This window comes from Scyliorhinus canicula, chromosome 3, assembly GCF_902713615.1.
Source record: "Scyliorhinus canicula chromosome 3, sScyCan1.1, whole genome shotgun sequence".
Lineage (NCBI taxonomy): Eukaryota > Metazoa > Chordata > Chondrichthyes > Carcharhiniformes > Scyliorhinidae > Scyliorhinus > Scyliorhinus canicula.
In genome coordinates this window covers 242718072-242862250 of record NC_052148.1, presented here as the reverse complement: position 1 = coordinate 242862250, position 144179 = coordinate 242718072, and the positions used below count along the sequence as shown (strand labels likewise).

Below are 144179 nucleotides of genomic sequence, written 5' to 3'. Positions count from 1 at the left end.
AAACATTTATTAAAAAAAAAATTCACCTTTGGTGGGTGTTCAGTTAGTTCTGCTTATTTGTAAATTGACTTATTTTCCCTCTGTCGGTTAAGTTAATACTACAACCTATTCCTGCAGGAAGCATACGAGGGCATGCCGTTGATCAAATGGTGCTGATGTGAATGCCACAATGTCCTGACTTTGACAGTACAACAAAAAAGGTATTGATGAGGCATAAAGAGACTAATGAGTGAATTCTCCACTTTTCCCTGGATTTCACACGATGACTTCTTGTCACAGCGGAGATTCGGAGCCCACCATGTGGGAAATTACTGTAGGAAACCCACTCTGGCAAGATTGTGCTCTGTTCGATTTGAGTCAGAAAGTTTCCAACAAACTCCATTCTTTCTTTAAAATACATCAGTTTTGTGTATAAGTTAAGGCATAACAAAGAACAAAGACAATTACAGCACAGGAACAGGCCCTTCGGCCCTCCCAGCCTGCGCCGATCCAGATCCTTTATCTAAACCTGTCTCCTATTTTCCAAGGTCTACTTCTCTCTGTTCCCCACCCATTCATATACCTGTCCAGGTGCATCTTAAATGATGCTATCGTATCCGCCTCTACCACCTTCGCTGGTAAAGCGTTCCGGGCACCCACCACCCTCTGCGTAAAAAACTTTCCACGCACATCTCCTGAGTTCTTCTGATTTCACATGTCAATCAATCTCCTTACCTTGTTTTACCTCAAATGTGCAACACATCTGTAAAACTCTCCTTGTGCTAAAAATAGTACGTTATCAGAAATTTAAAACAAAATAAATTTAGAGCACCCAATTCTTTTCTTCCCCCAAATTAAGGGACAGTTTAGCATGGCCAATCCACCTCGCCTGCACAATTTTGGGTTGTAGGGGTGAAACCATGCAGAGACGGGAAGAATGTGCAAACTCCACACGGACAGTGACCTGGGGCCGGGATCGAGTCCGGAACCTCGGCGCCGTGAGGCAGCAGTGCTAACCACTGCACCTCCGCGCTGCCCATACGTAATCAGAAATAAAAAACAGAACAGATAACCTCAGTTACACAGGCACGTCAAAAACTGCCGTTATAGGGCAGCACGGTGGCGCAGTGGTAGCACTGCAGCCTCACGGCGCCGAGGTCCCAGGTTCGATCCCGGCTCTGGTCACTGTCCATGTGGAGTTTGCACATTCTCCCCCTGTTTACGTGGGTTTCGCCCCACATCCCAAAGACGTGCAGGGTAGGTGGATTGGCCACACTAAATTGCCCTTTAATTGGAAAAATAGAATTGCTCTAAATTTATTTTTTTTAAACTGCCATTATGACTACCTTTCCGATGTTGAAAATAGAAATGTTTTCAACGTTTATAAACTAATCGCAGCATTGGTTTACCAAAGAAGTGGAATCTCTTGTTAAGAGGAAGAAGGAGGCCTATGTGAAGATGAGGCGTGAAGTTTCAGTTGGGGCGCTTGCTAGTTACAAGGAAGCGAGGAAGGATCTAAAGAGAGAGCTAAGACGAGCAAGGAGGGGACATGAGAAGTCTTTGGCAGGTAGGATCAAGGAAAACCCAAAAGCTTTCTATAGGCATGTCAGGAATAAAAGAACGACTAGGGTAAGAGTAGGGCCAGTCAAGGACAGTGGTTGGAAGTTGTGTGTGGAGGCTGAGGAGATAAGTGAGATACTAAATGAACACTTTTCGTCAGTATTCACTCAGGAAAAAGATAATATTGTGGAGGAGAATGCTGAGACCCAGGCTATTAGAATAGATGGCATTGAGGTGCGTAGGGAAGAAGTGTTGGCAATTCTGGACAAGGTGAAAATAAATAAGTCCCCGGGGCCTGATGGGATTTATCCTAGGATTCTCTGGGAAGCCAGGGAAGAGATTGCTGAGCCTTTGGCTTTGATTTTTAGGTCATCATTGGCTACAGGAATAGTGCCAGAGGACTGTAGGATAGCAAATGTGGTCCCTTTGTTCAAGAAGGGGAGTAGAGATAACCCCAGTAACTATAGGCCGGTGAGCCTAACGTCTTTGGTGGGTAAAGTCTTGGAGAGGATTATAAAAGATACGATTTATAATCATCTAGATAGGAATAATATGATTAGGGATAGTCAGCATGGTTTTGTGAAGGGTAGGTCATGCCTCACAAACCTTATCGAGTTCTTTGAGAAGGTGACTGAACAGGTAGACGAGGGTAGAGCAGTTGATGTGGTGTATATGGATTTCAGTAAAGCGTTTGATAAGGTTCCCCACGGTCGGCTATTGCAGAAAATACGGAGGCTGGGGATTGAGGGTGATTTAGAGATGTAGATCAGAAATTGGCTAGTTGAAAGAAGACAGAGAGTGGTAGTTGATGGGAAATGTTCAGAATGGAGTTCAGTTACGAGTGGCGTACCACAAGGATCTGTTCTGGGACCGTTGCTGTTTGTCATTTTTATAAATGACCTAGAGGAGGGCGCAGAAGGATGGGTGAGTAAATTTGCAGACGACACTAAAGTCGGTGGAGTTGTAGACAGTGCGGAAGGATGTTGCAGGTTACAGAGGGACATAGATAAGCTGCAGAGCTGGGCTGAGAGGTGGCAAATGGAGTTTAATGTGGAGAAGTGTGAGGTGATTCACTTTGGAAAGAATAACAGGAATACAGAATATTTGGCTAATGGTAAAATTCTTGGTAGTGTGGATGAGCAGAGGGATCTCAGTGTCCATGTACATAGATCCCTGAAAGTTGCCACCCAGGCTGATAGGGTTGTGAAGAAGGCCTATAGTGTGTTGGCCTTTATTGGTAGAGGGATTGAGTTCCGGAGCCATGAGGTCATGTTGCAGTTGTACAAAACTCTAGTACGGCCGCATTTGGAGTATTGCGTACAGTTCTGGTCGCCTCATTATAGGAAGGACGTGGAAGCTTTGGAACGGGTGCAGAGGAGATTTACCAGGATGTTGCCTGGTATGGAGGGAAAATCTTATGAGGAAAGGCTGATGGACTTGAGGTTGTTTTCGTTAGAGAGAAGAAGGTTAAGAGGTGGCTTAATAGAGGCATACAAAATGATCAGAGGGTTAGATAGGGTGGACAGCGAGAGCCTTCTCCCGCGGATGGAGGTGGCTAGCACGAGGGGACATAGCCTTAAATTGAGGGGTAATAGATATAGGACAGAGGTCAGAGGTGGGTTTTTTACGCAAAGAGTGGTGAGGCCGTGGAATGCCCTACCTGCAACAGTAGTGAACTTGCCAACATTGAGGGCATTTAAAAGTTTATTGGATAAGCATATGGATGATAAGGGCATAGTGTAGGTTAGATGGCCTTTAGTTTTTTTCCATGTCGGTGCAACATCGAGGGCTGAAGGGCCTGTACTGCGCTGTATCGTTCTATGTTCTATGTTCTATGTTCTATTTTATTCCAATTTCCAACACGCTGGTGACAAAGTCAAGAATTCCACATTGCTGTAGAATTATCTGCTGTTGGTCACAAGCCGATGATGTGGATACCGCAAAATCTTGACACTGAAAGTGCAACAAAAAAAAACAAAAGGGGTTTGGAACTGGCTGCTTAGTCGTGAGCGAATGTTGAAATTCAGTTGTATTTTTAAACAGGGTTCAAAATAAGCCACAGAAGAGTCGGGAACCCAAAAGGTAAGTGCACAGGTCCTTTTTACCCTAAAGTATTGCAATGCATTTCATTAATATTATAAATGTATTATACCTTTCTTTCTTACACAGCATACTGGTAAAGTAAGAAAGTTACTCTGAGGTACATTGGGTGGAATGGGAACAATTAGTTTCAGTTAGTCCAAACATCGCACACCATCTGAATAGGCTGTGATTAAAAGGTGGCTCGTGTGAGCACACAGTGTCAACTTTAAAAAGTTTTGCTCTCCAAAACTCCCCAATTACACTCTGTAACACATGTTGTAAGCATTTTGAAAACTCCTCTGTCCATTTACATGAAGATCGCTGTGATTCAGGGAAACCTCTTGCTGAAATGGTGACCCTATTTCAATCTGCTGTGTTCTCCTGCAGAACAAGATTAGAAGAAAATGCCGAGCAAAGGCCATAATTAAAAGACTTTGTGAAAATCCAGTCGGTTTTCCTTATTCTGCTAAGTTCCACAATAATACTTGAAGTTTCCTACCTACTGTAGCAGAACTCTGGTCAGCTTTGATCAGAAGGCTTTGCTGCCTATAGGCCTCTCCTGTTTGTCCGAGCATTGTGTACCGTTGAAGGCTAAATCTAAGCGGCAGGCCAAGGATTTCAGATTACGAAAAGAAAATCAGGTAGGGATGCCACAAACCCTCAGTGCTTCCCCCTCCTGACAGAGAACCACATCTCAAACGCAGTCACACATTCTTGAGCCTTGCTGCTTTTTTCAACTCCAGAGGACACCCAGGGTATGTCGTCCTAGGTTAAGGTGTCAACCTAGTGAATTTTTTTTTTTGTAAATAATTTTTATTGGTATTTTTGAAAAATCAATATCAACAGAACAATAATAGCAATAACAATAATAAACTTATGCTGAGGATCTGCTTTGATTCCTATCTCTCAGTGTACGACATTCATCTCAACTCAACAACAACTTCTATTTATATACCGCCTTTAACATAACATCCAAGACACTTCATGGGAGCATTATAAAACAAAATCTGACACTGAACCCCACAAAACGATATTAGTGCTGATAGCAGCCAAAAGACTTGATCAAAGAGGTAGTTTTTACAGGAGAAAAGGGAGGTTGAGACCATTCGGCCCCTCAAATCTGCTCCATTATTCAATATGACCATGGCTCATCTTCTGCCTCAACTCCTGCCCACTCCCGTATGATTTAATTCCCTGAGAGATCAAAAAATATATTAATCACAGTCTTCAATATACTCAATGATGAGGCATTTACAACCCTCGGGGCCAAACAATTCCGAAGATTCCTAACCCTCTGATCAAAGAAATTCCTCCTCATCTCACTTCCAAACGCTCAATCTTTTATCCTTAGACTGTGCCATCATAGATTTCCCCAGCCACTGGAAGCAACCTCTCCGTTGTCTGCCCTTCCTTCAGAATATTGAATGTTTCAGTGAGGTCACCTCTCACCCTTTTAAACTCCAGAGATTATAGGCCCAATTTATTCAGCCCCTCATCATAGGTCAACCCTTGGAACCAATCTCGTGAATTTTTTTTTTGTAAATAATTTTTATTGGTATTTTTGAAAAATCAATATCAACAGAACAATAATAGCAATAACAATAATAAACACCCCTCGGCACCCGTAACAACGCATATAACAAACCCCTCCCCCCAAGCCCAATAAACAACAAAATAAATTAACAATAAGCAAATGAACTTAAACACTATCCCCCTAAACCCCCCCCCCCCCTCCCCCCGGGTTGCTGCTGCTGCTGACCTAGTTCCTTATCGTTGAGCCAGAAAGTCGAGGAAAGGCTGCCACCTCCTAAAGAACCCTTGTACTGACCCCCTCAGGGCGAACTTGACCCTCTCCAGCTTGATGAATCCCGCCATGTCATTAATCCAGGTCTCCACGCTCGGAGGTCTCGCATCTTTCCACTGCAGCAAGATCCTCCGCCGGGCTACTAGGGACGCAAAGGCCAAAACATCGGCCTCTTTCGCCTCCTGCACTCCCGGCTCCACCCCAACCCCAAATATCGCGAGTCCCCAGCCTGGCTTGACCCTGGATCCTATCACCCTCGACACCGTCCTCGCCACCCCCTTCCAGAACTCCTCCAGTGCCGGGCATGCCCAGAACATATGGGCATGGTTCGCTGGACTCCCCGAACACCTGACACACCTGTCTTCGCCCCCAAAGAACCTACTCATCCTAGACCCGGACATGTGGGCCCGGTGCAGCACCTTAAACTGAATGAGGCTAAGCCTCGCACATGAAGAGGAGGAGTTCACCCTCTCCAGGGTGTCCGCCCATGTCCCCTCCTCAATCTGCTCCCCCAGCTCCACCTCCCACTTAGCCTTCAGCTCCTCTACCGACGCCTCCTCCACCTCCTGCATCACCTGGTAGATGTCAGACACCTTCCCATCCCTGACCCACACCCCCGAAAGTACCCTATCCCTAACCCCCCGCGGGGGCAGCGAAGGGAACCCCTCCACCTGCCGCCTAGCAAATGCCTTGACCTGAAGGTACCTGAACATATTCCCCGGGGGGAGCTCAAACTTCTCCTCCAATTCACCAATGCTCGCAAACCTCCCGTCAATGAACAGGTCTCCCAACTTCCTAATGCCCGCCCTGTGCCACCCCAGGGACCCGCCATCCATGTTCCCTGGGACAAACCAGTGGTTCTCCCGCAGCGGGGCCTCCACCGAGCTCCCCACTTCCCCCCTGTGTCGCCTCCACTGCCCCCAAATTGTGAGGGTAGCCACCACCACCGGGCTCGTAGTGTACCTCGTTGGAGGGAGCGGCAGCGGCGCCGTTACCAGTGCCTTCAGGCTCCTGCCTCCACAGGACGCCATCTCCATCCGTTTCCATGCTGCCCCCTCCCCATCCATTACCCACTTACGTACCATCGAGACGTTGGCTGCCCAATAGTACCCAGAGAGGTTGGGCAGCGCCAGCCCCCCTCTATCCCTGCCCTGCTCCAAAAAGACCCTCCTTACCCTTGGAGTCCCGTGCGCCCAAACAAATCCCAGAATGCTGCTGTTCACCCTCCTAAAAAAGGCCCTCGGAATGAAAATGGGGAGGCACTGAAACAAAAACAAAAACAAAAATTTTTTGGCTGCAGCACTCCACTAGTCACAGGCTGCCAACTTGAAAATGCCCGTTTATCCCTACTTGTTGTTTCCTGTCCGTCTGTTAACCCATGCTTCATCCATGCTAATATCTTGCCTCCAACTCCATGAGTCCTTATCTTGTATACTAACCTATTGTATGGAGCCTTATAAAATGCTTTTTGGAAACCCATGTATGCTACATCGACTGACTCTCATTTATTTGACCTACAAATATTCTTTCTCCCTCCGTTCTTGAATAGCAGTTTCTGGGTTCCAGAACAGACTTCGTTGCTAACATCCGATCAACAAAGTCTGTTCTAGAACCCAGAATATTTTGGGAAATCATAGCCAGTACATCCACTCTCTTTACAATACATTTTTTTAGAACCCTGGAATATAAACCATGAGATCTTGGGGATTTCTTGGTTTCTGATCCCTTATGTTTCTCCATAACATGTTCTCTGTGGTATTAATTATCTTCAGTTCTGTGCTCTAATTGGTCCCTTGGTACTGCTCCATTTCTGGTACATAACTTCTGATTTCATTTTTGTTGAAGATTTTGAATTGTTTCTTTAAATGTTTCTCACTGTTTATTTATTGTCATACATTTTCTTTTTTTTTAAATGTATTTTACTCCAAACATATTCAAAGATACAAAAGCATAAATAAATCTGCACCCCTCACAGTTCACAATTTGTGCACGTTTTCCCCCCTTTTCACACACACCCCCAACGACAAACAATTCCTCAAACATGGTCATGAACAGTCTCCACCGGGTCTCAAATCTCTCCGCTGCTCCTCTCAATTCAAACTTAATTTTTCCAGCCGTAGAAAGTTGTACAGTTCCCCAGCCAGACAGCCACCTCTGGTGGCATTGTCGACCACCATTCCAACAGAATCCTTCGCCGGGCAACAAGAGAGGCAAAAGCCACAACGTCAGCCTTCCTCCCCTCCGTCGGCTCCGGCATTTCCGATACCCCAAAAATCACCACCATAGGGTCCAGCCTGGCCTCTACTCCCACAATCTTAGATAACATCCCAAACACCCCTTCCCAGTAGCACTCCAATTTCTCACAGCCCCAGAGTATACGCGTGTGATTTTCTGGTCCTTGTTCACACTTCTCACACTTGTCCACCACCCCTTGTAAGAACCCACACATCCTAACCAGAATCATATGCACCCAATGCACCACCTTAAACTGAATCAAACTCATCCTCACCCACAAGGAATTCCCGACGCAGCGCCTCACTCCACACTCCCCATCCTATCTCTCTTCCCCCCCCCCCCCCCCCCCCCCCCCCCACTCAGCTCCTCACATTTCTCCTTGATCCTCACCACCTGTGCTCTCCCCCTGCTCCCCCAGCCACCCGTATATATCCCCAATCCTACCCTCCCCTTCCACATCCGGGAGCAGCAACCATTCCAATAAGGTATACTCTGGCAGCTTGGGAAACCCTCTCTATTCCTTCCGCGCAAAGTCCTCACTTACATGTACCGGAACTCGCTATCCCCTAAGAAGCTTCACCATCTCCGGCAGCTCTTCCAGACTGGCAAACCTCTCCTCCAGATATAAATCCCTCGCCCTCACCAGCCCCACCTCTCTCCACCTCCTATACATGCCATCCGTCTCCCCTTGGCTTAAACCCTTGGTTCCCACACAGTGGTGTTAGCACCGACATCCCCTCTATCCTAAAGTGTCTCCTCTACTGGTTTCACACCCTAATCATGGACTGTACCACCGGGCTCTCCGCGTACCTCCTTGGTGCCAGCGGACGCGCCGCTGCAACCGTAGTCCTCAGGCTGACCCCCAACAGGACTCCTCCACCATCCTTAACCATTCTCACCCCTCTCCTTCCCCCCCCCCCCCCCCCCCCCCACCACCTCACCTTCTCCGCATTCACCACCCAATAGTAGCGCAACCTATTTGGTAACGGTACCTTCCCTGCCCATGTAACTCCAAAATCGTTGGGACCAGTTTCCAGAAATAGGCCTTTGGAATGACCCTCCCCGCCAATGTCATCTCCTGAAGTCCTCGCTAACCTCCTCCACCAACTTTGACAGGTTTCATTTGTGCATCGTTGCCACTCCCCCGATACCTGAAACCCCAAATACCTAAACCTGTACCTGGCAAACCCTAAATGGCAACATCCCAAGATTGGCTCCCTAACCTGCCGCATTCACCGGAAACACCTCACTCTTTCCAACATTCAGTTTATAGCCTGAGAAGGCCCCGAATCTCTCTAGTATGTCCATAATTCTCCCCATACTCTCCAATGGGTCCGATACGAACACCAGCAGGTCGTCTGCATACAGCGACACCCAGTGTTCCCTACTTCCCCACACAATCCCCTGCTACTCTACAGACTCCTAAGGGTCATCTCCAAGGGCTCTATCACCAGCGCGAACAACAGCGGTGACAGTGGACAGCCCTGCCTCATTCCCCTATGCAGGGAACTCACCTCATTTTTCCGTACACTCGCCACTGGGGCCACGTACGGCAGATGCCCTGACGCCACAAAGCTCGGCCCAAACCCAAACCTTCCTCAAACCTCAAACAGGTCCTGCCACTCCACCCAGTCTAAAACCTTCTCCGCGTCCATAGAAACCACTACCTCCGGCACCCGTCCCTTCGACAGGGTCATGATCACATTTAATGCCCGCCTAACGTTACTGGAAAGCTGCCTGACCTTCATCCTCTATGACCACCTCCGGAACGCATCCTTCCATCCTCCCCGCCACTAACTTAGACAAGACTTTCACATCTGTGTTTAACAATGATATGGGCTGTATGACCCACACTCCAACGGTCCTCCCCTTTCTTTGGGATTAGCGTCATCGACGCCTGGGTCAGTGTCTCCAGCAGCTCCCCTTTCTCCAGTGCCTCACTAAACATCCCCAAATAAATGTGGTGCCAACTCCGTCACAAACTCCTTATAGAACTCTGCCGGGCAATCGTTCGGCCCCGGGCCTTCCCCAACTTCATCCCTTTAATTCTATCCATCACCTCTCTTAGTCCTCTAGCGACTTCTCCAGCGCCTGCCTCCTCTCCTCATCCAGCCTTGAAAATTCCAGCTCATTCAAAAACTGCCCCATATTCCCTTCCTCACCACCCGGATCCGGCCTACACAACTCCTCCCTGAATGCCTCTTTCCCGTTGATCTTTCCCGGCTCCAACACGTCCTCCCCCTATCCTGTCCGTACCCTCAGAATTTCCCTGGACATGGCCTGCCTCCGTATAATATGGCCCGACATAGCTTTAAATTGAGGGGAGATAGATATAGGACAGATGTCAGAGGTAGGTTCTTTACTTAGAGAGTAGTAAGGGCGTGGAATTCCCTGTCTGCAACAGTAGTGGACTCGCCAACATTTAGGCATTTAAATGGTCATTGGATAAACATATGGACGATAAGGGAATAGTGTAGATGGACTTTAGAGTGGTTTCACAGGTCGGCGCAATATCAAGGGCCGAAGGGCCTGTACTGCGATGTAATGTTCTATGTTCTATGTGGTGCAGTGGTTAGCACTGGGACTGCGGTGCTGAGGACCTGGGTTCGAATCCCGGCCCTGGGTCACTGTCCGTGTGGAGTTTGCACATTCTTCCCATGTCTGCGTGGGTTTCACCCCCACAACCCAAAAATGTGCAGGTTAGGTGGATTGGCCACACTAAATTGCCACTTAATTGGAAAAAAAAATTGGGTACTCTAAATTTATTTTTAAAAATACAGTTCGCCTTCTCCCCATATTAATACTGCACCCCCCTCGCCCTCCATAGCTACCCCACTCCTTCCACGCCGTCCACCTATCGAACTGTCCCTATAACTTCTTTCTCCGCCAACCCCTCCTTGGTGGGGGCATTTGAATATTTCCTCGACTATCTTGTCCAACAACAGTCCATACACCTCCCTCCTTCTCTGTGCACCTTGAATGAGATAACCTCCTCCCCTACCACCGCCTTCAATGCCTCCCAAAACGTGGCCGCCAATACTTCCCCATTCTGATTCAAGTCCACATAGTCTCTGATCACCACCACACCTTCTCACAGAACCCCTTGTCCACCAAAAGCCCAAAGTCTAACCTCCATCCCGGCCTCTGCTCTAGCCTCGAGCTAAGTCTTAACTTCCAGCCAGTGTGGTGCATGGTCTGAGATCATGATTCCCGCATACTCCGCCCCCAAAGCGCGCACCAAAACCGCTCGGCTCACTACAATAAAGTAAATTCTTGTACACGTGCGAGAGGAAGGAGTATTCCCTCTCCCACAAGTTCCTAAACCTCCGTGGATCCACCATTCCCATCCGTTCCAGAAACCCTTCCAACTCTTTCGCCAACCTCAACCTCAACCACGACTTAGGGGTCGACCTGCCCACCCTCGGCTCCAGCCCGCAATTAAAATCACCCCATCATCAACTGATGCATGTCCAGGTCCAGAATCGCTCCCAACAACCCCTTCACAAACCTTACGTTGTTCCAATTCAGCGAGTAAACTTTCTCTAACACCACCAGTGTCCCCTCAACCATTCCGCTCACTATCACGTATCTTCTACCCCCAGGCCCCCGCACGTCCTTGGCACCTACAAAACCCATCCTTTTTCTCAGCAGGATGTCCACCCCCTGCAACTTTGAATTAAACCCCGAGTCAAATACCTGACCCACCCATCCCTTTCTCAATTTTTTTTAAAATTTAGAGTACCCAATTCATTTTTTTTTCCCAATTAAGGGGCAATTTAGCGTGGCCAATCCACCTAGCCTGCACATCTTTGGGTTCTGGGAGTGAAACCCATGCAAACATGGGGAGAATGTGCAAACTTCACACGGACAATGACCCAGAGCCGGGATCGAACCTGGGACCTCGGCGCCGTGACCCTTTCTCAATTTAATCTGATCCGTCACCCAGAAATGCGTCACCTGCAGAAAGACCCTTCCCACCTTCAAGGTCCTCAAATGCGTGAAGACCTGAGACCTCTTCACCGGCCCGTTCAGTTCCCTTACGTTCTATGTCATGAACCTTACTGGAGGCTTGCACCTCCATTCCCCTCTACTGTCCGTCATCCTCCCTTTCCAATTTTGCCCTAAACTGGGCCCATCCAAGATTGCTCCCTTCTCCGCCCGGCCCCGTTCCAACTCCAACATTGCCACATCGATTCCTATCTCTCCCTACCCCCCAAACCCCTCCTCTGCCACCACTTGGCCAACCTCTTCCAGTGTGGCAGCTCCTGGCCAAAGTTTCCTCCTATCTACCCCCCCCCCCCCCCCCCCCCCCCCCCCCCCCCCCACACACCTTTCCCTCCTTGGTCTGTGCAAACGGTTCCCTGTGGACCGCACCCTCACCCACAGAAACAAAGACAGATCCAAAACCACAGGTCACCCCCTCCAAAAGTAAAATCACCACAAACGGCGGGAGGGAGCGGCAGTTGCCTCCTTATAAACTTATTTCCCCTTAGCAAACAATCACAATGGTAAAATCACCCCACCCGAGAAAAAGCCCCCACCCTCCGGCCCCCACACTACCCGCATCTTCCGATCTCTGTTGTTCCATCAACGTTCAGTTCCCCCCCAGTTTATGGTCTCTGATTAAATCATTGGCCTCCTCTGTTGTTTCATAATACTATTCCCAGCCTTCAAAAGTCACCCACAGTTTTGCCAGGTACGGTATCCCAAACCTTCGGTACAGTACCTCTTTGGCTTTGTTGAACCTGGCACACCTTTTCGCCACCTCCACTCCAATGTCCTGATAGATTCAGACCCTCTTCCTCTTCCATTCGCAGTTCTGGTTCTCCCTGGCCAACCGTAGGATCTTCTCCTTCTCCACAAATGTTTGGAGCCTCACAATCCAAAGTGGCAGCTCCCCCACTCTCAGCTTCTGCCTTCGGTACCTGTGCACCCTGTCCACCTCCGGCACCTTGTTCAGCGCCCCCTCTGCCACCAGCACCACCAACGTCCTTGAGACATATCTCGTGGCTCTCGTGCCTTCCACACCTTCAGGCAAGCCAACGGTATGCAGGTTGTGCCTTCTGGATCTGTCTTCCTGCTCCTTTACCTTTGCCCTTAGTGACTTGCAAAGGTCCCCCAGGAACCCCACCTCCGCCTTCAATACCACCATCCAATCGCCTTGGCAGACATCACCTTCTCCATCTCCTGAATCTGCGACCCCTGTGTCTTCTCGACTCTCTCCATCGATCCTTTCAAGGGTGCTATGGATCTTCCTACATCTCCTTTCGCTGCTGCTGGAACTCCTCTCTAATAAAATTCATCAACTGCTCCTCCTGGGGTTTTCCAACTTGGGAACTCTTCCCTATCTGCCATCTCCCCAATTGCGACTGAGCCACAGGTCTCCTCCAGTTCCTTGACCATGTCTTTAACCTTCTGCCAGGTCTGATAACCAGAAGACATGCCACTCCCGGGAGGAACTGTTCTTCCATACCTTCACTTACACTTTCCTGTCAGAATTCTCCCACTTTCAGGTAAAAAGAGGTCAAATCAACGCCTTCGAGTCAGAGCTGCCCCGTGTGTGACCACTCACTCCATGGCCTCCACCGTAAGTGACTGTCATACTTTTCATCTATTTACCCAAACAACCTCACCACTTCTCCTCTCATAGCTACCCAGGTAGCACAGTGACACGGTAGTTAGCACTGCAGCCTCATAGCGGCAGGGATCCAGGTTCAATTCTCGCATTGGGTGACTGTCTGTGTGGAGCTTGTATGTTCTTGCTGTATCTGCGTGGGTTTCCTCCAAATGCTCCGGTTTCCTCTCACAGTCTAGATATGTACAGGTTAGGTGGATTGACCGTGCTAAAATTGCCCCTTTAGTGTCCAGAGATGTGCAGATTAGGTGGGTTTATGGGGATAGGGTGGGGGGAATGGGGGGGATGGGCCTAGGTGGGGCTCTCTTTCAAAGGGATTCTATGGATTCTATAATTGACTTTGTTTAAATGTAAGGTTCTTGTTTGGGTCCCGAGTGTGTCGCTTTCAACCTTAAAATGGAATTCAGTTGTATTATGATCACTTTTTCCCAGGGAATCTTTTACAATGAGATTGATAATTAAACCCACCTCGTTGCACAATAGTAGATCTACGAGAGGACGGCACGTGACGCAGTGGTTAGCTCTGGGACTACGGTGTTGAGGACCAGGATTCGAATCCCGGCCCTGGGTCACTGTCTTTGCGGAGTTTGCACATTCTCCCCCTGTCTGCGTGGGTTTCACCCCCACAACCCAAAGATGTGCAGGTTAGGTGGATTGGCCACGCTAAATTGCCCCTTAATTGAAAAAATAAATTGGGTACTCTAAGTTTATTTTAAGAATAGTACATCTACAATACTTTTGTCCCTAAATGGTTCCACCGCATATTGTTCTGGGAAACTGTTGCAAAGGCAATCTACAAACTCATCTTCGAGGCTATTGGGCAGAAATTTGGCAGAGGAGTTTAATGTGGGAAATGTGAGCTTGTCCACTTTAGCAGGAAGAATAGAAAAGCAGTATAAAAGCAGAATATTATTTCAGTGGAGAGATTCTGGAACCGAGCAGGACAAAGGATCTAGTTGTCCGAGTACAGAAATCACAAAAAGCTAGTATGCAGGTACGACAAGTGATTAGGAAGGCAAATGAAATGTTGTTATTTATTGGATTGGATTTGTTTATTGTCACATGTACTGAGGTACAGTGAAAAGTATTTTTCTGCGAGCAGCTGAAACAGATCATTAAGTACATGAAAATAAAAGAGAAGAAAAGAAAATACATAATAGGGCAACACAAGGTATACAATGCAAATATATAGACACTGGCATCAGGTGCAGCAAACAGGAGTGAAGCATTAATCAGGTCAGTCCATGAGAGGGTCATCTGATAACATTGGTGAGTCTGTTCATGCGTCTTCTCAGACTTTTGTATCTCCTGCCCGATGGGAGAAGTTGGAAGAGTGAGTAAGCCGGGTGGGAGGGATCTTTGATTATGCTGCCCGCTTTCCCCAGGCAGCGGGAGGTGTAGATAGAGTCAATGGATGGGAGGCAGGTTTGTGTGATGGATGGGGCTGTGTTCATGACTCTCTGAAGTTTCTTGTGGTCTTGGGCTAAGCAGTTGCCATACCAGGCTGTGATGCAGCCAGATAGGATGCTTTCTATGGTGCATCTGTAAAAGTTGGTAAGAGTCAATCGGCACATACCGAATTTCCTTAGTTTCCTGAGGAAGTATAGGCGCTGTTGTGCTTTCTTGGTGGTAGCAATGACGTGGGTGGACGAAGACATATTTTTGGAGACGTGCACCCCTAGGGATTTGAAATTGCTAACCATCTCCACCTTGGCCCTGTTTATACTGACAGGGGTGTGTACAATACTTTGCTTCCTGAAGTCAATGACCAGCCCTTTAGTTTTGCTGGCATTGACGTTAATGCAAGGCAAGTGGAATATACGAGGAAGGAACCTTTGCCACAGTTGTACAAATTGTTGTGCGATCACATCTGGATGATTGTGTATAGTTTTGATCTCCTCAATTAAGGAAGAATGTAATCACATTAGAAGCAATTCACTCAACTGATGAGCCAACCAATCAAACCGAGTACCTCCAATCTCCGCCAAAACACCTAAGTTCTGCTGTCCGAAGGCTAGCACAATGTACTCTTTTGTAACTTTTGAGTTCCCGCTTCCTCTGCTCGACTTAGAGATATATGTCCGTTAAGCATCCATGGATCAAAATGATAACAGCAAAAAGAAAGGGGTTTCATGGCACGATCCTACCCTAGGACCATTTTCCAGAAAGTGGGATGAGGTGGGCAGTGCTACCTGCCTGCAGGCAATGGATCGTCATTTAATGATAGTTGAAGGCCACTCAAGACTTATTGTCAGGGACTTCCGGTTGCGGCTATGCGGAGCTAAGCCGCACGTTCGGCAGCTCCCGCCTTAATAGGACTTGTGGGCTCTTTTAAGGGCCCCAAACGGCGCTGATTCGATAATTCCCGGTGGATAAAGGGGTCTGGAGCAAAACCCCCCGGGATTTATGGTGCGGACTCGGAGTGGGGCGAGGAGAAAAACGGCAGCAGCTCCCCTGGAAAAGCGGGGAAAGGTGGACAAAATGGCAGCCCCTGAGGAGTGGAGGCAATGGGCGGAGGAGCAGCAGGCAGCCCTTCTGCGCTATTTTACGGAGCTGAAAGTGGAGTTGCTGGAATCCCTGAAGGTAACGACTAGTAAGCTGCTGGAGACCCAGACAACCCAGGGTGCAGCGATACTTGAGTTGCAGCAGCAGGCCTCTGAACTCGAGGAGGAGGTTTCGGCCCTCGTGGGGAAGGTGGAGATACACGAGGCGCTTCACAAAAAGTGGCAAGATCAGTTCGAGGAGATGGAGTATCGATCACGGAGGAAGAACTTGCGGATCCTGGGCCTCGAGGAGGGGCTGGAGGGGTCGGACCTGCCGGCCTATGTGGCCGTGATGCTGAACTCGCTGGTGGGGGCAGGATCCTTCCATCTGCCCCTGGAGCTGGAGGGGGCCCACAGAGTACTGGCCAGGCGGCCTAAGGCGAATGAACCCCCGCGGGTGGTGCTGGTGCGGTTCCATCGGTTCAGTGACCGGGAGTGTGTTCTGCGATGGGCCAAGAAGGTGAGGAGTAGTAAGTGGGAGAATTCGGTAGTGCGTATCTACCAGGACTGGAGTGCGGAGGTGGCCAAGCGGAGGGCCGGGTTCAACCGGACGAAGGCGGTGCTCCACGGAAAGCAGGTGAAGTTCAGCATGCTGCCGCCTGCGCGCCTGTGGGTCACCTACAAGGACCGACATTACTATTTTGAGTCCCCGGAGGAGGCGTGGGCCTTTGTGCAGGCTGAAAAGTTGGACTCGATCTAGAGATTGGGGGCTGTGGGAGTTTTTAAATTTCTGTATCACTGTTTATGCTGTTGATGGGTATTCTGTTTGTTTCTGTTTTATCTGTCGCTTTCGGATGATGTTGGTTATGGTTTTGTGTTTTAAGGGGGGTATTGGGGTTTGTGGTTGATCTGTGTTTTTGTTTGTACGGAGTTGGTGGATGGGTTGGGACTGCTGTTTGGGGGCTGCGTTGGGGGGGTGGGGTGGGGCAGTGTGAAAGCGCGGGCTTTTCTCTGGTTTCCCGCGCTGCGGGACGAGGGAGGTGGAGCTGGTGGCAAGGGGTGTGGCTATCAGGTCCGTTTTCCCCTGCTGATGCAGGGGAGGAGGGGTGACCTCATATCGGGAGGGGTCGGAGTTAGGGCAGGAGCTGCCAGGGTCAGCAGAAGTCAGCTGGCTCACGGGAGGGAGCGTCGCGGCTAGGAGGGGTCCTAGCCTAGGGGGGATACCGGGTTGCTGCTGGATTGGCCAGGGAGGGGTTGGTGTGGGTTGGGGGGGTCGGGGTGAGGTTCTATCGCCGTGAGAAACAGGCCGAATGGGTGCTGGCCAGGGGCGAGCAGTCGATGGGCTATGGCTAGCCGACGGGGGAGGGTGTCGGGGTGCACCCTGATCCGGCTGATTACGTGGAACGTGAGGGGATTGAATGGGCCGGTTAAGCGGGCCCGGGTGTTTTCGCATCTGAAGGGGCTGAAGGCGGACGTGGCCATGCTCCAGGAGACCCACCTGAAGGTGGCGGACCAGGTCCGTCTGAGGAAGGGGTGGGTGGGGCAGGTTTTCCATTCAGGGCTCGACTCGAAGAACCGGGGGGTGGCGATCCTGGTGGGGAAGAGGGTGGCGTTTGAGGCGTCTGAGGTGGTGGCTGATAGTGGCGGCAGATATGTGATGGTGAGCGGTAAGCTGCAGGGGGAGAGGGTGGTGTTGGTAAATGTGTACGCCCCAAATTGGGATGATGCTGCTTTCATGAGGCGTATGTTGGGCCGCATTCCTGGCCTGGAGGTGGGGGGCTTGATCATGGGGGGGACTTCAATACGGTGCTGGATCCCCTACTGGATCGTTCTAGTTCAAGGACAGGCAGGAGGCCGGCGGCAGCCAAGGTGTTGAGGGGGTTTATGGACCAGATGGGAGGAGTGGATCCCTGGAGGTTTGGGTGGCCGAGGGCTCGAAAGTACTCTTTTTTCTCCCATGTGCACAGGGTTTATTCCCGCATTGATTTCTTTGTTCTGAGTAGGGGACTGGTCCCGAGGGTGGAGGAGGCCGCATATTCGGCTATTGCGATTTCGGATCATGTTCCGCATTGGGTGGATCTGGAGATGTGGGAGGTGCGGGATCAGCGCCCGCTTTGGCGTCTGGACGTGGGGTTGTTGGCTGATGAGGAGGTGTGTAGGAGGGTCCGGGGATGTATCGAGCGGTACCTCGAGGTCAATGATACTGGGGAGGTCCAGGTGGGGATGGTGTGGGAAGCTCTGAAGGCAGTGATTAGGGGGGGAGCTGATCTCCATCCGAGCCCATAGGGAGAGGGGGGAGAGGAGGGAGTGGGAGAGACTGGTGGGGGAGCTGTTGAGTGTAGATAGGAGGTACGCGGAGGCCCCGGAGGAGGGATTGCTGGGGGAGCGGCGTGGCCTGCAGGCCAAGTTTGATTTATTGACCACCAGAAAGGCGAAGACACAGTGGAGGAAGGCGCAGGGAGCGGTCTACGAGTATGGAGAGAAGGCGAGCAGGATGCTGGCGCATCAGCTTCGTAAGCGGGACGCGGCTAGGGAGATTGGTGGAGTGAAGGATAGGGGTGGGAATGTGGTGCGGCAGGGGGCAGAGGTCAATGAGGTCTTTAGGGACTTCTTCAGGGAACTGTACCGGGCGGAGCTGCCGGCGGTGGGAGGGGGAATGGAGAGCTTTTTGGACAGGCTGCGATTTCCAAGGATGCAGGAGGAGCAGGTGGAGGGACTGGGGGCGCCGATCGAGTTGGAGGAGCTGGTCAGAGGGATTGGCCACATGCAGTCGGGGAAGGCGCCGGGACCGGATGGGTTCCCGGTTGAATTCTATAAGAAATACGCGGACCTGTTGGGCCCCCTGTTGGTTAGGACCTTTAACGAGGCATGGGAGGGGGGTGTTTTGCCCCCGACGATGTCTCGGGCGCTGATTTCCCTGATCCTGAAGCGTGATAAGGACCCCTTGCAGTGCGGATCATACAGGCCAATTTCACTGCTAAATGTGGACGCCAAGTTGCCGGCGAAGGTCTTGGCCACTAGAATAGAGGACTGGGTGCCGGGGGTGGTACATGAAGATCAGACGGGCTTTGTGAAGGGGAGGCAGCTGAACACTAACGTGCGAAGGCTGCTAAATGTGATAATGATGCCGGCAGCAGAAGGAGAGGCGGAGATTGTGGTGGCATTGGATGCGGAGAAGGCCTTTGACAGGGTTGAGTGGGGGTACTTGTGGGAGGTGTTGGAGAGGTTCAGGTTTGGGGTGGGGTTTATTAAATAGGTAAGGTTGCTGTACGAGGCCCCGATGGCGAGTGTAGCGACAAATGGGAGGAGGTCCGAGTACTTCAGGCTCCACCGTGGGACGAGGCAGGGGTGCCCCCTGTCCCCCTTGCTTTTTGCGTTGGCAATTGAGCCTCTTGCCATGGCTCTCAGGGAGTCGGGGAGGTGGAGGGGTTTGGTGCGAGGAGGGGAGGAGCACCGAGTGTCGCTGTATGCAGACAACTTGCTGCTGTATGTAGCAGACCCGGTGGGGGGAATGCCAGAGGTGATGGAGATTCTTGCTGAGTTTGGGAGTTTCTCGGGCTATAAATTCAACCTGGGCAAGAGTGAGCTGTTTGTCGTACACCCGGGAGATCAGGAGGAGGGGATTGGTAGGCTCCCGCTAAAGAGGGCAGTGAGGAGTTTTAGGTACCTGGGGGTTCAGGTGGCTAGGAGCTGGGGGACTCTGCACAAGCTTAATTTTACTAGGTTGGTGGAGCAGATGGAGGAGGAATTTAAAAGGTGGGACATGCTGCCGTTGTCGTTGGCGGGTAGAGTACAGTCCGTTAAAATGACGGTGCTCCCGAGGTTTTTGTTTTTGTTTCAGTGCCTCCCCATTCTCATTCCGAGGGCCTTTTTTAGGAGGGTGAACAGCAGCATTCTGGGATTTGTTTGGGCGCACGGGACTCCGAGGGTAAGGAGGGTCTTTTTGGAGCGGGGCAGTGATAGAGGGGGGCTGGCGCTGCCCAACCTCTCTGGGTACTATTGGGCAGCTAATGTCTCGATGGTACGCAAGTGGGTAATGGATGGGGAGGGGGCAGCATGGAAACGGATGGAGATGGCGTCCTGTGGAGGCACGAGCCTGAAGGCACTGGTAACGGCGCCGTTGCCGCTCCCTCCAACGAGGTACACTACGAGCCCGGTGGTGGCGGCTACCCTCAAAGTTTGGGGGCAATGGAGGCGACACAGGGGGGAAATGGGGGCTTGGTGGAGGCCCCACTGCGGGGGAACCACCGGTTTGTCCCAGGGAACGTGGATGGCGGGTTCCTGGGGTGGCACAGGGCGAGCATTAGGAAGCTGGGAGACCTGTTCATTGACGAGAAGTTTGAGCTCGCCCCGGGGAATATGTTCAGGTACCTTCAGGTCAAGGCGTTTGCTAGGCGACAGGTGGAGGGGTTCCCTTCGCTGCCCCCGTGGGGGGTAAGGGATAGGGTGCTTTTGGGGGTGTGGGTCGGGGATGGGAAGGTGTCTGACATCTACCAGGTGATGCAGGAGATGGAGGAAACATCGGTAGAGGAGCTGAAGGCTAAGTGGGAGGTGGAGCTGGGGGAGCAGATTGAGGAGGGGACATGGGCGGACGCCCTGGAGAGGGTGAACTCCTCCTCTTCATGTGCGAGGCTTAGCCTCATCCAGTTTAAGGTGCTGCACCGGGCCCACATGTCCGGGTCTAGGATGGTTCTTTGGGGGGCGAAGACAGATGTGTCAGGTGTTCGGGGAATCCAGCGAACCATGCCCATATGTTCTGGGCATGCCCGGCACTGGAGGAGTTCTGGAAGGGGGTGGCGAGGACGGTGTCGAAGATGGTAGGATCCAGGGTCAAGCCAGGCTGGGGACTCGCGATTTTTGGGGTTGGGGTGGAGCCGGGAGTGCAGGAGGCGAAAGAGGCAGATATTTTGGCCTTTGCGTCCCTAGTAGCCCGGCGGAGGATCTTGCTGCAGTGGAAAGATGCGAGACCTCCGAGCGTGGAGACTTGGATTAATGACATGGCGGGATTCATTCAGCTGGAGAGGGTCAAATTCGCCCTGAGGGGGTCGGTACAAAGGTTCTTTAGGAGATGGCAGCCTTTCCTCGACTTTTTGGCTCAACGATAAGGAACTAGGTCAGCAGCAGCAGCAACCCGGGGGGAGGGGGAGAAAGGGGAGGGGGGGGTTCTTAGGGGGATAGTGTTTAAGTTAATTTGCTTATTGTTAATTTATTTTGTTGTTTATTGGGTTTGGGGGGGATGGGGGGGGGGGTTGTTATATGCGTTGTTACGGGTGCCGGGGGGTGTTTATTATTGTTCTGTTGATATATATTTTTCAAAAAATTCCAATAAAAATTATTTAAAAAATAAAGACTTATTGTCAGATAATTCTAGTCAACCTCATGAACTAGGTCAGTAACCTGGAAGAGTCTTCCCAGGGGCAGAATGGGGGCCAGCTGTCCAGGAGGCATGGGGACTTCCAGGATTTTGACTCAGCAACAGTGAAGCAGCGACAATATATTTCCAATTATCAGCCTGGTGAGTTCTCATGTATCTGCTGCCCACATGCTCATTTTCAAGGATAATGTACAAAGAGACCTGAATATGTGACCCATCATGGTCAGACACCTTCAAAAGCACGCCCAAATAATGGGACTGCTCAACAATTCCTAACACCTTGTCCAGTTCGAGCGAAGAACTGTGGCCCATGCCTAAAGTGGAAGCATTTCGCTAAGATGCACAAGTTGAACATAGAACATAGAACATAGAACATTACAGCACAGTACAGGCCCTTCAGCCCTCGATGTTGCGCCGTCCTGTGGAACCCCTCTAAAGCCCATCTACACTATTCCCTTATCGTCCATATGCCTATCCAATGACCATTTGAATGTGTTTAGTGTTAGCGAGTCCCTACTGTTGCAGGCAGGGCATTCCACGCCCTTACTACTCTCTGAGTAAAGAATCTACCTCTGACATCTGTCCTATATCTATCTCCCCTCAATTTAAAGCTATGTCCCCTCGTGCTGGACATCACCATCCGAGGGAAAAGGCTCTCAATGTCCACCCTATCTAATCTTCTGATCATCTTGTGTGCCTCAATTAAGTCACCTCTTAACCTTCTTCTCTCTAACGAAGACAGCCTCAAGTCCTTCAGCCTTTCCTCGTAAGATCTTCCCTCCATACCAGGCAACATCCTTGTAAATCTCCTCTGTACCCTTTCCAATGCTTCCACACCATTCCTATAATGCGGCGACCAGAACTGCACGCAATACTCCAAATGCGGCCGCACCAGAGTTTTGTACAACTGCAACATGACCTCATGGCTCCGAAACTCAATTCCTCTACCAATAAAAGCTAACACACCGTACGCCTTCTTAACAACCCTCTCAACCTGGAGATCAACTTTCAGGGATCTATGGACATGGACACTGAGATCTCTCTGCTCGTCCACACTACCAAGCATCTTACCATTAGCCCAGTACTCTGTCTTCCTGTTATTCCTTCCAAAATGAATCACCTCACACTTTCTGCATTAAACTCCATTTGCCACCTGTCAGCCCAGCTTTGCAGGTTATCTATGTCCCTCTGTAACTTGTAACATCCTTCTGCACTGTCCACAACTCCACTGACTTTCGTCTCATCTGCAAATTTACTCACCCATCCTTCTACGCCCTCCTCCAGGTCATTTATAAAAATGACAAACAGCAGCGGCCCCAAAACAGATCCTTGTGGTACACCACTAGTAACTGGACACCAGTCTGAACATTTCCCATCAACCACGACCCTTTGTCTTCTATCAGCTAGCCAATTTCTAATCCAAACTGCTAAATCACCCTGAATCCCATGCCTCTGTATTTTCTGTAAGAAGTCTTACAACACCAGGTTAAAGTCCAACAGGTTTGTTTCAAACACGAGCTTTCGGAGCACGGCTCCTTCTTCAGGTGAATGGAAAGGCTTGTTCCAGAAATGTTTATATAGACACAGTCAGAGATGCCCCGGAATGCGAGCACCTGCAGGCAATCAAATCATCAAAGATGCAGTATTTTCTGCATTTTCTGTATTTTCTGCAATAGCCTACCGTGGGGAACCTTATCAAACGCTTTACTGAAATCCATATACACCACATCAACTGCTTTACCCTCATCCACCTGTTTGGTCACCTTCTCGAAGAACTCAATAAGGTTTGTGAGGTACATCCCCGTGTCTGCGTGGGTTTCGCCCCCACAACCCAAAAATGTGCAGAGTAGGTGGATTGGCCACACTAAATTGCCCCTTAAATGGAAAAAATAATTGGGTAATCTAAATTTTTTTAAAAAAGGTTTGTGAGGTACGACCTACCCTTCACAAAACCATGTTGACTATCTCTAATCAAATTATTCCTTTCCAGATGATTATACATCTTATCCCTTATAAACCTTTCCAACACTTTTCCCACAACAGAAGTAAGGCTCACTGGTCTATAGTTACTGGGGTTATCTCTACTCCCCTTCTTGAACAAGGGGACAACATTTGCTATCCTCCAGTCTTCTGGCACTATTCCTGTAGACAAAGATGACTTAAAGATCAAAGAAAAAGGCTCAGCAATCTCCTCCCTAGCTTCCCAGAGAATCCTAGGATAAATCCCATCCAGCCCAGGGGACATATCTATTTTCACACTTTCCAGAATCGCTAACACCTCTTCCTTATGAACCTCAAGCCCTTCTAGTCTAGTAGAACTGTATCTCAGTATTCTCCTCGACAACACTGTCTTTATCCTGTGTGAATACAGACGAAAAATACTCATTTAGCACCTCTCCTATCTCCTCGGACTCCACGCACAACTTCCCACTACTGTCCTTGACTGGCCCTACTTTTACCCTAGTAATTCTTTTATTCCTGACATATCTATAGAAAGCTTTAGGGTTATCCTTGATCCTACCTGCCAAAGACTTCTCATGTCCTCTCCTGGCTCTTCTTAGCTCTCTCTTTAGAGCCTTCCTAGCTAACTTGTAACTCTCAAGCGCCCTAACTGAACCACCACGTCTCATCTTTACATAAGCCTCCTTCTTCCTCTTGACAAGTGTTTCAACTGCTTTAGTAAACCATGGTTCCCTCGCTTGACCACTTCCTCCCTGCCTAACAGGTACATACTTATCAAGGACACACAGTAGCTGTTCCTTGAACATGCTCCACATTTCCATTGTGCCCATCCCCTGCAGTTTTCCTCTTCAGCCGATGCATCCTACGTCTTGCCTCATCGCATCATAATTGCCTTTCCCCCAGATATGACTCTTGCCCTGCGGTTTATACCTATCCCTTTCCATCGCTAAAGTAAACGTAATCGAATTGTGGTCACTATCACCAAAATGCTCACCTACCTCCAAATCTAACACCTGTCCTGGTTCATTACCCAGTACCAAATCCAATACGGCCTCGCCTCTTGTTGGCCTATCTACATACTGCATCAGGAAACCCTCCTGCACACATTGGACAAAAACGGACCCATCTAAAGTACTCGACCTATAGTGTTTCCAGTCAATATTTGGAAAGTTAAAGTCCCCCATAACAACTACCCTGTTACTTTCGCTCCTATCCAGAATCATCTTTGCAATCCTTTCCTCTACATCTCTGGAACTTTTCGGAGGCCTAGAGAAAACCCCTAACAGGGTGGCCTCTCCTTTCCTGTTTCTTAACTCAGCCCATACTACCTCAGTATTCGAGTCCTCATCAAATGTCCCCTCAGCCACCGTAATACTGTCCTTGACTAACAATGCCACCCCTCCCCCTCTCTTACCACCTTACCTGAGCTTACTGAAATATCTAAACCCCGGCACCTGCAACAACTATTCCTCGCCCTGCTCTATCCATGTCTCCGAAATGGTCACAACATCGAAGTCCCAGGTACCAACCCATGCCGCAAGCTCACCCACCTTATTCCGGATGCTCCTGGCATTGAAGTAAACGCACTTTAAACCACCTTTCCTCCTGCCGGTACACTCCTGCAACTTTGAAACCTTACTCATGACTTCACTACTCTCAACTTCTTGTGTACTGGAGCTACAATTCAGGTTCCCAATCCCCTGCTGAACTCGGTTAAACCCTCCTGAAGAGCATTAGCAACCCCCCCCCCACAAGGATATTAGTACCCATCTGGTCCAGGTGTAGACCATCCCGTTTGTAGAGGTCCCACCTACCCCAGAATGAGCCACAATTTATAGAATTTACAGTGCAGAAGGAGGCCATTCGGCCCATTGAGTCTGCACCGGCTCCTGGAAAGAGCACCCCACCCAAGATTAACACCTCCACCCTCTCCCCATAACCCAGTAACCCCACCCAACACTAAGGGCAATTTTGGACACTAAGGGCAATTTAGCAGGGCCAATCCACCTAACCTGCACATCTTTGGACTGTGGGAGGAAACCAGAGCACCCGGAGGAAACCCACGCACACACGGGGAGGATGTGCAGACTCCGCACAGACAGTGACAATTGTCCAGGAATCTGAAACCCTCCCTCCTACACTATCCCTGCAGCCACGTGTTCAACTGCTCTCCCTCTCCCTATTCCTCAACTCGCTAGCACGTGGCACAGGTAAGAGGGCTTCATAGGTTCGACACACAAAGGAGTCCCTTCCTGTGAGTGAGGTACAGCATGTGTTTATCATCATCAACAGTGAAGCACTGAGCATCTTAAGGATTTCGCAGTCAAAATCACAGGCATCTCTGTGATCCTTCTCAACGATGTTGGCACTAAAGTATCGATATTGAGCAACAAATATTTTACCATTGATATTTTTCACAACTTTCTCTCACACCTGCAATATGCACAGTTCAAGCTTCCTAGTTTTGGGACCAATCACAGTTCCAGTTATTTATTCTTTCTGGGGATGTGGGCATCACTATCAAGGCGAGTATTTGTTCCGCATCCCATTTGAGAGTCAGCCAGATTGCTGTGGGTCTGGAGTCACATGGAGGCCAGTCCAGGCACGGATGACAGATTTCCTTCCCTAAAAGAACCAGATGGGTTTTTCCTCACAATTGATGATACTTTCATGGTCCCATTACTGAGACTGGCTTTCAATTCCACCATTGCAGTCACATCACCCAGGATAGGCTCACATGCTATGTAGCTAAAGGCTATAGGATTAACCCTATTCAATACACTTGGACTTCAACTTGAAGATCCCAACAGAACACACATGAACATGGACAGTGACACATACAATACAAGCTGGTGTCCTTTCTTACTTACCAGATCCTCATGTAAACACATCACTTCTGCCGATTTGAGCAAAATTTGAGACTGTTGCTATTTTCACTGATCAGGATAGGAATTTTAATTAATTTTACCCTGTTCACTCAGCAGATGTCACTGCTTGACTGCAACCTCTCCCCAAATGTTTTAACGCTTGACAGAACACTGTTTTCTGCCTCTTGTTGCGGGAATCGCTTCCCCATAATCTCACATTCTAATCCTTGCATTGAACAATTTCTCTTTATTTTTTTTGGAAAAATATTTTATTGAGGCATTTATTATGCTCAGGCTCTCTTTATTTACTGATCCATTTTAAGCATGTTAATTTCCATTCTCGTTGCTCATACTTACGCTTTTCTTGGTTGGTTGGCTCAATAAACTTTTCTTTTGGAATTAAGGAACATTGCGCACAACCAACCTTTGCTTTTTGCAGTTCAGTATGCCATTTTGCAGCTTTACCTTCATGAAATCATTCCAGTGTCGAAGACCATTTCCCGGTTGATGGAACCATCAATTCACTAGACACGTGCTTTAAGATATGAACAGTGGTTTTAATCTACTTACAACAGAGCCAGCCTGTTCCGCGTTGAACTCTCGATGAACTGAACGACTGGCTCTGAGCATTGGTATTTATACAGCAGTCCAGGGGGAGGAGTCGTGGGCAGAGCCAAGGGTGGAGCCCTGTACAAACTCCTAAGCATTCCCAGCGCTGCTCCCCCTAGTGGTCGGGCAACGCAACTGCGCTTACAAATGCATGGTCTCATGTATATACAATACAGTGTGAATTACGGAGTTACATTCACCACATGCACCCCCTACAAAAAAAATCAAGTCCGGCGGGGGTGGTGGTTCATAAATTGAGTCTGTCCGGTGGTCGGACTGTCCGCAGCGATCTGCAGAGCACCGGGGTTGCAGCTACTTGCGGTGGCTGGACGGGTGTTGTGGGTTGGGGTACGATGGCGGACTCCAGGGAAGATCTCGTCCGAGCTCCATACCCGTTTGGTTCGACTGGGGACTGAGGGCGCTGGGGGTTAGCCGGTGCGGGCGCGTGGAACAGGTGGAGCGAGCTAGTGGGCTCGGGAGCGCAAGGGGGCGGCTGGGTTGCCCGGAACCAATGCAGTGAGCTAGTGGGCTCAGGAGCCCGAGGGGGTGGCAGGATGGGGTGTAGGGTGAGGGGTGCATCTGTAGTGATAGAGGGGATGCTGGACCCGGCGGTGCAAGGTCCCAGAGGGAAACGGTGTCCTGACGGCCATCAGGGAACTCGACGAAGGCGTACTAGGCGGTTGGAGTGAAGCAGGCGCAACTTCTCAACAAGGGGGTCGGTTTTGTGTGCCCTGACGTGCTTCCTCAGGAGTACAGGGCCCGGTGTCTTCAGCCATGCCGGAAGTGAGATCCCCGTGGTAGTGCCCCTGGAAAAACTGAAGAGCCTCTCGTGAGGGGTCTGAATGGTCGCTGTTCATAAGAGGGACCATAATAGCGTGGAGCGCGTCTGGGAGGGCTTCCTGCCAATGGGAGATCTGGAGATTCCTGGACCGGAGGGTCAGTAGGACGGTCTTCTAGACCGTCGCATTCTCCCTCTCCACCTGCCCGTTCCCCCTGGGGTTGTAGCTGGTAGTCCTGCTCAAGGCAATGCCCTTGTCGAGCAGGTACTGACGCAGCTCGTCGCTCATGAAGGAAGAACCCCGGTCCCTGTGTACGTAGCTGGGGAAACCAAACAGGGTGAAGATACTATGCAGGGCCCTAATGACTGTGTGGGAGGTCATATCAGGGCACGGGATAGCAAATGGGAAGCGGGAGAACTCATCTATGACGTTTAAGAAGTAAACGTTCCTATTAGTTGAGGGGAGTGGCTCTTTGAAATCGATCGCGAGGCGTTCAAAGGGCCTAGAAGCCTTGACCAGGTGGGCCCTGTCTGGTCTATAGAAGTGCGGTTTGCACTCCGCACAGATCGGGCAGTCTCTGGTGACGGCTTTTACCTCCTCAGTGGAGAAAGGCAGATTTCGGGCTTTGATGTAGTGGGCGAGCCGGGTGACCCCCGGGTGGCAGAGGTCGTTGTGGATGACAATCAGGCGGTCGATCTGCGCGCTGGCGCATGTCCCACGGCATAGGGCATCTGGGGGCTTGTTGAGCTTCCCCGGTCGATACTTAATATCGTAGCTATAGGTGGAGAGTTCGATCCTCCACCGCAGGATTTTATCGTTTTTAATTTTGCCCCTTTGCGAGTTGTCAAACATAAAGGCAACCGATCGTTGGTCGGTGATGAGGGTGAACCTCCTACCTGCGAGGTAGTGCCTCCAGTGATGAATAGCCTCCACAATGGCTTGTGCTTCTTTCTCGACTGAGGAGTGTCGGAGTTCTGAAGCGGAGAGGGTACGGGAGAAGAATGCGACTGGTCTCCCTGCCTGATTTAGTGTGGCTGCTAGAGCTACCTCTGAGGCGTCGCTCTCAACCTGAAATGGAGTGGATTCATCCACCGCCCGCATGGCCGCCTTGGCGATATCCTCCTTGATGCAGTTGAAGGCCTGGCGCACCTCAGCTGACAGGGGAAATAGTATGGCCTTAAAGAGTGGGCGGGCTTTGTCCGCATATTGAGGGACCCGCTGGGCGTAGTAGGAAAAGAAACCCAAGCACCGTTTGAGGGCCTTGGGGCAATGAGGGACGGGGAGTTCTAAGAGGGGGCGCATACGGTCCGGGTCTGGGCCCAGGACTCCATTTTCCACGACATAGCCGAGGATGGCTAGTCTGGTTGTGCGGAAAACGCATTTCTCCTTGTTATAAGTGAGGTTTCATTTCTGAGCCGTCTGGAGAAAAGGGTAGAGGTTGGCGTCGTGGTCCTGCTGGTCATAGCCGCAGATGGTGACATTGTCCAAGTACGGAAACGTGGCCCGCAGCCCGTACTGGTCCACCATTCGGTCCATTGCTCGTTGGAACACCGAAACCCCGTCAGTGACACCGAAGGGGACCCGGAGGAAATGGAAGAGGCGGCCATCGGCCTCGAATGCCGTGTAGTGGAGGTCCTCTGGGCGGATTGGGAGCTGGTGGTATGCAGACTTCAGATCCACCATGGAAAAGAGCCGATACTGGGCGATCTGGTTTACCATGTCTGCAATCCTGGGGAGGGGATACGCGTCAAGGAGCGTAAATCTATTTATAGTCTGACTATAGTCGACAACTATACGGAACTTTTCCCCGCTCTTCACGGCCACCACCTGAGCTCCCCAGGGACGGTTGCTGGCCTCTATAATCCCCTCACTGAGAAGCCTTCGGACCTCTGATCTGATGAACACCCTATCCTGCAGGCTATACCGCCTGCTGCGAGTGGCTACGGGTTTACAGTCCAGAGTACTGTACACGGACGGCAGGATCGCAACACTGGACGAACTGACAGAAATTTCGGCTAGCCAGGGGGAACAAGCTATGGTATCTGCAGCTCAAAAACTTCTTACGAAAGGAGACAAGGACGTACCCACAACCGCCACGACAGACACTACTGGAAGACCTACTGGATGCAAGTATCCTAGAGAAAGGGAACTGTAGCGACATGTATGACCGACTGGTAGAAAGGGTCGACACCGTACTGGACGCAACAAGAAATAAATGGGAGAAGGACCTGGGGATTGAGATAGGGTGGGGACTCTGCAGCGAGGCACTGCATAGGGTCAACTCCACCTCCACATGCGCAACGCTCAGCCTGACGCAACTAAAAGTGGTACATAGAGCCCACTTAACAAGAAACCGTATGAGTAGGTTCTTCCCGGAGGTGGAGGACAGATGTGAACGGTGCCAAAGAGGCCCGGCCAACCACGCCCACATGTTCTGGTCTTGTCGCAGACTCGTGGAGTACTGGACAGCCTTCTTCGAGGCTATGTCCAAAGTGGTGGGGGTGAGGGTGGAGCCATGCCCGATAGTGGCGATCTTCGGGGTATCAGACCAACCAGATCTATTCCTGGGGAGGAGGGTGGATGCCCTTGCCTTTGCCTCCCTGATCGCCCGCCGTAGAATCCTGTTTGGCTGGGAGTCAGCAGCACCACCCAAAGCTGCAGACTGGCTGTCCGACCTCTCGGAATCTCTCCAAATGGAGAAAATCAAATTCGCCATCCGAGGATCAGACGACGGCTTCCACAGAACGTGGGAGCCATTCATGCAACTGTTCCGGGACCTGTTTGTGGCCAACGAACAAGAGGAAGAATAGCCGGGTAGCCAAGAATCAGGGAGTCGGGGGAAGGTAGCCGGGGCATGGAGGGGAGAGATGGACTGGGAGGGAGAGAGGGGGGGGAAACGGCTAAACCTGAGGAGGAAGGGGCGAACCACGGGGGCGGGGGGGGGGGGGGGGGGGGGGGAGACAGCTAAACCAGGGGAGAGGGAGGCGAACTGTGGAGGGAGGGGGGAGAGGAGGGCCAGCGGGGGGCAGGGAAGCGGGAGCCGGAGGGAGGACACGGGATGCCAAAACGTGCTTGACATCTCCAGGAGCAGGGAACGAGGAAACTGGAGATGGAGGACAGGGAGGAGCGGCAGAAGCGGGGGCGAGCGTGGGACGGCAGCGAGACCCGTCCGGGAAGGGCGGCAACAGCAACACACAGCACAGCCAAATATCGCACGCTGTGATTTTCTCCCCTGCACCCAAAGGTGTGCTTGCCCCCCCAGTCCCTGACCCCCCAGTCCCCCCCCCCCCCCCCCCCCCCCCCCCCCGCAGACAGTCGCCTACTTATGTGGTATGGGTAATTTTGCCAGATGTACAGAGCTGCCGCTGTCGAGCTGGTGCACAATACCCCACCAGTTATTCCATTTCATATTTTATTATATATTTTCTTATGTTGGGGTGTGCCCTTCTCCTCTAAATGTGTGTATATATATATGTTTCTTATTCTGTGTACATAACGGTTATTATACCTTGTTAAAAAAAACCAATAAAAACATTTATTAAAAAGTTTGACAACTCACAAAGGGGCAAAATTAAAAATGATAAAATTCAGAGGTGGAGGATCGAGCTCTCCACCTACAAATACGATATTATGTACCGACCGGGGAAGCTCAATGAAGCTCAAGCGACCGCTTAAAATCCATCCACAATGACCTCTGCCACCCGGGAGTCACCCGGCTCGCCCACTACGTCAAAGCCCAAAATCTGCCTTTCTCCACTGAGGAGGTAAAAGCCGTCACCAGGGATTGCCCAATCTGCGTGGAGTGCAAACCGCACTTCTACAGACTATATAGGGCCCACCTGGTCAAGGCTTCTAGGCCCTTTGAACGCCTCGCTATCAATTTCAAAGGGCCACTCCCCTCGACTAACCAGAATGTGTACTTCCTGAATGTCATCGACGAGTTCTCCCGATTCCCTTTTGCTATCCCGTGGCCCGATATGACCTCCCACACAGTCATTAGGGCCCTGCATAGCATCTTCACCCTGTTTGGTTTCCCCAGTTATGTACACAGCGACCGGGGTTCGTCCTTTATGAGCGACGAGCTGCGTCAGTAGTTGCTCGACAAGAGCATCGCCTCGAGCAGGACTACCAGCTATAACCCCAGGGTGAACGGGCAGGTGGAGAGGGAGAATGCGACGGTCTGGAAGACCGTCCTACTGACCCTCCGGTCCAGGAATCTCCCGATCTCCCATTGGCAGGAAGTCCTCCCAGACGCGCTCCACGCTATTAGGTCCCTCTTATGTACCGCCACCAACCAGACCCCTCACGAGCGGCTCTTTATTTTCTCCAGGGGCCCTACCATGGGGGCTTCACTCCCGGCATGGTTGAAGACACCGGGCCCAGTACTCCTCCGGAAGCACGTCAGGGCACACAAAACTGACCCACTCGTAGAAAAAGTGCTACTACTACACTCAAACCCCCAATACGCCTTCATAGAGTACCCTGACGGCCGTCAGGACACCATATCCCTCCGGGACCTAGTGCCTGCAGGATCAAACCCCACCACTACCACCACTGAGGTATCCCTCACACTACACACCACACAACTCGCCGCGCCCCACGTTCCCGCGCCTACCAGTTCGCTACACATGTTCCGCGCGCCTGCACCTGCAAGCTTCCAGCGCCCCCACTCCCCAGTCGAACCAGACGGGTATGAAGCTCGGACAGAATCACCCCCAGAGTCCGCCATCGTACCCCAACCGACCGTGATCATCCAGCCACCAGAAGGGGCTGCAACCCCGGTGCTCCGCCGATCACAACAGACAACTCGTCCACCGGACAGACTCAATCTGTAAACCATCACCCCCGCCGGACTTGATTTTTTTACAGGGGGTGAATGTGGTGAATTATAAATACTAATAATCCACACTGTATTGTACAACATGTGTTGAGCCTGTATATTGTATTGGATCACGTGTAGTTGCGAGGCTCTACCCATAGGGGGAGATGAGGAGCTTGTACAGGGCTCCACCCTTGGCTCCGCCCATGGCTCCACCCATGGCTCCTCCCCTTAACCAGATGTATAAAGGTTGATGCTGAGAGCCTGCCTGCCAGTTCATCTAGAGTTCATCTCGTCACAGGCAGGCTCTGTTGTAAGACGATTAAAACCACCGTTCACTTCTAACCACGTGTCGCGTGAATTGATGGTCTCATCACCCAGTACTCTGTATTCCTGTTACTCCTTCCAAAATGAATCACCTCACTCGTTTCTGCATTAAACTCCATTTGCCACTTCTCAGCCCAGCTCTGCAGCTTATCTATGTCCCTCTGTAACCTGCAACATCCTTCCGCACTGTCCACAACTCCACTGACTTTAGTGTCATCCGCAAATTTACTCACCCATCCTTCTACGCCCTCCTCCAGGTCATTTATAAAAATAACAAACAGCAGTGGCCCCAAAACAGATCCTTGTGGTAACTGAACTCCAGGCTGAACATTTCCCATTAACCATCACCCTCTGTCTTCTTACAGCTAGCCAATTTCTGATCCAAGCTGCTAAATCACGCTCAATCCAATGCCTCTGTATTTTCTGCAATAGCCTGTCGTGGGGAACCTTATCAAACGCTTTACTGAAATCCATATACACCACATCAACTGCTTTACCCTCGTCCACCTGTTTGGTCACCTTCTCAAAGAACTCAATAAGGTTTGTGAGGCACGACCTATCCTTCACAAAACTGTGTTGACTATCCCTAATCAAATTATTCCTTTCTAGATGATTATAAATCCTATCTCTTATAATCCTTTCCAAGACTTTGCCCACAACAGAAGTTAGGCTCACTGGTCTATAGTTACCGGGGTTGTCTCTACTTCTCTTCTTGAACAAGGGGACAACATTTGCTATCCTCCAGTCTTCTGGCACTATTCCTGGAGATAATGACGACATAAAGATCAAAGCCAAAGGCTCTGCAATCTCCTCCCTAGCTTCCCAGAGAATCCTAGGATAAATCCCATCCGGCCCAGGGGACTTATCTATTTTCACACTTTCCAGAATTGCTAACATCTCATCCTTATGAACCTCAATCCAGTCTAATCTATTAGCCTGTATCTCAGTATTCTCCTTGACAACATTGTCTTTTTCCTGTGTGAATGTTGATTAAAAATATTCATTTAGTGCCTCTCCTATCTCCTCAGACTCCACGCACAACTTCCCACTACTGTCCTTGACTGGCCCTACTTTTACCCGAGACATTCTTATATTCCTGACATACCTATAGAAAGCTTTAGGGTTTTCCTTGATCCTACCTGCCAAAGACTTCTCATGTCCCCTCCCGGCTCTTCTTAGCTCTCTTTTAGGTCCTTCCTGGCTAACTTGTAACTCTCAAGCGGCCTAACTGAACCTTCACATCTCATCTTTACATAAGCCTCCTTCTTCCTCTTGACAAGTGATTCAACTACTTTAGTAAACCACTCGCTCGACCACTTCCTCCCTGCCTGAAAGGTACATACTTCTCAAGGACACGCAGTAGCTGTTCCTTGAACAAGCTCCACATATCAATTGTGCCCATCCCCTGCAGTTTCCTTCCCCATCCTATGCATCCTAAGTCTTGCCTAATCAGAGGGGTGCCAATATCCTGGGAGGGTGGTTTTCTAGTACTCTTCGGGAGGGTTTAAACTAATTTGGCAGGGGAATGGGAACCGGATTTGTAGTCCAGCAACAAAGGAAGCCGATATTCAGGACGCCAAAGCGTGTAGTGACGCAGTGGGGGAAGGTAACACTGACAAAGGAGAGTACTTGCAGGCACGGAGATGGATTGAAGTGTGTATACTTCAACGCAGTAAGCATCAGGAATAAGGTGGGTGAACTTAAGGCATGGATCGGTACTTGGGACTACGATGTGGTGGCCATCACGGAAACTTGGATAGAAGAGGGGCAGAAATGGTTGTTGGAGGTCCCTGGTTATAGATGTTTCAACAAGATTAGGGAGGATGGTAAAAGAGGTGGGGGGGGGGGGGGTGGCATTGTTAATTAGAGATAGTATAACAGCTGCAGAAAAGCAGTTCGAGGAGGATCTGCCTACTGAGGTAGTATGGGTTGAAGTCAGAAATAGGAAAGGAGAAGTCATCTTGTTGGGAGTTTTCTATAGGCCCCCCAATAGCAGCAGAGACGTGGAGGAACAGATTTGGAAACAGATTTTGGAAAGGTGCAGAAGTCACAGGGTAGTAGTCATGGGTGACTTCAACTTCCCAAACATTGAGTGGAAACTCTTTATATCAAATAGTTTGGATGGGGTGGTGTTTGTGCAGTGTGTCCAGGAAGCTTTCCTAACACAGTATGTAGATTGTCCGACCAGAGGGGAGGCCATATTGGATTTGGTACTTGGTAATCAACCAGGGCAGGTGATAGATTTGTTAGTGGGGGAGCATTTTGGAGGTAGTGACCACAATTCTGTGACTTTCACTTTAGTTATGGAGAGGGGTAGGTGCGTGCAACAGGGCAAGGTTTACAATTGGGGGAAGGGTAAATACAATGCTGTCAGACAAGAATTGAAGTGCATAAGTTGGGAACATAGGCTGTCAGGGAAGGACACAAGTGAAATGTGAACTTGTTCAAGGAACAGGTACTGCGTGTTTTTGATATGTATGTCCCTGTCAGGCAGGGACGAGATGGTCAAGTGAGCCAACCATGGTTGACAAGAGAGGTTGAATGTCTTGCAGATGGAGTTTAATCCTGAAAAGTGTGAGGTTGTCCATTTTGGAAGGACAAATATGAATGCCGAATACAGGGTTAACGGTAGGGTTCTTGTCAATGTAGAGGAGCAGAGAGATCTTGGGGTCTATGCTCATAGATCTTTGAAAGCTGCCACTCAAGTGGATAGAGCTGTGAAGAAGGCCTACGGTGTGCTGGCGTTCATTAGCAGAGGGATTGAATTTAAGAGCCGTGAGGTGATGATGCAGCTGTACAAAACCTTGGTCAGGCCACATTTGGAGTACTGTATTCAGTTCTGGTCACCTCATTTTAGGAAGGATGTGGAAGCTTTGGAAAATGTGCAAAGCAGATTTACCAGGATGTTGCCTGGAATGGAGAGTAGGTCATACGAGGAAAGGTCGAGGGTGCTAGGCCTTTTCTCATTAGAACGGAGAAGGATGAGGGGTGACTCGATAGAGGTTTATAAGATGATCAGGGGAATAGATAGAGTAGACAGTCAGAGACTTTTCCCCCGGGTGGAACAAACTATTACAAGGGGACATAAATTTAAGGTGAATGGTGGAAGATATAGGGGGGATGTCAGAGATAGATTCTTGACCCAGAGAGTAGTGGGGGCATGGACTGCACGGCCTGTGGAAGTAGTTGAGTCGGAAACATTAGGGACCTTCAAGCGGCTATTGGATAGGTACATGGATTATGGTAGAATAATGGAGTGTAGATTATTTTGTTCTTAAGGGCAGCACGGTAGCATTGTGGCTAGAACAATTGCTTCACAGCTCCAGGGTCCCAGGTTCAATTCCGGCTTCGGTCACTGTCTGTGCGGAGTCTGCACATCCTCCCCGTGTGTGCGTGGGTTTCCTCCGGGTGCTCCGGTTTCCTCTCACAGTCCAAAGATGTGCAGGTTGGGTGGATTGGCCATGATAAATTGCGCTTAGTGTCCAAAATTCTATGATAATCTATGATTAATCTAGGACAAAAGTTTGGCACAACATCGTGGGCCGAAGGGCCTGTTCTGTGCTGTATTTTTCTATGTTCTATGTTTTTCTTTGTAATCGCATCATAATTGCCTTTCCCCCAGCTATAACTCTTGCCCTGCAGTATATACTTATCCCTTTCCATCACTAAAGTAAACGTAAGCGAATTGTGGTCACTATCACCAAAGTGCTCACCTGCCTCCTAATCTAACACCTGGCCTGGTTCATTACCCAGTACCAAATCCAATGTGGCCTCACCTCTTGTTGGCCTATCTACATAGTATGTCAGGAAACCCTCCTGCACACATTGGACAAAAACTGACCCATCTAAAGTACTCGAACTATGGTACTTTAGATGAATCGGTACTAAAGTTAACCTGGGCCTCGGGATCACTAATCCAGTGAGGTTATCACAAAGTCAACATCTCCTCTTCTAAAGTACCTTATACCTTAGCACCTTTAATATGTTGAAATATCCCCAAACACTTAAAAGTTAAAATATTATTTGAGAATGCCTGTATTTTAAAGCTGTCAAACTACTTTGGTCAGTTCGTGACTGTCTGTTTAATTTTGTGCAGTGTGCTGATGTGCAACTCCACCCTTTTTTCGGTGAGTCACTTTAGATCAACTAATTAATCCCTGAGAGCAGTTTAATTCTGATGAGTTCAGCACAACTTTGAGAACACAGATGCTTTAACTCTTAATAATTTGCTTACTTTTAACATGCAGCTGTAACATAAGAAAGGAACACTTGTAGACTTCAACCACTTTGCTTAAATACCACAACAGCAGCAAATTACAAATTTGGCACCATTAGTGAAGTCTTGCCAACTCCATAATCAGAAATATACAGTAAGATGCTCAACTGTACACAAGGATACAATTCAAGGTAGTCCACCGGGCACACATGACGGTGGCCCGGATGAGCAAGTTTTTTGGGATAGAGGACAGGTGTGCGAGGTGCGCGGGAAGCCCAACAAATCATGTCCACATGTTTTGGGCATGCCCGAAGCTTAGAGGGTTTTGGCAGGGTTTCGCTAAGGCAATATCCACGGTACTCAAAACACGGGCGGTGCCAAGACCGGAGGTGCCGATCTTTGGAGTGTCGGAAGAGCCGGGAGTTCAGGGGGCGAAAGAGGCCGACCTCCTGGCCTTTGCCTCCCTGGTAGCCCGGAGACGGATCTTATTAATGTGGAGGGACTCAAAGCCGCCGAGTGCAGAGACCTGGGTTAGTGACGTGGCTGGGTTTCTCCGTCTCGAGAAAATAAAGTTTGCCTTAAGAGGGACAATGGTAGGGTTCACCCAGAGATGGCAGCCGTTCGTCGACTTTCTCGGGGAAAATTAAAATGTCAGCAGAAGCAGAATTCCAAAAGGGGGGGGGTGGGGCAAACTTGTTTTATTGTTGGGAGGTGTGAAGATTGGGATGGGGGTGGAAATGCTTATTGTACCATGTTTATGTCGCTGTCATTGTTATTATTATAAAAACTTGCAAATACCCTAATAAAAATATTTTTCAAAAAAACTGCACAAGGGCCTGGAAAATAGTTTAGGCCAGTTTTGAAGTGCTATATGGGCAGGAGGAATGATTGGAGGCTCCAAATATCAATTCAGTTTGGTACTCGGGCCTTGCCGGTGTAATGTTGGTGAACTGTCAGTGCCTGTCATACCTCCAGTGCCAGATCACCTGAGGGAAGAAGAGCTCAAATTCAGGCAGCCATTACTCACTGATAGGCTCTCAGAGGATGGTACAGCATACCGGCTGAGTTTGACCTATGAAACGCAAGTACAGATCTGCCGTGACTGAGGTTGCCAACCCTCCAGGTTTGACCTGGAAGAGTTAAAAGATAATCTCCTGGACAAAGCTGCAAACAAACCCAAGGGAAATTATTCTTTTTTTATATAAACTGAAAGTACCCAAATAATTTTTTCCAATTAAAGGGCAATTTAGCGTGGCCAATCCACCGACCCTGCATATTTTTGGATTGTGGGGGCAAAACCTCGGGGAGAATGTGCAAACTCCACATGGGCAGTGACCCAGAGCCCAGAATTGAACCTGGGACCTTGGCGCTGTGAGGCAGCAGTGCTAACCACTGCGCCACGGTGCTGACCCCCCCCCGGGAAACTATTCTTACAAAGCTTTTGTTGGCTAGTTATAAAAATATTGGAGATGATAAATTAGCTGTTTGACTGGGCCGATAGGTTAAGGCACTGGTTAGTACAGTACTGTTGCCTCACAGTGTCAGGGACCTGGGTTCAATTCTGGCCGTGTGTAACTGTGTGGAGTTTGCACATTCTCCCCGTGTCTGCGTGGGTTTCCTCTGGGTGCTCCGGTTTCCTCCCACAGTCCAAGGTTAGGTGGATTGGCTGTGCTAAATTACCCCTTAGTGTCCAAAGTGTGCAGGTTAGAATTGGACATGATCAATCCATGGGGCTTCCAGGAGAGGGCAGGGGAGTGAGTTTAGGTAGGGTGCTCTTTCGGAGGGTCGATGTAGACTCGATGGACTGAATGGCCTCCTTCTGTAATGTAAGGATTCTATGATATTGACATTTCCAGGAATACATTCAACCTGGATTGGCGACCACAGTGAGTGAAGTTCCCAGTTTAGAGTTGTCACCTTCAAATGCAACCAGAGTCCAAGGAAAGATATGTTGCCTTTTAGAACTGGCAGCAACTGGGCAACCTAACCATACTTTGTGCACTTCAGGGGATTTCTGGCTGTAGTTTCAGGGTAACTATCAGCAGGATTTAGGAATATTACTAGGTACAGGTTGGAGTTTTAAGAAAATCATTTGTAGGTTTGCTATAGTTGTCCATGGCTGCCTGATCCCTTTGTTCACATCATCAGTAATGGTGTCCCTCATTTGCTGCCAAGAATGAATGCCCCTCTGAGGCTTCTTAGCTCCTGGATCCAAAAGTGCAGGCGTGTGGTCGAGGAAGCGAGATACCAGCCCACCCCTCTCTATGCCTGGCCCATGACCTTTAAGCGTCTCTATCACTGGTTCTTCCGCTGACCCTTACTTGGAGATTGAGGCTGTTGAGATAGATGAATGGCGAAGGGCTTTGGAAAGGAGGTATATCACTAGCAGGAATGTGAGAGGGCACAGCTGCTTTCAGAGGTGAGGATGGATGTACCATGGATGCTCAGGCTTGAACATCACTCCACATTATCTCTGTCAAGTAGCCACACTGCATCCAGCAGGGCAGCCAGTGTAAGGCCTTTGACTACAGGAATGAATGCGAATGCACAACGTCCACCACGCCCCACTACCCCCCACCCAGCCATTACCTTCACTGTCCAACCCTGTCTCCATGAATGATGTGCAGCCAACCCCTGGACTACAAAACCTCAAACTCCTTTCCACCCATATCAGGAGCCCAGATTCCCCCAGGCCAGTGGCAGCAACATCAGGGTGGATGAACACGGTTCTGTTGCGCTAATGCAGAGATTTCCAGAGACTCTGAGAGTGTGTCCTCATTGGGGACCTTCTTGCCTGATCTGTGGCTGATGCTTTGCATACTGGAGATGTAACAACTGTCCAGACATGCAGCTCTTTCAGAAGAGGCTGCAGTGAAGCCACTGTCAAACGATTAATGTCTTATAAAGATATCTGACATTTCAGGAAGCTTGCCCGAGTTTTTTTTAAAAACCAAAGAGAAAAAAGCACGAATGTAAAGTTTTGTAATAGGCTTTGCAGGCAAGAAAAGAAAGATGAAAAGTGATATTGGAAACGTAACTGCTTTCGAGGACAGTTCAGCCACTTGGGGAAAGAAGACTGAAAATAATTGGGCCAGACAGAGGAGGTCGCAATATTCCATACCAATCTGGATACTAATGAGTTCTGATAAGGTTCTCGCAGTTTCTGTCTTACCAGGGGGAGCGGAGCGGGAGACATACGATGGGTTTGACTCCCATGAGCCGGGCATGAGGCCCGACTCAACGGGCCAGCGGGAATCCCAGCTAGGGTTAACGGCCCCAAAGAGTTTCCCCCACACTTTCTCTATTTGCTGGGGAATCTAGACCACGGGAGCACAGTTTCAGGACAAGGGGCTGATCACGTAGGACTGCGAGGAGGAGAAATATATTCACTCAAAGGGTTGTGAGTCTTTGGAATTCTCTACGCCAGTGTTCTGGGTGAGCCATTATTGATCATAGCTAAAGCTGAGCTGGACAGATTTTTGGTCTCTCAGGGAATCAAGGGATTATGGGGAGTGGGCGGGAAGAAGCCCAAGATTAGCCATGATCGTCTTGAATGATGGAGCAAGTTTGACAGACTGTCTGGTCTTCCCCTTCTCCATTTGCTTACCTTGTGTTTATATTAGGTGGTAGCCTAATTAGTGCAACAGTCAGTCTGAGCAGAGCAGCAACATAGTCCAATTTAGCAGAATGGGTGGGGGTTGTTGAACGCATTTGTGATGGTTTCATGATATGACATTCTAATCACATAACTTCTGATCACATGATTTATTTATCCCATTCCTTTTGAAATGAGGCCTTAGTTTCAACCGGAATAGCCTTGTGTGATGAAGGATCCAGGGATCTACTGACCTCGAGTTCAACAACCTTCCTCATCCCTTACCTCTCACTTCTTCAAGAGAGAATCCTTTCATTTCTGTTCCCTTTTCCCCATTCTCCCACCAATAGAAATAAACTTTCACTACTTACACAGAGTAAAGTCTCCAAGTTTCACTTTCTCCTTCATTGCCTTCTTTTCACTCAGTGTTGCTCCCACTCACCACTATGCTGCTCCTGTTCCGGGCTCTGCAGGAAATGCTGGGACCCACACTGACTTCATTTCCAGTCTCCATCTCCCCTTAAGCCTCCATTTCCCAGTTTCCTCTCACCCCCAAGACCTAACGTCCCAGCCCACTCACTCCTGGAGCCCCCATGTCCCAGTCCCCTCTCTCTCTGAGCCCCCATTTCCCAGCCCCCTCTCTCTCTCAGCCCCCATTTCCCAGCCCCCCTCTCTCTGACCCCCCATTTCCCAGCCCCCTCTCAACCTGAGCCCCCATTTCCCAGTACCCTCTCTCTCTCTGAGCCCCCATTTCCCAGCCCCCTCTCTCTCTCTGACCCCCCATTTCCCAGCCCCCTCTCCCTCTGAGCCCCCATTTCCCAGCCCCCTCTCTCTCTGACCCCCCATTTCCCAGCCCCCTCTCTCCCTGAGCCCCCATTTCCCAGTACCCTCTCTCTCTCTGACCCCCCATTTCCCAGCCCCCTCTCTCCCTGAGCCCCCATTTCCCAGCCCCCTCTCTCCCCGAGCCCCCATTTCCCAGTACCCTCTCTCTCTCTGACCCCCCATTTCCCAGCCCCCTCTCTCCCTGAGCCCCCATTTCCCAGTACCCTCTCTCCCTGAGCCCCCATGTCCCAGTCCCCCTCTCTCTCTCTGACCCCCCATTTCCCAGCCCCCTCTCTCCCTGAGCCCCCATTTCCCAGTACCCCCTCTCTCTCTGAGCCCCCATTTCCCAGGCCCCTCTCTCCCTGAGCCCCCATTTCCCAGCCCCCTCTCTCCCCCTGAACCCCCATTTCCCAGCCCCCTCTCACTCTGAGCCCCCATTTCCCAGCCCCCTCTCGCTCTCTGAGCCACCATTTCCCAGCCCCCCCTCTCTCTGAGCCCTCATTTCCCAGCTCCCTCTCTACCGAAGCCTTGATTTCCCTGCCCCCTCTCTCCCTGAGCCCCCATTTCTCAGCCCCCTCTCTCTCTGAGCCCCCATTTCCCAGCCCCCTCTCTCTCTGAGCCCCCATTTCCCAGTCCCCTCTCTCCCTGAGCCCCCATTTCCCAGTCCCCTCTCTCCCTGAGCCCCCATTTCCCAGCCCCATCACTCTCTGAGCCGCCATTTCCCAGCCCCCCTCCCTCCCTGAGCCCCAATTTCCCAGCCCCCTCTCCCTGAGCCCCCATTTCCCAGCCCCCCCTCTCTCCCTGAGCCCCCATTTCCCAGCTCCTCTCCCAGCCCCCCCCCCCTCTCCCGGAGACCCCATTTCCCAGCTCCTCTCTCAGCCCCCATTTCCCAGCCCCCCTCTCTCTGAGCCCCCATTTCCCAGTCCCCTCTCTCTCTCAGCCCCCATTTCCCAGCCCCCTCTCTCTCTCAGCCCCCATTTCCCAGCCCCCCTCTCTCTGAGCCCCCGTTTCCCAGTCCCCTCTCTCTCTCAGCCCCCATTTCCCAGCCCCCCCTCTCTCCCAGAGCCCCCATTTCCCAGTCCCCTCTCTCCCTGAGCCCCCATTTCCCAGCTCCTCTCCCAGCCCCCCCCTCTCTCTGAGCCCCCATTTCCCAGTCCCCTCTCTCTCTCTGAGCCCCCATTTCCCAGTCCCTCTCTCTGAGCCCCCATTTCCCAGCCCCCTCTCTCCCTGAGCCCCCATTTCCCAGCCTCCTCTCTCTCCCTGATCCCCTATTTCCCAGCCCTCTCTCCCTGAGCCTCCATTTCCCAGCCCCCTCTCTCTCCATGAGCCCCTATTTCCCAGCCCTCTCTCCCTGAGCCTCCATTTCCCAGCCCCCTCTCTCCCTCAGCCTCCATTTCCCAGCCCCCCTCTCTCCCTGTGATGAGACCATCAATTCACGTGACACGTGGTTAGAAGCGAACAGTGTTTTTAATCGTCTTACAACAGAGCCTGCCTGTGACGAGATGAACTCTAGATGAACTGGCAGGCAGGCTCACAGCAGCAACCTTTATACTTCCGGTTAGGGGTAGGTGCCATGGGCGGAGCCAAGGGTGGAGCCCAGTACACGCTCTTCATCTCCCCCTATGGGTAGAGCCGCGCAACTACACATGATCTAGTACAAGGTACAGGCTCAACACATGTTGTACAATAGTGTGGATTATTAGTGTTTATAATTCACCACACCCTGTGCCACCATTTCCCAGCCCCCCTCTCTCTGAGTCCCCATTTCCCAGCCCCCTCTCTCCCTGAGCCCCCATTTCCCAGCCCCCTGTCTCCCTGAGCCCCCATTTCCCAGCCCCTCTCTCTGAGCCCCCATTTCCCAGCGCCTCTCTCTCTGAGCCCCCATTTCACAGCCCCCTCTTCTCCCTGAGCCCCCATTTCCCAGCCCCTCTCTCTCTGAGCCCCCATTTCCCAGCCCCTCTCTCACTGAGCCCCCATTTCCCAGTCCCCTGTTTCCCACAGCCCCCATTTCCCAGCCCCTCTCTCTCTGAGCCCCCATGTCCCAGTCCCCCTCTCTCCCTGAGCCCCCATTTCCCAGCCCCCCTCTCTCCCTGAGCCCCAATTTCCCAGCCCCTCTCTCTCCCTGAGCCCCCATTTCCCAGCCCCTCTCTCTCTGAGCCCCCATTTCCCAGCCCCTCTCTCCCTGAGCCCCCATGTTCCAGTCCCCCTCTCCCTGAGCCCCCATATCCCAGCCCCCTCTCTCTCTGAGCCCCCATTTCCCAGCCCCCCCCTCTCTCCCTGAGCCCCCATATCCCAGTCCCTCTCTCTCTCTGAGCCCCCATGTTCCAGTCCCCTCTCTCCCTGAGCCCTCATTTCCCAGCCCCCTCTCCCTCGGAGCCCCCATTTCCCAGCCCCCTCTCTCTCTGAGCCCCCATTTCCCAGCCCCCTCTCTTTCCCTGAAGCCCCATTTCCCAGCCCCCTCTCTCTCTCTGAGCCCCCATGTCCCAGTCCCCTCTCTCTCTCAGCCCCCATTTCCCAGCCCCCTCTCTCTCTCTGAGCCCCCATGTCCCAGTCCCCTCTCTCTCTCAGCCCCCATTTCCCAGCCCCCTCTCTCTCCCTGAGCCCCCATTTCCCAGCCCCCTCTCTCTCCCTGAGCCCCCATTTCCCAGCCCCCTCTCTCTCTGAGCCCCCATTTCCCAGTCCCCTCTCTCCCTGAGCCCCATTTCCTAGCCCCCTCTCCCTGAGCCCCCATGTCCCAGCACCCCCCCCTCTCTCTGAGCCCCCATTTCCCAGCCCCCCCTCTCCCTGAGCCCCCATTTCCCAGCCCCCTCCCTCCCTGAGCCCCCATTTCCCAGCCCCCTGTGTCTAAATTAATGCATTAACAGTTTCCAGCCTTGGCAAGTATGTATTACAACATGGGGAATACCATTTAACTCTTTGCTTGCCTGAGGTGTAAAAAACTGGTCACAATGCAGGTTGATATGGAACTTATAGCTACTTTATTTCAGCTCTTTTGCAAGAACAATGAAAATGCGACTGTTGAGATAATCACCATAAACAAAACAATAATTTGGTTTCAGAATTACAATTGCACAAGTACATTACCTGGTTCAACCTAAAAGAAAAGTCTAACAGGAGAACTTTTATATGCAAATTATTGCATTTTAAAAATAGAAGATTGATTTAAATTTAAATATATTTGGCTTGTTTTATTTTGAGAATACCGACGCTCCTGCCTTAAGTCAGGCTTTTCACCCTGGCCAAGTTCTCTGGTGGCATCAATTATAAAGATCATCTCAGGGATTGGGACACTGGCGTGTGGGGTGGGAGGGTGCGGGTAGCATGGGTTCTTTTAATTTCTAGCAGGTTTCCAGTTGATAGCTACAAGTTTCAGTTAATGTCTCTACTGCTTGCAATAGAGTTAGGCCCCAGCAATTGTAACCACTGGACCGCATTGCCATTCCACTGCTGGCCTGTGAAATATTGGCCAGCGAAATGCTTCCCAACAGCAGTTGAGTACAGGGGCTTTTGAGGAGGTGGGGGTGGGGGGCGGTTTCTGGTGATCGGGCACAAGTTAGAGGCAGAAATGAAAGTAAGCAGTCTCAGTAGTGGACAGGGTGTGTTGTGTATTTCTCCTTTGCAACAGTATCTTACTCAGTGCTCCGGTTTCCCCCCACAAGTCCCGAAAGACGCGCTGTTAGGTACCCGAACAGGTGCCAGAGTGTGGCAACTAGGGGATTTTCACAATAACATCATTGCAGTGTAATGTAAGCTTACTTATGACAATAATAACAATTATTATTATTAAACACTGTTGTAACTTGCAATTCAAATTGGCCAGATTATCAGCACTCACAAACAGGCGCCGGAATGTGGCAACTAGGGGCTTTTCACAGTAACTTCATTTGAAGCCTACTTGTGACAATAAGCGATTTTCATTTCATTTTCATTTCCTAATGTGTACAAATGTAATGGCCTAGCTAATGGTTACAGAATCAGATGATCATAAATAAATGTTAATCATCGCTAGTTGACCTAATATAACTGTGTTAAAATACATTGTAGAAATATATTACACTTTTGGAAACTATCCTGGACTCCTCAATCAATTGACCTGCAGAATTCCCCGTTGCTGCACCTTGAATCAGTACTGGACGATTTTGAATAATCAGCACGAGGTTCATGGTCATGGTCTGTAACAGAGATGGAACAAATAACCCTTTAGCATCACTGCAAAAGCAAAATACTGCAGAAGCTTAAATCTGAAATCAAAACAGAAAATGCTGGCAATTCTCAGCTGACTTGACCGCATCTGTGTAGAGTGAAGGAGGTCACTGTTTCAGGTCAATGATCTTTGATCACGACTGGAAAAAGTTCAAGGTCCAGGTTCTATACAGGCTCCAAACAAGAGGGGGGGGGGGATAGAACAAAAGAGAGGGTCTGTGATAGGGTGGAATAACAAATGCGATGATGCTGCAAGACAAGAGGAGGTGGCAGTGGGACAAGTAAAGATATAAATGATGGATCGAGAGGAGGCGAAAGGGGAATAATGAAATCAATACCAACAGGTGCTGCCTGAGAAAGTGGGAACAGTGGTTATGATCTGAAATCGTTCAGGTGAATGTTGAATACGGAAAGCTGTCAGGCGTTGGAGGCAACCCAATGCAGATTGAGCGACTGGTTTGCAGAACGCGTCCGTTCAGTCTGAAAGCGTGACCCCCAGCTTCTAGGCCCCTGTCATTTTATTTCTCTGCCCCGTTCCCACTCTGTCCTTGTCCTCCTCTACTGTTCCAATGAAGCTCAACACGAGCTTGAGGAACAGAACCTCATCTTTTGATCAAGTACATTGCAGCCTTCCAAACTCAACCAAAGGAGAGGATAAAAAACTCAGCAGCGGTGCTGGGGAGGACGCAGCGCTACCAGGGACTGGCTGAAAACAGAAAGGGTTTTCTGTTCGGTTCTGAATCCTGAAGCCCTTGCATGCCTCTTTACAGCTTTGTGGGGGTGCTGTTCTATATGGTCTGTTAACACAATATGCAGCTTTCAACGCCCTTCAGTGGGCAGTAATAATTGCAGTAGCGCCCTTTTGGCAGTAATTTCAGTTTATTGCATGTTGGAGTTCCCATCATCCTCCCAGGCCTCCAGTTCCTAAGTTTTCTTTCTTGCTCTCCACTAGCTTCCAATGACATCCTGGTGGAGGCAGACTTCTGATTATAGACAGGTGGCTAACTGCTGATCTTTACTGGTTGGCTTATGACTGCTTGCCATGGATGGTTGTGTTTCAGCTATCTGCAGGTAGCAACGAGTTGGTTTAGTTCTTAACTTGTCTAGACTTTGGTGCCCAATTCTGGACACCTGTGGCGATTGTCCCTTTAAGGGCAACACAGCAGAGTATGGGTCACCTGGCCATCTTTACATCTGGCAACGAGGATAAAGTATTCTGACATTGCCTCTGGCCTGACACCTGTGAGTATCCTGTTTTAATCGAAGTCTAAAAAACAAGTACTTACCAGAATGCCACTCTTTGGGCAAATAGATCCATTTGACTCCTCCAAGGAGGACTAGACACAATACCTTGAGCATCTTGGGTATTATTTCCAAGCAAACAAAATAGGAGAGGAGCAAAACACAAAGCGATTCTCCGAAGTGTTTGGTAAATTCAGACCTATAATCTTATTCACAGTCTTACTGCCCCAAGCATGCCCAACTCCAAATCATTTGATGAGTTTATGGATTTAGTGAAGGCTCAATTGGAACCTCAACCATCAGTCATATTCCAGAGATTCAAATTTAATTCAAAGGTGAGAGCCCCAAGCAAATCAATTGTGATGTACTGGCAGATTATTCTGACTTTAGAGCCACCCAAAATGACACGTTATGGGATAGGTTAGTCTGTGGAATGAGCAATGACGCTATTCAACACAGATTGCTTGGAGAGGTCAGCTAATTTTAAAATGAGCAATGGAGATAGCTCTGAAAAGGGTCCACAAGAGCTGCAGAGTGCGCAAAATGGCGCTATTCATCAGCTAGGGTGAAGCAGCTGCAAAGCGGGCAACAACACAAACAAGTACAGAATAGGCAATCAGTCAGTAATAGTTAAAGATGAATGTTACTGATGTGGAGGTAACCACACTCCTGATCATGTCGGTTTAAGGTTTTATTGTCGCAACAGAGGACATTTGATAAAGCAGTGCAAAGATAAGTTAAGATCACTGAGTAATCGCTCAACCAAGATGTTACAAGTCTAGAATGTGGAAGTGCCTAGAACAATGGGCGGGATTCTCTGTTGGCTGATGCCGAAATTGGCAAACGCGATCGGGCGTCCATTTGACTGCAAATCGGAATTCTCCAGCACCTTGACAACGACATCAATGCGGTCCAGAACGCGTGTACAGTAAACACCGTTTGCATGTCATTAGTGGGCCTGACCCAGTATTCTCCGGGGCCTCCGCGATTCTCCATCCCCGATGGGCCGCGTTCCCGACAGCACGGTTCACTTGTGCTTTTAAAAATCGTGAAGCCGTCATTGTGGCTGATGAGGGAGAGAGAGGAGGTGGATACAGAGAGCGTAACTGCTGGCAGACACTGGCCTTGCTGGCTGGGGTAGGAGGGGCGGGGGGGGGGGGGGTACAGGGGAATGGGCCAAGTGGCCGGGGTGACCCCCATGGGACTGGGGCGGTGTCCAGGCACGGACCAACGTTGCCGTGACCTGCAAGGGAGCTGCGCACCCACTGACCACCCCTGGTTCTGTAGACTGCCACCGGCCATATGGGTGCCCCACCCCACCCCCACATCCCACTTTCCGCCATACCCTCCTCCACCTGGCCGCCACCCTCCTGCAGGGCATCATGCAGCCCACCCAGAGCAACGCCCACTGTAGCCTCTACGGGGGCGTCGGATGGGGGCCGCGGAACGTACCGCTGGAGAGGGCAGCATCAGCCAACAGTACCCTGGCATCAGGGATGGATGCCAGGGCCAGAGGCCCCATGGTGCCTGGCACCAACGGGGCCATGGGCGCGGAGATTGGGGGGGGGGGGGGGACATTCGGGTGCAGAGCCTGCATTGCCAACTGGAGCTACCTGTAGATGGTTTGACCTGGTTGGGCATGGGGGTACGCACCATGTTAACATGTCAGCCTTTCACCCCCTGCAGACAATGGATATTGTAATTCAACCAGCAATGGTGGCCTTCCTACTAGTCGTTGCAGCCCTGGCAGATGTCCTGCGACTGTACGACCTGATGCTGCTTGAGGAGGAGGAGGATGCTGCAGCAGCGGAGGGTACAGCAGTGGAGCGTGCTGCACAGGGATAGGAGGCAGCCGCCCAATAGGCCGAGGAAGTGCCGCATGAGGCCTTGCGTACACTGGCAGCGCCTGTCATTCGAGGACCTGCCGGCCTGGGCATGCCGAAGACGCCAACTGAGCAGGGAGACAGTGTGACATATCTGCCAGATCATGGCGCACCTGGCACCACGGGGGTAAGGGGGAGATCACCGCTTCCGGTGACCGTCAAAGTGACAGTTGCCCTGAACTTCAACATCACGGGGTCCTTCCAGGCGCGAAGTGGGGGCCTGTCCGGGACCTCACAGACCTCAGTGCACAGGTGCATCCACGCCGTCATGGACGCCCTATGTGCCCAGGTGGCTCAATACATCCATTTCAATGTTGACAGAGCCTACCAGGGTGCCCAGGCAGCAGGGTTCGATGGGATGCATGCTGCCCTACGAGCACCGGCGAATGACGGACTGCTGTACACAAACTGAAAGAGATTCCACTCAATGAACGTGCAGCTGGCATTTAACCATTAACTGCGCATCATGCACGTCTGCACCTGATACCCGGGCAGTCTGTACAACTGCCTTCATCTTGGTGCGATTCCTGACATGTTTGAGATGCCTCCCTGCTGAGGGGTTGGCTCCTGGGTGACAAGGGCACTGCAGTCGGGGCTGATGACACCTATCCGGAGGCCACAGACCGCTGGGGAAACGCGCTACAACGACGTCCATTCAGCGACCAGGAGCATGATCGAGTGGTGCTTCGGCCATCTGAAAATGCGTTCTGGTGCCTGGACCGCTGTGGATGGGCCCTCCAGAATGAAGCTGAGAGGGATGCCGCATCGTGGCGGCCTGCTGCATCCCCAACAACATCGTGCAGCAGAGAGGCGACATCCCAGAGGAGGAGGATGAACACCACGCCTCCTCCGACGAGGAAGATGTGGAGGAGATGGAGGATGGGCAGGACATGGAGCCCAGGCAGGCATGGGAAATCGCATGACGTGTGCGCCTGGGCCAACGCGCACTGGATGCTCTGATTGCCTTCTGGTTCACCGACTGGAGGGAGGAGGGAAACTGGCCAGAGGCACTGCATCCCACCCCCACAAACCCCTTTGTCCCCCGGCCATCCCCTTGCCTGAAATCCCCTCCGTGATACATACCTGCTGCACTACGTGGTGTGGGCCCTGGGTTGGCAGTAACAGTGGGTCTAGTCAATGGGTTGGAGGCCTGCTCTGGTCTTGACCAGTGCCTGCATGCTCGTGGCCATGAAGCACAGGAGGTTGACCATCTCTGCCTCGGAATGCACCCCATCACCCATTGACTGGGCCACCACCTTCTGGGTCTGTGCCACATCAGTCAATGACTGCACTATCTCCCTCTGGGACTGGGACACTTCCCTCTTTGTCTGAGGCACGTCAGCCAACGCCTGGGCAATGCCGCCAACTTTCCAAGCCGTGGCCTGCTGTGACTGTGCCACGATCAGGAGCACCGCTGCAATTTCCAGATGGCTCTGGCACATGGTTGCCTGTGAGGTGGCAAAACTGTCCTGGGTCTCAGTCAGTGTCTGCATAGAATGCCCCAGGCCTTGGACACCCTGATCCGTTGCCAAAACCGTCGCCCCCAATATTTCCACCATGGATGCCACCCGTGTGGTGTTGGCCTGGATGGCAAGCACGGTCGGCACCACCGCCTGCTCCTACACGCGGTTGGACACCTCCATCACGCCGACACCCCTCATATAATCCCTGGCTCTGCAACTGCATCTACACAATCAACGGGACTGTCCGTTCCAGAAGTTCAAAACCCATCTGGACAGCAGCTAGTCGCTGGGCTCGGCCTGCCCTGCGACTGTCCGTCCCCTCAGGTGTTCTTATCTCCACCTGCTCTACCGGATCAGCTGAGTGGTGCTCACCAGAGAGTGTCCCAGGGGCCTATTCCCTAAAGTGTCCAATCGGGGTGAGTGCCTCTGCGATGGTGGAGGGTGTTAGAGACAGCTGTGACGGGAAATCTGTGTCTTCCTCAGACTCGAGCTCCGGGGTGTCCTGCATCTCAGGGCGAGGGCTGTTGTCCGAGCTGCTCTCGTCGTTAGTGCTCGGCTCACGCAGGGGGGCTCAGCTGTGGAACTGTCTGGGGGCGGGGAATGCCAGATGGACCCACACCATCACCAGCAGGTCCTGCAAGACACAAGACGCATGATTAGACCACGGGACACGGGGGAATGGGGGTGAGGGTGGTGTGGGGGTGGGGGTGAGGGTGAGGTCGAGGGTGAGGATGGCGTGGGGATGATGTTGGGGGGAGGGTTGACACGTATCAAGGGGAACTGCAACTAAGCGGGGTCTCACATCCTTGCCCATGGCCAAACCCCACCCTGGTGACCTCCCTTTCCTCCGGGCCGCCGACCACGTCCAGGGCCCTCTGCACGACCACGGTCAGGTGCCGCAGGTCCGGCGGTCCCTCGCCAGCTTTCACCCGCTCCCAGCGGTTGTGGGCAGCCGGTATGAGTGCCAACATGTGGTGCAGGGTGGGGGCTCGGCTGCGGGTGAGGAGGTTATGGGTGTGTGGGATGGGGTTAGTTCCATGGACACAGTGTTGCCTACTCTCCCTGGCCGCCCTGAGGAGGTCATGCAGTGTTTCTGGCACTGCTGGCCAGTGCAGACGGTGTTACGAGTAGTGCTGACCGCCTCTGCCACATGTACCCAGTGTCGGTGAATGATGGCGGCTAGCAGCCTCCTTCCCGGCCCTAGGTACAGGATCAACCACCTCTCCTCCACCGCGTCCAGAAGAGTCTCCATTTCGGTGTCAGCGAAGTGTGGGGCTGCACATCTTGCTGTCATCCTGTTGGCTGGAATGGTGTGTGTGGGGAGCGAAGTCTGTATATGTGGCTGCAGCTTGTCAGCCAGCTGAGTGTCAATCGCGGAACCGGTGAATCATTGGAATCAATTGTGTTCCATGTGGTGCCGATGCTAGCTCCTTAACAGTAGCTGAATCGGTCCAGCTGCGACGCCACTGTTGCTGTCATGGAACTCCACGAATCCTGCATCGACATCAACACTTAGTCTCAGGAATGGAGAATCCGGCCCAATGTTTCTGGGATTCACTCTGTTTAATCTAAAAATAAGCAAGACAGGCCCTATTACTGTAATGCTCCAGGTAAATGGGAAGCCTCGTAAGATGGAAGTAGATATAGGGGCATCAACCACTGTGATGGGCAAAAATATGTTTCAGTACCAAAGAGAGGAGTCCATGGGCAGCACGGTGGCATAGTGGTTAGCTGTGCTGCCTCATGGCGCCGAGGACCCTGGTTGGATCCTGGCCCGGCTCACTGTCCGTGTGGAGTTTGCACATTCTCCCCGTATTTGCATGGGTCTCACCCCCATAACGATGTGCAGGCTAGGTTTTTTTTTAAACTTAGGGTGCCCAATTTATTTTTTCCAATTAAGGGGCAATTTAGCATGGCCAATCCACCTAGCTTACACATCTTTTGGGTTGTGGGGGTGAAACCCACGCAGGCACGGGGAGAATGTGCAAACTCCACACAGACAGTGGCCCAGCAGGGATCGAACCTGGGACCTCGGCGCAGTGAGGCCGCAGTGCTAACCCACTGCACCACCATGCTGCCCATGTGCAGGCTAGGGTGAATTGCCACGCTAAATTACCCCAATTGGAAAAGATGAATTGGGTACTCTAAATTTATAAAAAGAAAGGGGATTCCAACTATTGAATTTTAACAACACTTCTGCCAAGTTGAATACTCTGGATACCTATCCTCACTTGAGCCAAAATCTTTAACTGTTAGGAGAACATTTGGGCCAATTCTACAAAACAACTCGCCTCTTGGAAAATTATTCATGGGGATCTTTCAGGTCAGCACACCTAGCTGTCTAACTGGGGCATGTGTGCTTCATGATGCATCAGTACTTGTTTTTGTGTGTGTGAGGGGTTGTATTTTGCATTGTGTTTGTATTTTGTGTATTTTGCCATGCCTGGTGTTCACTCCAACAAAAACATAGGCTCAGGGGCAGACTATTCAGCAACTCCCCGAAGCCTGTTTTATCATTTAATCAGATCTTGCTGATCAACTCCATTATCTGCTTTTGTTCCATAACCTTTGATGCCCTCATCTAACAAAAAGTATTTCAATCAAAGTTTTGAAAACATCAATGGACTCTGTATCCATCGGCTTTGGGGAACAAGTGCCAAATCTTCAATACCACTTTAATGAAAAAAAGTTTCTCAAATTTACTTCTAAATGGCATAGGTTTAATTTTCAGATTGCATCCTCTTGTTCTGGATTCCACCACCGGAGCAAGTAGCTTATCTGCGTCTGTCCTTTATCATTATGAAGACTTCAATCGATGCTTTGTATTGCAATATTCACAGTTTTCTTTTTGTGGGACTGAATGTTTTGCTTCCATGGATTTGCAGGGAACTACTGACAGACATGTGAAATACATTCTCTGTATCGACTTATTGAATTCCTCAATCATTTTAAATATCTCAGTTGGATTATTTGTCAACTTTCTAAGCTAATTGGAACATAAGCTATGTTTAGAATTTAGTCCATTATGCCCTCATATAATTCAGCTGAATCTGTGCTCTGTGCTTTTAAATTATAATGCATTAATGATAATACATTTAATTCACAATCTATGTTAATAATGAAGATGTGGGGACTAAATGCAATATTTCCAAGTTTGCCGATTCAATACAACCAGGTAGGGTTGTGAGTTCTGAGGAGGATGTAAAGAGGCTTCAAGGGGGTTTAGCCGAGCTACGTGAGCGATCAAGAATGTGACAGATGGAATACAATATGGAAAAATGTGAAGTTATCCAAGGTGGTAGAAAAATAGAAATGCAGCTTATTTCTTAAATGGTGAGAGATTCAGGAGGGGTTGATGTCCAAATGGATCTGGGTGTCCTTATTCCCGAGTCACTGAAAGCTAACGTGCAGGTGCAGCAAGCAATTCGGAAGGCAAACGGTACGTTGTCCTTTATTGTAAGAAGATTTGAGTACAGAGGTAGAGATGTCTTATTGCAGCTATATCGGGCCTGGCGAGACCACACCTGGAGTAGTCTGTGCAGTTTTGGTCTCCCTACCTAAGAAAGGATACACTTGCCATAGAGGGAGTGCAGCAGAGGTTAACTTTTTTTTTAAAAATTTAGATTACCCAATTATTTTTTCCAATTAAGGGACAATTTAGCGTGGCCAATCCACCTACTCTGCACATTTTTGGGTTGTGGGGGCGAAACCCACGCAGACACGGGGAGAATGTGCAAACTCCACACGGACAGTGACCCAGAGCCAGGATCGAACCTGGGACCTCAGCGCCGTGAGGCAGCTGTGTTAACCACTAGGCCACCGTGCTGCCCTAGCAGAGGTTAACTTGACTGACAGGACAGTCCCGTCAACCTTGCTATGAGGAGACATTAAGGAGGCTAGACCTAGACCTAGAGAATTCTACAGAATAGACCTGTATTTCTAGAATTTAACAGAACGAGAGGTGATTTCATTGAAACATATAAAATTCTTACAGGATAATTGCAGGAAGGATGTTTTTTCCTGGCTGGGGGTCTAGAACCAAGGGTGACAGTCTCAGAATGAGGGGCGGGCTACTGAGATGAGGAGGAAGTTCTTCACTCCGAGGCAGGTGAATCTTTGGATAAAAACAAAATACTGGAGATGCTGGAAAACTGAAATACAAACAGAACGTTCTGGAAACAAAACTCAGCCGGTCTGGCAGCATCTATGGAGAGAGAAAGAGTTAACGTTTTGAGTCTTCTTCAGACTTATGAAAGTATTTTTAGAAGGGCGAACATAGAAAGAAGTGTAGGATACAGGGATGTTTATAGAGATGGCTATGTCTCTGATTGAGACGAAGAGAATAGATTGGCTTTGCGTGAAGGCAAGATCAAGGGAGTGACCACGGAAACAAGCATTTATATAGAGGGAAAGGTTCAAGGAGGACATAAGGACGGTGAGGAACAACGGCAAAGTGAATTGAAACAAAGGTCGAAATAACCCAGGATAATTAGATACTTAAGCTAAAGTATATAATTATTTTGGGGAGAAATTATTTAACCTCTGATTTGAACATCGTTCTTTGGGACTGCAACCGATGTCTCAGTCTCTCCCTCCACTGGGATATCGTTGAGTTCTGCAGCTGCTGAAGGACTTGCAGGTTGTTCGTCGGTTTCAGCCGCAGGGACCTTATCCTCTTCTGTTACTGACTCCGTGTCCTTTTCAGCAGCTTCATCCACTTCAGAAGACTGGACCTCACCTGGTTCTAATCATAGTTCAACATAACCACGTCAAAATATGTCATGACACACAACATTGGCTCTGCTTAAAGTGACATTTTACCCCCAGTCAAAATGATGGAGGGCTGCTTGTACCAGAATCTCCCATAACACCAGGGAATAGATTTTAACTTTGAGGTCAACCAGGAGAAAAGTCAAACAGGCTGTTGATTCACTATTACCCGTGTTACACTGTGGCGCAATGTCAAGATCTACCCCTCAGCAGTTCATTCAAAAAAAACTGCATGATCTGGTACAAAATCCATACATCCCAGAGGACCCATATTGAAATCTCAATCTGTGCTGTATTATCTAACCTCAGCCAAAGCAGTAGTTGGGCACAAAGAACTGGCTTTGGTGCCAATGAATCAAGAAACGGGACAAATCAGCCAGAGTTCCAATCTTAATCAGTATCTAGAGGCAATTTTGCTGGGGATTGAATGTGTGAGAGAACAAGGAGATAATGAGTGGGGCCAAGTGGCTATCAATAGCTGGCCCACGCTCCCACAAGAATGGCCACTCGGTCAAGGTGTCACAAGACAACTTGTGTCAATGGAGTGTGGAACTTCCCTCACATGACTCAACATGTCGAGGAAATGAAGGGAGCGAGCCAGTGGGCGAGGAGAGATATATTGAGCTTTCAGAGAAGGATAACTAATACGTTTCAAATTTTTATTCACATCTTTCATTTAAATTGTTTTGCTGAAAAGCTTTTAAAGCTCTCTCTTCATCACAAATAATTTTTAGTTTATATTTTTAAAATAACATTAACAATAAGTAAACAGTCATTCAGGAAAAAAATAACTCCCAGTGGGACTGTGAGACAAAAAAACAAGAGGACTACCCTTGGTATCCAGTTTTGGACAGTTTTGTATTATCTTACCTTACCAGGTGTAGAGCAACAAACAAACCAATAAAATTGTGAAAAGGAAATTAAAATTGTATATTTATTATTACACTTGGTGCACTGGTTTTGGAAAACCCCAGTTTTGAAACTACTATTTCCAATAAACTCCATGAGAGGAGAACATTGACAAGAAGGGAAACCAATAGGAATTTAGCATCAAAAAGTGCCCAACCCAGCTCAAACAAAGGCAAAGAAAAAATTCTGCCCCACCCTGAAGGAGAGGCTAGTCATGCATTACCACAAATACAGGTTTGGAAGGGAAGAAGAATGTAACAATCTGAGCCTCCCAGCACACAAATAGCACTTTATCACTACTCCTGTGATATCTCAAATATGAACAGTTCTTGTTATCCGAGAGCAGAGAAATAGTGAAAGGAGCAATGCAGAGGGGCCATCCACTTGTCGATAGTGCAATGCCTGTGATTCATGCATTTGGATGTGCAGTACAATGTGTTTATTATTGAAATGCACATGTGTACCTATGTGTATATATGCATGTGCATATGTATATTTGCATTCAGGCGGCTCCATTTTCAGAACATGTGCACCTCTGAGGTAGATTTTCAAAACTTTTTTAGTAGGCAAGTATTTTTTGATTTAGCTTGTAAAATCTGTTTTTTTTTAATTTAGAGTACCGGCGGGAGTGCCAGGGCACCACTTTGCCCAGAGCTGAACCACCCAGGAGTCTCTAATGGCCTGGGAGGATCCCTAACCCCCCCCCCCCCCCCCAAAGGTGCCGTTTCTTCTAGTCCACGTTTGTGGAAACCAGTGCTAAACGCCACCATGGCTAAATCTCCCAGACGAGCCCTGTAATTCCCGGGTGCCGGGAAAATCCGATTATTTAAATGTAGCTCATTTAAATATGCTCAGATCGTGATGTCTTGCGAGATCTCAATAAATATCACAAGGCGTTTTGAGCCTCTTCACGTCACCAAGTTAGGATTGATAATCATCTGCAAAGGAATACTTTGATTAGAGATAGTCAACATGGTTTTGTGAAGGGTAGGTCGTGCCTCACAAACCTCATTGAGTTCTTTGAGGTGACCAAACAGGTGGATGAGGGTAAAGCAGTTGATGTGGTGTATATGGATTTCAGTAAAGCGTTTGATAAGGTTCCCCACGGTAGGCTATTGCAGAAAATACAGAGGCATGGGATTCAGGGTGATTTAGCAGTTTGGATCAGAAATTGGCTAGCTGATAGAAGACAAAGAGTGGTGGTTGATGGGAAATGCTCTGACTGGTGTCCAGTTACTAGTGGTGTGCCACAAGGATCTGTTTTGGGGCCATTGCTGTTTGTCATTTTTATAAATGAACTGGAGGAGGGCGTAGAAGGATGGGTGAGTAAATTTGCAGATGACACTAAAGTCGGTGGAGTTGTGGACAGTGCAGAAGGATGTTACAAGTTACAGAGGGACATAGATAAGCTGCAGAGCTGGGCTGACAGGTGGCAAATGGAGTTTAATACAGAAAGGCAGAGTACTGGGCTAATGGCAAGATTCTTGGTAGTGTGGACGAGCAGAGAGATCTCGGTGTCCATGTCCATAGATCCCTGAAAGATGCCCCCCAGGTTGAGAGGGTTGTTAAGAAGGCGTACGGTGTGTTAGCTTTTATTGGTAGAGGAATTGAGTTTCGGAGCCATGAGGTCATGTTGCAGTTGTACAAAACTCTGGTGCGGCCGCATTTGGAGTATTGCGTGCAGTTCTGGTCGCCACATTATAGGAAGGATGTGGAAGCATTGGAAAGGGTACAGAGGAGATTTACAAGAATGTTGCCTGGTATGGAGGGAAGATCATATGAGGAAAGGCTGAAGGACTCGAGGCTGTTTTCGTTAGAGAGAAGAAGGTTAAGAGGTGACTTAATTGAGGCATACAAGATGATCAGAGGATTAGATAGGGTGGACAGCGAGAGCCTTTTTCCTCGGATGGTGATGTCCAGCACGAGGGGACATAGCTTTAAATTGAGGGGAGATAGATACAGGACAGATGTCGGAGGTAGGTTCTTTACTCAGAGAGTAGTAAGGGCGTGGAATGCCCTGCCTGCAACAGTAGTGGACTCGCCAACACTAAACGCATTCAAATGGTCATTGGATAGGCATATGGACGATAAGGGAATAGTGTAGAGGAACTTTAGAGGGGTTTCACAGAACGGCGCAACATCGTGGGCCGAAGGGCCTGTACTGCACTGTAATGTTCTATGTTCTATGTTCTATGTAAGTCAGGTGCGACGAGGCCATTAAACTGCATCCTTGGTCCCTTCATCCAAGTCACTGATATAGATTGGAAACCTACTACCATCTTCTTCTTCACTGCATATCACATTTCAGAGTTCCACATTCTTTGCAATTGTTTAAACTATGCCCTTGTGACATTAATAGATGTCAAAAAGAGTAACAATCCTAATACCCAAATCGCTGGATACCACTGCAAACCTTCCACCAGTTTGAAAAACAACCATTCATTGTTACTCTTTGCTTTCTGTCTCTTAGCCAATTGTCTTTTTCATCTTGCCAGTGACCCTTTAACCCCATAGCCTCCATTTAGCTGACAAGTCTATTTTGCCTTCAGCAAGTCTGTGCATGCAACATCAATCACAATGCCCTCGGAGACCTCGCCATTACTTCAAATAAACCAATTGAATTTGTCAGACATAATTTGCCTTCAACAAAATCTGCACTGGCTGTCATTTATTCACCTATATTTTTTTCACATCTATTATTGTGTCCCCACCACCGACATTAGGCTGACGAGTTATTGTTACGACGTTTACATTGCTCCCCTACACTGAGCAGAGGTGCAACATTTCAAACCTTCGAGTACACTGGCACCATTCCTTTAGCTAAGGAACGTGTAAAGATGATCTCTCTGCAACCTAGGATACATCCAGACCGGTTGACTTTTCTACTTTGAACCTCTTGGAATCAAACACAGAACCATCCTCGTCTGGGGGACTCGGTAACTCACTGGATGAATTCTTTCAACTCCTGAACTGACACCATTTCAGGCATTTTAATTGTTTCTACAAGTATTTAACCCACTGGTGTTGACATTTCTAAGACCATCCTTCAAATGGGTTACCGAATCATAACGGTAGTTTAGCTGCAGAAACTTACTAATATTGTGCACATCACATACCCTCTGAACTTCCTTCTTCACTCTTTCAACATTAAACCATTGACACAATCCAACAGACACGCTGCACCTGAAAAAACAGCATGCGGCGGTGCAGCCTGGCCGACAGAGGCCAGGAGACCCCGCTCCCGGGGTCAACCCGGCTCACAACTCCTCGCAAGATCGCAAGATGTTGCGATGTAAATCCCACCCATTGTGGACAGGATCACTTTTTAGCAAACCTGCATATTAAGTGAAACAGTTAATCTCACTTTAATATGCAGTTTCTTGAGGTTCCAGGGTTGTTGGGATCTATCCCCTTCACCTCAGAGACCTTGGATGAGCGCCGTTCAGGACTGGACTCACAAATGGCACCCCTAGGGGTCTCCCAGGGGATTGGAGGCCCCCAGCTGCATGCCCTTTGGGCAGGGTGGTGCCCTGGCACTGCTGGTGCCACCCAGGCACCCTGGCATTACCAGCCTGTCACCATGGCAGTGCCATCTGGGTGCCAGCCTGGCACTGCCCAGGTACCCAGGTGGCACTGCCAGGGTGGCACTGCCAAGGTGCTAAGCTGCCATTTTTTGTGTGCTGGCGATTGGGCCAGGGGTGCCCTGCACGGATTTTGGGAGGGGGGGTGCTGGGGACCCTCACATTGTACATTTGGGCTTGGGGGAGGGGGTGGCGGGGATCACATCGGGGGCCGTGGAGATCAGGAAGCCATTTAAAATCGCTATGCTGAGGAGTTCCGGCGAGCAGAGCTCATCAGTGTAGAAAACGGGGCTGTGTGTGCCTTGGCTGCACGTTCCCCGCTGAGGCCCCTTATTTAACGCAAGTGGCGGTTTATAGCCACGTGGTTCTCGGTGCTGCGAGCGCCGGGAAACACTCGGCTAAACGGGCCCACTATTGGACTTGTTCCCATTTAGCTGAATCGTGTCCCATTGTCTCCACTCCTATCGACTGGGCTGACAGAAGTGAAGGGAGCCGAAATATAGGCGAAAGCTTCCGAGTTCCCAATTCTAGTGGGGACAAGTAAAATGAAAATCAAGATATGTGCTGCTAACAGGCAAGGACCTCTGCCAGTAGCACAGATTCACACAATTAACATCGTACACAAAGAGGCAAGTCCTTCTGTCATTATTCAATTAGTTATCCTTGTATGAAAAAAGGAAATTATGTAGATTCTGTGAACTGTTCCATGGATATCATTATATCCACCTGATCATCCCTAATATGAAACACTCTATTGTGTCCAGTACAATTCATTATTTTAATTCTAGCAATTTAGTCGTTCTGTACACATACTGAGAACTGGGATCATGGAGAAGCCATATGTGAAATGTAACTGGGCATGGTGAAGACTGTAACGATATCAGATTTGAATGAAGACTTTCTCAACCGCCTGTGGTGGCAAGCGAAAAAATTCACAGAATATTTGTTTGAAAGATTGCATATATTAATTGCACAGAGTCCTAGCTAAAGCAAATTTTACATGGTATAGCCAAGGAAATGGTTTCATAAAAGGTCTTCCCTTCTTCCATGCTTTAAGTTCCTAATGTTATTGCACAGAACAGGTTGACCACACTAGCCCATCATTTCAAATTTGTTTTTTTTAATGAATACTGGACCATAAAGGTTGTTTTAACAGGACATTTAACGGTACCTTCTATTTGTTAGACTTGCCTTTGCACATTTAGTTTTCACTTTTAAATCAAGTCGTTGAAAGCTGATAACATCAACAGGGCAAGCAGCCTTAACCAATCAACTTGAAGTTTTGTGTTAGAGCAGCACGGTGGCACAGTGGGTTAGCCCTGCTGCCTCACAGCGCCGAGGTCCCAGGTTCAATCCGGCTCTGGGTCACTGTCCGTGTGGAGTTTGCACATTCTCCCCGTGGTGCGTGGGTTTCACCCCCACAACCTAAAAGATGTGCAGGCTAGATGGATTGGCCACGCTAAATTGCCCTTAATGGACAAAATGAATTGGGTACTCTAAATTTATAAAAGAAAAAAAAATTGAAGGATTGTGAAAATAACAGCACAAGGTCAGAGAAGGAAATGTAAATGAGAATTTAAATGTCACATTAGGTACAACAAAATAAATAAAGGGAAGAGGAGATTAGATTACGAGGGAAATAAGACAAAAAGGAAATGTAAAAGTTTATTTTTAGTTTTGAATGTTACAATTTCTAAATCTCCAACAATTAAAAATTGGAGGAATACAGATTCCATATCTGTAATAGTTACTTTTCTGTCCTCGAATGCTTAATTGGCAGTAATTAATACTCATCACACAGTTAAACGAGTAGTTAAACGGGAATGGTTAAGACTTCACTTTACGTGGTGAACTTACTTCATCATCTACTGTGCGAATGCAACAACTTCACAGCATTCAATACACTTTAATGTTGAGGCAGAAATAATATGCCATTTTTTACAATGCTATTAAACAGTCACGCAACTTGGAGGCCAACCTTTGGACATTTGAGTATAACTGCACCTCTCGTCTTAAGTTGCTATGCCATTTTCAAATAACAGCGAAGGTCAATATGGGCAGCACAGTGTTTAGCACTGTTGCTTCACAGCGACAAGGGCCCGGGTTCGATTCCCGGCTTGGGTCACTGTCGGTGCGGAGTCTGCACGTTCTCCCAGTGTCTGCGTGGGTTTCCTCCCACAAGTCCTGAAAGACGTGCTTGTTAGGTGAATTGGACATTTTGTATTCTCCCTCAGTGTACCCGACCAGGTGCCGTAGTGTGGCAACTTGAGGATTTTCACAGTAACCTCATTGCAGTGTTAACGTAAGCCTATTTGTGACACTAATAAAGATTATTATAATTAGACTCACCAGTATTTTAACAACAAAATTTAGGTCATTATTATTCTCCACAATTATTATACAGTGCAATTGTGACAACTTAGACCAATTGTTGTCTTGAACTCTATGTACAGAATGATGAAAGCCCATTCATTTGATACAAGTGGGTAAATATTTTAACCGTCCAATTTAGTAACATTTCTAGTGTTTATGGAAGCACAACAAATTCTGCATACATTATATATTTAATTTTTTATATATATGCAGTATTACATATAAAATACCATCATTAGGTTCTAAATGTAATATCAGATTGATATGCGCAAAGTGGTGTGTATGAGGGCACATTAACATATTAGTTAGATATAGCATTTAGGGCGTGGGGGATCAAAGGACATGGGGAAAGTGGGATAGGCTATTGAGTTGGATGATCAGCCACGATCCTAATGAATGGCGGAGCAGGCTCGAAGGGCTGAATGGTCTCCTCCTGCTCCTATTTTCTATGTTGCTATATGTGGAAGATAGGTCAAGTTACCAAGAGAAAACTTGACAAAAGCCACTGACTGGTGAGCAAGGGTTATTTCCCAAAGTGCCGTGTGTTTTAATGCTTAGATTTCATGCATAAGATTATTAGTCTGTCACTGTAAAGGAATGTTAGTCGGGAAGCTTCAGAGGATCCAAGAGTATGGAAAAATACAGTATTGTTCTCCCATTGTCAGCCTACTATAGCTTCACTTCGCAAAACTGTTTAACAAATCCACACAATGCACCCAGATTTTGGCACACAATTGAAGGAAATTATCATATTGGCTTTATAAATAATTGTGAAATTCAGGAAAGTAATTATGAAAATACATTGACGTTTTGTTCGAATTATAAAATATTATTCTACACACTGACATACTTTCTGCATTTAGATCACAAAAATATAATATAAATTGGTTTCAAATTAATCTTCCAAGTGCTGATACTATGATATTAGATTGTTAGTTATCCGGTCAGTTTGACTGAGAAATGTTATCCTCTCTCAGTTTCAGCCAATTACATATCCTTTGTTTCTTTGGCTACATTTATCTAAGTCATCATATTATGTTGTTAAGAGCCTGTGGAACAAATGTTGTCTTAGCTTATGATTCAGGCAAATTCAACCTGCGTAGGCTGACAAAGGAAACATCCATCTACTGGGGGAAAGAAAGATAAGCCTATGATATATTTCTATTGAAATATATTATTTCTGGCTGGAGAGGTTGTTTAACCTTTTACTGAAGCTGGCGGGTGGCAGAGTTTCCATCACTTCCTCTTCCAATGCAGCCTCTCCCTCCAATGGGTTGTCATTGGATTCCACAACTTCAACAGGAACTTCAGGTTGCTCGGCACTTTCACCTGTCGGGGTTTTGACCTCTTCCGTTTCTTTGACCTCTTCCGTTTCTTTGACCTCTTCCGTTTCTTTGACCTCTTCCGTTTCTTTGACCTCTTCCGTTTCTTTGACCTCTTCCGTTTCTTTGACCTCTTCCGTTTCTTTGACCTCTTCCGTTTCTTTGACCTCTTCCGTTTCTGACTCCGAAGCCACTCCACTAGTTTCAACAACGTCAGGAGGCTGGACCTCATCTGATTCAAACAGCAGATCAATACAGGCATGTTAAAACATATCCAGACTCCATATTAGCAACACTTAGAAAGGAACTTCATCCCAGACAGGCTGATGCAGGGCTGTTTGAGCAGTGGGCAATGCATGTAGCAGCCACGATGGTCGGATACCAAACCATGCAGACAATATCCCGCATTGAAATCTCAATCGGTGCTGCATTTCCTGCAGCTGCAGCCAGGAATTTGCCTCAGCTCTCGTGGATTATGGAAATAAATAAATCAGCCAATCAATCTAATCAATATCCAGTGAAGCTTGCCAAGAACTGAGTGTGTGTGGGCGTCAGTAGAGGACTCGATCATAATTAGCAGCAAAGCTTGTCACATTCTCACAGCCCATCATTGCCTAGTCATCATGCACAAGACAAATGGCCACTGGGACATGTCATGGGGGGCGGGGCGGGGCGGGGGGGCACAAGGTGTGACAAAGGAACTAGGGAGTAATGTGACATAGTCCAAAAACGTGCAGGTTAAGTGGATTGCCCATGCTAAATTGCCCCTTAGTGTCCAAAGGTTAGGTGGGTTATGGGGGTAGGGTAGGGAAATGGCCTGGGTAGGGTGCTCTTCCAGAGCATGGGTGCACTCTCGATGGGCCGAATAACCTCCTTCTTCACTGTAGGGATTCTATGATTCTATTCTATGTGGAGGAAATTAAGGCAATAAATTACAGGTGGGAAATCCTGTTGTAATAGAAATAGATGTCAAAGTTAAGAGGGAGTGGCCTACAACACTAAGCTCCTGAAGAAATACTGCTGCTGCTTGTAGCCGAGGAGATTGGCTGGCATGGCATGTCATGCTGAAGGAATACTGCACCTTAAATCCCCAAAGGCAAACAGCACTGCATCAGCAAGCACCCACCCATAATAATGAAGCCCTTCCTACCCATGAAGATGGCTGGGGTGAAGTTTCCCATCAAAATTCAAAACACACAAAATACCACGTAGAAGCCTCCATACCAAATTAATCTGCCATGCTAAAGGCATGCAATTATTTTTTTCTTTAAATGGACAGTCATTAGCCGGAACTCAAAACACGAGTGGAAGAAGGAAAAGGCAAACGACAACATTGACAAAACAGTAATTCCTCTCTTTTATAAAATAATAGCAGTTAAATAAGGAATGTTGTAGTAACAGGAATGTTACAAGGACTCAGAGACTCTCCATTAGTAAGGGAGCCATAATACTTGGTGGTCCATCAGACAGCGCCATAAGGAGGGGATCACTAAATTAGGGATGGTAGCGGATAAATAAACAAGAAAAATGTATAGCGATTGGCATGGAAAATATGTCCAGCATTCTAAAAGGCCAACTGAACAAAATGCAGCAATTGTGCTTCCAATTTCATACACACGGCCACAAGCACAAACTTTCATTTAAAACTTTTTGCTGAACAGGTCAAGCTCTACCTCCGTTGCAAATCAACAAGTTATTTTTTTGATGTATTGTTAGCATAAATAAGCATTCATTCAGTTTTTTAAAAAATTCCCCATGAGACTCAAAAACCAATACAAGAGGACTACCCCTGGCGTCCAATTATATCCACATTTTGGACTGGCGAATTCTTGGCATTTTACTCTGTAAAGTGTACAACAAAAAACACAGAATTAAATAAATTCTGAAAAGGAAATCACATTTATTATTAGTCATAGTCTTCTTGTCATATTTAAATATTGGAATGGGAACATTCTGCTGCTATGGTTAAGATTAATGATTGATTGAAAATTGACTGAAACAATAAAGCTACTATTTAAACATAAAGACAAAGAGAAACGAACATAGACAAGAGGGAAGAACAATAAGGATTTGCCCTCAAAGGCGCTCGGTTAAAGTTAGCTCGAGTTTGACTCCATCCCTGGAGTCACACATTATCACAAATAAAGCAAAGGGCGGGGAGAACTCATGCAAAGCATTCAATTTCCCAGAACGGAAGAAATTTACTGCTATGTTTCCTTTTTCAAGTATTGCAAATAAGGCTTTTATCTTTCTTCAATCCTATTTATTTCTCTGTTTTTCATTCCATCAGAATCAATATTCATGCTCCTTTTTCGATTTCCAGATTCCAGATTCCGCATATCCGTCACACATTGATCTCTCAGTTCAGAAAGGTTCCCAGTTAAGAGTATGTGGGATGTGCAGTATTTAAGGGGGAACACTTCTCATAGTCTAACTGGAACCCTTGCGTTTGCGCATTTTGTGTGCCTATACCAGATGTGTGCTTGTCAGTTTGGATGTATATACACATTTGTATACATATGAGTGTGCACTTATGTATATTGTGTACATAGGGTATAAAATATTTGAATGTGTGGATTTCCCTTTGTCTAATTTGGTTTTTAAAACATTATGATCCTAAAAATCCACAATCCAGTTGTAAATTGTGAAGCTATTAGGGCACGCAGGTACATGGTTCAGGTGGGGCCTGTTGACATTGGGTTTTCACCGTGTTCCAGGAAATACTTGATTTCCTGGGGAGTGGGGGTAAAATCTGAGACTGAGTCTCGGGTCCCCCCCAGCCATGTGTTTCGCGGCGACGTGCCTATAATCCCGCCGCTTGTCAATGGGATTTTCCATTGAAACCACCCCACACAGTCAGGAAACCTGCGGGCGAGGGTGCGCCGCGAGAGGGAAATGGGAATCGTAACGGCCGGAGAATTCCGGCCCTGATAAGAGTAGAATCTTATCGAAGCGTTAGGTCTTTGCCTGCCGGGTAAAAAGTTGATGAACGATCCACGCTGCCTATTTTCGGGAATATACACTGAATCATGACCCAATTAGGCAGTGGCATGGCCAGCAGCAGACCTTTCTGTGGAATCAAGAGCCCAAGGGTGGGAGCCTCGTCTACTGAGAGCTGCCGGCCAATCCGACGCCAGTAGTTCTTGTACTCAGCAGCTTCACTGGGCAGGTGGTGGCTGTTGCCAGAAGGGCAGGCACCAGAGTCCCAGGATCACAGAGCAACCCAGGCCCAAGACCACAGTTAAGTAATGTTGCAGGGAGTGGAGTGTAATGTAGTGTGGATCATGAGGAAAAGGGTGCAGGAGGTCAGCATCAAGGGTGTGGGGGGGGGGGGGGGGGGTATGACTTTCAGCTGTTCCCCTTCCTGATGCCCAGCCCCTCAATCTGACAAATGAGCGCTTTTGATCAAAGGAGTCACTACAGGAGTTGACAAGCTGGCCGCATGGTTTTAGTTACTTGCATGCCACGTGGCCACAGACTCACCCACCACCGCAGCAGCAGGATGAGGCCCTCAAGTCGTAATGAATTGACCACTCGAGGGCCTCAGTATGTGATGGAGTGGGAAAATCGACCTTGAACCTTCCTACCCAGAACTTGATTTTGATGGAGGCGGAAAGGTGACGAGGTTCCGTAGGCCATCATCCCACCTAATGACGTACTGAGTCCCACCACCAGCCCACCTAATGACGTACTGAGTCCCATCACTATCCCACCTAATGACGTACTGAGTCCCATCACTATCCCACCTAATGACGTACTGAGTCCCACCACCAGCCCACCTAATGACGTACTGAGTCCCATCACTATCCCACCTAATGACGTACGGAATCCCACCACCAGCCCACCTAATGACGTACTGAGTCCCACCACCAGCCCACCTAATGACGTACTGAGTCCCACCACCAGCCCGCATAATGACGTACGGAATCCCATCACCATCCCGCATAATGACGTACGGAATCCCATCACCATCCCGCATAATGATGTACGGAAACCCATCACCATCCCGCATAATGATGTACGGAATCCCATCACCATCCCGCATAATGACGTACGGAATCCCATCACCATCCCGCATAATGACATACGGAATCCCATCACCATCCCGCATAATGACGTACGGAATCCCATCACCATCCCGCATAATGACGTACGGAATCCCACCATCATCCCGCATAATGACGTACGGAATCCCACCACCATCCCGCATAATGACGTACGGAATCCCACCATCATCCCGCATAATGACGTACGGAATCCCATCACCATCCCGCATAATGACGTACAGAATCCCATCACCATCCCGCATAATGACATACGGAATCCCATCACCATCCCGCATAATGACGTACGGAATCCCATCACCATCCCGCATAATGACGTACTGAATCCCACCATCATCCTGCATAATGACGTACGGAATCCCATCACCATCCCGCATAATGACGTACGGAATCCCATCACCATCCCGCATAATGACGTACGGAATCCCATCACCATCCCGCATAATGTCATGCCCTTCCTGCCCCCAAGCTCGCCATCAGCGATTCTGCTCTTTCGGTTCCTCTCTCCAGAGATGCTTCCGATGTATTTTTCCAACATTTTCTGTTTTTATTTCAGATGTCCAACATCTCGAGTATTTTGATTTTCAATAAATAATATGTTTGCTGGGGAATGGTACAAATGACGCATAGCAAATGGCACTGCTGCCATTAATCTGACAGTTTAAAAAATGGACATTTTCAGGTTCTTAATTTCCAACTTTGGTGTGTGTTAGCTGGAAGTGGTACTTTTGTGGGGTGTGTACTATGTTTCTACATTTTTTTTCCCCAGAAAAGCTTCTAGGCTCATACTAATTTGGAATTCAGTGTTCCTTCATAATGGGATAAATGGTTTTATCACCTCCCAACTAAATCTGCCAATGTTTGTGTTACAAGGACAGTATATACCCAATTGCATATTAAGAAGACAACCTTAAATAAACCATGTATTAAGACAACTGGAAGATAACTAGTTATGCATACATTTTATTTATTCATGCACATGGTTCCAAAAGAAAGCTTGAGAACACTGTTTTTGTTGGAAGCCAATTCACTATTATGACTAACTGTAGGCATTAAAATGTAGCAATGTGTGTACTCACCATCTTCCTCTGTAAACATAAACAGGATATAGAAAGAAAATTGTAAATAAAAAGTAAACAGCTTCAATGTCTTTTAGGTAAAAGGGTATGAATTTAATTTAAAAGTATTGCGTAGAGCAGTGATCGCCTCATAATGGAGTTATGTACCGTATATCATTAAATAGGGCAGAGTGGTCTCATGGGCTAGTTTTGATCACCTAAGGAGATCAGAGAGAAATTTTCCATATATGGGCGCTAATTGGCCGAAGTTTTTATCTGTTTCTTTGTTTCTCCCATGAGATTACATGGCTTTCAGATGCGGTCGGGGCTATCTATCGTGGTGCACAGACCACCTGAACCATTTGGGACAAGCCTAATAGATCAGCAGGTCTTCCTCGTCTGTCGTCTTCGTTATGTTCCTGTAGCGGTGCTGTGACAAATGATGTACATCCTTTCTCCCTCTTCATCCAAAAGTCAAGTTTTACCAAATGTCTTTTATATGAAGGCAGTGTCCCAACAGTGGACCCATGACAGAGTCTCAATTTTTAAGCAATTTAAATAGGTTTTTTTATCTGACTGGTACCCCCAAGAAAGATTTGGTGCATCTTTTTGATGCCTTCCTGAAGTAGCAATATCAACTATAGAGAAAGTTACTTTTCAGTTCCATCAAATTAGATATGAATTACTGTGTACTTCTTATAATTCAAAAGAGTTTCTGTGTAGGATAAAATTGAATTATGCAACATACATAACACAGAAAAGTGGGAATTTAATGCAACAGAAATTGTCTGATGAGATAAATTAAGTTGATTAAATTAAGAAGAGTAAGAGAAGACTAACTCAGAAGAAGGTTGTTTTATGTGGAGTCATAGTGAAACTAATCACTACATAATCCAAATTGTATTAATTAATTTTGTCCGCTCCTACCAGCTCCTGCTTTGTGAAGAGTTCCTCTCTCACGAGGGTTTGGTCGGACGACCCAAAGATGTGCAGGGTAGGTGGATTAGCCATGCTAAATTGTCCCTTAATTAGAAAAAATTAATTGGGTACTCTAAATTTATTTTTTAAAAAGTTTGGTGAAGGTCACAAGATTGAAACAAATTGAAACGGCTGTTCAGCTTGTGAAAGTTCATCTTTTCGGGGGAAAGAAAATCTACAACCATCAGCACAGAACCAGCTGTTTCCTAAATGATTCTAGTTTTGTTTAGGCCTCCATTAAACCACCAGGAAGGCAGATCCAGGTGTTAGTCACTCTCCGCGTAAAGAGGAACTTCATGACAGTTATAAATTTACCCGTTGCCAGTTTAATCCTGTAATTCCCTCATCACTCTCGCCCATGTTTAATGATCGCTGCCACGTAAACCTTCTGACCCTGGCTACAATTCAGCAATTCCTACTGGGAAGTGTACACATTTAATATTGGCTAAGCATAGGATCAGCTTGGCTGCCTTGACAGCCCCTAAATAGCCTCACCGCCCAGGGTCGCGCTTGGGGAATAGTCAATTGGGAGAGGTCGTGAAAACCCCTTATTTAAAAGATGAGCAATAGTTTTGGAGTTGCCATGCATCGCGTAAGGGCTCTCATGAGTAATGTAAACATATCATAATAAAGAATGCCTGTATTCCTCTGTATGACTGTTGGTTGTATTGTTTTCACTTAGTTTGGTATTGTATAGGGCAGCATAGTGGCACATTGGTTAGCACTGCCGTCTCACGGCACCAAGGTCCCATGTTCGATCCTGGTTCGGGGTCACTGTCCATGTGGAGTTTGCACATTCTCCCCGTGTTTGCGAGGGTTTGGTTCCCCCGACCCAAAGATGTGCAGAATAGGTGGGCTGGCCATGCTAAATTGCCCCTTAATTGGAAAAAATTAATTGGGTACTCTAAATTTATTTTTTTTAATGTTTGGATTGTATAAAGTACGGATGGCATCAGAAGGTCATATGGCCTCTGAGAACAGCAAATCCATATTAGGATTCCTCACCTCTTTATTTCCAGTCTCGACTGTACAGGAATGACACAGGCACAGGGCAAAAGATCTGGCTTTTAATGCAGACCAACGCAGGCCAGCAGCACGGTTCAATTCCCGTACAAGCCTCCCTGAACAGGCGCTGGAATATGGCGACTAGGGGCTTTTCACAGTAACTTCATTTGAAGCCTACTTGTGACAATAAGCGATTTTCATTTCATTTCATTTTCAAGAAACCTGGATGAGGGTAATTCAAAGGAAGAATATAGCACTCCCAGTGCGATGGTGCAGCTGGTTTCAGAGTAGATGGTGAAGCATCCATTTACTCAGCAAAAGAATGGCTTATTTAATAAACTACATGTAGTCTGTACCACAGAAATAAGTGTCATGGAGAGGATTTGTGTGTTCCTATTTACTGTCCATGATCAATATATTTGTATGTAAGAAGTTTGATTTTCTTACCCCTGAAGTGTGCACTCCCAATTAAATAATACCAACAGCAAGCTTTTGTGAGTTTAAAAATAAAAAGGATATTTTATTATCACACAATTATCCTGAATTCAACACAACGTTTCACTCACTAATCTCGCACACGAAGAAAGATCAGATGCAGATGAAGGCAATATACTACTAATAACTTATAATTATCCCAATCTCTTTTGCGACAAGCCTGTAGTTTCAAAGATGCATTTAGTGTTTAAAGTTGAAGCGAAGGTCATGTAAAGCGGGGGATTCTCAGCAGATTACAAGATACTTTGTAGACAAGCTTCGAGGACATTGGTTCTCAGGTGAACTTTAACTGGAATAGGTTGGGGAGTCCTCTCTCCGTTAGGATCTTCCACTTTCAAGGTATTGCTGTTTATTACAGTGGCTTCTTGGTTGACTTTCAGTTAGTTCAATGGCTTTGAGTGGACCCCTCCCCTCCGAGTTTAAGAGGTTTATTGGTGGTTTTAAAAGCAGACTGCAAACATGGCTGTCTCATCATGTGACCTTTTACAAGTTCAAAATCCTTTTCCAAATAAATTGGGAAGTTTGGTTGATTTTCCATTCTGTGTTGTGGCTTCATAGAGACAGCCAATGACCCTGTGTTTGAATGGCTCATTCAATTTGCTAATACCCTTTTAGATTAGTTTCAGGAAAGTTTCAGGAGTCTGGAATGTTTCTTTTGCTCTCTCTGGAGACAGGGGATTGGTTTCAGTCCACAAAAGAAGTCAGGCAATCCTTGGGAAGAAATCTTTTACGCGGGGGGGGGGGGGGGGAATTCAACAGGAGTTCAAAAATAAGTTTCATGTCAGTGTGAGTTTCCTGCGGGATCTTCCACTGGCGCTTGCCATGGCGGATCTGAGAACACACCAGAGGCTGGCGTTAAACTAATTTGTATCCTGCTGATGGGATGCAATTGAAGGTCCAACCAGAATCTTCACTCCACTCCCGATTCTCCACAATGCCAGTGGGAAAACAAGTTGATTCCGAACACATCTGGACCAACATGTGTGCTGAAGTCAGGACTTACCTGAACAACGCCTGGGGTTGCCTCCAGAGCTCAAGGTGGAGGTCCTGGACCCTGGCACATCGCAGCAGTGGGGGGGGGGGGGGGGGGGAGCATTTTCAGGTGGATCTTCCAGATTCAGTGTCATCGAGGAGGTCCATCTTCTTAGAGGTCTATCTTCTTTATTCATTGGTGTGTCGGTGATGTTGGGCACCTTTTCAACTTCCGGTGGTGACATGTAGGTGGCTCCTTCTAGAATGCTCAGTTTTAGCTCTTTCCATTTGTTTTTTTTTTAGGGAACTTAGATGAAACGGTTCCCATTAAGGTTGTGGGTAGCAGAGGATGCCAAAATCCCAATGAAAAGTAATAGAAAGTCTTGAGCAAGGGTCGGAGCTCGTGAAGGCTGAACGACTGGAGTGAACTGAGTTTGGATGAAGTTGTCTGAAATTATAATTGGGTTGAGTTGGTTTTGGGACATTGGACTATGTGTTGTGTTTTTCCCCTGGGTGTTGAACCCAACAATAATCTTTAGTATTAGTGTCACAATTAGGCTTACATTAACACTGCAATGAAGTTACTATGAAAATCTAATTGCCACACTCCAGCGCCTGTTCAGGTACACGGAGGGAGAATTTAGAATGTCCAAATTACCTAACAGCACATCTTTTTTGGGACTTGTGGGAGGAAACCGGAGCACCCGGAGGAAACCCGGAGGAGACACGGGGAGAACGTGCAGACTCCAAACAGACAGTGACCCAAGCTGGAATCGAACCCCTGTGCTAACCACTGTGCTACCGTGCTGCCAACCTGAGGTTGGGTCAGTCGATGCCACGCTCATTGACCCCCTTCGGGTGGAGGGCGGTTGGGGGGGGGGGGATATTCTTTTTTTTCTCCATGCATACTGTATATTCAAGGATCAGTTTCTTTGTTGTGGGGAGGATGATACTGCCAGGTGTGAGGAAAGCTGAATATTGGACTATTGTTATTTCAGATCATGCACCACATTTGGTGGACCTGGTCTCGGAGAGGGCGCCGGCATAGAGGCAGGTGTGACGGATGGACGTGGGGTTTTTGCTGGGGTTGGGTTTCTGTGGGAGGATGGCAGAGATCAGAGACGATTATGTTAGATTCAATAACAACTGGGAGGTGTCACTGTCGGTGGTACGGGAGGCATTGAAAGCGCTGGCACTTATCTCCTATAAGGCACAGGTTGACAGGGAGGCTAGGGAGGAATGCCAGCGGTTGGTGGATGAGATTTTGGAAGTAGACGGGAAGTACCGGAGGATCCCACGCCTGGGTTGTTGGTTCGCAGGAATGAGTTGCAGACAAAGATTGATCTTTTTGTCCACGGGTGACTGTGCCAGAGCAGACGAATAGGGTATTTGCGGACTTCGATAAGAAATTGGATAGGTCAGAGTCCCCGAGGGATGAGACGGATATGTGGCAGTGTTGGAGGGATTGGAGTATCCCACGCTGGGGGAGGAGGGCAGGGCTGGGTTGGAGGAGCCAGTGGGCATTGAGGAAATGCCGATGGCAATCGGGACGATGCAGACGGGGAAGGTGCCTGGGACGGATGAGTTCACCGTGGGATTTTATAAGACGTTTGTAGACAAGTTGACACCGTTGCTGGTGGGGATGTTCAAGGAAGGGGGTGGCGAGGGGGATATACCCAGAACATATGTACGTGATTCGTTGGGCCCCTCCCACACTGCTGGCACTTATCTTCTACTCATCCTTGCCCTTAAGTGTGCCTGATGCGCGACCTTCAGTTGTATGAGCCGGAGCGTCGCACATGACGACCGGCATTCACCCTCTGTAAGGGCTCACACCACACCCCCTCCTTCACTTCACCCCCTAGTTCCTCCTCCCATTTTGTCTTAATCCCCTCCAGCGAGGACCCGTCCTCCATCAGCAGCCTTCCATAGATACCTGAAGTTTTAGCCTCCTCCAACCTGGCCAGCAACTGTACACTCTCCACCAAAGACGCGGGTGGAGGCAGCACGGTGGCACAGTGGGTTAACCCCGATGCCTCACGGCGCCGAGGTCCCAGGTTCGAATCCCGGCCCCGGGTCTCTGTCCATGTGGAGTTTGCACGTTCTCCCTGTGTTTGCGTGGGTTTCGCCCCCACAACTCAAAGATGTGCAGGCTAGGTGGATTGAACACGCTAAATTAATTGGGTACTCTAAATTTTTTTTAAAAGACGTGGGCAGCGCAACCAAAAAACTCAAATAAACCTTCCTCGTAAAATTCCAGACCTGCTAGTACTCGAATGCCTCCGACTGTGCGAGCCTGTACTTCTCCACTAACTCCCCCAAACTCGCAAACCGGCCCTCCAGGAACAAATCTCCCATTACTGACAGCCCTTTATCCTCCAAACCGGTCATCCATCCTAGCCGGCTCAAATATATCGTTGTCCCTGATCAATATCATCCACGACATTCTCCACTCCACCCTATTAAAGGCTCTTTTCATCATCTTATCAGGTCATGCCTCAGCCATCTCTTTTCTGAGTATTATCCAACCCCTCAGCTTTGTCGCAATCCAATTTTCTATTGATAACCCCACAGCAAATTCAAGGTGGGATGAACTTAAGGGGTTAGATAATTTTCATAGACATAATAATCTTTACTAGTGTCACAAGCAGGCTGACATTATCACTGTCCCTTTGTCTGAGCACATGAGCAGGCTCCTGTTGGCCAGCTTGGGTTATGAAATGCAGATGACTTTGTATCGTAGAATTTACAGTTCAGAAGGAGGCCATTCGGCCCATCGAGTCTGCACCGAGATGACAGTGTCACACGAGAAGGGATCGAGTACATAGAACATAGAACAGTACAGCACAGAACAGGCCCTTCGGCCCTCGATGTTGTGCCGAGCCATGATCACCCTACTCAAACCCACGTATCCACGTAACCCAACACCCCCCCACCCCCCTCCAACCTTACTTTTTAGGACACTACGGGCAATTTAGCATGGCCAATCCACCTAACCCGCACATCTTTGGACTGTGGGAGGAAACCGGAGCACCCGGAGGAAACCCACGCACACACGGGGAGGACGTGCAGACTCCGCACAGACAGTGACCCAGCCGGGAATCGAACCTGGGACCCTGGAGCTGTGAATCATTTATGCTAACCACCATGCTACCATGCTGCCCCTAATGGGCCTATCCTCTCTGGAGTTTAGAAGATCGAGAGGCAACCTCATTGAAACACATGGGGTGGGATTATCTGTTTATAAGACTAAGTGTTGACACCAGGGCAGGATATGTGGACTACTGCAACAGCAAAACTGGATGATTGAGCAACCTTTGAGGGGCTAGCGGTACGTGGATCACTACCGATTCCAATGAGAAAAGGTGCGGCATTGACACTCAGGAGGCTGACAAGCTGCAGCCGCGTATACGCACTTCACTCCCCACATACACTTATCCCAGCCAACATGGCACTGGTTGCGCTGGAGCACGCCCATCCAGTTGATGGGTTGGCTGGGGCCAGAGGGCACCTACGGGGCTGGCCTGGGGAGACACCCATATGAACTGTGGCACTACGTTCACAGTGGGCAGTCGGCGGTGCATGCAGCTGCATGGCTTCCGTGCAGGCTGCGGCAATGGTGTTCCACGCCGGTCCACCCCGACTTATGGTCTTATACTGAGTGTCTTTAAGACAGAGATAGACAGGTTCATGATTAATAAGAGGATCAGGGGTTATGGGGATGAGAAAATATCAGCCATGACTGAATGGCGGAGCAGACCCGATGGACCGAGTGGCCTAATTCTGCTCCCATGTCATATGGTTTTTTGGACCCCACAACCCACCTCCTGGCCACCCTTCCTGTTACTCCCCCTTGCCCTGGCAGAAGCCCCCTGGCCTGCAGCACAACTATCAGCAGACTATGGCAATTCCATATCCCCTCTCTCCCTCTCAGCAGCCATAGCGCCCGTTTCACGATTTTAGAAAGCAAAAGTGAACCTTGCCGTCGGGAATTCCCCCCAGTGGAGGTGGAGAATCACAGAAGCCCCAGAGAATACCGGGTCAGGCCTTCTAATGATATGCAAAGGGCGTTTAATGTATGTGCGGAGTGTAACGCCTTGACGTTGCTGTTGAGGCACTGGAGAATTGTGACTTTGCGTAAACCCGGCATCCACCACGATTTCAGCGTTGAAGCCGATTCTCTGTCCAATCGCCTTTCCTGACTTCGGCATCAGTCAACGGAGAAGCCCACCATGGCATCCTTACAGGGCTTGATTACCCCGTACCAGCCTCCCCGAACAGGCGCCGGAATGTGGCGACTAGGGGCTTTTCACAGTAACTTCATTTGAAATCTACTTGTGACAATAAGCGATTTTCATTTCATTTCATAAGCTAGATACTGAGAGATTTTCTCGAGTTGAAGACCTAGATCATAGCTTCAAGTGTGGAGCCAGCCATTTATGGCAGAGCTGAGGAGGAACTTCTACATTCAGAGATTGTTGAAAATTTGGTATCCTCGCCCCAGAGATTATAGTTAGAGTATTGGCTGCTGCTTTTTCTCGAGCTTTTGTGATTCATACGATCATCGTGGTTTAGCTCACTGAGCTAAATCGCTGGCTTTTAAAGCAGACCAAGCAGGCCAGCAGCACGGTTCGATTCCCGTACCAGCCTCCCCAGACAGGCGCCGGAATGTGGCGACTAGGGGCTTTTCACAGTAACTTCATTCAAGCCTACTCGTGACAATAAGCGATTTTCATTTCATTTCCACCTCACTGTCTGTTTAATGTCAGCAGAGAGAGTGGTGGATGCTCAGTCGATGCATATATTCAAGTCAGAGACCACTGGTCTCTGCAGGAATGAAGGAATGTGGAGATCTGGCAAGAAAATGGAGTTGAGGTTGAGGACCAGTCATGATCTTGGCAGACACAATGGGCTGTCTGGCCCCCACTCCCACTTCTGGTGTGGGATTCTCCGGTGCGTCAGCCAGGTTTTCCTACATGGCGCTCCCTCACCGGCAGAGCAGATGATTCAGCCAGTGGAGAAATCACTCTGTTTGCCTCTAGACCTCTGCATAGTTATAGCTGACATTGAAGAATTATTAATCTTCCTCAGTTAAAAAAAACTTCTCCGATATCTACAAGCTCATGCAGGAGGTGGAAGAGGCGTCTGTAGAGGAGCTGAAAACGAAGTGGGAGGGGGAACTGGGGGAACAGATCGAAGACGGGACATGGGCTGATGCCCTGGAGAGGGTAAATTCTTCCTCCTCATGTGCGCGGCTTAGCCTCATTCAATTCAAGGTGCTGCATAGGGCCCACATGACTGGGACGAGGATGAGTAGGTTCTTTGGGGGTGAAGATAGGTGTGTCAGGTGCTCGGGGAGTCCAGCGAACCATGCCCATATGTCTGGGCATGCCCGGCACTGGAGGAAGGGGGTGGCGAGGACGGTGTCAAGGGTGGTGGGATCCAGGGTCAAGCCAGGATTGGGACTCGATCTTTGGGGTTGGGTAGAGCCGGGAGTGCAGGAGGCGAAAGAGGCCGGTGTGCTGGCCTTTGCGTCCCTAGTAGCCCGGAGAAGGATTTTGCTACAGTGGAAGGACGCGAGGCCCCCAAGCGTGGAGACCTGGATCAATGACATGGCGGGCTTCATTAAGCTAGAGAAGGTCAAATTCGCCCTGAGAGGATCGGTGCAAGGGTTCTTTAAGCGGTGGCAACCTTTCTTCGACTTTCTGGCTCAACGATAGGGTACTGGGACAGTAGCAACAGCAACCCGGGGCGGGGGGGACGGGACGATGACTATGTTTGTTTATTTTATCTAAATTTGATTTATTTAATTTTAATTTATGGTTAAGTTTTCTTGTTGGGGGGGGGGGGGGGGGGGGGAGTGTGATACATGTGATGTTACGGTTTGGGGTGTTATGGGGCAGTTAGTTGCATATTATTACTTGTTATATTTTTATATTTTCTGTAAAAAATTCCAATAAAAATTATTTTTTTAAAAACCAAAAAACTTCTCCGCAATCTTGCTATAAATTAGCAGCATCACCCAATATTTGGCATATTAATGGTTAACCCGGAGGTAACCATCTCAATGCTCATCTCCAAATTACATTTACAGATGAAACCCGTCGGTCCTGGTGCATCTACTGTGCATCCATTCTCTTATAAATTAGTCAAACATAACATTGTTCACAATGCAGCATTTGATTCTTTCTGTCAGCAAGTCAAGATGCAAGATTAAACGCCCTACTGACAATGGTGATGTCAAATCCTTTGATAATTATACTACCTTGCACAAGCATTTGCCCACGGCAGTCACAGGAAAATAGGAAATGGGAGCAGGTCTGGGAACAGACCTGTCGAGCCTGTTCGACCACTCAATTCAATTCCAGCTGACCTTGAGCTTCAATTCCATCTTCCCACCTGCTCCGCATATCCCTCGATTCCCTGAGCGACTATAAATTCCTCTAAATCTGGCCTCTTGCACATGGCCAGTATTTACTACACCAACATCCGAGCCAATACTTCCAGCTGCCTACACTCTCAGCTCTGAAATCTCTTCCCAAAATCTCTCCACCTTTAAGACAACCCTAAACATCGATCCCTTTGATCAAGCTTTTTCTCTTCTCTGGTTTAACAACCCCTTTTGTGGTGTCAAATCTCATTTGAAAAACATTTATGTGAAGCGCCTTGGGGTCTTTCATTATATTAGAGGCACTACATAGTTGCAAATTGCTGTTGTTGTTGTCATATAGGCAAGTAGTTTGTTAGCTCAGTTTATGTCACCTATGGGTTGCAGACATGTGTCAGAGATGAATTTCTCTATTTTGTCTGTCTCAGGAAGTATCATTACTCTGGAGTCAGTGTTCTGTGTACATAGGTACACAGTCTAGTGACTGGTTTGATGGGCCAGGCAATCCTTCCTTCCTCTTCCTTCCACTTGTTTCCATGAACTATAATTGAATCTTCTTTTGCAATCCACTAAACATTTTTGGGGGGGAAATTATTTGCTACCGTCAATGTTTATTTTGATGTCACATTCTCGGCCAGTTGGAACAACCCAATGTCGAGTAACACCAAAAAAGCCTAGCCCCACACCTCCAGGCGATAATTGCAACTGCCGATAACAAACTCAAGCCTATTGCAACGAGCGCATAATGAACTGGGGAGCATGTAAATTTAAAAAAAGTAACTCACTCTTTGGTTGCTGAGCTGCCCATTCACTCTTTGGCCGTTCTATTATCTGTGCAACTCTCTCATTGTACCTGGCTTTGTCCTTGTGGAGAACTTTGTACGTCTGTGTAAACACATTCCAACATTAATTTGTTATTCTGAAAAAAACAAACGTTTGTGAATTTTCCCATGTTGCTACATATAACAAAAATAGAAAATAAGTCATTTATTTTTAATCTTCTCAATCCATACACACTGCATTCCACCTGGGAGTCCAGAAAGGAAAACTGTAACTGGGTCTTTTCCAGCGCTGCCCTGGAACTGCCGAATTGGATATTCAAGACTGTGTTTTAAGTCAGCAATGTCCAAATTTACCTTCCCTTTCACTAGGGAGCAACTCACCACCACTTAATAGCTGATGTCAAACAGGGAGTTTGGCGCAATGAGAACTCTAGCTGTGAATTCACAACCCTCAAAACCAGGGAGATGGATGGCCTATTGTTCAAAGTAGAAGACTGCGATCTTAAACAGGCGAATGTGGAAATGTGTTTAATTAAACTGGTTCTTACATAAACACTTCCGCCTGCAATCACCGCACCAACTATCAGAGCGTACATCATGTTCTCGCTTGAGGAGCCTGGAGGACCACCAGAAGACATCTGGCGGATGGAGGCTGCAAAGTAATGCAAAGTCATCAGTGTAAGAAAATACAGAATCTTATGAAAGTTGAATGTTGATCTGGTCATTGTTGCTAACATTGATTGGATGGGCGGCACGGTGGCACAGTAGTTAGCATTGCTGCCTACGGCGCTGAGGACCCGGGTTCGAATCCCGGCCCTGGGTCACTGTCTGTGAGGAGTTTGCACATTCTCCCAGTGTCTGCGTGGGTTTCACCCCCACAACCCAAAGATGTGCAGGTTAGGTGGATTGGCCACGCTAAATTGCCCCTTAATTGGAAAAAATGAATTGGATATTCTACATTTTTTTTTAATGGATTGGATAATTTAACTGAAAATGTTGAAAAGCATAAACACTGACAACACTGTCTTCTGTATCTATTAGTGAATTCCCAACCGTTACGTTACATTTAATTCAACTTTATAATAATATTTCTAATACCCCATAGATCAAAGCATTTAACAATGCACTAACTCAGGCGGGTTGACATCCTGCCATAAAGCACAAAAATCAAAGTTCAAGCCTTTATTTTAATATTTCAATGCTGGGATCAATTAATTCTTGAATTGCACTCCAGTCGACTACATATTCATGTAGAGTTCAATCGGGAAGTTTTATTGGATTTGCAGGAAGTTTTCTTTTCTTCAGATATTGGTATCATGGTGGGCAGTAATGGACAGCAGACTCCATTAGCACCCGGTTTCCCTGGGTTTCTGTCGCTATGGCTTACCTTTCATTCTCACTCCACAGTATAAATATTTCCCACTTTCTCTGTTAGCTTTGAGAAAGAGTCATCGGACTCGAAACGTTAGCTCTTTTCTCTCCCTACAGATGCTACCAGATCTGCGGAGATTGTTTTCACTGCCTCTGTCTGGATGGCTGTCTCACTTCCAGGCAGGAGTCTCTTTAATGGGGGCTTCCAGGCAGGGGGCTCTCTAACGAGGGGCTTCCAGACAGGGGTCGCTCTTATGGGGGGGCTTCCAGGCAGGGTCTCTCATGAGGTGTTCTGTAATTCGGAGGTCTCTGGAGGGGTCTGTTGTGGGGGTCTCTGTAATTGGATGTTTCTACATAGAACATAGAACAGTACAGGCCCTTCGGCCCACGATGTTGTGCCGACCATCTATCCTAATCTAAGATCAACCTAACCTACACCCCTTCAATTTACTGCTGTCCATGTACCTGTCCAAGAGTCGCTTAAATGTACCGAATGACTCTGACTCCACCACCTCTGCTGGCAGTGCATTCCACACACACACCACTCTGTGTAAAGAACCTACCTCTGACATCTCCCTATACTTTCCTCCAATCACCTTAAAACTATGTCCCCTCGTGACAGCCATTTCCACCCTGGGGTAAAGTCTCTGGCTAGCCACTCTATCCATGCCTCTCATCATCTTGTACACCTCTAATCAAGTCACCTCTCTGCCTTCTGCGCTCCAGTGAGAAAAGCCCAAGCTCCCTCAACCTTTCTTCATAAGACATGCCCTCCAGTCCAGACAACATCCTGGTAAATCTCCTCTGTACCCTCTCCAAAGCATCCACATCCTTACTATAATGAGGCAACCAGAACTGGACACAATATTCAAAGTGTGGTCTAACCAGGGTTTTATAAAGCTGCAGCAAAACTCGCAGCTCTTAAACTCAATCCCCCTGTTAATGAAAGCCAACACACCATGCGCCTTCTTAACAATCCTATCAACCTGGGTGGCAACTTTGAGGGATCTATGTACGTGGACCTCAAGATCCCTCTGTTCCTCCACATTTCCAAGAATCTCGCCTTTAACCCTGTATTCAGCATTCAAATTCAATTCGACCTTCCAAAAATGAATCACTTCACATTTATCTAGATTGAACTCCATCTGCCACTTCTCAGCCCAGCTCTGCATCCTGTCAATGTCCTGTTGTAACCTAAAACAGCCCTCAACACTATCTACAACTCCTCCAACCTTCGTGTCATTGGCAAACTTACTAACCCACCCTTCCACTTCCTCATCCAAGTCATTTATAAAAACCACAAAGAGCAGAGGTCCCAGAACAGATCCCTGCGGGACACCATTGGTCACTGACCTCCAGGTGGAATACTTTCCATCCACTACCTCTCACTGTCTTCTTTCAGCCAGCCAATTCTGTATCCAGACAGCCAAATCTCCCTGTATCCCATGCACCCTAACTTTCTGAATGAGCCTACCATGGGGAACCTTCTCAAATGCCTTACTGAAATCCATATACACCACATCCACCTTCATCAATGTGTCTCGTCACGTCCTCAAAGAATTCAATGAGGCTAGTGAGGCATGACCTGCCCCTCTCAAAGCCATGTTGACTATCTTTAATCAAACTATGTTTTTCTAAATAATCATGAATCCGACCTCTCAGAATCCTTTCCAATATTTTGCTCACCACAGACGCAAGACTGATGGGTCTGTAATTCCCAGGGATTTCCCTATTCCCTTTCTTGAACAGGGGAACATTTGCCTCCTTCCAATCATCCAGTACTACTCCAGTGGAGAGTGAAGACGCAAAGATCATCGCCAACGGCGCAGCAATCTCCTCCCTCGCTTCCCATAGTAACCTCGGGTATATCCCGTAAGGCACAGGGGACTTATCTATCCTAAAGCTTTTCAAAATTTCCAGCACATTCTCCTTCTTAATATCAACCTGTTTGAGTCTATTAACCTGGTTCATGCAGTTCTCATGAGCAACAAGGTCCCTCTCTCTAGTGAATACTGAAGCAAAATATTAATTTGGGGCCTCCCCTATTTCCTCAGACTAGGCACAAGTTCTCTCCCCTATCCCTGATCGGCCCTACTCTCACTCTGATCGTCCTCTTATTTCTCATACAAGTGTTTTCCCTAATCCTTCCTGCAGGGCTTTTTCAGGCCCCTTCCGAGCTCTCCTAAATCCATTTTTGAGTTCCTTCCTGGCTACCTTGTAACCCTCTAGAACTGCACCAAATCCTTGCTTCCTCAACCTTACATAAGCTTCCTTCTTCCTCTTAACTAGAAGCTCCACTTCTATTGTCATCCAAGGCTCCTTCACCTTACCATTCCTTCCTCGTCTCAGTGGGACAAAACTATTCAGCACTTGCAGCAAGTGCTCCTTAAACAACCCCCACATTACTGTTGTGCATTTCCCCAAGAACAATTGTTCCCACTTTATGCTCCTCAGCTCCTGTCTAATGGCAGTATAATTTCCCCTCCCCCAATTAAATACCTATTAAATAAGTCTGTCCCTATCCCTCTCCATGACTATGGTAAAGGTCAAGGAGTTGTTGTCACTGTCACCAAAATGCTCTCCCACCGAGATATCTGACACCTGGCCTGGTTCGTTGCCGAGCACCAAGTCCAATATGGCCTCCCCCCTAGTCGGCGTATCTACATATTGAGTCAGATATCCTTCCTGTACACATCTGACAAAATCTATTCCATCTGAACCATTTGCAGTAAGGAGGTTGCAGTCAATATTAAGGAAGATGAGGTCACCCATGAACTCTGTTACTTCTGCACCTTTCCAAGATCTGCCGCCCAATCTGTTACTCCATCTCTCTGCTGCTATTGGGGGGGTCTATAGAAAACTCCCAATAAAGGTGACTGATCCTTTCTTGTTTCTGACTTCCACCCATACTGACTCAGTAAACAAACCCCCCCTTGACTACCTCCTTTTCTGCAGCTGTGGTGCACTCCCTAATTAACAGTGCCACTCCCCCTCCTCTTTTACCTCCCTCCCTATTCTTCTTAAAACATCTAAACCCCGGAACATCTAACAACGATTCCTGCCCCTTCGAAATCCATGTCTCCGTAATGGCCACAAAATCGTAGCTCCAAGTACTGATCCATTTTTTAAAATAAATTTAGAGTACCCAATCAATTGTTTCCCATTAAGGGGCAATTTAGCATGGCCAATCCACCTAGCCTGCACATCTTTGGGTTGTGGGGGCGAAACCCATGCAAACACAGGGAGAATGTGCAAACTCCACACGGACAGTGACCCAGAGCCGGGATCGAACCTGGGACCTCGGCGCCGTGATCCATGCTCTAAGTTCATCTCCCTTATTCCCGACACTCCTTGCATTGAAACAGACACATTTTAACCCATTCCACTGATGCAACTTTTCCCTATCAACTGCCTATCTTTCTTCTCAGACTCACTGCATACTATTTCTGCCCGTTCAACAGCTACCCACCCTATCCTCTGATCCATAGCTCTGATTCCCAAACCCCTACCAAACTAGTTTAAATCCTCCCGAACAACACTAGTAAACCTCCCACCCAGGATATTGGTGCCCCTCCAGTTTAGGTGTAATCCATCCTTCATATACGGCTCCCACATTCCCCAAAAGGTATCCCAATGATCCACATATCTGAAGCCTTCCCTCCTGCATCAGCCCTGTAGCCACATGTACAGCTGCACTCGCTCTCTGTTCCTTGCCTCACTTGCATGTGGCACTGGTAGGAATCCTGAGATCACTACACTGCTTGTCCTGCTCTTTAGCTTCCAACCTAACTCCCTAAAATCACTTTTTAAGATCCTCATCCCTTTTCTTAGCTATGTCGTTGGTGCCTATGTACACCACAACTTCTGGTTGCTCCCCCTCCCCCTTAGGAATCCTGTTGACTCGATCCGAGACATCCCTTACCCTGACACCCCGGAAGCAACATACCTTCTGGGAGTCTCTTTCGGAGTCTCTTTCGCGACTACAGGATCTCCTATCTGTTCTCCTAACCATTGAGTCTCCTATCACTATTGCTTTTCTATTCTCTCCGCTTCCCTTCTGAGCCACAGAGCCAGGCTCAGTGCCAGAGACCGAGAGTCCCTAATATTGACTGGAACCTCCTTACTACAAATGGTTTGAATGAAGCAGATTTTGTCAGATGTGTAGAGGAAGGTTTCCTGACTCAATATGTAGACAGGACGACTAAAGGGGAGGCCATATTGGATTTGGTGCTTGACAATGAACCAGGCCAGGTGTCAGATGTCTCTGGTAGGAGTCTCTGTAATTGGGGGGGGGGAAGAGATTTCTGGTGTGGGGGGGTCTCTGTAATGGGGGGGGGGGTCAGGTTTGCTCTCTGTAATTGGGGGCTTCTGGCAGGTCTCTGGGTGGGGGAGGGGTACTAAAGGGGTCTGGTGGGGGTGGGGTTGGCAGGATTTGCATGGTGGGGGGACGGGAAGGTTGACCCACCAATGGACTTTCTTAACTCCCTTAAAGAGTTGGAACCATGGCCCACCATGAGGCCCACCACATCAGGGCAGGGCTTATAAATGCCTGCACCAATTGTCACGCTGATGAGTCCCGGCCCAGAGGACTGGAAATTGGCTTGGCGGATATGTGGCCAGCCCATTAATAGGATGCAAGTGGGTCAAATTATCCTCATGCTGAGGCAGGGCGCAAATCTTGATGCCAGTGGGAGACCAGAGCATGGGAACGGGATCAGCGCTCAACCCTAATTCCATTATGCCCACATTGGATTCTCCACTGCATCGAGAATTCCACTACCGCTGATCCATTCCATGACCCAATAACTCCATGGACCTGATTTACGTGATGTCGGGAAGAGTGCTGAGCTTCATCAGAACAGTGCAGCAGGCCGCGGACTGAGCTGTCTGTAGTATAAGAGTGCTCAGCAGAGCAAGAATTAATGTGGGACTGCGGAAACAGCAACACTCACATTATGTCGGGAGTCACAGGATAGGACCGCACGGTGACACAGTGGTTTGCTGCCTCACAGCGCCAGGGACCCGGGTTCAATTCTGGCCTCAGGTGACTGTGTGGAGTTTGCACTTTTTCCCACTGTCTGCGTGGGTTTCCTCCGGGTGCTCCAGTTTCCTCCCACAATCCAAAGATGTGCAGGTTAGGTGGATTGGCCATGTTAAATTGCCCCTCAGTGTCAAACAATATGCAGGTTAAGTCGGTTATGGGGATAGGGCAGGGGAGTGGGCCTAGGTAGGGTGCTCCTTTGAAGGATTGGTGCTGACTTGATGGGCTGAATGGCTTCCTTATATGATTCTATATGGTGATAAACTGTGAGTACAAGAGTAGTCTGGTGGAAGGCAGTATGAGGGCAACACCAAATCTTGGCGATTTATATAGTATGAGTTGTTGGTAATTTGTTTAATGTAACCACACCAGCCTCCAGACCTCTTTGCAACATGATGGCAGTGAAGGAATGAACCCATAACCTCAAAGAAGCTGGAGAAGGGCCCCAGAATCTTAAACTGTGAAAAATTAAACTTGCTGCTGTCTGACCTGTGAAAAGTGTGACAGCACCAAAGAAGCTCCATTGCAGATGTGGAGGCTGAAGGGCAGAATAGAAATCCAATGTCCATGTGAAGGACTCGTACCCAAGCATGTGGAGGTCCATTGCCAATCCTGATCAAAAGCAAATTCAAAGGACCTGGCCAGATCACAAAAGGGTGAGCAAGGGCCAAATCTGATCAAATGCAGAGTCAAAGGATATAGTGGGATCACAAAAAGGAGAAACAAAATTCAGGGAAAATACCATTGTCAGAGCTGATTGACCACAGAGTCAATAGACGTTGCCAGATCACAAAAGGAGGAGCAAAAGCCAAACCTGCTCGAATGCAGAATCCACAGACCTTCCAGATTACCAAAAGGGTGAGCGAAATTCACTTTAAGGCTAAATTAACCTTTAAAAAATAATCGGGGCACTAATTGGGCAGAGCAAATGGATTGTCTAACCTGGACAGCAGGAAGAACACTGCTACCGGGGTCTGAAGTTGGTGCCGTACCACGTGGCAGTCGAGCTCAAATATGGGTAGAAAATTCCAATCAGGAGGCAGAGCAAATTATAATCATTGTTTTCAAACCCATTTCCCAAGCTCAGAGAAGCAAATCACTGGCCCAGTTTTGAAAAAAAGGTTCCAAGATTGCAATGGGATCCCACTGAAACTCAACAAGCATGGAAAGAAGAGGGAAAAATGGTTACTGTAGCGTCATCTTGAAAAGAAAATAAACCTCTACTCCCCTGTTCTGAAAATAGCCATGGATAGTAAATTAAAACTAACAGACCAATTTGAACTCATGCAAGAGCCAAACCAGATGCATAATTGAGCATCATGGAGAAGAACATTTTTCGAATCCAGGAATACATCAGTATTAAGTAGGAGATAAAGTGGAAGTGCAAGTTAATACATTATTGTACTCATTTGGTGAATGTGCCAAAAATGTAATTATAAGACAAGGTATGGATGAATCCTCAACCACATTTGATTTGGTATTAAAAGCCTTTTACCAGTTGGAGTTTTAAACTCAAGTTGTAGAGAGTGCAGACCTTAAAAAAAGGTCTAGAACAAAACTCAATAAAGCACCAAAAGATCAAGCAGACCCCAGGACGTGGGACACAATACCTAAGCAAAATTCAAGATGGTTTCAAACCGTGTCAGGACAATGAACTGTACGATTCCAAGAGTCCAGTGCAGAGGAAAGAAGAGGCTTAAAAATTATGTTTTTTTTAAAGTATTGACACATTGGCACCTGCTGTTGAAGTTTGTTTAATGTGGAGTTAGCAGATGCCTTTGAATGAAGGAAAGTTATCTGATGTAAGCCAAGAGAAACAAAACACACAAAAGATGAAGCTATTTCACAGGAAAATGTTTGTATGAAAGTTGAGTTGTAAAAACTCAAACAGTTGAGGCCAAAACATTGCATGTTTTTAAGAAGCAGTTAGATATAGCAGATGGGGTGGAAGGTATTAAAGGATATGGTGGGAAAGCGGGATTAGGCTAGAGTTGGATGATCAGCCATTATCATAATGAATGGCAGAGCAGGCTCAAAGGGCCAAATGGCCTCCTCCTGCTCCTATTTTCTATGTTTCTAGGAATGGAAAAGATTTTTCCATGATGCGAGTGGATACTGAAGCCACGAGCAGCACTTCCAGAAGGTATTTGATAAGGTGTCGCACAAAAGGTTAATATGTAGGGTAAGATAACATGGGGTTAGGGGTAATTTATTAGCTTGGATAGAAGACTGGCTTTTTTTTTCTTTATAAATTTAGAGTACCCAATTAATTTTTTCCAATTAAGGGGCAATTTAGCGTGTTCAATCCACCTACCTTGCACACGGGGAGAATGTGCAAACTCCACACGGGCAGTGACCCAGAGCCGGGATCGAACCTGGGACCTCAGCGCCGTGAGACTGCAGTGCTAACCCACTGAGCCACCGTGCTGCCCGATAGAAGACTGGCTTAACAACAGTAGGCAGAGAATTGGAATAAATGGGTCCTTTTCTAATTGGTAAGCTGTAACTAGTGGGGTGCCACAGGGCTCGGTCCTCGAGTCCCAACTATTTGCAATATATATTAATGGCTTGGATACAGGAATAGAAGCTACTATAAATTTTCAGATGACACTAAAATAGGTAGGATAGCAAGTTGCAATGAGGAAATAAGGAGCTTCCAAATGGAACTGGATAGCTTAGGTGCCTGGGCAAAGATTTGAAGTGCAAGCTCCACACAGTCACCCCAGGCTCAAATTGAACCTGGGTCCCTGGAGCGGAGGCAGCAGTGCTAACCACTGTGTCACCGTGCTGCCCCAACTAGTCGGAGAGGAAGGCATTCTAGAACGAGAGGTCATAGTTTTAGGATAAGAGCTAGCAGATTTAAAACCGAGATGAGGAAAAATCATTTCTTTCAAACGGTCGTGAATCTGTGGAATTCACTACTCCAGAGTCTGGTGGATGCTGGGACATTGAGTAAAGTTAAGGAAGAGATTATTAATTAGTAATGGGTTGAAGGGTTATGGAGAATGGGCAGGATGGTGGAGATGAGGCTGAGAGGATATCAGCCACGATCATATTGGGCTCAAGGGGCTGAATTGTCTAATCCTGCTCCTAGTTCTTATGTTCTTAGCACGATAACAGAACTGAAACAAGGTAAGACTTTATTGGAGACAGACGTGGCCAACAGGGAGGTCAGAATCAAGGACAAAGCTCTGCTACAGACAGAGAAAGAAAATGCAGAAGTAGGATTGGAAAATGTAAATTTGATGCTGCAGACAGATCATGGAACTTGAAGGAAAAGCACTGAATGCCTCAAACTTACTAAGCATCATTGAGATGTAGGAAAACAACATAGCTGAAATTAACATCAAAAACCTAGAATGTGAAGAAAAACGTGAACATTTTCAAGAGAAAGCTCTCACAAAGGAGTGTGTAGCGTCTCAGAAACGATTAGCAGAAGCAAAATTGAAGAATGCAAGCTTGAAAGACCGCCAAGAGAATTCAGGTTCTGCTAAGGAAAAACTGTTCAATGTAGAGAACCTACTCAGACAGATCATTCTGTACATGAAAAGAAAATACACAATAGGGCAAACATAAAATACACAACGGGTGTAGAAATACAATATGGTGGCATGGTGGCACAGTGGTTAGCACTGTCACTTCACAGCGCCATGGTCTCAGGTTCGATTCCCACTTGGGTCACTGTCTGTGCGGAGTCTGCACGTTCTTCCTGTGTCTGTGCGGATTTCCTCCCACAAGTTCCAAAAGACGTGCTGTTAAGTGAATTGGACATTCTGAATACTCCCTCTATGTACACGAACAGGCGCCGGAATGTGGCGACGAGGGACTTTTCACAGTAACTTCATTGCAGTGTTAATGAAAGCCTACTTGTGACAATAAAGATTATTAAAATATTATTAATTAGGTATATTGGACTTCTTTTGGGTTTGTTAGGCAAGATGATACTGGGATAAAAGCAAAATAGTGATGCTGGTGGTAAACATTTCCTCTGCCGATGAGTCACATTAACTCTGTTTCTCTACCGATGCTGCCAGACCTGCTGAGTTTATCCAGCATTTTCTGGTTTTATTTCAGATCATATTGGGCTGCTAGACTTTGGGTTTTCTAGACTAGAAAAGGCTTCCGGCACCTCTCACATGAGGCAGGCAACACATGGTTTCCCCTAGCTTGTTGTCCCTGGATCCGGTCGCTAGCCAGTAGCTCCAATAGCACTTTGGGCTAGTGTTTCAATTTCTGGCAGTCAGGGAGAGAGAGAGAGAGAGAGAGAGAAAGGGGGCAAGGACACCTGGCACAGAGAGAGTCATCTCTAAAATAAACACAGCTACGGTCTGCCGTTTGTTTATCCACCTCTCTTCAATTTACTATCAAATCAATCATTGGCAAGGCAGGACAATTAACTTAACAGTAACACCCATTCATTCAGCCCCTACCCCAGTGACAATCTGATCACTTTTCCATGCCTTCCCGGGCGACCTAACGAAATGATGGAACTTTAGGAGGTTTTCAAACCGGTTGCTGGATTGACAGGGAGGGAGGGAGGGAGGGAGGGGAATGGGTGGAAATGTCCTGCTCTCTGGCGCTGATTCAGCAAAGCATCTCCATGTGCCCGGGGCTGAATGCTTTCATAACAAGCTTTAAACACACACACGCGAGTTTTATCCGTTCTGACACAAAACCGGATATTAAAAGCCGTCCACCGCTATATTGCTCCAAAAGGCATCGCTTTGAGAATAAGGATCAGCCTTTTTGAAATGGAGCGTGTGACCTTGGCTGTATTTCTCTGTAGGACAACGAGTTCACTGCAGCTTTACTCCCATTCAACACACTGACCCCCATGGCTGTGCATTACTTATCCCCCCAAAATCTTCTGTTCCTTTAAAACTAATGGTACATGGCTAATTGCTGAAATATTGATATTTTACAGAGATGCTGTGATGATACAATCATTATTTATTAAACTTGCAACCCACCATCAACAGCACCGAGTGAAACCTCTGACAGCTCCTCCACTGCTATTATTTAGAACAAATAAATAAACCTACGCTTTTAGAGTTATTCAGACAAGCAGCAGCACTCACCATTTCTGTACACGTTCCTGATGAACCGTGAGGAGGACGGGACCCTTGTCAAGGGCACCAGGTTGTGCCAGGCGGTCCTGCAGAGGTACATTGTGACAATGCTGGTGGATTTGGGGTAGTGAATGGAGAGGGTGCTTGCAACACTCGGCGCTGTGCTGGTTCAGAGCAGGAGATCCCGGGCTCTTTCCCTCCCTCTCTCTCCCCCTCGCCACCTCTGCCTGATCCAACCTCTCGCAGCGTCACGTCCAGCGCCAGCGGAAGAGTGTGTGTAGGCAGCGCAGCCTCAGAGGTCGCTCCTACTGTGTGGCTGCTCCTGCATGAACACACACAAAACAACCCGAATTGTTATTAAACAGCCGAGCACAATGTCCCAAAGCTGCAGTGTGCTGTAACCACATCAGCTCTCCAATGGCAAACCGCACAACATAACACATTGTAGACACCGAGTTCCAGCACTTCGTGTGTTGGGATATTTTGGGAAGCTCAACTGGAGAAGCACATGACACTTCTTTGACTTAAAATTGTGCCGATTCTATCACCGCAATCCTCCCCCCGAATCCAAATGGGTAGGACCTGCGAATATGTTACTGTCCTCTGTGAAGCCTTGTGTCGAGCCTTTTTGTATCAATTTGCCTATTTAAATTGCTGATGCTGTCAGATCTTGGTGGCTTAATTTACAATTCACCTGCCAGTCCAAATCAGCTCCCGCCTCACAAAATTCAGACAGGACTAACTAACCCTGCAAGTAAGAAAATGAGCAGGAATAGGACAGGTGCCTGTCACATTCCTGTGGGGAAACTGGCATGGTGAGAGGCTCTTTAGCCACTGGGTGGGGGGAGGTTCGCAGCCAAGGACAGTGCTATTGACACCCAGCAGCCAGACATTCACTTCCGGGCGGGAATTAAAAGGCATTAATAGGTTGACTGAAGTTTGCCCCTCCTTTGGCCAGGAATAGTGAGCCCCAGCTCAGGTTTAGCTGACTTAATGGCCATCTGTGTTTCCTTTCTTGCATAAACTGTCTGAATTAGTGCAAAGCAAACCAGCACTTTCCCGTCTGTTTTTTGTGTGAAATTGAAGTCATTTTTGTTTTTGACTTATAAAGTGGAGGCATTAATTATTTAACGTTTTCAATTAACTCACATCAGCATCAAGGGAAATGAAGTCACGGCCACCCCACCACCATATCAATTTTTTTGATTTGTTAGAAGGGGCTTTCCACAGTAACTTCATTGCACTGTTGATGTAAGCCTACTTGTGACAATAAAGATTATGATAAAATGGGGACATTAAAATCTTCTTATTCATGTTCTCAGAACCACGGTGATATTAAAAAATTCACAGTGTAATGCAATATACTCATTTTATGCTGATTGATCATTTTTAATACAGACAATGTCACTAGTTAATCTAACCAGGAACTTGAACACAGAATCCAAACCACATTATTTGAAATTTCACGTAAGATTCATTGATCTGGGTGTATAGCGCCGAGTCGACAAATTCTATCTTTCTCCAGGGACCCTGCAATTTAAAGGACAGCCCATTATCTGAAATGGATTGTTCACATTGTAAAATAAACTGATGTAGGAGCTACGCTTATTATTATTATTCCAAATAAACCTGTCCTGTTGGACTTTACCCTGGTGTTGCAAGACTTCCTACTGTGCCACCCGAGTCCAAAGCCAATGTCCAATCTCCACATCATTGTTAAATGACTCGGTAAACCCAGCTACATGCCCAATGATGAAATCTCCCAAGTCTGTGCTGTTGATTGGCCTCCGGACAGGCAGTGGTCGGAATGCCATAATTGGCCTCAGTGCCTCTTATGGAGGGAAGAAAGAAATATCAGCCAGTCACTTCTACGGAAATGTGTAGACATCGGGTAAATGTGGGGTCAGATTCAGCTGCGCTGGTGACAGAATGAAACTCACCACATTGTCTCAAAGTCCTGGATGTTGTCATGAGAAGGCGCCAGCAGGGCATCGGGCTATTCAGCTGCGCAAACGTGCATGAGGCAAAGAGGAGAAATTGGAAGGGAGAAATTTAAAGCAAACTTGCAAGATGGTCCACATGACAAAAAGGAAGAAACTTGGAATAAAGAGCCTCAGCTACAATAATTCTCAGTTTTAAGAATCTTGTGGATATAGTCGTTTCAGAGCATGTAACAATAAACATCAGAGACCTGCAGCCATATGAAGTCCAGTTCCAAGAGAGAAAACGTTGGCATGTTCTTCACCCAGTAATAACTGATACCTAAGGTTAATAAAAAATCCTGCTTAAGTCACTAAAACCGATATATGCATTACTGGGAGCAGTCCTAAACCATATGTCCTCTGCTGCATTGGGTAACCTGGCTCCACCAACCTTGTGAGGTTGAGATTGTGCAGGGCCCCCCAACTCCCAGCCACCTGGACACCTAGGTACCTGAAGCTCTTCCCTGCCTGCTTCAGTGGGAGCCTACCAATCCCCTCCTCCTGATCCCCCGGATGTACAACGAACAACTCGCTCTTGCCCAGGTTCAACTTATACCCAGAGAAACCCCCGAATTCACTAAGAATCCTCATCACCTCCGGCATCCCCCCCACCGGGTCGGCCACATACAGCAACAGGTCGTCCGCATAAAGCAACACTCGATGCTCCTCCCCACCCCGCACCAGGCCCCTCCAGTTCCCTGACTCCCTCAATGCCCATGGCCAGGGGCTCAATCACCAACGCGAAGAGCAAGGGGGACAGGGGGCACCCCTGTCTCGTCCCCTGGTACAGCCAAAAGTACTCCGACCTCCTATTTGTGGCTACACTCGCCATCGGGGCCTCGTAGAGCAGCCTCACCCAACGGATAAACCCCTCCCCAAACCCAAACCTCTCCAACACCTCCCACAGATACTCCCACTCAACTCTATCAAAGGCCTTCTCCGCATCCAATGCCACCACTATCTCCGCCTCCCCTTCCACAGCCGGCATCATAATAACGTTGAGGAGCCTTCGCACAATCGTATTCAACTGCCTTCCCTTCACAAACCCCATCTGGTCCTCATGAATGACCCCGGGCACGCAATCCTCTATTCTTGTGGCTAGGATCTTTGCCAGCAGCTTGGCGTCGACATTTAGCAGCGAGATCAGCCTATATGACCCGCACTGCAGAGGGTCCTTGTCCCGCTTCAGGATCAAGGATATCAGCGCCCGTGACATAGTTGGGGGCAAAGCCTCCCCCCCTCCCTTGCCTCGTTAAAGGTCCGGACCAACAGGGGGCCCAACAGGTCCACATACCTTTTATAAGATTCCGCCGGAAACCCATCCGGCCCCGGCGCCTTCCCCGACTGCATGCTCCCTATCCCTTTAACCACCTTCTCCAGCTCGATCGGCGCCCCCAGTCCTTCCACCTGCTCCTCCTCCACCCTTGGAAATCGCAGCTTGTCCAAGAAGCGCCCCATTCCACCCCCCTCCACCGGGGGTTCCGACCGGTACAGTTCCCCATAGAAGTCCCTGAAGACCCCATTAACATCTACCCCCCTCCGCACCACCTTCCCAGCTCTATCCATCACTCCCCCAATCTCCCTGGCCGCGTCCCGCTTTCGGAGCTGTTGTGCCAGCATCCTGCTCGCCTTCTCCCCATACTCATACACCCCCCCCTGTGCTTTCCTCCACTGAGCTTCCGCCTTTCTGGTAGTCAATAGGTCGAACCTGGCCTGAAGGCTACGCCTCTCCCCCAGCAATCCCTCCTCTGGAGCCTCCGCATATCTCCTATCCACCCTCACCATCTCCCCTATCAGTCTCTCCTTCTCCCTCTGCTCCCCCCTCTCCCTATGGGTTCGGCGGAGAGGAGCTTTAGGTACCTGGGAGTCCAGGTGGCCAGGGGCTGGGGGGCCCTACACAAACTTAACCTTACAAGGCTGGTGGAGCAAATGGAGGAGGAGGTTAAAAGATGGGACATGTTGCCGCTGTCGCTGGCGGGCAGGGTGCAGTCAGGCAAGATGACGGTGCTCCCGAGGTTTTTGTTCCTGTTCCAGTGCCTCCCCATCCTTATCCTGAAGGCCATTTTTAGGAGGGTCAACAGGAGTATTACGGGATTTGTATGGGCGCACGGGACCCCGAGGGTGAGTAGAGTGTTTTTGGAACGGGGCAGGGATAGGGGGTGCTGGCGCTGCCCAACCTCTGTGGGTACTATTGGTCTGCCAATGCAGCGATGGTGCGTAAGTGGGTAATGGACGGGGAATGGGCAGCATGGAAGAGGATGGAGATGGCGTCATCTGTGGACACGAGCTTGGAGGCGCTTGTAACAACACCGTTGCCGCTCCCTCCAACAAGGTATACCACGAGCCCGGTGGTGGCGGCTACCCTCATAATTTGGGGGCAATGGCGACGGCACAGGGGGGGAGGTGGGGGTCCCGATGTGGTCCTCGATACAGGGGAACCACCGGTTTGTTCCAGGGAGAATCGATGGCGGGTTCCTGAGTTAGCACAGGGCAGGTGTTAGGAGGTTGAGGGACCTGTTTGTAGATGGGAAGTTTGCGAGCCTAGGTGAGTTAGAGGAGAATTTCGGGCTCCCCTCAGGGAACATTTTTAGGTACATGCAGGTAAGGGCGTTTGCCAGGCGGCAGGTGGTGGGGTTCCCTCTGTTGCCCCCACATGGGGTCCAGGACAGGGTGCTTTCGGGGGTGTGGGTTGGAGGGGGGAGGATTTCGGACATATACCAAGTGATGCAGGAGGTAGACGAGGCCTCGATGGAGGAGCTGAAGGCTAAATGGGAAGAGGAGCTGGGTGAGGAGATTGAGGAGGGGACGTGGGCGCAGTGGCGTGCAGAGGTCTGGTGATGCCCGGGGCAAATCTTGATTGTATGCCCCATAGACTCAAGTAGCACCAAACCCCCCCCCCCCCACTTTATGCGCATGGCAATAGCACTTGTCTTAAAGCAAGGTCAGTCCTGCATTGTGTCATTATAGTTCCTCCGAGGCCACACTTTTGAATGCATTTCACAACGCTCTCACTGGGGCCAAGGGACAGCAAAATCCTTCAGGCAGTTACACCGGCAAACGCGTTTCCTTGTGACATGGATAACTGCACAAAATCAATTTGGTCAGAGACCGTGTAACTTTTATTAAAACCTAACCCCATATTAAGAAGCAATAAAATGCTCGAAGCCCGGCCCCCTTTTCTCTCTGTCTGTATAGAAGAAAACCAGTGATGAAAGTGAAGATATTTGTTTGCAGTGATTAATCTCCTCCCTCCCCACTCTTCCAGAAACATTGCAAAGCAAACCACCAAGGCAGCTGTGGGTGAAAGCAACCTGATTAGGCTGACAGGAAATTAAATGGAGGGATGGTGGATTACAAACTCTTCCCCGTCTAGCTCTTCATGACTTGCAAATGGAAAATGGAAATTGAAAGGCCGAAAACAAGCAGCGACATGCCAAACAATTCCAACAAGTACCGAGTGCAACTTTTATTTTTCATTAGTGGATGTCAGTCTTCTGCCATCCTGTGACCTTCACCCATTATTTGTTTCACGTTGATTGTATATTGGGAGCAAAATAATTGGGGAGGGATACATGACCTGTGGCTGTGGCTTCACGGTCCTGGTGTGGACAAACTCAAATACATCTCCAGCTGGAAACTCCAGGAAGGAGAAACTTGCGGGCCTGGGGGGTGGGGGGTGGATGGACAGGGGCTCTGATGTGATGCCTCCCAAGGCAACTAGCTAGTACCTGATGCCCAGACCCAAACGTAAGAACTATATTGGTGCATTATAGAAGATCACCCCCTCCCCTCCACGTGGATGAGGTTAGATGGAGGATGATTTGGGAGGGGGTAGGGGTGGTTCAATGCAGTGCCCCTGAGGAATGCCAAACCCTCCCTCTTTTCCCCGCCCCCACACCTGGGGTAAACACAGAACCTAAACCGCACTGTAAATCTGTGCCAGTGCACAGGGGGGTCAAATAGCTCTGGAACAAAGGGCAGGATGAAGAGAATGTGAGAGAGAGTGAGGAGAAAGGGGGAGAGAGGAGAAAAGGGGAGGGAGGAGAAAGAGGCCCAGGGGGTGGGGAGGCAGAATTAATCCAAATTCCTGCTTATTTCCTCAGACTCTTCAAAAGGTTGTTTCTCCCCAGGATTAGAAAAGGTGCCTTTATAATTCACAGCGCAGAACCCTGCCCCTCCTCCTCTTCCACACTCACTCTCTCTCCCTCCCTCCCAGCCCCGGACCTTCCAACAGGATGGTTCAAACATCCAACAACAGTTAAAACTCTCCAAGCCCCGGGCTCAGCGATGGGCACATTCTGGCCAAAAGATGATTAGGACAAAATTCACAACCCCCAGGTTAAAGGAGAGAGAGAGGGAGGGGAGGCATGCGGCCGGGGAGAGAGAGAGAGAGAGGGAAAGTGAGTGAGAGAGAGAGGGAAAGTGAGAGAGAGGAGAGGGAGAAATGCACAGAAACGGACGCAAAAAAGTTTCCAAAACTTTGCCAAAAGTTTTTCCCTCTCTCTCCGCGCTTTTCTCCTGTTGTTGTGAAACTGACCTGAAATCGCAGAGGCTGAAGCAGAAATAGACAAATCCAGACACATCTCCCACCCCGGGATCCCAGCATTTCCCTCTGCATTCTAACCAGGCAATATTCCTGGGTTTAGGCAGATTGCAATATACTCACCAAAGCCCTGCTCTCAGCCAGAGGACGGATGGGACTCCCTCTCTCTGTCTCTCTCTCTCTGTCTGTCCCCACAATCTCCCCCTCTCTCTCTCTCTCTCTCAAACAAAGACAAGGCAGCTGGGAGGAAGGGGAGCCTTGAGGAAGATCTGCTGATGCCCCCATCCAATGGATGCCCGGGGCCAACGCACCGTCGGCCCCCCCCCCCCTCTGCACGCCGCTGACCGTGTCAGATGTAGCGATGAACTCATTTCGGTTAAATTGAGACTACATGTTGATGCAACTTCGAACACGCCAGCAGAAAGTGACAAACTGTTTTCGCACAAAGTGAAACTGACAGGTAATTATGACGTGAAGATGCCGGCGTTGGACTAGGCTGAGCACTGCTGAGGAAGGAGCAGTGCTCCAAAAGCTAGTGATTTGAAACAAAGGACTTTAACCTGATGTTGTAAGACTTCTTACTGACAAGTAATTGACAGGGGCCCGGGTTCGGGGTAACTGCTTTCTATAAGATTAGGATCGTTCCATTTACTAGGGAATTTGAACTGCTGGTCCAGTTTAAACAGGACATAAATCGTCGTGTCTGCTCTCTTATTTGTGTCTCTTTGTTTCTCTGTAATTTCTCAGTTCCTGTTCTGTTTCTACCCATTCCCCTCTGTTCCTCCACAGGTACTATTTAGCTGGAGTCAAGCCCTGTGAGCAGGGGGACAGCTGAGGAGCAGTGACAGTGGGCCTAAGGTCCACGAGGGGTTAACCCACATCAGTATCGCCTGTGGGCGGATGCTCTGGAAAGAGTGAACTCCTCCTCTTCATGTGCAAGGCTTAGCCTCATACAGTTCAAGGTGCTACATAGGGCTCATATGACCGGGACGAGGATGAATAGGTTCTTTGGGGGTGAAAACAGGTGTACTAGGTGCTCAGGGAGCCCAGCGAACCATGCCCATGTGTTCTGGGCATGCCCAGCGCTGGGGGAATTCTGGAAGGGGATAGCAAGCACGGTGTCGAGGGTGGTAGGATCCAGGGTCAAGCCAGGCTGGGGACTCGCAATATTTGGGGTTGCAGTGGAGCCGGGAGTGCAGGAGGCGAAACAGGCCTGTGTTCTGGCCTTTGCATCCCTAGTAGCCCGGCGGAGGATTCTTCTTCAGTGGAAGGATGCGAGGCCCCCAAGTGTGGAGGCCTGGATCAACGATATGGCGGGGTCCATCAAATTGGAGAGGGTGAAATTTGCCCTGAGGGGATCAGTACAGGGGTTTTTCAGGCGGTGGCAGCCTTTCCTGGATTTCCTGGCAGAACGGTAGGAGAAAAAAACGGCCAGCAGCAGCAACCCGGGGGTAATTTCAGTGGGTTGGGTTGAAGGGGCGTGTACATGTGTTCTTGGGTTCTGACGGGTGTTAATCTCTTTCTTCCTTTTGTATTTAACGGGGGGGGGGTGTTCTTTTTTGTTTTTCTTAATTGTTAATTTTTTTTTGTTTTTTGTTAATATTTTCTGTTATTGATATTTTGTGAAAATCTGAATAAAAATTATTTAAAAAAATAAAAAAATATCTGATACCTTCCCCTCTCTCACCCAGGTAATGGAGACTACTCTGTCCTGTATCTCCCGTGGCGGCAGCAGCGGGAAGGTTGGGACCTGCCTTCTCAAGAAGCCTTGCACCTGAAGATACCTAAACCCTGCTGGCAGTTCAAATTTATCCTCCAAGGCTTTCAAGCTGGGGAAGCTCCCATCTATAAATAGGTCCCCCATTCTCCTAACTCCTGCCCTTTGCCATCTGCGGAACCCACCAACCAGCCTATCCGGTACAAACCGATGGTTATTATAAATCAGGGTCAAAACCGATGCTCCCTCCACTGCCCTAGATTCTCAGAGTCGCCACCACCACCGGATTTGTGGAGTATCGGGTCAGCGAGAACAGAAGAGGTGCCATTATTAGTGCTCCCAAACTTGTGTCGTCACATGACACCGCCTCCATCTGCTCCCACAACACTCCTCCCCCACTACCCACTTCTAATCATGGCTATATTAGCCGTCCAATAGTAATTGCGAAAGTTCGGCAGCGCCAACCCACCCTCCCCCGACTACGCACCAGCAACACTTTCTTCACTCGTGGGGTTTTACCCAGCCACACAAAGCCCGAAATAACCTTATTAACCCACTTGAAAAAGGCCCTCAGGATGAAGATGGGGAGGCACTGAAAGACAAACAGAAATCTGGGGAGGACCATCATTTTCACAGTCTACCCTCCCTATCAGTGAGAGCGGGAGCATGTCCCATCTCTTAAGTCCTCTTTCATTTGTTCTATGAGCCAAGATAGGTTTAACTCGTGCAGTGCCTCCCATTCCCGGGCCACCTGGATTCCCAGATATCGAAAGCTCCTTCCTACCATTCTAAACGGCAGCTCTCCCAGTCTCTTCTTCTGCCCTCTTGCCTGGATCGCAAACATTTTGCTTTCCCCATGTTCAATTTATACCCCGAAAAATTACCAAATTCCCCGAGGATCCGCATAACTTCCCCATCCCCTCCAACGGGCCTGAAATATACAAGAGCAGGTCATCTGTGTAAAGCGAGACCCGGTGTTCCACCCGCCCCACACCCCCGGAACCAGCCCTTTCCAGTTCCTAGAGGCTCTTAACGCCATGGCCAAAGCAAACAGTAGCTGGGAGAAGGGCACCCTTGCCTCGTCCTTTGGTGTAGTTTAAAATACCCTAACCTAAGCCGGTTCGTACGCACACTCGCTACTGGTGCCTGATAGAGCAACCGGACCCAGTCAATGAAGCCCTCACAAAACCCAAACCTTCCAGCGCCTCCCACAGGTAATCCCACTCCACCCAACCAAAAGCCTTCTCCGCATCCATCGCTACCACCACCTCCATCTTCCCTCCTTCTGAGGGCATCATAACAACATTTAAAAGCCTTTGAACATTGGACGTTAGTTGCCTGCCCTTTACAAATCCTGTCTGGCTTTACCCTATCACCCCTGGGATACAATCCTCTATCCTTGTGGCCAGTATCTCAGCCAGCAGTTTGGCGTCCACATTCAGTAGAGAAATTGATCTGTATGACCCGCATTGCTCCGGATCCTTCTCCCGTTTCAGGATCAATGAAATCGAGGCCTGCGACATTGTTGGGGGGAGGACTCCCTTCTCTCTTGCTTCATTAAATGTCCTCACCAGCAGTGGGCTCAATCTCTGAAAACTTCTTATAGAATTCCACCAGGTAGCCATCCGGCCCTGGGGCCTTGCCCGACTGCATGCCCCCCAGCCCCTCAATTTCAATCGGGGCTCCCAGCCCTTCCACCAGATCCTCATCCACCCTCGGGAACCTCAACTGACCCAAAAACTGCCTCATACCCTCCACCCCAGCCAGGGGTTCTGACTCATATAACTTGCTGTAAAATTCCTTAAACACCTCATTCACCCACACTGGGTTCAGGACCGTAATCCCACCTCTAAACTTTACTCTCTCCAGCCACCTCGCTTTTTCTGAGATGGTGCGCTAACATTCTGCTTGCCTTTTCCCCATACTCATAAATCGGCCCCCTTGCCTTCCTCCAGCTGTTCCACTGCTTTCCCTGTAGTCAACAGCCCAAACTCCGCCGCTCCCTCAGTAGCCCCCCGTCCGGGGCCTCCGAGTATCGCCTGTCCACCTGGAGTATCTCCTCAACTGACCTATCCCTCTCAGCCCGTTCCTCCTTGTCTCTGTGGGCCCGTATTGAGATTAATTCCCCTCTGACCACTGCCTTCAAAGCTTCCCAAACCATTGCTGCAGAGACCTCCCCCGTATCATTTGTTTCCAGGTAGTTTTGGATGGACTTGTTCACCTGCCCACAGATCGCTTCATCTGCTAACAACCCCACATCCAGCCTCCATAGCGGGCGTTGTCCTCTCTCCAAACTAACCCGTAGATCCACCCAATGTGGGGCATGATCCGACACTGCGATTGCCGAGTACTCAGTATCCACCACTCCTGGTATTAGAGCCCTGCTCAGAACAAATAAGTCGATGCGAGAGTATTGTAGCTTTGACTGTTGCAGAAACCAGACAGCACTGTGAAAAGAAACCAGTTAACATACTAATGAGGCGATACCGGGCGATCCCCAGATACAATGGAAACAAGTTAAACACAGATCGATACATTCTATGGAAGGCCAGACACTTTGGCGCCAGAGGAGCCCAAAACAATAAGTCCCAAGAACCGCCCCAGCGACCGAGGAACTGCCCCATGATTGGGGGGTTCAAACATATCGATTGGGAAGAGACCCAATCGATTCCAAGCAGGTAAAGGAGTCCACCCAAAGGGGAGTGGATCCCCTGGGACCTATAAAAGAAAGGTCCCACACATGGTTCAGTCTCCTGTCTCCTACTCCAGCCTTCGGACAGCAGCCACCAACAAGTAAGTGCCTCCCAACGACCGCTACCAGAGATAGGCACTCCTGCCCCCCTTTTCAATTGATACCAATCTGAAGTCTGCAGACCAGAGCAGAGTAAGAGGCCTTGTTCCCTGACCCAGTAGTTCCTTCGAGATAAGTATTAGTTGTTTAGCGGTAGGAATAAGTTTAATCCTTTTAACGTGTGCATGGGTCGTTATTATAATTGTATTATAATAAACTCTAGTTGTTTGGACTTACTAATTGGTGTACGTTTTTATTGCTTTGAACTTCACCTTGAAGCTTGTGGCGGTGTCTTAACGACACCTGGCGACTCCAGAGCTTAGACAAGAAACAGAGCCAAATTGAGTGTTCAGCACACTCACACAGAAGCAGCAACAGTATACCTTGTGGACATGGGGAAAAAAAGAAAACTCCTTCGCCCTTGGCCGTGCAAACTGCCATGGGTCTACTCCCCCTATCTGTTCCATCAACCCCTTCAATTCCTTTGCCGCGGCTGGCACCCTCCCTGTCCTGAATATAGACCAGTCCAATTCCGGATCAATGACTGTATTAAAATCTCCCCCCATTATCAAGTTATGTGACTAAATCTGGGATCTTACCTAACACCCGCCTCATAAATTCCACATCATCCCAATTTGGAGCATATACGTTCACGAGTATCATGCCGCACCCCCTCCAGCTTCCCACTCACCATTATGTACCTATCCCCCATGTCTGACACGATTCTCCCTGCCTCGAACGTCACTCGTTTATTGATCAAGACCTCTACCCCCCCTAGTCTGAGTCCAGCCCTGAGTGGAACACTTGGCCAACCCACCCCTTTCTCAATCTAGTCTGGTCTCTAGCCTTTAGGTGTGTCTCTTGTAACATTGCCACGTCCACCTCCAGCCCCCTCAAATGCGCAAACACGCGAGTCCTCTTGACCGGCCCATTCAACCCTCTGACGTTCATGTAATCAGCCTGGTTGGGGGCAGCCTCACCCCCCCCCACCCCCACCCCCACTAACCAAGTTCTGAAAAGTCCTTAACCTGCAATGTTAACTCTGTTTTTCGCTCTCAATAGATGCTGCCAATCTGCTGAGTATTTCTCGCACCTGCGGTAGGGTCTAGGACAACTCATCGCCGCCGACTCATCGGCAGCCAACTCATCGCCAGCCCAACTCATCGCCAGCCCAACTCATCGCCAGCCCAATTAAAACAGTACAGTCAACAGACTTCTTAACAGCGCTCTGGAGTGAATGGAATCTATTTAAACCAACAGACTTCTTAACAGCGCTCTGGAGTGAATGGAATCTATTTAAACCAACAGACTTCTTAACAGCGCTCTGGAGTGAATGGAATCTATTTAAACAATTTAAACCTATAGAAAACAAAGGACATTTTAACATATTTTTCAGTAAATTGACTCTATTAAAAAAGTGCCCAATATAAAAACGATTGTATTTAACCAGAGACGGACGGAAAAATGCATCTAAACTGCATTTTACCACTGGTCGGCTGAGACAGACACTCCAATACAAATCAGATACAATGAGAAATTTCTGATTTGAGAGGTAGAATTTAATAAAGATTTCTGTCACACTGCAAGGTTTGGCAAAATACTCACGGTGCTTTGTAGAAAAAAAACTTGTCCTTACTTATGTCCATTACACAACATAATTATATGTATATTCGCACCTGCCACATATAATTTTGTGCTTTTCGCCTGAATAGCTGAAATTGACAAACACCAGGGTTATGGAACATGCGAGCGACAAATGTGAAATTGATTAGGTTCAGATTTGGTCAGTTGACTGTTTACTGTAGGGCTCTATTGAAATAGACGCTGTTAATTGTAAGTTACTGTTTTTAGTATTGTGTTTTCCGTCCGTCTCTGGTTAAATACAATCGTTTTTATATTGGGCACTTTTTAAATAGAGTCAATTTACTGAAAAATATACAGTCAACTGACCAAATCTGAACCTAATCAATTTCACATTTGTCACTCGCATGTTCCATAACCCTGGTGTTTGTCAATTTCAGCTATTCAGCTAATCAGACGAAAAGCACAAAATTATATGTGGCAGGTGCGAATATACATTGAGCAACTTTGTGAGTTGCAAAGTGCACTCTGGTACAAGTCAGCTGACATATGCCACTGGTTTCATGCTAATAAGTTTCTTTGAGATGCCACGATTGATAACCCTATGCAGGTGTGTGTGTGTGTGGATGCATTTGCGTGGATAGATGTGGGAGGATTATCATGTTAATAAATATATATGCAATATATATATATATAATATATATATATATATATATATATATATAGAGTCAATTTACTGAAAAATATGTTAAAATGTCCTTTGTTTTCTATAGGTTTAAATTGTTTAAATAGATTCCATTCACTCCAGAGCGCTGTTAAGAAGTCTGTTGGTTTAAATAGATTCCATTCACTCCAGAGCGCTGTTAAGAAGTCTGTTAACATTATTGTTATAATGCGAAACATAATTTTTTCAATCAGTTCAATATTCAATATAGCACTGCAAGATAATGAATAACTGCACTTCCAAAATTAATCGCCACTATGTGTTAAACTGATTATAACTCCTCACTTCTGCCTGGATGCGAGAAACCAAAGTCACCACAATCTGCTTGGACTAGGAATGAGGGTGAAACAAATCGGTCAAAGCTGGAACACCTCATTATACAGTAATTCCTGGCTGAAGACATGCATGTTTGGATAGGGGTGAAGACAACATTGTACATGGTGATAGGAAAGCCTAATCAAATAACCTGTCAATGCTTACTAGTGTTAATTTCCAACTTTGTTATCTGGACAGATCAGTTGTTCATTGTGGATGCTGTCTAATATGCTGCCGTTGATCAACAGGATGCACACTGGGCAGGTTTTGCAATTGGCAGAGGATCTGTTCCATTAGATTAGGGCTCAGGCAACAATATTAAAACATTTACCACTGTATTTTCTCAAACATGAAGAACGGAGAATTAAGTGAGGTTGCAGAAGAGATAAAAGTCACATAAATACTGTGGCTACTGGAACAAGCTACCACAGAAGGGCGAGGACAGCAGGTGGATGGGTGCACCATACTGTGCAAGTTCCCCTCAAAGTCACAAATTGTCCTGCCTTGGAACTACATTGCTGTCACTTCATTATTGTTGGGTCAAAATCCGAGAACTCTCTCGCTAACAGCACAGTGAGTGTACCTACACCCACTACCAATATAGTGGATTAAAAAGATGGCTCACCACCACTTTCTCATAGCAAATAGGGATGGACGATAAATGATTGGTTTATCAATGATGCTCAGATCCCATGAGTGAATAAAAAAAGGTAAAATAAATTGTGCTTACTAGATATAATTTCCTGCTTGGAAGGCAGCCATTTACTGGAGATGGTAGCACAAAGCTGTATACTGTCAGCTTACCCCTTAAAGGAATCCCTGGTTTCAGCCAAGCTGTTTTTGGGACAAGGAATTTATATATATTTTTAAAAGGCAGTTCACATTGGGAAAGCAAAGGGTCACAGTTCCTGCATTTGCATCACAGGCAGAAGATAAAGAGCTTTGGAGTGGGGTGAGGTGGGAAGAATTACAAAACAGAGAAGGAAAAATTATTAGGAGCCTGAAGTAACATGCATATATTAAAAAACTGATTCATTTATAAAAATGATCAGGTACATTATTGAATGAGAACTTCCACTGCATTTATTATTTACCACAGGAATATTTCATTTAGCAACAGATGATTCATTTCACAATTAACCGTGTTACAATGTTGACATTGTAGGAGGAACATCTTTCTCTTTACTTATTCCAGAATGAATCTGTTTTTATTAATGGCAAGACAATAACAAGTGTGAATCCAAGATGTTCTGTTTGTTCAATAGTTTCATCCTCCTGTTGCTTCACATCAAATTTCAACAGTTTATGTTCAAACTCCAGTGCATTCCTTCAATTAAATACTTCTATAAACTGCAGAGAGAAAAATGAAAGCAATTTAGAATTTTTTTTTTTAAATTAAAAACTTCTCCAAATAACTCAAGTGGGCAAATGACTACACAGTCTAGTACTGATGTGTAGCAGCTGGGAATATTACAGGTTCTATCCTGCTATACAAGAAGTTCTAAGGGAAATCACCTCCATTTTGTTTGTCATTGTAGGACATTAAAGAGGCATTAAAGTGTAACTGAAATATTAAACTGAAACAGTGGAGGGCAGTAAAGCTATTGTTTCCAATCCTTATTGGATTGATTAGATGTTAGAATTATAGAATCATAGAATTCCTACAGTGGAGAAGAAGGCCATTTAGCCCATCAGGTCTGCACCAACCTGCATCAAAGAGCACCCTATCCCGCCCTAATCCCGTAACCCCACCGAACCTTTGGACACTAAAGGCGAGTTTAGCATGGACTGTGGGTGGAAGCCAAAATATCCAGAGGAAACCAAGCAGACATGAGGGGAACGTGCAAGCTCCACACAGAAAGTCACTCAAGGCTGGAATTGAACCTGGGTCCCTGGCGCTGTGAGGCAGCAGTGCTAACCACTATGCTGCTCAATACTGCCTAAACTTCTCAAAGAGAAAAATCGGTGGCATGCAATAATGCTTTGATCAAGTGAAATATAAATCCACAGCTTTCAGAGTACAAGTGCCTCGTCATTTTCCGTATCTAGTTTCATCTGCATGTTTTTCATTGAGGCCCTGCTTGCATTAGCCCAGCTATCTTCCTTGAATTGACCACTCTTTTGAAAGACTTCACCGTATTGTTGTCCCAAACCAAAAGCAGGTGGAGCTTTGATACTCTTTAAACTATGCCGATCTTCCTTGTCAAGAGAGTCCAAGTAACAACTGAACCAGTCCACCCGACATCCTGTAGCAGTGCAACCACTATCCAACACCGCACAGTTGAATGAATCAGCAATCAAAACGGCCTTCAGCAGACCCAAGCTTCTAGTAACCAACATAATTTCCCTCAGGCTGGTAATCTTCCATCATTCCCAGCGTTGGAACTGTCCATTTCACATTACCTCAAAGACTCAATTTCTGCACTTCAGGCAATTCTTTGCATACTGATATTTGGAATCACAATAAAAACACCTGTTAATCATTCCCTGCGGATTTGTAGGAGTTCAAATGCCTACGGTTCAAATCCCAGGCCTCCATGTCTTGATTCTCGAAGTGGCTAAAAGTGCGACCCTCTTCATACACCTATCAGTAATTCCTTCTTTGTACTGATGTCTGCGTCTAGTGTTCAGGCGATCGCAAAATTCCACAGCCATGCAGTCCTCCATTCTTTGCATCATACACAGTTGCCTTTATTTGATCTGAAAGTAGCTGGTATCGACTACTTTCCAAAAACATATTTTTAATGGTTAAATGAGTCTTTTCCATGAAATTGAACTCCTGTTCGTACCAGAAGTCTATCTATAAGCCAAATCTGTGGACAATTCAGTAACTTGAATGCAAGCACAGTCTCGGGGATCTCTAGGTCAAACTTTGTCAATATCTTATGCAACCTATCAGAGCTCATAGTAGCTTTGACAGAGTCATCGGATTCAAAATGTTAGCTCTTTTCTCTCCCTACAGATGCTGCCAGACTTGCTGGGATTTTCCAGCATGTTCTCTTTTGTTTCAGATTCCTGCATCCACAGTAATTTGCTTTTATCCAGAGCTCATAGTACACTCTTCCATTGTCTGCTGGACTGTCTCCTTTAACTTATCAAAAGTTGACCAAACTTCGCAGGCTTTCAACGGGTCATCTTTCTTGTAAATCCTATCCCTAAATTGTAACAGAAGAGTTACTCCCTCTTCAACATCCAAGACAATCACATCAAGCTCCGAAAATACTTCACTTCTTTTTTTTAAAATTTAGAGTACCCAATTATTTTTTCCAATTAAGGGGCAATTTAGCGTAGCCAATCCACCTGTCCTGCACATCTTTGGGTTGTGGGGGTGAAACCCACGCAGACACGGGGAGAATGTGCAAACTCCTCACAGACAGTGACCCAGGGCCGGGATCCGAACCCATACTTCACTTATAATCTTACTTCTAAAGCCGTACCTTGCTTCCTCTTCGATAATGAGTTAACTAAGGTCCACATTTTCACTTCATTTTTCCACTGGTCATTGAAAAAAGGGTGGACAATCAAAGCTTGAGAATTTGCATTGAGCCTCAGCCATTTTGTACCAAAGGTTGCCGAGAGCAGTACGGTAGAGACAAAAATTCCTTTTTCAGCTTCCAACCACCACAGCTCGACGTTCGTCTTCTGCCACCATGTTTTAACTCGCTGCATATTTGCTGAGTAAAGGAGGAATCTGGAGCCAAGTCTTTCCTGAATGTCGGTTTATTCGGTGGGGCAGCACGGTAGCATTGTGGATAGCACAATCGCTTCACAGCTCCAGGGTCCCAGGTTCGATTCCGGCTTGGGTCACTGTCTGTGCGGAGTCTGCACATCCTCCCAGTGTGTGCGTGGGTTTCCTCCGGGTGCTCCGGTTTCCTCCCACAGTCCAAAGATATGCAGGTTAGGTGGATTGGCCATGATAAATTGCCCTTAGTGTCCAAAATTGCCCTTAGTATTGGGTGGGGTTACTGGGTTATGGGGATAGGGTGGAGTTGTTGACCTTGGGTAGGGTGCTCTTTCCAAGAGCCGGTGCAGACTCAATGGACTGAATGGCCTCCTTCTGCACTGTAAATTCTATGATTCTATGATTCGCAAAACTGAGAGAACATAGACACAAACTCCCCTTTCTTCCCCAACACTTGTTGAAACCAATTCCTGTATATACTTAAGAATAATGTCCTAACCTTTCCCCAATTAGTAACAGCTGCTTTAATTTACAACGAGAGCATGAACTTTGTGACAGGATTGCAACATTATTTTTATTTTGATGATTGTCTTTTGTTAAAGTATTAAAAAAAGGATTGCAAATTATGAATATTTCAGCATACAAATAATTACAGTAAGTGTACAGTTAATATATTGATTAAAATGAAAGGACTAATGGACCCTCCATTTTGTATTCAAGTCCATAGGTGATGTGCTGACAGGTTGAATTCATTAAATTCCCAATCATTTAAATTGGATGAGACAGAAAGTTAGGCCAAAGGGAAAGAGAAACAGGCTCAAGAAATACACAAAAGTATTATGATTGAAGATGAGTAAGGTCAGTTCAGCCTACCGGAATTCATCCAATACCAACTTGGATTTATATTGCAGAGAAATGGAGTTAAGGTACAGATCTTCCATGATTAATTTAATGGAAGAACAGGCACATTCTGTTAAAATGGGAGCATCAGCAGACATGGGAGCCCAGTGGTGGATCAGTGAACACAGAAGATGATGGGTGAGCAAGACTTAGTACGAGTTAGGATACATGCATCAGAATATTGGATGAGGTCAAGTCTATGGAGGGTAGAAATTGGACCATCCAGGACAACATTGGAAAATCTGAGTTTGGAGTTAACAAAAGCATGGATGAGGGTTTGTAATTAGATGTGCTCAGGAGGGGTAGACAGACAATATCATAGAGCTGGAGACACTCAGCTCAGGATGAAATAGGGTGCCTATTTGATTGCTCACAATCAAGTGCAGCCTGAGACAATGGGCTGGGAGGGAGTTGGTATCACTAGTGAGGGAACAAAAAGACCCTTCAGGTTTCTACTGCTGTATCTAATAATTCGTTAAGTGATTATAAGATTTTTGTCCCCATTGACCTCTCTGGAAGTCTGTCCTGTGTGTGAAGAACTCGGTGTTTTGGGTGGCACGGGAGTGCAGTAGTTAGCTCTGCTGACTACGGTGCTGAGGACCTGGGTTCGATCCCGGGTCACTGTCTGTGTAGAGTTTGCACATTTCCCCCTTGTCTGCGTGGGTTTCGCCCCCACAACCCAAAGATGCGCAGGTTAGGCAGATTGGCCATGCTAAATTTCCCCTTAATTAGAAAAAATTAATTGGGTTCTCTTAAAAAAAAATTAAAACTTAATTCATGTTTAACTAGTTTAAAGCGGAGTCTCCTTTTCTAACCCTCAATTTAATTAAAGCAGAATTCCATATTCATTGTTTCCTTTCTCTTAATTATCTTATATAACTATGAGATCTCCTCTTCTGTTCAGTCTATCCTCAAGCCTCAGACCCCTGATAGCAGATCTGCCTTGTGATTCTTCTCCAACAATGAAAACAGTTTCTCAGCAGCCAGAAGTGAATACGTGATGTGGAGATGCCGGCGTTGGACTGGGGTGAGCACAGTAAGAAGTCTTACAACACCAGGTTAAAGTCCAACAGGTTTGGTTCAAACACGAGCTTTCGGAGCGCAGCTCCTTCCTCTTCCACCTGAGGAAGGAGCTGCGCTCAGAAAGCTCGTGTTTGAACCAAACCTGTTGGACTTTAACCTGGTGTTGTAAGACTTCTTACAGAAGTGAATACAGTACTGAAGGGGGACTCTCTCTAGTGCATTGTACAGTTTGGTTATGAAAGGTGGCTTTGAACAACTTCTTAAACAATGACAATATGTGGCAAATTCCTTGCTGTATTGTTCTAATTCTAAACATATGACTAATAACACTTGAAACACTTGTACTCACTGTGCACAGCTTGGCAGCTGGTCAGTTACTTGATTCCATGATGTTCTTTATATACTTGGACATCCTGATCATGCTGCTGGAAGAGCTGAACATTTAACAGAATGGAACAAAATAAACACAATGGTCTACTTGTATAAAATATTTTCATACAGGTATTGCATACAGTTGACTTAATCACCGCAAATGAATAAATCAACTGTCAAGAGTGTCATAAACAAGCTTTCTGTAAAACCCAATTCCATATTGAGCTCAGATCACAATCTCCACAGGTGACTAAGTGAATTAATGGGCCACATAATGGGACAGAGGCACATGCAGAACTGTCCCAGCTTCAATCTCTGCTTTGCACCATTAATCAACCATTAGGGCAGCAGCCAGACAGTATATTTTCAATACTCCTGAATTCAGGACTGAAGAAGAAAGGCAGATCCTTAATTCTGATCACTATCTAGTAGTCCCTGCTGCTGACCATAGGACCACATCACACCATGAGCAACTGTTTATAATGGAGAAAATGGACAGAGAAAAACAATACACCTGGAAAGTGGGGTGGGGAAACAATAGCATCTTACAATATCAATTTTAAAAATGCTAATCCAGGTAAATCTTTTAAAAATTATGTTTGGGAAAGATAAATCAGATGCTTTCCTACTTACTGTCCAGTAATTCTGGTCAAGTGAGATTAAGATTAAACTACATTATGCTAACTTCCCACCACTTCCCAACGTTTATGTGAAGGATGAGGAACTGTATCCAGTACATGTCACTGAATACACAAGGTGGGGAGGGGCTGAGCAACATATGCATGACAATGTGATGGTGGCCATGGTCTTACCATGCATGGCATAGATGGGGGAAGAGAAGAAAAAGAAAGAGATGTCAAACTTTATAGTAAATATTAAAAGCAGGGTAATTTAAACTGGCAGAGATCAGAAAATAAATTGGTTGCACAAATAGATAAAATGTGGAATGGTACAATGGCCTTGAATAAAATTTATATATTTTTGTCCTAACGGTAAATAGACCTAAACTAAAAATAGCAGAATGGTTGGAAGTGTGCATGAAAGTTTTTTGTTTCCATCTCTCGTTGGGTAGTGCATGCACTGGTTATATGCTATCAGCCTTCATTCATTTATTCAATGCTAGGTTCTGTCTTAAATTATTTCTGTAGTCATTTCATCTTTGATTGTCCAGACCGGACACAGCCCACTGTTTTCATGGGATCATCCACAGGGTTGCTTTTGTGAATTCATTTCAGAGATTACCGTTTAAAAATGTAATTTCCTCAGTTAGTAGAGAATACATAGCAGCCTTGCCTGGAGGAATTGACTACTACCGAGAGCAGACAGGGTTTCTCATGCATTGACTTACTATTTACTGTGATGCAAGTCTGATTGGATCCTGTTTGTTGAAGGCAATCCTTAAAGAGGGAAAAACTTTGTTATAGTCTAAAAGCTTCTCCATGACCTTCAGTCCTCTATTTTCCATGTCTCTCGCCATGGAAAGGCCAATTAAGGATAATCCTATGTATGTGTGACAAAAACAAAACTTCAGCCTTTGACAGAAACACAGCTTCATTCTGTGTCCCATCAGGAAACATCGTTTATCCAGTCATTTAAAAATAGAGTAAATGTTTTTTTCAAAAATATTAACACCTGTCGCAGTATTTCTAAGTGAAATTTATATTGTGTTAGCAGAAAAATCACAATATGGTTACCTGAACCCATTAGTGTTTGAAGCTTACCTAAATCAAATTACTTATTTCTTATTGAATCGTGCAAATTTTACTTGTAGATTCCAATCAAATGCATGATTTTGATTGCTGGCAGGTGTAAAATAAAAACTGAGCTTGTAGGCAAGTTGTAGACATACTGACTAATGTGAAATGCAGGCACGTCTATCAGAAATGATTGACAGCTCTCTAGTCGAAGTTCTGGTGAGCTTGAAATGTACACTGCAATCTTTCCTTGACAGTATTCTGTTGAGTGTAAAGTGACAGCTGGACTTTGTACTGTGCAAGAATGTCACTTCAACCATATAGGAAAAACGCTTTGTGAAGTCTATCAAAGACTGCTTTCCTCCAAGTTACCAGACTGTCTAAGTGTCACAAAGGATAATTTAAAATTTGTCTTTTGTGGACATAATCACTGAATCGCTAAATTCCTCTACTTCCATGCAATTATTTTATTTATAAACAAATCTATTTGTTTTAAATGTGACAGCCTGTTAAGCACCTTTTGCAGTCCCCTGATCAGTGCATTAGGATCACATGTGGTTTCTGGTTCATTCCAGTGTAATGAATGTATAATCGTTAATCCCGTGGCATGCTACTCTATTCATGTGCAAATTCTCCAGCAGGAAAGACTGAACCTACTTATGGAAACGGCCCCTTTGTCATGAACATATGTTGAAAACAGTGGAATCAAATGGTGTACATTATCGGTGGCTGTATGTTTCCAAGAACTTGCGGAGAAGGGCTGGAAGAACTGCTGTCTTTTTAACTAAGCAATCTAGCTGTATACAATAAACATAAAAGTACATTAATATATAGTACAGGAACAGGCCATTTATGCTCCACTCGAATCTCCTCCCATCCTTATCATTCTAACCCTCGCGCAGCACGGTGGCACAGTGGTTAGCACTGCTGCCTCATGGCACCGAGGACCCGGGTTCGATCCCGGCCCCGGATCACTGTCCATGTGGAGTTTGCACATTCTCCCGGTGTTTGCTTGGATCTCACCACACAAACCAAAAGATGTGCAGGGTAGGTGGATTGGCCATGCTAAATTGCCCCTTAATTGGAAAAGAAATAATTGGGTAATCTAAATTTATTTTTAAATAACCATTATAATCCTCAATTCTATTCTACATCATATGCTTATCCATCTTCCAGTTAAATGCATCTCTTCAATTTTATTTGCCTTAATTACTCGCTGTGGTGGAGAGTTTCACATGGTCATGACTCTGGGTAAAGAAGCTGTTTCTAAATTCTTTCTTCAATCTCATGAGGACTATCTTCTATATTTTTTTAAAATTTAAATGATCAAATTCATTTTGTCCAATTAAGGGACAATTTAGTGTGGCCAATTAACTTTTTTTTAAAATAATTTTTATTGAGATTTTCAAAAAATATCAAAAACAAAAAATAACAACAAGAAAGCAGTATTAACAACAAAAAAAAGAGAAAAAACACAATAACCCCCAAAACCAACCAACCCCCCCCCCCCCCCCCCCCCTCCCCAGCAACTACAGAAAGAAGAAATAGGTAAGCACCCGGCATATTCAATAAACACATGTACACATTTCCTTCCCCCCCCCCCAACCCCGGTTGCTGCTGCTGCCGGCATCTTTTCCTACCGTTCTGCCAGGAAGTCAAGGAAAGGCTGCCACCGCCTAAAAACCCCTGTACTGATCCCCTCAGGGCAAATTTCACCTTCTCCAATTTGATGAACCCCGCCATATCATTGATCCAGGCCTCCACGCTTGGGCCCCTCGCATCCTTCCATTGAAGCAAAATCCTCCGCCGGGTTACTAGGGACGCAAAGGCCAGAACACCGGCCTCTTTCGCCTCCTGCACTCCCAGCTCCACTGCAACCCCAAAAATTGCAAGTCCCCAGCCTGGCTTGACCCTGGATCCTACCACCCTCGACACCATGCTTGCTACCCCCTTCCTAAATTCCCCCAGCGCTGGGCATGCCCAGAACATATGGGCATGGTTCGCTGGGCTCCTCGAGCACCTAGCACACCTGTCTTCGCCCCCGAAAAACCTACTCATCCTCGTCCCGGTCATGTGGGCCCTATGTAGCACCTTGAACTGTATGAGGCTAAGCCTCGCACAGGAAGAGGAGGAATTCACTCTTTCCAGGGCATCCGCCCACGTCCCCTCCTCAATCTCCTCACCCAGCTCCTCTTCCCATTTACCCTTCAGCTCCTCCACCAAGGCCTCATCCACCTCCTGCATCACGTGGTACACGTCCGAAATCCTCCCCCCTCCAACCCACACCCCCGAGAGCACCCTGTCCCGTACCCCACGTGGGGGCAGCAGAGGGAACCCCTCCACCTGCCGCCTGGCAAACGCCCTAACCTGCATGTACCTAAACATGTTCCCCAGGGGGAGCCCAAACTTCCCCTCTAACTCACCCAGGCTCGCAAACCTCCCATCCACAAACAGGTCCCTCAACCTCCTAATACCTACCCTGTGCCAGCCAAGAAACCCGCCATCGATGCTCCCTGGTACAAACCGGTGGGAGGCCAATGAACTTATGCCCATCTTTTGGGTTGTGGGGGCGAAACCCACGCAAACATGAGCAGAATGTGCAAACTCCACACGGACAGTGACCCAGGGCCAGGATCGGACCTGGGACCTCGGCGCCATGAGGCAGCAGCACTAACACTGCGCCACTGTGCTGCCCAGGACTATCTTATATTGATGGCCTCTAGATTTGTTCATCTCCACAAGTGGAGAGTCACTGTGCCGACTCCATCAAAACCTTTCATAAACAAAATGGGGACTTCTAGCTACCACTAAAAAATGGATGCGCGGTGATGGTTTAAAAAAGTGCAGAATTAATGTTTTTTTTAAAATATATTTTTATTCAGTTTTTAAAAATAAATTTAGAGTGCCCAATTATTTTTTTCCCCCAATTAAGGGGCAATTTAGTGTGGCCAAACCACCTAACCTGCACATCTTTGGGTTGTAGGGGTGAAACCCACGCAGACACAGGGAGTATGTGCAAACTCCACACGGACAGTGACCCAGGGCCAGGATTCGAACCCGAGTCCTCAGCGCCATAGTCCCAGTGCTAACCACTGTGCCACCGTGCTGCCCTTTATTCAGTTTTTAACATTTTGTACATAAAACAAAACAATGCAAAACATCAGGAATAACAACGCCCCTCCCACCAACCAACACAACAATAACTCAAAGAATAGTGCCCCCATCCCTACTGCGTCCCCCCACCCCCCAGCAGCTGACGATGACCAACTCTTTAAAGTGAAGAATAAACTGACCCTATCTCTTGTGGAACCCCTCAATCACCCACCTCAATGTAAACTGAACCTCCTCCAAATACAGGAACTCCAAGGGCAGCGCGGTAGCACAGTGGTTAGCACTGTGACTTCACAGTGCCAGGGTCCCAGGTTCGATTCCTGGCCTGGGTCACTGTCTGTGCGGAGTCTGCACGTTCCCTCCGTGTCTGCTTGAGTTTCCTCCGGGTGCTCTGGTTTTCTCCCACAAGTCCCGAAAGATGTGCTGTTAGGTGAATTGGACATTCTGAATTCTCCCTCAGTGTACCTGAACGGGCACCGGAATGTGGTGACTAGGGGCTTTTCATAGTAACTTCATTGAAGTGTTAATGTAAGCCTACTTGTGACACTGATAAAGGTTATTATTATGGCCCCAAGGGGACTGTGCTCCAAATCCAAGATCACCGGCATAGTGCTGAAAACTGCCCAAAATCTTTTCAACTTTGGGCAGGACCAGAACACATGTACATGGTTGGCCGGGCCTTGCCCACACCGCTCACAAATACACTCCATTGCCTCAAACAACTGGCTCATCCTCAACCTCGCCAAGTGCACCCAGTGCACCACCTTTAGCTGTATTAACCCCTGCCTCACACATGAAGTTGAGCCATGCACTCTCTGCAGCACCTCAAACCACAGCCCCTCTGCAGCACCTCAAACCACAGCCCCTCCTCCAATGCCACCCCCAGCTCCTCCTCTCACTTGGCCTCAACTCCCTCCAACTACACCACATCCTCCTCCAAAATCCTCCCATAAATAGCTGAGATGACCCCCCACTCTTCCAACACCAACACCGACAACACCCCCTCCAACAAGGAGGGAGGTGTCACCGGAACCGTCGGGAAAACCTTCCTTGCAAAGTCTCGCACCTGCATATACATACAGCCTCCCACCCCCCCATGGAATTTCAAACTTCTCCATCAACTCCTTCAAACAGGCAAACCGCCCTTCCTAAAATAGGTCTTTCATTTCCATGACCCGCCCGCTCCTCCCATTCCCGAAACCTAGCATCCAGTCTAGCCAACCCAAACACATGGGGCTGGATTCTCCGATCCTACGGCTGTGTCCGCAGGATCAGTCTGATCTTACGACCAAAAAGTCGGCGCCACTCCCACACCGATCCTCCGTCCGGTGCGGAGCTAGCAGCCGCGCAACATAAAACTCCCTGCTTTACCTGTGGATATGGCTGGAAAATGGACAGGTCTGTGGCCGTGCATGCACACGCCGGTGGCCGCGCCTTGCAACGTGGTGCCAGCCGTGAGCAGACCCGGCCTGCCGAAAACTGGCCCCCCTGTAACCAGACACGCCACTCCCGGACCACCCAACACCAGTCCTCCACAACCGCCGCCAAAGCCCCCGCTGCCAGTGGAACAGCTCCCCCCAATTGTAGCACCACAGGACTCAGTCCGCAGCCGCCATGCGAGGTCCCCAAATGGTGTGAAAACATGCGAGCGATGCCGTCGGGGACTCGGTCCATCGGGGGGCGGAGCATTGGGAGGAGGGCCTCAGGTGACGTCCTGAGGCCGTCCCTGCGACGTGCGGCGTACTCCCAGAGTACGTTGTTTTTGAGGGGGTGGAGCATCACAAAAACAGCGCTGTCCCCGATTACAGGGTAAACGGGGATTTTTTGCCTGATCGCCGAATGTGATTTCGCCGTCGCCAATCGGAGAATCCAGCCCCTGATTCTCTCGAACTGGCATCAGCTTCAACTCCACCCATAACTTAAAAATGCTTCCAAAACTGCCTCCATATCTTCAGCATGGACTACCCGAGTATTTCCCTGGGGCAAACAGGAGCAGCGCTGTTCCCCCACAAGAGCTTGCCGTCACCCTGATCCAGATTGCCACCGGCTCCCTACCCCAGCCCCTCACCTTCTCGGCATTTACCACCCAATAGTAATACTGCAAGAGACAAACTTCGACTGTCGTCCTCTCTGAAGCACTGTCTTCCGAATCCTCGCCACTGTACCCACCCATACAAACGACAAAATAAACCGTTCCATCCCCATAAAGAACACCTTCAGCAATAAGAGGGGGAAGCACTGGAATAAAAATAAAAACCGCGGCAAGATATTTATCTTTGCCACCTGCACCTGGCCTGCCAATGACAGGGCGAGGATGTCCCACCTCAGGAAATCCGTCTCAACCCTACCCACCAGGCTCGTAAAATTCAATTTACGGAGCTGGGCCCAGTCCCGAGCCACCTCCACCGCCAGGTACCTGAAGTGAGTAGGCGCCACACAGAATGGCAACCCCCCCCCAAACCAGGCCAGCACCTGCCCCCAGAGAGAAAATCAGAAACACTCACTCTTCTCTAAATTCAATCTATATTCCGAAAAAGCCGCAAATCGCCTGAGCAGTACTATCATATCCATCACTGTGGGAGCCAGGTTAGAAACATACAACAAAAGGTTATCAGCATACAGGGACACCTTATGCTCCATCCACCATCCACCCCCCCCCCCCCCCCCCCCCCCCCCCCCCCCCCCCCCCCCTCCCCCGGAGGCTTCGACCTATGCAACCTCTTATAAAGCTCCTCAAATACCCTGTTCGCTTGGTCCGGCGCCACCACCAGCTCCTTCGCCCCATCCCGGGCCTGCACAATCTCTTGCGAGGCCATTTACTGGCGAAGCTGTCTCACCAGCAGCCTTGTCCCCGTTCTCATACACCACACCCTTTGCCCGCCACAATCCATGTTCCGCTTTCCCTGCAGACAAAAGTCAAACTGCACCTGCAGTTCCTTTCTACTGACCAAGTGTTCCAGATTAGGATCCTCCACATACTTCCCATCAACTTCCAAGATTCCATCCACCAACCGCTGCCAACTCTCTTGCCTCCCTATCCACCTGCTCCTATACGAGAAGATCTCACCCCTTACCAGCGCCTCCCAGACCACTGATGGTGAGAATTCCCCATTCTTATTAAGCCCCACATAATTGTCAATCACCTTTGCCATCCTCACACAAAAGCTCAGAACCGCCAGCAGCACGACAATCAACATCCACACTGGCCTCTATACAGGCTCCTCTCCAGGATCACATCCGCCAAATGTGGAGCATGATCCAAAATGACAATTGCCAAGTATTCTGCTTTCCTCACCCCTGACAAAAACAACCTCAAACTAATAAAGTCAGTCCTTGAATATACCTTATGGACCGGCAAAAAAAAGGAATACTCACTGCACCCTGGGTGTAGCAACCACCATGGGTTTGCTCCCTGTTGGAACCAACAATTCTACGGACACGTGCTTGTAGGATTAGAATAGCGGTTTTAATATACTCACAACAGAGCCAGCCGGTTAGCCATTGAAGTTTCGGTGAACTGGCCGGCTGACCATGTGGCACTGAGCTTTTATACAGGAGCTTCCAGGGGAGGAGTCCTGGGCAGAGCCAAGGGAGAAGCCCCATACAACTCGAGCATTCCCAGAGCTACTCCCCCTGGAGTGCAACTGCACTTACAATACAGACACATGTATATACAGATTATAATCCGCGTGAATCACCTTCACCACATTCACCCCCTGTGAAAAAATCGAGCCCAGCGGGGGTGGTGGCTCACAGAGTTAGTCTGTCCGGTGGATGAATTGTTCTTTTCGATCTGCGGAGCACCGGGGTTGCAGCCTCTTGCGGTGGCTGGGTGGGTGTTGAGAGCTGGGGTACGATGGCAGACTCCGGGGCGGGTCCCATCCAAACTTTATACACCCCTGGCTCGACCGGAGACTGGGGGCGCTGGGGGCGGGCTGGTTCTGGCTCGTGGAACCGGTGGGGTGAGCTTGCGGAATCGGGGGCACGAGGGGGCGGCAGCATAGGGAACGGGGTAAGGGGTTCCTCAGCGGGAGTAGGGGGAGGGCTGGATCCAGCGGGTGCCAGGTCCCGAAGGGATACTGTGTCCTGGCGACCGCCCGGGAACTCCTCGAATGCGTACTGGGGGTTGGAATGGAGGAGGTGCACCTTTTCAACAAGGAGGTCAGTTTTGTTCCCCCGACTCCCGTGGTAGTGCCCCTAGAAAAAATGAAGAGTCGCTCGTGAGGGGTTTGATTTGTAGCTGTACAGAGGAGGGATCTGATTGCGTGGAGCGCGTCTGGGAGGACTTCTTGCCATTGGGAGACATGGAGTTTTCTAGACCGGAGGTCAGCAGGACGGTCTTCCAGACCGTCGCGTTCTCCCTCTCCACCTGCCCGTTCCCCCTGGGGTTGTAACTGGTAGTCCTGCTCGAGGCGATGCCCTTGTCGAGCAGGTACTGACGCGGCTCGTCGCTCAAAAAGGTCGAACCCCGGTCGCTGTGTACGTAGCTGGGGAAACCGAACAGGGTGAAGACACTATGCAGGGCCCTAATGACTGTGTGGGAGGTCATATCAGGGCATGGAATGGCAAAAGGGAATCGGGAGAACTCGTCGATGATGTTGAGGAAATAAATGTTCTTGTTAGTGGAGGGGAGTGGCCCTTTGAAATCGATCGCGAGGCGTTCAAAGGGCCTAGAAGCCTTGACCAGGTGGGCCCTGTCTGGTCTATAGAAGTGCGGTTTGCACTCTGCACAGATCGGGCAGTCCCTGGTGACCGCTTTTACCTCCTCATTGGAGAAAGGCAGGTTTCGGGCTCTGATGTATTGGGCGAGCCGGGTGACCCCCGGGTGGCAGAGATCAACGTGGATGGCTTTCAGACGGCTGATCTGCGCATGTCCCGCGGGATAGGGCATCCGAGGGCTCGTTGAGCTTCCCCGGTCGATATTTAATATCGTAACTATAGGTGGAGAGTTCGATCCTCCACCGAAGGATTTTATCATTTTTTATTTTGCCCCTTTGCGAGTTGTCAAACATAAAAGGCAACCGATCGTTGGTCGGTGATGAGGGTGAACCTCCTACCTGCGAGGTAGTGCCTCCAGTGACGAACAGCCTCCACGATGGCTTGTGCTTCCTTCTCGACTGAGGAGTGTCGGAATTCTGAAGCGGATAGGGCACGGGAGAAAAATGCAACGGGCCTCCCTGCCTGATTTAAAGTGGCTGCTAGAGCTACCTCTGAGGCGTCGCTCTCAACTTGAAAGGGAGTGGATTCATCCACCGCCCGCATGGCTGCTTTGGCGATGTCCTCCTTGATGCAGCTGAAGGCCTGGCGCGCCTCAGCTGACAGGGGAAATCGTGTGGCCTTAAAGAGTGGTCGGGCTTTGTCCGCATATTGAGGGACCCACTGGGCGTAGTATGAGAAGAACCCCAAGCACCGTTTGAGGGCCTTGGGGCAATGAGGGAGGGGGAGTTCTAAGAGGGGGCACTGGAAATCCAGGCCTAATAAGAGTGGCGCGCAGAGGTCGGGCAGGACATAAAGTTTAAATTTAGAATAACTAGCGCCTCGAATTGTGAGCGCAGCAACGGTGCGTCCTTGGATTTGGTCCCGCATGCGGTCCGGGTCTGGGCCCAGTACTCCGTTGTCTACGACGTAGCCGAGGATGGCCAGTCTGTTTGTGCGGAAAATGCATTTCTCCTTGTTATAAGTGAGATTTAATTTCTGTGCCGTTTGGAGAAAACGGTGGAGGTTGGCGTCGTGGTCCTGCTGGTCATAGCTGCAGATGGTAACATTGTCCAGATACGGAAACGTGGCCCGCAGCCCGTACTGGTCTACCATTCGGTCCATTGCTCGTTGGAACACCGAAGCCCCGTTAGTGACGCCGAAAGGGACCCGGAGGAAATGGAAGAGGCGGCCATCGGCCTCGAACGCCGTGTAGTGGCGGTCCTCCGGGCGGATTGGGAGCTGGTGGTATGCATACTTCAGATCCACCGTGGAAAATAGCCGATATTGGGCGATCTGATTAACCATGTCTGCAATTCTGGGGAGGGGATACGCGTCTAGGAGCGTAAAGCGATTTATGGTCTGGCTATAGTCGACAACCATGCAAAATTTTTCCCCGGTCTTGACGACCACCACCTGAGCTCTCCAGGGACTATTACTGGCCTCTATGATTCCCTCACTGAGCAGCCGTCGGACCTCCGATCGGATAAAGACCCTATCCTGTAGGCTGTATCGCCTGCTGCGAGTAGCTACTGGCTTGCAATCTGGAGTGAGATTGGCGAAGAGCGGAGGGGGGGGAGATGCGCAGCGTGGTTAGGCTGCAGATAGTGAGTGGGGGCAGGGGCCCGCCGAAGCTGAGGGTGAGGCTCTTGAGGTTGCACTGGAAATCTAGGCCTAATAAGAGTGGCGCGCAGAGGTCGGGCAGGACATAAAGTTTAAATTTAGAATAACTAGCGCCTCGAATTGTGAGCGCAGCAACGGTGCGTCCTTGGATTTGGACTGAGTGGGAGCCCGAAGCGAGGGCGATAGTTTGGCTCACCGGAAAAATAGAAAGCGAACAGCGTCTTACCAGCTCTGGATGTATAAAGCTCTCGGTGCTCCTGGAGTCAAAGAGGCATGGCGTGCTGTACCCATTGATCTGGACCTCCGCCATCGAACTTCGTAGGTGCTTGGGGCGGGATTGATCCAGGGTGACTGCGCTGAGTTGCGGGTAGTCGGCGGCTCGATCAGCTGAGCTGGAGTGGCCCCGTGATGACTGCCCTCTGAGTTCGTAGTCGTCGAGGTGAGTTTCAGAGTTTGAAGGGGATGGGTCCCAAGATGGCCGCCCCCATGAGTCGCACATGGCCGGCCGCATGGAGGAGGATTGCCAAGATGGCTGCCCCCATGAGTCACACATGGCCGGCCGCATGGAGGAGGATTGCCAAGATGGCCGCCCCCATGAGTCGCACATGTCGGGTGGGGGCGGAGTCGGCATACAGGCTGCAGCATTTCAGGGCCTGCAGGCCTGTGAATTCAGGGAACGGGTGCTTTGAGCCGTGGGAGGGTTAGAGGCTGGGGCTTCCTTCGCCAGACACACTCTGGCATAGTGTCCTTTTCGCCCGCAGCTGCTGCAGGTCGCGTTACGGGCCGGGCAGTGCTGCCGTGGGTGCTGGCTTTTGCCACAGAAATGGCAGGCTAAAGCAGCCGAGTAGCTGGCTGGGGCAGCAGAGTAACTGGCTTTGGCAGCGCGGTAGCTGGGGGGCCGTGTGGCACAGGCTTGGGGGGACTGTTGGTCGGGGGTCCACGATGAGGTCGCGGGGTCCGCGGGAAACGAGGTGAGGCTGCGGAAGGATACTTCCATAGTGGTAGCACTCTCCATAGTAGTGTCTAAGTCCTGGGCCCCCTTTTCTAGCAGTCTTTGGCGCACATAGTTAGACCTAAGGCCCGCCACGAAAACGCCCTGCACAGCAAGCTCCCTATGTTCAGCCGCGGTAACGGCTTGATAATTACAGTCATTGGAAAGATTGTTCAATTCCCTTACAAACTCGGTTAGCGTTTCTGTAGGCCGCTGACGGCGGGTCGTAAACACGTGGCATGCATAAACCTTGTTAATGGGCCTAACGTACATTTTGTCCAATATTGCCAGCGCTGCGGTGTAAGAACCGGCCGGATTTAGCTGTGTGGATATTCTGTGGCTTACCCTCGCGTGCAGTAGGCTGAGTTTTTGTTCCTCCGTTGTTCCGGCGGTGTTGGCTTCTGCCAGGTAGGCTTTAAAACATCTCAGCCAGTGGGAAAAAATGTCCTTAGCCTCTGCATCCTCTGGGTCGAGTTTTAGGCGTCCGGGCTTGAGGGCTGCTTCCATGATTTCTTCAACTGTTTCCTGAGTATATTAAATTGTTGGAACCAACAATTCTACGGACATGTGCTTGTAGGATTAGAATAGCGGTTTTAATATACTCACAACAGAGCCAGCCGGTTAGCCATTGAAGTTTCGGTGAACTGGCCGGCTGACCATGTGGCACTGAGCTTTTATACAGGAGCTTCCGGGGGAGGAGTCCTGGGCAGAGCCAAGGGAGAAGCCCCATACAACTCGAGCATTCCCAGAGCTACTCCCCCTGGAGGACAGGTAGTGCAACTGCACTTACAATACAGACACATGTATAGACAGATTATAATCCGGTGTGAATCACCTTAACCACACTCCCCCAATCTCTTACATAAACGCTGCCAACACCCGAAGGGGTCAACGAGCATGGCTTAAACCGATCCATCTTCAGATGCAACACTGTATTTAAACCTCCACCTAAAATTAACTGATGCATGTCCAGACTTGGTATGGCCACCAAGATCCTCTTCATAAACCCTACATCATCCTAATGCGGGGCATACACACTAATCAACACCACCAACCTCTCCTCCAAAGTACCTGTTGCTATAAGGTGTCTGCCCCTCTGATCCGCCACTTCTTTCTCTATCAGAAACTTAACTCTCATACCCACTAATACCGCTACCCCCCTCGGCCCTGCTATCAAAGCCCCAGTGGAACACCTGACTCACCCAAACATTCCAAGGCCTAGCCAGGTCCTTAACCCTCAAAGGGGTCTCCTGCAAAAGAACCACATCAGGTCTCAAGCTCTTCAAATGCGAGAAGACTCTCGCCTGCATCCAAAATTAGTGTTATGTCATTTTTTTCTCTAAAATGGCAACTGGAAAATGTTTTTACAATTTGCCAGTTGTAACGTCATCTGTTTACTTTCCAGCTTAACACCATATTTATGCTATTATGCACAGGTAGAATGCTGATATTTGGAAAACAGTTGACCTTGACTTTTCTCTTCAGATATTTTCACCAAACTACTTACCAACACCCACAGTGCTACTGTGCTTCCAACCGTGAGTCCAACACGCAGCCAGTTGGGATTTGTGTAGTCCGGTTTCCTTGCAGTGAACGCAGAACGTGTCAGCACTGAAAACAGAAAACATGCCTCCTTAGTAAACTGGCCAAACGTTCCGGCAGCAACTTTCTGTCCATTTCGTTAAAAAATAGAATTATTCTGTAATTTGACTTCAGCATCCTAGATGCACTTGCATATTCTGGGATTACAATCAGGGGGGGAAAGCTAATTTGACATTTGCAAAATGTTGGTTTTCGCCATAAATTAACCCACGTTTCACAAAATATGAAAGTTCAAAATTTGTTCACCTTTACTTTAGCTTCTATATTAATCCAATCATAGTTATTTATTTCACTATCTGAACATTTAAATTAAATTTGAATTAAAAGTGAATGGATTCGGTGGTTTAACCTCCAGCTCTGCTGTGTATGAATACTTATATGTGATTGGCCCTTAGCTACTTGCTAACAACATTGCTGCCTGCATGCCAAGGCATCCCCAAGATTTAAATCGCCTTAGGGTTAGGGGAAGTACCACCACAGAGATTGTTAGATCCTTTGTAGGCAGATTCTTTCAAGATCAGCAGCTTTGGGTCGGACTGCAAAACCCAGGCAAATACTTTTAATCCTCACTTTTTAAAATATTCAACAACTGGTTGGTATGTATATTTCACAAGTGAAGGTGACTGGATAACTTAAGTGATTGAAAAGTTCAAGGCGACATAAATTAGCTCAGAGCTTGCATTGTTTTGTGCAAAGCTTTAAAAGCAGAAAATGCTGGAAATACTCATTTGATCGGGCAGCATCTGCAGAGAGAGAGAGAGAGAGAGAGAGAGTGTTAAAGTTTCATGTCAATAACTTTTTGTCAGAACTGGGAAAGGTTAGAGGGTTTTTAAGAAATTAAAGGGGGCATGGTGGTCAAAGGCCAAAGGGAAGATCTGCGATAGTGTGGAAGGCAGAAGAGATGAAATGCCAAAAGAGTTTGGCCAAAGGGAGTGGTAATGGAACATGTAAAGAGCAGGTGAATGGCATCATGATCAACAGTTGCCACCTGAAAGATAAAAAAGAAGGGCAGCACAGTGGTGCAGTGAGTAGCACTGCTGCCTCACGGCGCCGAGGTCCCAGGTTCGATCCCAGCTCTGGGTCACTGTCCGTGTGGAGTTTGCACATCCTCCCTGTGTTTGCGTGGGTTTCGCCCCCAGAACACAAAGATGTGCAGGCTAGGTGGATTGACCACGCTAAATTGCCCCTTAATTGGTAAAAATGAATTGGGTAATCTAAATTTATATATTTTTTTAAAGTCTACAAAATCTAAATTTTTACTTTGGTAATCATTTTTGCTCATTTCACTCGCTGATGTGTGTACGTATGGAATCAGAAAAGCACACAACATTATTTTAAAATCTGTCCTACATCGTTAATGTTTTCAGCATATTTCTATTTCTCCAAAGTGAAACAGAATTAAATCATCTCTGCAATGCAAAGTTGCTTCAACTCTGGAATGATTCAGATCAACAATTAAATAAATGACTAAAGCTTGGCAGAAAGTAAAGAAATATGAGCCGGGATTGTCCGTTGCCAATCCGCCACCCCACACCACTGCTAGTGAGGACACAGACTTTGGCGCTCAGCCAAATCTCCCATTCAGTGCAGCAGGAGTAGAGAATCCCGGCGCTGTGGATGGATGGAGAATCCTGTTGCCATGAGCAGACGGAGAACGCCACCAAAGGCATTTTCAGTGAGTGCACCAGGCTGTTTGATGTAGTTCTACTAAAGATTTCTTAGTTATTTTGCCTCGAAGATGAGACTGCATTACTTTCCTGGAGTCAAGTCCGTCCAAAACCTAACACGACAAGACCAACAGGGGGAAAAATACAGGATAATGTCCCATGGCAGGCTGAATAACTTAATACAAGCATACAGCATGATTGGATAGTTACTATGTACCATGAGGGAATAAAGGGCTTGTGTGCAGAGGGGCATGGAGAAATAGAATCAGGAAAGCTGAGATAACACAGCATGAAGTTCAGCACAGATAGTAAGTGGGGAATGATTCAGCAGTCGTAGGGAGAGCTGTCGTCAAAGTTTTGAGCCCCTTTTCTCGTAGCTTTATGCTGAAACCAATCATGTGCTATCTGATGAGTAAATAGGAGTGCCAGTAGCATATAAATAACAGTATTAGATGCTTTTAAAGAAAGGAACAAGCAGGGAGGAAAACCTCCACTGTTTGTTCCTGGGAATTGAGTGCCGCTGACAAAGCCAGCATTTATTGCCCATCTGCAATAAGGTGGTAGTCATAGAAATTAATGGCACAGAAAGAGGTCATTCAGCCTACTGGATATCAATAACCCTGCAACTTTATTTTCTTCAAGTGCCCATTCAATTTGAAATCATTGATCGTCTCCACTACCCTGGAGGCATTGAGTTTCAGGTAATTTCCACTTGCTGCAGCAGTCCCACTCATTGAGTGAACACATACCCGTGTGATATAACAGTTAAATGATCGGTAGGTCAGTATTTCTAGGGGAGGTAGTGGTATTGTCACGGTATTAATAATCCAGAGACCCAGGGTAATGCTCTGAGGTCCGGGTTCAAATCCCACCATGGCAGATGGTGAAATTTGAATTTAAAAAAAATCTGGAATGATAAGACTAATGATGACCATGAAACGATTGTCACAAAAACCTATCTGGATCACTAATGTCCTTTAAGGAAGAGAATCTGCTGTCCTTACCTGGTCTGGCCTACATGTGACTCCAGATCCACAGAAATGTGGTTGACTCTTAACTGCCCCCTCCGGGGAAATTAGGGATGGGCAACAAATGCTGGCCGAGCTCGTGATCCCCACATCCCCTGAATGAATATATTCTTAAAAGTTCTCTCTTCTATCTTATTAGACTTCTTTTGAGATTGAAGACTAGGTAGGAAAACTTAAGAGTGAAAACTAAAGATTAGTAGTAAAACTTTTAAAAATTGGAAATCTAGTTAAATAAAATAGGGATGCCCGGCCATGCGATCTGTTGTAGCTGCAGCATGTGGGAGCTGGTGGACCCCATTGTGGTGCATAGCAACCACTTCGGTAGCAAATGTTGGTAGCTTGAGGAACTTTGGCTCAGAGTTACACACATTGCAGGGAGGGGGAAGTTATTTGGACCCTGTATTTCAGGAGTCAGTCACACCACATAGATGTATTTTTAATAAATTTAGAGTACCCACTTAATTTTTTTCCAATTAAGGGGCAATTTAGCGTGGCCAATCCGCCTACCCTGCACATCTTTGGGTTGTGGGGGGTGAAACCCATGTAAACACGGGGAGTATGTGCAAACTCCACACGGACAGTGACCCAGAGCCAGGTTTGAACTTGGGACCTCGGCACCGTGAGGCAGCAATGCTACTCACGGCACTTCCAGTTGTGGCTATGCGGAGCTAAGTCGCACGTTCGGCAGCTCCCGCTAGAAACGGACTTTTGGGCTCTTTTTAGGGCCCCCAACGGTACTTTTTCGACGATTCCCAGTGTGGGAAGGGGACAGCAATATTCCCCCGGCATTGTATGGATTGGACCAGGAGTGGAGCGGTGAAAAAAGTGGAATTAGAGCAGAGAAAGGTGCAAGGGAGGAAGACCAAGATGGCGGCGGGTGGAGACCAGGCAGTGTGGGCACAGTGGTCACAGGAGCAGGAGGAGTTTCTCCAACGCTGCTTTACGGAGTTGAAGGCAGAGCTGCTGGAGCCAATTAAGGCGTCAATTGACAGGCTGCTTGAGACCCAGACGGCCCAAGGGGCGGTGATGCGAGAGGTCCGGCAAAAGGTCTCGGAGAATGAGGAAGAGATCTTGGGCCTAGTGGTGAAGGTGGAGACACACAAGGCGCTCCATAAGAAATGGCAGGCGAAGCTCAAGGACATGGACAACTGGTCGAGAAGAAAGAACCTGCGGATTCTAGGCCTCCCGGAGTGGCTGGAAGGATCGGATGTGGGTGCCTATGTGGTCACCATGCTGAACACACTGATAGGCACGGGGGCCTTCCAGGGGCCCCTGGAGCTGGAGTGGGCTCATTGAGTTCTGGCGAGGAGGCCCAAGCCCGGCGAGCCGCCTCGGGCGGCGCTGGTGCGGTTCCACCGGTTCGCGGACAGAGAATGTGTGCTAAGGTGGGCCAAGAAAGAGCGGAGCAGCAGGTGGGACAACGCAGAGATCCGGAGCGCGAAGGTGGCTAAGAAGCGGGCCGGATACAATCGGGCTAAGGCGGTGCTGCACTGGACAGGGGTGAAGTTCGGCATGTTGCAGCCGGCACGACTGTGGGTCACCTACAAGGACCGTCACCATTATTTCGAGACGCCGGAGGAGGTGTGGACCTTTATTCAGACCGAAAAGCTGGACTCGGATTGAGGGTCGGGGACGAGGGGTCGCTGAGGGGGGATCGATGGGACTGTTCTGTTGTGTTTTGGGGGGATTTTTGTGGTTAGGTGGGGCAATGTTTCTTCTATGTCTGTCGGGTGGGTTCGTTGGGGGGGGGGGGGGGGCAGGTATAAGCCTGTGGGCGTCGGTGGTTGGAAATGGGAATGGGGCCCCGCAAAGGGAGGGCGGGGAGGGGAATTGGGACTGGGCCTGGAAAGGGAGCTTTGCCTGAGGGGGCGGGGTCAGGTGGGTGGAAAGCACAGGCTTTTTTCCCCGCGTTAACAGTGGAGAAGGCCGGGGCTGGTGCTGGAAAGCGTGGGCTTTTTCCCGCGCTGAGAGTGGAATGGGGTTGGGTTGGGAGGTGTGGAGAGCCCGTTGATTGACAGAAGGGGGGAGGGGAGATTCCCACACTAAGGGGGTCAACGGAGCGGCGGGAGTGGCCGGGGTCAGGAGTCGGCTGACTCATGGGAGTGCAATGCAGCTAGGGGGAGACCTAGCTGGGGGGGGGGGGGGGGGGGGGCACCGGGTTGCTGCTGGAATGGCCAAGGGGGAGCTGGAGTCTGTAGAGGAGGTCGGGGCAGGGGTCTGCCGCTGGGGGGAACAGGAAGTGCGGGGGGGCGCGGGCATGTGGCTGGCCTAGAAAAGGTTATGGCTAGTCAGCCGGGGGGGGGGGGGGGGGGGGGGTAGCCCCCTGATCCGGCTGATAACCTGGAACGTAAGAGGCCTGAACGGGCCGGTCAAATGGGCCCGTGTGTTCGCGCACCTAAAGGGGCTGAAGGCAGATGTGGTCATGCTCCAGGAGACGCAGCTGCGGGTGGCAGGTCAGATAAGGCTGAGAAAGGGGTGGGTAGGGCAAGTGTTCCATTCGGGGCTGGATGCAAAAAATCGGGGGGTGGTGATTTTGGTGAGGAAGCGGGTGTCGTTTGAGGGGTTCAGCATCATGGCAGACAATGGAGGTAGTTATGTGATGGTGAGTGGTAAGCTGCAGGGGGTGCGGGTGGTTTTGGTAAATGTATATGCCTCGAATTGGGACGATGCGGGGTTCATGGGGCGCATTTTGGGCCGGATCCCGGACTTGGTGACAGGGGGCTTGATAATCAGGCGGGAGATTTCAACACGGTGCTGGATTCGGCATTGGATTGCTCTAGGTCTAGGACGGGCAGGAGGCCGGCAGCGGCCAAGGTGCTGAGGGGGTTTATGGACCAAATGGAAGGAGTGGATCCGTGGAGGTTTGCGAGGCCAAGGGCCAGGGAATTCTCATTCTTCTCCCATGTTCATAAGGCCTACTCCCGGATTGACTTTTTTGTAATGAGCAAGGTGCTGATTCCGAGGGTGGAGGACACGGAGTATTCGGCGATAGCCATCTCTGACCATGCCCCGCATTGGGTGAACCTCGAGCTGGGGGAGGAGAGGGACCAGCGCCCGCTGTGGCGCATAGAGGCAGGGTTGTTGGCGGACGAGGAGGTGTGCGGGCGGGTCCGAGGGTGTATAGAGAGGTACCTGGAGGCCAATGATAACGGGGAGGTGCAGGTAGGGGTGGTCTGGGAGGCGCGGTCTGGGAGGCGCTGAAAGTGGTGGTCAGGGGAGAGCTGATCTCCATCAGGGCCCACAAAGAGGGGAAGGAGAGGAGAGAGAGGGAGAGGCTAGTGGGGGAGATGATATGGGTGGATAGGAGGTACTCAGAGGCCCCTGAGGAGGGATTATTTAAGGAACGGCATAGCCTCCAGGCCAAGTTTGACCTGTTGACCACTAGGAAGGCGGAGGTGCAGTGGAGGAAGGCACAAGGGGCGGTGTACGAGTACGGAGAGAAGGCTAGCCGGATGCTGTCACACCAGCTCCGGAAGCGGGAGGCAGCAAGGGAGACTGGGGGAGTGAGGGAAGGAGGGGGGAGCACGGTACGAAGTGCGGTGGGTATTAATGGGGTCTTCAGGAACTTCCACGAGCGACTGTATCGGTCTGAGCCCCCATCGGAGGAGGGGGGGATGCGCCGGTTTCTGGACCGGCTGAGGTTCCCGAGGGTAGAGGAGGGACAGGTAGTGGGGCTGGGGGTGCCGGTTGGGTTAGAGGAACTGGTCAAGGGACTTGAGAGTCTGCAGGCGGGGAAGACACCGGGACCAGATGGGTTACCGGTGGAATTCTATAGGAAGTACGTGGACCTATTACGTCCGCTGTTGGTAAGGACGTTCAACGAGGCACGGGAGGAGGGGGTCCTGCCCCCGACGATGTCCAGGGCTCTGATTTCCTTAATTCTGAAGCGGGACAAGGACCCCTTATAGTGTGGGTCATATAGGCCGATCTCGCTCCTTAATGTGGATGCGAAACTTCTAGCAAAGATATTGGCCATAAGGATCGAGGACTGTGTCCCGGGGGTCATACATCAGGATCAGACAGGTTTTGTGAAAGGGAGGCAGTTGAATACCAATGTACGTAGACTCCTGAATGTAATTATGATGCCGGCGGTGGAGCGGGAGGCGGAGAAATTGGCGGCTATGGATGCGGAGAAGGCCTTCGATAGGGTGGAATGGGGTACCTGTGGGAGGTGTTGAGGAGGTTTGAGTTCGGGGAGGGGTTTGTTAACTGGGTGAGGCTGTTGTATGAGGCCCCGATGGCGAGTGTGGCCACGAACAGGAGGAGGTCAGAATATTTCCGGCTATATCGAGGAACGAGGCAGGGGTGCCCTCTATCCCCCCTGCTCTTTACGCTGGTGATTGAGCCCTTGGCCATGGCTTTGAGGGAGTCTAGGAACTGGAGGGAGTTGGTGCAGAGGGTGGGGGGGGGGGGGGGGGGGGGGGGGGGGGAAGAGAGAGAGAGAGAGAGGAACACCGTGTTTTGTTATATGCGGACGATTTGATACTGTACATGGCGGACCCGGTGGGGGGAATGCCAGAGGTGATGAGGATCCTTAGGGAGTTTGGGGATTTCTCCGGGTACAAGCTCAACTTAGGGAAGAGCGAGTTGTTCGTGGTGCACCCGGGAGACCAGGAGAGGGGGATTGGTGAGCTTCCGCTCAAAGGGCAGAAAGGAGTTCAGGTGGCTAGAAGCTGGGGGGCCCTGCATAAGCTCAACTTAACGAGGCTGGTGGAGTAAATGGAGGCGGAATTCAAAAGGTGGGATATGCTGCCGCTCTCCCTGGCGGGTAGGGTGCAGTCGGTTAAAATGACGGTGCTCCCGAGGTTTTTGTTTTTGTTTCAAAGCCTCCCCTCCCCATCCTGATCCCTAAGGCCTTCTTTAAGCGGGTTAACAGGAGTATTATGGGGTTGTGTGGGCGAAGACGACCTTGAGGGTGAGAAGGGTGTTTCTGGAGCGGAGCAGGGACCGGGGGGGAGGGGGGCAGCTGGCGTTGCCTAACCTCTGCGGGTACTATTGGGCTGCCAACGTGGCGATGGTACGCAAGTGGGTAATGGAGGGGGAGGGGGCTGCATGGAAGAGGATGGAGATGGCGTCCTGTGTGGGCACGAGCCTGGGGGCGCTGGTGACTACACCACTGCCGCTCCCTCCGATAAGGTATACAACGAGCCCGGTGGTGGCGGCGACCCTCAAAATTTGGGGGCAATGGAGACGTCACCGGGGGGGGGAGGTGGGGGCTTCGGTGTGGTCCCCGATACGGGAGAATCATCGGTTTGCCCCGGGAAAATGGATGGGGGGTTCCAGAGCTGGTACAGGGCGGGTATTAGGAAGATGGGGACCTTTTCATCGACGGGAAGTTTGCGAGCCTTGGGGAGCTGGAGGAGAAATTCAGGCTCCCCCCTGGAAATGCCTTCAGGTACATGCAGGTAAGGGCATTCGTTAGGTGTCAGGTGGTGGAGTTTCCAAGAGGTAGCACCGCAGGAGCCTCAGTCCCTGCACTTGTTCAATTATTGGGACTTCCAGTGGTGCTCGTGAGCGGAGCAGCCACATGAAGAAGAGGCACCCACCGGCAGATGTCTTTTTCTACTTTTTCTGGGGGGTTCCCGTTTTTCCCCCGGCCTTTTGACGGCCTTTAGGGCCCAAGTGATGAGTGCCAAACCAAACCGGTGAAAAACCCCGCGGGAGTGTCGGGCAGCCGGAGTAGAGGTGTTGAGCCCTGTGTGCGCACCAGTTGGAATGATGGGGGAGGAGTCCACCACGAGGCAATCGAGGTGGCAGGCGCTTTTCCAGGAGACACATCCAGAGTGAGACTCATCCAGAGTGGGGATTGCAACTTGGTAATTTGGTGCAGTGAGGTAATTTGGTGCAGAGTGTGAGGAGGTGCTTTTTCAGAGGTGCTTTTTAACCCTGGTAAGTGACTGGTAAGTAGTTTCTCTTTTCATTGTCTAATTTATTTATTTTTATTTTGAAATTGTTGTTGTATAAGTTTACCTAAGGTTTAAGACATGGCAGGAGATCCCAGACCCGTGTCACGCTCCTCGTGTGTGATGTGGGAGCTCAGGGACATGATCACTGTCCCTGGCTCTTTCACGTGCAAGAAGTGTGTTCAGTTGCAGCTCTTGTTAGACTGCTTGACGGCTCTGGAGCTGCGGATGGACTCACTTTGGAGCATCCGCGATGCTGAGGAGGTCGTGGATAGCACGTTTAGCGAGTTGGTCACACCGCAGGTGAAAAGTAATGAGGGAGATAGAAAATGGGTGACCAAAAGAAAGAGCAAGAGTAGGAAGGCAGTGCAGGTGTCCCCTGCGGTCATCTCCCTGCAAAACAGATATACCGCTTTGGATACTGTTGAGGGAGATGGCTCACCAGGGGAAGGCAGCAGAGGCCAGGTTCATGGCACCGTGGCTGGCTCTGCTGCACAGCAGGGCAGGAAGAAAAATGGCAGGGCTATAGTGATAGGGGACTCGATCGTAAGGGGAATAGACAGGCGGTTCTGTGGACGCAATCGAGACTCCAGGATGGTATGTTGCCTCCCTGGTGCAAGGGTCAAGGATGTCTCGGAGCGGCTGCAGGACATTCTTGGGGGGGGGGGGGGGGGGAGCTGTTGGGGAGGGTTTAAACTAATGTGGCAGGGGGATGGGAACCGATGCAGGAAGTTGGAAGGTAGTAAAACAGGGACAGAAGCAAAAGGAAGTAAGGGGAAAAGTGCAAGGCAGAGAAGACATAGTCAAAAATCTAAAAGGGCGACAGTACAAGGTACAGTGACTGAGGGGAGCTCAGTGAATAGGCCCAGTAATAACAAAAGGAATAAAACTGGAGATGTTAAGATTCAAAACAGAGGTAAAAAAACCAACACAAGTGTACTTTACCTGAATGCTCGTAGTATTCGGAATAAAGTAAATGAGTTGATGGCACAAATCATCGTAAATGACTATGATTTAGTGGCCATTACTGAAACATGGTTAAAGGATGGTCACGACTGGGAGTTAAATATCCGAGGGTATCAAACTATTCGGAAGGACAGAGTGGATGGTAAGGGAGGTGGTGTTGCTCTGTTATTTAAGGATGACATCCGGGCAATAGTAAGGGATGACATCGGTGCTATGGAGGATACGGTTGAATCCATTTGGGTGGAAATCAGGAATAGTAAGGCGAAAAAGTCACTGATAGGAGTAGTCTATCGGCCACCAAATAGTAACGTTGTGGTGGGGCAGGCAATAAACAAAGAAATAACTGATGCATGTAGAAATGGTACAGCAGTTATCATGGGGGATTTTAATCTACATGTCGATTGGTTTAACCAGGTCGGTCAAGGCAACCTTGAGGAGTTTATAGAATGTATCCGCGATAGTTTCCTAGAACAGTATGTAATGGAACCTAGAACATAGAACAGTACAGCACAGAACAGGCCCTTCGGCCCTCAATGTTGTGCCGAGCCATGATCACCCTACTCAAACCCACGTATCCACCCTATCCCCATAACTCAACAACCCCCCCCCCCCCCTTAACCTTACTTTTATTAGGACACTACGGGCAATTTAGCATGGCCAATCCACCTAACCCTACGAGGGAACAAGCGGTCCTAGATCTTGTCCTGTGTAATGAGACAGGATTGACTCATGATCTCACAGTTAGGGATCCTCTCGGAAGGAGCGATCACAATATGGTGGAATTTAAAATACAGATGGAGGGTGAGAAAGTAAAATCAAATACTAGTGTTTTGTGCTTAAACAAAGGAGATTACAAGGGGGATGAGAGAAGAACTAGCTAAGGTAGACTGGGAGCTAAGACTTTATGGTGGAACAGTTGAGGAACAGTGGAGAACCTTCCAAGCGATTTTTCACAGTGCTCAGCAAAGGTTTATACCAACAAAAAGGAAGGACGGTAGAAAGAGGGAAAATCGACCGTGGATATCTAAGGAAATAAGGGAGAGTATCAAATTGAAGGAAAAAGCATATAAAGTGGCAAAGATTGCTGGGAGATTAGAGGACTGGGAAATCTTTAGGGGGCAACAGAAAGCTACTGAAAAAGCTATAAAGAGTAAGATAGAGTATGAGAGTAAACTTGCTCAGAATATAAAAACAGACAGTAAAAGTTTTTACAAATATATAAAACAAAAAAGAGTGGCTAAGGTAAATATTGGTCCTTTAGAGGATGAGAAGGGAGTTTTAATAATGGGAAATGAGGAAATGGCTGAGGAACTGAACAGGTTTTTTGGGTCGGTCTTCACAGTGGGAGACACAAATAACATGCCAGCGACTGATAGAAATGAGGCTATGACAGGTGGGGACCTTGAGAGGATTGTTATCACTAAGGAGGTAGTGATGGGCAAGCTAATGGGGCTAAAGGTAGACAAGTCTCCTGCCCCTGATGGAATGCATCCCAGAGTGCTAAAAGAGATGGCTAGGGAAATTGCAGATGCACTAGTGATAATTTACCGAAATTCACTAGACTCTGGGGTGGTCCCGGTGGATTGGAAATTAGCAAACGTGACGCCACTGTTTAAAAAAGGAGGTAGGCAGAAAGCAGGAAATTATAGGCCAGTGAGCTTAACTTCGGTAGTAGGGAAGATGCTGGAATCTATCATCAAGGAAGAAATAGCGAGGCATCTGGATAGAAATTGTCCATTGGGCAGACGCAGCATGGGTTCGTAAAAGGCAGGTCATGCCTAACTAATTTAGTGGAATTTTTTGAGGACATTACCAGTGCAGTAGATAACGGGGAGCCGATGGATGTGGTATATCTGGATTTCCAGAAAGCCTTTGACAAGGTGCCACACAAAAGGTTGCTGCATAAGATAAAGATGCATGGCATTAAGGGTAAAGTAGTAGCATGGATAGAGAATTGGTTAATTAATAGAAAGCAAAGAGTGGGGATTAATGGGTGTTTCTCTGGTTGGCAATCAGTAGCTAGTGGTGTCCCTCAGGGATCCGTGTTGGGCCCACAATTGTTCACAATTTACATAGATGATTTGGAGTGGGGACCAAGTGCAATGTGTCCAAGTTTGCAGATGACACTAAGATGAGTGGTAAAGCGAAAAGTGCAGAGGATACTGGAAGTCTGCAGAGGGATTTGGATAGGTTAAGTGAATGGGCTAGGGTCTGGCAGATGGAATACAATGTTGACAAATGTGAGGTTATCCATTTTGGTAGGAATAACAGCAAACGGGATTATTATTTAACGATAAAATATTAAAGCATGCCGCTGTGCAGAGAGACTTGGGTGTGCTAGTGCATGAGTCACAGAAGGTTGGTTTACAGGTGCAACAGGTGATTAAGAAGGCAAATGGAATTTTGTCCTTCATTGCTAGAGGGATGGAGTTTAAGACTAGGGAGGTTATGTTGCAATTGTATAAGGTGTTAGTGAGGCCACACCTGGAGTAGTGTGTTCAGTTTTGGTCTCCTTACTTGAGAAAGGACGTACTGGCGCTGGAGGGTGTGCAGAGGAGATTCACTAGGTTAATCCCAGAGCTGAAGGGGTTGGATTATGAGGAGAGGTTGAGTAGACTGAGACTGTACTCGTTGGAATTTAGAAGGATGAGGGGGGATCTTATAGAAACATTTAAAATTATGAAGGGGATAGGATAGATGCCGGCAGGTTGTTTCCACTGGTGGGTGAAAGCAGAACTAGGGGACATAGCCTCAAAATAAGGGGAAGTAGATTTAGGACTGAGTTTAGGAGGAACTTCTTCACCCAAAGGGTTGTGAATCTATGGAATTCCTTGCCCAGTGAAGCAGTTGAGGCTCCTTCATTACATGTTTTTAAGGTAAAGATAAATAGTTTTTTTAAGAATAAAGGGATTAAGGGTTATGGTGTTCGGGCTGGAAAGTGGAGCCGAGTCCACAAAAGATCAGCCATGATCTCATTGAATGGCGGAGCAGGCTCGAGGGGCCAGATGGCCTACTCCTGCTCCTAGTTCTTATGTTCTTATGAATCCAGGAGCGAGGCTGCCGAAATGGTGGCAGAGGCTGAGGCAGCTAGAGTAACAGAACTGAAGTTAAAGTGTGGAGCAGCAGTACTAAAGTTAAAGTGTGGAGCAGCAGGACTGAAGGCAAAATGCGGAGCAGCAGGACTGAAGGCAAAGTGCGGAGCAGCAGGACTGAAGGCAAAGTGTGGAGCAGCAGGACTGAAGGCAAAGTGCGGAGCAGCAGGACTGAAGGCAAAGTGCGGAGCAGCAGGAGCAGTGAGACTGATGTCAGTGCTTGAAGCAGCCGGAGCAGCAGGACCCAGAACACGAGGTAGCCAAAGGCAGCATGTAGAGGGGTTGTTCCACATTGGGTGGCTCCTGCTTGAGGCATATGTTTATTTTTTCTTTTTGGGAATTACTAATGCCCAATCCTGGGTTTGATTCGCTGCTGGGTCACTGTCTGTGCGGAGTCTGCACGTTCTCCCCGTGTTTGCGTGGTGGGTGCTCCGGTTTCCTCCCACCATCCAAAGATGTGCAGATTAGTTGGATTGGCCATGATAAATTGCCCTTAATGACCAAAAAAGGTTAGGAGGGGTGAATGGGTTACCGGGATAGGGTGGGTGAGGGCTTAAGTGGGTCGGTGCAGACTCAATGGGCCAAATGGCCTCCTTCTGCACTCTATGTTCTATTTCTATGTTCATGAAGGACTAAGAACTGACAAAGAGGCGTAGGATGTACGACAGTCGTAAAATGTACGGCATTGTGCAAGTCGATTGAGGTTTGGAGTGGTGTATCCAGCAAAGCTTAAGGATGACCCACAACTCCAGAGACTTTTATTTTGAGATGGTGGAGGCGGCGGAGGCATTAATGAAGGCAGAAGGCTTGGGACGGAAGTACTGTAGGAGAATGTATATATGTAACTTGGAATAATGTTCCTACTTCATACTGTTATAGAGGTTAAAAGTTTTTTGTTGCTGTTCTTCATAGCTTTGAATAATGTTCTTACTTCATGCTCTAATATAGAGGTGAAAGCTTTTTTTGTTTTGCTGTTCTTTGTAGCTTTGAATAATGTTCTTACTTCGTGTTGTTATAGAGATTAAAGATTTTTGTTGCTGTTCTTTTTAGCAACGTATTTTTATGAAAAGTATATATTTGATTCTTTTTTTTTTCCTGGGACTGGGCGGGAGGGGAGGAAAGGCCTGAGCAGGGGCCCCCGCACTAGCTAACTTAAGGGCCCCTGCACTAGCTAACTTAAGTCGGCTAGTGAGCTGAGGGGGGGGGGGGGGGGGGGGGGGGGGGGGAGGGGGGGGCTGTGGACATTGGAGCCTGATGAGCAGGTTTCAAAGGGCCTAGGAGGTGAGAAAAGGGGAGGGAGGGGATCGACACGGGGTGGGGTTTCTTAGAGAGGGAGTGTGGCGGGGGATTCTGGGAGAGGGGGATAGGGTTACGTGGAACGTGAAGGGGTTTGTAGACCCAGTGAAGAGGACGACAGGGTGCTTTCACATTTGAAAAGTTTGAAAGCAGATGTGGCGATGCTGCAGGAGACTCACTTGAGAGTGAAGGATCAGGGGAGGCTTAGAAAGGGCTGGGTTAGACAGGCGTTTCACTGGGGTTTTGATACTAGGGCGCAGGGGGTTGCGGTTCTGGTGAATAAAAGAGTCAGGTTCTAAATAGCAAAAGTTGGGGCAGATCAAGAAGGTAATAGTGACAGGGTCATTGGAAAGGAGGTTGGTGGCGTTGGCGAGCGTGTATGGTCCCAACTGGGATGATGCAGGGTTTGTAAAAAAGATGTGTGGGGCCTCGACTTCCCAGACTTGGATTCAAATGAATTGATAGTGGGTGGAGACTGGAATATGGTGCGCAAGCCAAAATTGGGCAGGTCACGACCGTGATTACTTACCCAGTCAGGGGAGTGAAGGTGTTGGCTGGGCTAATATTGCAAATGGGAGGAGTTGACCCTTGGAGGTTCTTGCACCCGGGGAGCGGGAGTATTCTTTCTTCTCTTCAGTTCATAAGACCTATGCACGGATAATTTTTTTGTGGTGGGGAAGTTGCTTTTGGCCGGGGTGGGAATATTCGGCAATTGCGATATCGGACCATGCGCCACACTGAGTTGATATGGTGTTAGAGAAGGGAATAGTGCAGAGGGGTGGAGATTGGATGTGGGACTGTTGTGGGACCTAGGGTTTTGTGCTAAGATCGGAAATATGATTGATGAGTATGTGCGGTTTCATTGTACGATTGGGGTCTCGCTGGCAGTGGTATGGGAAGCTTTGAAGGCAGTGGTGAGGGGGGAAGGAGGGGAGGGTGGAATGGCAAAGGTTAATAGATGAGATGTTGGAAGTTAGTAGCACGGGGAAGGGTTATGGGCAGCAAGGGGGAGAGGAGTCTGAGATGAGCTCAGCCATGATCATATTGAATGGCCATGATGTGGAGATGCCGGCGTTGGACTGGGGTGAGCACAGTAAGAAGTCTTACAACACCAGGTTAAAGTCCAACATGCTTCACAGCTCCAGGGTCTCAGGTTCGATTCCAGGCTGGGTCACTGTCTGTGCGGAGTCTGCACGTCCTCCCCGTGTGTGCGTGGGTTTCCTCCGGGTGCTCCGCTTTCCTCCCACAGTCCAAAGATATGTGGGTTAGGTGGATTGGCCATGCTAAATTGCCCGTAGTGTCCTAAAAAGTAAGGTTGGGGGGGGGGGGGGGGGGGGTGGTTGTTGGGTTACGGGTATAGGGTGGATACGCGAGTTTGAGTAGGGTGATCATGGCTCGGCACAACATCGAGGGCCGAAGGGCCTGTTCTGTGCTGTACTGTTCTAAAAAATGTTTGTTTCAAACACTAGCTTTCGGAGCACTGCTCCTTCCTCTGGTGAATGTGAGGAAGGAGCATTGCCCGAAAGCTAGTGTTTGAAACAAACATGTTGGACTTAACCTAGTGTTGTAAGACTTCTTACCATATTGAATGGCGGAACGGGCTCGAGGGGCTGAATTGCCTACTCCTCATTCTTATGTTCTCCTGTGTTCTGAGGTCCAGGGGGGGGGGGGTAGGTCCGGGGGGGGGGGGTAGGTCCAGGGGGGGGGGGTAGGTCCGGGGGGGGGGGGTAGGTCAGGGGGGGGGGGGGTAGGTCCGGGGGGGGGGGTAGGTCCAGGGGGGGGGGGTAGGTCCGGGGGGGGGGGGGGTAGGTCAGGGGGGGGGGGGGGGTAGGTCCAGGGGGGGGGGGGGGGTAGGTCCGGGGGGTGGGGGGGGTAGGTCCGGGGGGGGGGGGGTAGGTCCAGGGGGGGGGGATAGGTCCAGGGGGGGGGGGGGTAGGTCCAGGGGGGGGGGGGGGTAGGTCCAGGGGGGGGGTAGGTCCAGGGGGGGGGGGTAGGTCCAGGGGGGGGTAGGCCCAGGCCTCCAACCACAATGTCACCAACTGACCCCGTCCGCCCCGCGCAGCGCCCACGTCACGTGCCCCCCCCCCCCCCTCACCTCGGCTGACCCCCTGCGCCGACCTCAGGAGAGCTCGAGCCGCCGGCATCTTCTTCCGTTCAAATACAGATATTTGCCCTTCACCCAGCCCAACGGCTCCAGCGCCTGACTCCACTGCGGCTGCGCGCCCGCCCGCGAACCCCCCCCCCCCCCCCCCCCCCCCAACCAATTGGTAGGTGGGCGAGGCTTCCCGCCTGTCACTCAGCCCGGTCACGCGGTCACGTGGGCTCAGCCACCTGAGCCGGGCGAGGCTCCAGTTTGTCGCTGCTGGAGCATGAGGTACAACATCGAGAACTCCACACAGCCAAAGTCAAGTGGATAGAGCAAACATTTCATTCAATACTATTTAGAGAAAAATAAGTAAGGATCGGCCCACTCCCTCATCCATGGACGCTACCCAACTTGTAGAGCCTCCTCACAGCAGTGAATAATAACAAGAAAACCTTTCAAAAGATAATCAAAGTTAAAATTACACGCAACATTATTGAAGCTTAGTCAAGAACATTGCACTGGTGATATCTATGTGACTCGAAGAGCACCAGAAATCACTTGACTTTGTAGAACGTTGTATCCTCAAACCTTTAGTTCCATTTGGAGCCGGATACTTATTTAACCCTGTGTGTACAAATAAAACATTTTTTAACAAACAATTTTTATTGAGGTATTTTTTGGCATTGTAAACAGTTACAGATTTCAGAAATATGCAAACATCAACGTAAAACCAGCACTTCAACCAAACTATAATGCACATCCCGCTCCTCTCTCATAGACACTACCAGCCTATTTATCCCTCCTACTCTACTCTGATGTGTACAAATTAATTGACCCAAACTGATCACTTGTACTGTCAGATTTTTCCACATATCTAATCTTGGGTGAAAGTAAAAGTTTAATCTGTATGATTGTTTGGGACTTGTTGGTTTTATATTCATGCCCTTTAGTATTGATATCTCAGCCTAAATTGTCCAATTGCATTATCATTTTAAGACCCCCCCCCCCCCCCACACCTATCATGTCCTGTTACAATCGTGTTTGTTGCAATGAAAATAGGTTCAGCTCTGGGAGTCGCATCACAATTGAAGGAATGCCATGGATGAACCATCAAAAGCTGCATGTCAAGTACATTGACTCTCGCACTGCAGCACCTGATCCATGTTATAAACAAAGCTTCATGATTTATATTTAATTAGCTTAATAATAATAATCTTCATTGTCACAAGTAGGCTTACATTAACACTGCAATATAGTTACGGTGAAATTCCCCTCGTCACCACATTTCGGCATCTGCTCGGGTACACGGAGGGAGTATTCAAACTATCCAATTCACCTAACAGCACGTCTTTTGGGACGTGTGGGAGGAAACCGGAGCACACGGAGGAAATCCACGCAGACACACAGTACGTGCAAAATCCACACAGACAGTGACCCAAGCCAAGAATCGAACCTGGGACCTTGGCGCTGTGAAGCAACAATGCTAACCACTGTGCTACCGTGGTAGATAACATTTTAAATTTTATGTTGAAACTCAACCCCTAGTCCAACCATTCCTCTTTCCACCTTTGTAATGGACATCTGTTTGTTCTGTACGCATCAATCCTGGAGTCCTCTTTCAAGTAAATACTTGCTGACTGGAATTTTCTTGTGAAGTTGATCAAAATACAAACCTTAACATAAAATAGACTTAAAAGGAGGAGGGCAAATTAAAATTTGAAAACATCCCCGAAACGCAGTAATTTATTTTGTTGTTGCTATTAAAATATAATTAAAATTATTATTTTTTAAAATAAATTTAGAGTACCCAATTATTTTCTTTCAATTAAGGGGGAATTTAGCGTGGCCAATCCACCTAGCCTGCACATCTTTGAGTTGTAGGGGTGAAACCCACGCAAACACTGGGAGAATGTGCAAACTCCATACGCACAGTGACCCAGAGCTGGGATTGAACCTGAGACCTCGGCACCGTGAGGCAGCAGGGCTAATCCACTGCGCCATAGTGCTGCCCATTAAAAGTATTAATTGAAAATACCTCATGAATGTTCAAGGCCTTTTGTCATATCAGATTTTAAATCCAAAGGGTTTCTGGAAACTGCTCCATTACTTACAAGACTCAAACTTGTAAACAAGAATGTAGTCAAGTGAATATTCCTCAGCTACGTTCAAGGCTGTGGCGCATAATGTCGTAATCATAATTTCTGAACTGCTGCCCTTTGGTATTTAAAATACAGTGACGGCTAAAGTGCTGAATTCATAGGCTGGCTTGCTAGATTCAGTGTTGAATGCTTGATTTTGAACATGATGTACAGATGCCGGCATTGGACTGGAGTGGGCACAGTAAGAAGTCTTACAACACCAGGTTAAAGTCCAAAAGGTTTGTTTCGAATCACGTACTAACATTTCCCATGTTAGTACGTGATTCGAAACAAACCTGTTGGACTTTAACCTGGGGTTGTAAGACTTCTTATTGATTTTGAACAGAAAGCAATGAATCACATTTCTCCTTAAGCCGAGTTCACTTTGACAGATCAGAACTGCTTCCAGGTGAAGATATCAAAGGAAGAAAAATAAGTAAGCAAACAAATGGGGCTGAATTTTAGGTCCAGTGTCCTGATGGCCATTCCTTTTTTAAAATAAATTTAGAGTACCCAATTATTTTTTTTCCAATTAAGGGGCAATTTAGCATGTTCAATTCACCTACCTTGCACATCTTTGGGAAGTGGGGGCGAAACCCACACAAATTTAGGGAGAATGTGCAAACTCCACACGGACAGTGACCCAGAGCCGGGGTTGAACCTGGGACTTCAGCGCCATGAGACTGCAGTGCTACCATTGCGCCAGTGATGGCCATTCCTGGATGAATTCCAGGTTAGGAACCCGAAAGTGGCCGTATGGGATTTTGGAGGAGGAAGCAATTTAGAGGACAGCACCTGGAGTCCCATGCAGTTAGGGATGGCAGGTGAACTCTGCATTTGCCTTATTAACCCCTTTAATCACATTTTGGTTAAATGTTTCAAGTCTCATTTGTGATTACTTTTTGCTTAAGGCAGTATCGCTTTAAGGGACTGTCCCTTTACTTTGTCCCTCAGTTTATTTGATTTAGTTTATTTTGTTATTTATGCTGATCAAAACATTTGGGAGTTACTGAGGCTTTGGATGGCCAGCAGCTCCATTGGGAGAGGTGGGAGATGTAGGTGTCGGTGGGAGACAGCGAGGGTTCCTTAAGATGGAAACATTCTCTTCGGGGTTGTAAATCAATCAAAATATACTGTGACCAAAGTTGCCAAACTATGATTGTGGAGGTGAAAGCCTAACAGGTCCAAGCTGGGAGGCAGCCATCATGCCAGCTACAGGCTCCAGCTATATATATCCTCCGGAAGAATCAAATGGTGTGTGAAAACTGCCCTCAATTGGCACTTGAATTGCCTACCCACTTTTCCAGGTGCATAGCCATCAGTCATCAGAAGATACAACCCTCAAAATAAGCCAGAGACGAGAACATGCCAGCAGATCGGCACACCACTGGCAATACAAAGTTGCCCGTAAACCCGCCACCAAGCCCACATCTGCCTCAGGTTGAAAATTCATCCCATGCAGTTTGCAAGCAGAAAAGCTGTCTTGTGATTTGTTTTAAGAGATTTGTTTATCCTGACACTTTTTAAATAAGCAAACAAAAAGATCAAAAGGTAGTAACTGCGGTCCTGCTGGTGGTGTTTCTAAGTGATGTTATGAAGTGCCCAGATGCTTCCTCTGAGAAGGAAACACCCCAAGCTACTCTTCCGCATCATTAGGCCTACAGCTTAAAAGAGGAAAAACATGACAGTAGTGTTTGCTTCATTTAAAAAAATCTAACTAGTATTTCTTCAACATTTTGAAAGTTGTACATTTTTGTGCCAACAATAAGTAGATTGTGCCTTTTTGAATGAGCTATGCAGGGCATCCTGAAGTAACTCCATTGCAAACAGCCAGATTTCAACTTCAAATTGGCTTGAAACGACTCCGGAAGCATTGGACCTGAGAAAGCTGGCTTAGAGGCTCGAATTTGCAAGTTTACCAGGGTGCAGTGTGGTTTTTCCAGAATTATCCAGCTCCATAGACACCTTTGGACTGGTGTGAAGTCTCCATATAGGGTCACCTAACACCTTTTCAGACCAAGCAGGCCAGCAGCACGGTTCGATTCCTGTACCAGCCTCCCCGGACAGGCGCCGGAACGTGGCGACTAGGGGCTTTTCACAGTAACTTCATTGAAGCCTACTCGTGACAATAAGCGATTTTCATGTAAATTATTTGATCATGGTTTCCAAAAGTAACTCCTATGAACCCACCCTCTAATAATAAGCTCTAATAATGAAGCCCTGTTTATGGTAAACTGTTGCTGGAAATATGAAGGGGGCCTACAATCACTTGGGACAGTGAAATATTTTTACCATTGCACAGTTTTGTGCAGAGTAATCTAATCTCTGAATTTATTTACAAATAAAATAATACAGAGACAAAAACGCATTGGCTAAAGTACTAAATAGTCTAATCCAGACCTGTCCAGCCCCTGGTCTGCCAGCCGAATTGGGACCTGACTGACCGAATGTTTACTGTCATTTCCCATCCAGGACTGGCCATATAATGTAATAAGAGGTCTGGGTGGGTGAGGTTTTACAATCCTGGACCAGACCCCCAC

At 48.4% G+C, this 144179-nt stretch overlaps 2 protein-coding genes and 1 long non-coding RNA gene across 9 annotated transcripts in view; all 3 read right to left on the bottom strand.

The window, feature by feature from the left end:
• LOC119963413 (ETS-related transcription factor Elf-2-like) overlaps positions 1 to 4232 on the bottom strand; it is a 185868-nt gene extending 181636 nt beyond the window's left edge. For 2 of the 6 annotated variants that reach the window (XM_038792493.1, XM_038792495.1), the window contains exon 1: positions 4121 to 4232. The gene's annotated coding sequence lies outside the window, so the exon portion shown is untranslated. The remainder of the gene's footprint in view (positions 1 to 4120) is intronic. The other 4 variants (XM_038792497.1, XM_038792498.1, XM_038792494.1 and 1 more) reach the window with 3 other exon arrangements.
• A 40416-nt stretch (positions 4233 to 44648) lies between these two features.
• LOC119963412 (mitochondria-localized glutamic acid-rich protein) lies at positions 44649 to 90938 on the bottom strand. Of its 2 annotated transcripts, XM_038792488.1 has the most exons (7): positions 90127 to 90931; positions 79185 to 79288; positions 78640 to 78739; positions 68038 to 68046; positions 62775 to 63126; positions 54480 to 54683; positions 44649 to 45320 (listed from the first exon to the last, which is right to left on the bottom strand). In XM_038792488.1, the coding sequence occupies exons 1-6, from the start codon at positions 90215 to 90217 to the stop codon at positions 54674 to 54676; spliced, it is 666 nt and encodes a 221-aa protein (XP_038648416.1). In that variant the 5' UTR covers positions 90218 to 90931; the 3' UTR covers positions 44649 to 45320; positions 54480 to 54673. The 2 variants fall into 2 exon arrangements, with proteins under 2 accessions (XP_038648416.1, XP_038648417.1); XM_038792489.1 differs by lacking the exon at positions 68038 to 68046 and having other exon boundaries at positions 90127 to 90938.
• A 13892-nt stretch (positions 90939 to 104830) lies between these two features.
• On the bottom strand, positions 104831 to 109755 carry LOC119963411. Its single transcript, XR_005460095.1, has 2 exons — positions 109725 to 109755; positions 104831 to 105120 (listed from the first exon to the last, which is right to left on the bottom strand). It is a non-coding gene; the product is annotated as an uncharacterized LOC119963411 (long non-coding RNA).
• Between the last annotated feature and the right edge of the window lie 34424 nt (positions 109756 to 144179).

Excerpts from the sequence above, each read along its gene's own strand:
- LOC119963412 (XM_038792488.1), bottom strand. The coding sequence starts at position 90,217 with ATGTACCTCTGCAGGACCGCCTGGCACAACCTGGTGCCCTTGACAAGG. Across the intron at positions 79,289-90,126 it reads CAGGAACGTGTACAGAAATG|CCTCCATCCGCCAGATGTCT; the intron begins GTGAGTGCTGCT and ends ATTACTTTGCAG. Across the intron at positions 78,740-79,184 it reads TTGCAGGCGGAAGTGTTTAT|ACGTACAAAGTTCTCCACAA; the intron begins GTAAGAACCAGT and ends GTGTTTACACAG.